Consider the following 144,179-nt stretch of genomic DNA (forward strand, 5'->3'; position numbering starts at 1 on the left):
GTGATGGTGTCTTTCATGGTGCACACAGCAGAGAGTGAAGAAGGTGCAGATAGAGCGGATGAGGAGGGTGCAGAAGCGGAAGGCTGAGTGAGCCACTCAAGCAAGTCTGGTACGTTCTTTGACGTAATCGTACGCACCTTACTATTTGGTGGAAGCAGGTATAGCAATCCCCTTAATCAGTATTTTGTGGAAGCAGGTATATCGCAGGCCTCAATTAATATTTTGTGGAAGCAGGTATATCAAACCCTGTAATCAGTATTTTGTGGAAGCAGGTATCTCGCAGGCCTCAATCAATATTTGGTGGAAGCATGTATATCAATCCCCTTTATCAGTATTTTGTGGAAGCAGGTATATCGCAGGCCTCAATCAGTATTTTGTGGAAGCAGGTATATCAATCCCTTTAATGAGTATTTTGTGGAAGCAGGTATATCGCAGGCCTCAATCAATATTTTGTTGAAGCAGGTACATCAATCCCCTTAATCAGTATTTTGTAGAAGCAGGTACATTGCAGGCCTCAATCAATATTTGTTGGAAGCAGCTATATCAGTCCCCTTAATCAGTATTTTGTGGAAGCAGGTATATCGCAGCCTTCAATCAGTATTTTGTGGAAGCAGGTATATCAATCCCCTTAATCAGTATATTGTGGAAGTAGGTATATCGCAGGCCTCAATCAATATTTTGTGGAAGCAGGTATATCAAACCCCCTTAATCAGTATTTTGTGGAAGCAGGTATCTCGCAGGCCTCAATCAATACTTGGAAGCATGTATATCAATTCCCTTAATCAGTATTTTGTTAAAGCAGGTATAGCGCAGGCCTCAATCAATATTTTGTGGAAGCAGGTATATCAATACCCTTAATCAGTATTTTGTGGAAGGAGGTATATCGCAGGCCTCAATCAATATTTTGTGGAAGCAGGTATATCAAATCCCTTAATCAGTATTTTGTGGAAGCAGGTATCTCGCATGCCTCAATCAATATTTGGTGGAAGCAGGTATATCAATCCCCTTTATCAGTATTTTTTGGAAGCAGGTATATTGCAGCCCTCAATCAGTATTTTGTGGAAGCAGGTATATCAATCCTCTTAATCAGTATTTTGTGGAAGCAGGTATATTGCAGGCCTCAATCAATATTTTGTGGAAGCAGGTATATTACACCTCTCAATATTTTTTTTTGCCACAACAGTTATATCACACCACTCTGTTTATTTGGGGCAATAGGTATATCACAGCCCTTAATCAGTATTTTGTGGAATAAGGTATATCTCACCCCTCAATTAGTTTTTTTTAAAGTTTTTTTAGTTTGGGGGCAACAGGTATATCACACTCGTTGCAAATAGTTGTTTTAATAGCGCTTGTCCCTCTATATAGCTGCTGTATCGCAGCAGATCCGCAAACAACTGCTTAGCAATACAAATGCACCAGGGGCGTAACTATAGGGGAAGCGGCTGCTTTGGGGCCCTGACCCCCCAAAGCAGCCGCTTCCCCTATAGTTACACCCCTGGACCATTCAGGAGGAGGAGGACTAAAAGATTTTGTCAGTGCCCCCTCAACAGTATTACACAATGAAATTATATACAGTGACAGTATAGACAGTGTACAAAATAGATGGAACAGCTGCCGGGCCTGGTCTGAGAGAGCGATCTTTAGTAGCCACAGGAATGGGGGCGGCAGAAAAGGAAGGGGTTGTGAAAAAATTACTGGGGGAGGGGGGCCCCATTCAAAAATATGCTGTGGGGCCCAGTAATTTCTAGTTACGCCACTGAAATGCACTATATACTTTCTATGTTAAAAAGTATATTATAGGTATATCTCACCCCTCAATTAGTTTTTTGGGGGGCAACAGGTATATCACACCCGCTGCAATTAGTTATTGCAATAGCGTTTGTCCATCTGTATAGCTGCGGTATCGCAGCAGAACTGCACACAACTGCTGCACAATACAAATGCACTATAATATACTTTCTATGTTAGAAAGTATATTATAAGTATATCACACCCCTCAGTATATCACACCTATCGATAGCACACCTATACCAGTCCTTAAAAGGACTTGTGTGGCCCTATTAGCTAGCGTTTGGTGTCCCTAACAGCCTGTCCCTGCTCCACAAAGCAACCTCTCCCTACACTGGCAAAACACAGTATGTAAAATGGCTGCCAGATTGGGTTCTGTGATAGGGTAGGTATGTGTCCATGTGCTGAAACGTCTCAATTGGCTGTCCTGTCCCACCTGATGGTTGTGTCATGGGTCAAAGTTCGGCGCAATGCAGAAGAATATGGCGCCGTCGGACATCGCCATATGTTCGCATGTTTGGCGAATCGCAAAAACGCAAAGTTCCCCACGAAACAACCGCCGGGCCAACTGCAAGGCCATCTCTACTCCTAAAGCTTTATTAATAACAGCTGCTATTTCAGACCAATATCTAAACAACTTGGGACTCCTCCAAATTAAATGAACAAGACCTGCCTGTTCTTCACCACATCTTGGACACTTATCTGTAGCTCTTGAACCCATTTTTTTTTTTAATAGTAGGGGTGAGCAATGTAGCCTATGAATGAGAAAAAATTGAAAAACCTCGGGTGAGGCCCTTAATGAGACTAATAGCCTATTACTCAATATATCTTCCCACTTCTCATCCGATAAACCGTCAATATCTTTTTTCCATTTCTCTTCATTTCTCTTAGCTACTATTTTAATCTCTGTTTGCATTATCTTCATTAATATTTTATATCTCCTCAAAATACTACCTTTAACCTTTCTATTCCCGAGAAACTGATTAATATTCTCTGTAGGAGCTTTTTTATATTTCTCTGAATCAACTGATGAATTAATTGCATCCCTTATTTGCAGATACTTAAAAAAGTCTTTTTTGGGGATCCCAAACTTCTTAATCAAAGTTTCAAAATCATTCAGTATATCCCCCTCAAAAATGTGACACAGCAAACATACTCCTCTATTTTCCCAATCTACGTAGTGCTTGATTTTTTGAATTTCACTCAAATTAATATTATTCCATATTGGAGTATATTTTTTATACCCATTATTTTTTGAATTTCTCTCCAAGTATAATCCATTAAATTTAATATTTGGTTATCAGTACTTGTGTTCCCCAATATACCTGATTCTAAAACCTCCACCAATTTACCCTGATTAGGCTACTTTCACACATACGGCAGAGTAATCCGGCAAGTAGCTCCATCGCCGGAACTTCCTGCCCGATCCGGCAATCTGCATGCAAACGGACAGCATTTATAGACGTATCCTGATGCGGATCCGTCTTACAAATGCATTGCAAGAACGGATCCATCTCTTTGGATGTCATCTGGAGAAATGGATCCGTTATATATTTTTTTCACATTTTTACCGGTCTGCGCATGCGCAGACCGGAAGGACAGATCCGGCATTGCGGTATTTTTAATGCCGGATCTGGCACTAATTCATTTCAATGTAAATTAATGCCAGATCCGGCATTCTGGCAACTGATCTGGAATTTTTGATGGAGATAATACCGCAGCATGCTGTGGTATTTCCTCCGTCCAAAACGCCGTACAGTGACTGAACTAAAAATACATCCTGATGCATCCTGAACGGATTTCTCTCCATTCAGAAAGCATGGGGATAATACTGATCAGTTCTTTTCCGGTATTGAGCTCCTGTGATGGAACTTAGTGCCGGAAAAGAAAAACGCTAGTGTGAAAGTACCCTTAGCCTTATCCCCCATTTTCATTAAATTCCAACTCAATATTGGATTTACCTCCCCTTCATTCATATACCCAAATTGTGCCACCCAAAAATATAAATACCAATTTGGAAGTGACAAACCCCCCTCTTTAACAGGTAGTTGAAGTATTTCTTTTTTTTTTCCCTAGGTGTTCCCCCCTTCCAAATACATTCCCTTATTAACTTATCCATCGTCCTAAAGACATTATTCAGCAACCACACTAGAGCATTCTGCAACACAAACAAAATCTTGGGGAGAAAACCCTTCTTTATCAAATTGATTTGACCCATCATTGATAATGGTAATCTTCTCCAAATGTGGATTCTCTTTCTCAATTCACTTAGAAGTGGGGCCACATTTAGTTTTACATACTCCTCCAGATTTTGTGCAATATTTATCCCTAAATATTTAAAACTACCTCCTTTATCCACTATATGTTCTGTACATCTAAACTTCCATTCAAATCTCCCTCACCTAGTAACATCAAGTGATTTTTCCCATTTTTTTTTAAATCCTGAAAAATATCCAAACTTATCAACTATATCTGTAACGGTCGCATACATACAGACACACACAGGGGGAGGGAAGGTGAGCACTGCTCTCTACCCTCACTCCTGGCTCTGCCTACTTGCCTCACAAGTCCTAATGACAGGGGACAACTGGACGGCAGTCCCTAGCTTGGAATAAGTGCTGGGAGGACAGACCAGACAAACAACAGAACGTGAACGGACCGAGTCAATACGAGGGGAGCAACGAAGTACAAATGGAGCAAGCAGAGAGGGTCAGAAATACCAGGAGAGTCGTGAAGAACCAAATGAGTCAGCAGAGTATCGTCAGGAGGAAGCCGGGGTCAGAATACCAGGAGAGCAGCAAAGTACACAAGGAGCAGGCAGAGGATCGGCAGGAAATAGCAGAAGGTAAGTTTGCCAGGTAATGCAAATTCACAGCAGGGACCTAAATAACAGGCAACCTGTGGCCAGCAGGCTGCCTGTTTAAATACTGACCAGCAGGGGTCATGTGATGTGGCCAGCGTCACATGACTCACCCTGCTGCAAATGGCTGAGCACAGAGTGCCCAGCTCGGTGCTAAGGCTTAATCTGGTTGCTGGGAGAACCGAGGCCGTCGGCCGCGCTGAGGAGACTGCACTGCCGGGTCCGTCCCGCCCCCCATCACCTAGGAGACGAGGACGCTGCACGCGTCCTCGCTCCTGTACAGAGGAGCGTCGGCGCTGCGGAGAGTAAGCGCATTGCCGGCACCCCGTGACAATATCCATAACTTTATCTAAATCCACCGCTTTGTTCCCCAAAAACAACAAAATATCATCAGCATACAACGTTATTTTAATATTGATTGTAATAAATAGCATTTTAAATATAACTATTTCCTATGGTTACTACGTAAAGATTACTGTGTGTGGGTATTATTTTGTTTACCATGTGGGCAGTGTGGTTTGCCTTAAAGGGGTTGTCCAGTGGTATAATATTAAAGGGGTTGTCTGGGTTCACCATATCCCCTTCTTTCCCCACTCAGCCTCTCTGACATGAGCATCGGAGCATTTCATGTTCTGATGCTCTCCCTTGCCCTGTGCTGAATTGTGCAGGGCAAGGCCTTTTTCTGGAGATCTGGTGACGTACTGGGCTCTCCATGGGCAAGCTTAGGTGGAGGCTTCCATATAGCAGTGAGCCCACCTGCACTAATAGGTGGGCTTTAGCGCTGCCCTAGCCTGTAAAACAGCTAAAGCCTGCCCATCAGTGCCGGTGACATCACCAGGAACACTGCTAGGCCGAAGCCTTCACCTAACCGTATTAAAAAAAATATAACATACAGCCCTTGCCCTGCGCGATACAGCGATACATTTCATGCTCCGATGCTCATGTCAGAGGGGCTGAGTGGGGGAATAAGGGAATACGTCTGGGTTCAGCTCTGAACCTGGACAACACCTTTAATGGCCTATCCTCATGATAGGTCATCACTATCAGATTGGCGGGGGCCAACTCCCAGCACCCCCCATAATCATCTGAAAGGATCACGGCGCACTGAGCACTTGTCCTCTTCTAACGTGCAGTGTAATTACAAATGCTCATCCCATTCATGTGAATTGTGCCCTCAATTCTGAGAAATACAGGAAGATAGATACCTTTCCATCATGCAATACCTTCAGGGAGGAGTCTGATTTGCTCCAAATTTATTCTGATTCTGCATCAGAACATTGACCTCAAACATACATCCAATATCCTTAAAGGGAACCTGTCACCAGGATTTTGTGTATAGAGCTGAGGACATGGGTTGCTAGATGGCCGCTAGCACATCTGCAATACCCAGTCCCCATAGCTCTGTGTGCTTTTATTGTGTAAAAAAAACGATTTGATACATATGCAAATTAACCGGAGATGAGTCCTGTAAGTGAGAAGAGTCAGGGACAGGACTCATCTCCGGTTAATTTGCATATGTATCAAATCGTTTTTTTTACACAATAAAAGCACACAGAGCTATGGGGACTGGGTATTGCAGATGTGCTAGCGGCCATCTAGCAACCCATGTCCTCAGCTCTATACACAAAATCCCGGTGACAGGTTCCATTTAAGAACTATCTTCTCCCTAAAGAAGAACAAGGAGTCCTGGAAGTGATGATACACATCATCGGGTCTGTCTGAGATTACATGAAAAGAGAGAAGGATTTGAGAAGACCTACATCCACAGAAGATCTGTGGTTAGTTCTCCAAGATGTCTAGAACAACCTCCCTGCCGAGTTCCTTCAAAAACGGTGTGCAAGTGTACCTGGAAGAATTGATTCTGTTTTGAAGGCAAAGGGTGGTCACACCAAATACTGACATGGTTTAGATTTCACTTGATCATTCACTTTCCATTTTGTTAACTGATAAAATTAAACTAATGACATGTCCATTTTTTAAAGCATTCTTACATTTCAGAATGATCTATATCTGTCTAAAACTTTTGCACAGTACACAGTAGTTATTATTTTTTATACGGGTATGTATATATGTAGACAGGTATAGTTTGCTGTCATTTCCACTGATTTATTCAGCCAGTGACCTGCCATAAGCTGCAGCAAACAATTAAATTCAAGAACAAACAGTGAGGGAATGTAGCAAGTTGGTGATAATGAGTGGAATTTCTGAGAGCATGACTGCCCCCTAGTGATGCCACCGTCAAGATCAAACACACTTAAGTATCAGGTGCAAATTTGTTGTTCTCCTCCATAAGATTCTCTGACCAAACACCAAGGGTTACATAGTATTTCCTCCAGTTCTTCTTGTGGACAGTGAGAGTAAGCACAATGGGGTTTATTATAAAAACCAGGCTGGTGTCAATTAAACAGGAAATCGCTGAGGAGCATGCAGAGAAGAAACACGTGAATCGTATAGAGGAATAACTGTCCGCTCTGAACAACGAGCCATTCAGTTCCCTCTTCCTCCTACTGAGGTGTACGGACTGCTCTACCATACATCATCCGTTCTTCATGTGTCTTTCATTGCCCACATAGACTCTGTTTATGACAGTGAAATATAAAAGTAAATTCTGGTTTGAAGACATTTGAGAGAATTTTAAAACTGCTATCTTTGTAACTCATTCCTAATGGTACATGCTTCTCCAGTATTTTAGGAACGCTAGAAGGGGCTGTGGGAATTGAGATGTTTTACCTGAAGCCTTGATATTTAGAAGGAGGGAGGGTCCCTTCTCCCACCAGCCAATTGCCCACTTTTCCCACCTAGCAGCCTATTGCTTATTCATAGACTCTCCTCCTCCCTCTAACCTTACCCCATCTCAGTGTGTCAGAGGCTGCATCCCATACCTTCCAGTATTTGGGGTCTGGCAACACAGGGCTAGCTGGAGCTCTAGCCTTGCTGGTAGGATTTTTTAGAAAAGCCCGTGTGGCTTTCCCCTCCCCTCCCGACAAGTCCTCTGGCAACCAGAAGTTAGCACCATGGTCAGTGTATGGGGAAGCCTGCGGCTCTCTGTGATTCTTCACCTCGTCTGCCTTTCCCTGGCACAGTTTGTAAGTTTATTTGACATTTTTTGGAACATCTTTTGGTGATAGTATCAAGAGGAAATGATTATGATGATGATATCTTATGGCTGCGTATTAGCGTTCCATCTTTGGATGTGTAGCTGTAATCTACCTTGGTTTTCTTTCTACATTCGACCTTGTAGTTGTATCAGTGACTATTTTCATACACTTCATTGCAGAAGAGAGAACAAATCTATGAATTAGCCTGATCGCAATACACTTCCATTAGGGCAAAAGGATGTCTGGGAACATGGAGGCCCATGGTAGCCCTTTGGTGGTATAGATCATTAGTTGAGGCATAAGAGCTTTATTAAACGGGATGCTTATGGGGCGAACTGTATGTAAGGCTTTGCATGAGATATTTAATAGCACAAAGCTTTGAGAGAGTTAAAAAAATGCAATTTTCTTTGGTCAAAATTGAAATATCTAAAGGTGACTCAAAAAGTCATGCATGACAACATAACTGATGGGGACAATATATTTCAATGTGTGTGGTTTATATCAAGTGTTACTGTTATGTTACTGTATATTGTACCTGTGCTGTACTTAAAATTAGGGACTCGTCACACACTGGGTCCATAGTGTGCATCTTGACCTAAGAGATTGCAATTGTTTATTTGCTATGTCTTAAGTCATCATGGATATTTCTCGGAGATATAAATGCCATCAAAGAAAATTTCAAAAAATAAATAAATATATATATATGTATATGTATATACACCTGTTTGAGGTTCTTTCCTTTCTCAGGTTGTTAAAAGATGTGTTCAGCATTTCTGTAGTTATCTATATGCATTTCTAGTAAAGTTGTGTGACATCTTAAAGGACTACATTAAAGTGAGGTTGTCACCCAGCTTTCCCAGCCTGTCCTTGCATAACTTGATAAATGTACTTTTTTCAGGAATCTGGAAAAGCTGGGTGACAATCGCTGTGGGTGCTTAATGGTGGCCGTGTTGGTTGTCACCTAGCTTTGCGAAGAACAGATGTAACCTAGAAACAAGGTCCCTGTAGTTTACTTGAGGTGGCGGTGGTCTTTATGTCTAGACGGTGTGTATAGGTAGCAGCGCTTTCTGCTCGCTCACACTGTGTGCAGGGAGGAGAGGGAGCGAGCTGCTTCTGTGAAGGTGATTGTAGGTCAGGAGGCAGGAGGAATGCAGAATCCTGAGACATTTGGCATTCATATGGGAGAACAAAGTTTGCCATTCAGAGATCCTGTTCCCCGCACACTCACAGAGCCCCTGAACACAAACAAATGAAAGGACACAGTGACTGCAGCTTGCCGCCCTGAATGCTTAGCTAGTCTTTTTACAGCATCCTACATGGGAAGCCTCACACTCTTTTTTTAGTTTTTAGCTTTATTTTGTAGCCAATTTAGGTGCATGCCAGAAATAAATGAACAGTGAGCGGTTTCAGAGCAAGACAGGCCAGTATCACATATTAATCCTCCTCCTTGATATTGGTGTATAATGGGAGTAGTTTTATTGATCTTGGACTCATTGTCAGTAGATTATGCCCCATAGTTATGTAAAGATGACTGGCATCTACAGTAGGAGCATCCATATTGTACGCAGCTTGCTGAGGGCCTTTTCAAACACGGTTTTGCAATGTCTGTCAAAAGTTTCCAAAGGGAGGATTCCCAGACAAAAAACCTCTATTACATAGGCATACAGTGCCATTGCCATACGTTGGTGCCAGTGTTAAAATAAAGTATCCTTTTTTGGCTGGATCCTTCTGCTGCGCTATTCCAAATGGTGTTCCTGATTTTTTAAACCAACCCGACAGAGGCTAATAGAACTTTTTTGGACCTCCATCGGGTCAATAGGTGCAGTTGTCAAATGATCATCGGCACGTATAGCGTAGTAACAGAGTTTAGAAAAAGACATTTGTCCATCCAGTTCAGCCTGTTATCCTGCAAGTTGATCCAGAGGAAGGCAAAAAAAAAAACAAGCAAGTAGACATTGCTAAATACAGTGTGAAAGAAGCCTAACCCTATCATCTTCTCTATCTCTTAACCTAGCTGCTGTAGGGTATGCGACTTGCTGACTGTATTCTTTATATACTCTCTCTTATCGGGTAATTATTCATACCACCCTAGGTACTACAGTAGTCACTGCCTTATGAGACTTCATATACAGTCTCTTACTAGTGTACAATGCACCGCACCATAGGTACTAATAGATAACAGACAACTACAATAGTACCTGTTATATTGTACAGGACTGGGTAACTCTATATCTTCTACACCACTATAAATAATGGCAGCACAACTTACATGCTAAGACTTGCTGACCATGTGTCAGATAATATGGAAGTATATAAATGCCTTTTTATTATAGTCTTGATAGCCTCTTATTTCATGAATGATCTAATCTGAGATACCTTTCGGAATCAAAGGCTATGTTGCCTGGATGGATTAAGTCACTTTTGCTGTCATCTCTTCTGGTATGACCAACTGATAAGTAGTAGGATGGCCACAAGGATCTCCTCCCACATCAGCTGTAAATGTGGTGTGTTCTTCATGTAATTTCTTTGAACAGCATGGAAAAGAATGAAAGCATTTTATTCCATAAAACCCACTGCTGGCCTATATAGGCCCACACTAGAGTATTATCCTAGAAATCTACGGCTGAAACTTCTTTATATGCGCCTGAAGATGTACATGCATTTGTCTGATATCCATAGGTGCTCATTCAGTCCATCACTCATGGATAGAATCTGCAGGGCCTCCGGGCATTATGGGGCCTAACTTATCATAGAGTCAATACTATTTCAGATTTTATTTTAATGAGTGATTAAAATTAACCCCTTTCCACCATCGTTAAAGGCAACCATAATTCTGGCAGAGACAAAACTTTCAATGATCAACGATTCTTTGCTGCCTAAAGTACTTCATCAATATCTAAATATTAAAAAGTGTCTACACACGCTTTTAGGTACAGTATATATTGCCTTCCAGAGTCAAAAGGATGAGGATGAAACGTCTTGAAACTCAGTGAACAAAAATGCTTTGTATGGCATGAAAATTCAGCTTTATATGTTCGTTTTAATCTTTTACAATATTACATAGTGCATTAAATAAGTAGATAATATATGCAAACATATACATTTCTCTCACCTCTAACATATTTTTCCTACAGACTGGTCTACAAGGTCCACCAGGGCCTCCTGGTCCACCTGGCCCTCCAGGGATCCCGGGATCAGATGGCATAGATGTGAGTATACAAACCAGGAACAAAGAGCCACTATGTGTAGCCAGACAGAAACTGGACACTTCTTAAAAACCACCACTAGATGGCGAGAGTAGACAGTTAATCTTCATATAAGCCTAGCGATGGATACAAGTTCTGCGGCCGGTTGAATACATAATGGAAATATCTATAATATGTTTTATTAAGATAATAAGTTGTTGTCATTAACATATTTTCCTAAATATATTTTAACTAAGACCTTGTTAACTCATCTTATAGTACTAATAATATTATCAAGGGTGCTATGCCCTTTCCATGCATATATGTCTGCTTTCTTACATGGTTAGTTACAGTAATTGGAGAGGAGCTGTCATGGCAGAGAACTTCCAGAAAATCTCAGTGGTAAAGACCTTGGTCCAGAGGCCTTGCCATTTGTTATATGCAAACATCATTCATCTGGCACTGACTTCTATGGCACTGATGAAGATAGTCAAACTCTGCGCTCAACTAGTTATGTCAGTGGTATAAATTTTGAATCGCAGAGGCATAACAATAATTCATAGGGCCCATATTAAAATAAGTTGGGGCCCCACCACCTAGTGTGACCGCTCAGTACATCAGAAAACCCACATTACAGCAAAAAGCCACCATATCGTTATTTCCTACAAATAGGTACAATGCTCTTGAACCTGATAGGGCCCTCCCAACCCCTGGGCCCGATAGCACGTGCAGAGGTTCACACTGCTAAAATTTGTGTAGGCTGATCTTCCTGAGAGCTATGCATTTTTGGCGATGGAAACACAGCCAAAGACACACAAAAAACACTAGCTAGTTTAGTCCTTTCCCACCGACATCGAAGGGGAAGGCAGATAAAAATCTGTTTGAAAGACGTAACATGTCACATCTTAAGTGAATCTAAAATCAGCAGTGGAAAAAACATGGGACCATGTGTTCAAGGTTGCATTTTTTACATTAAAGTCAATGAGACCCTGTTCATGGAATTGTGACACCTACAGGGGGCCTGGTTGAACCCCTGAAAAACAACCCCATAGCATTATCCCTCCGCCACTGAACTTTAGAGTTGGCACAATGCAGTAAGGCAGGTAATGTTCTCCTGGCATTTGTCAAACCCAGACTCATCCATCAGACTGCCAGATAGAGAAGTGTGATTGCTCACTCCGCAGAACATGTTCCCACTGCTACAGAGTCCAATGGTGGCATGCTTTACACCGCTCCATCTGATGCGTGGCATTGTGCATGGTGCTGTAAGCTTTCCATGCAGTTTCTTGGTTATGGAAACCCATGTCATAAAGTTCCCAGGGCATAGTTTTTGTATTGATGTTAAAAGGGGTTTCATGGATTTAATTGATGACCTATCCTCTGGATATCCGGTCATCGGTATCTGATCTATGGGAGTTTGACACATAGGACCCCTGCCAGTCAGCTGTTTGAGAAGGCAGTGGTGCGTGCGGTAATGTAGCTTTCCCTAGGCCAGTGACGACAAGTTCATCGTCCACATGGCCTAGGCGTAGCTTAGCCCTATTGATTGAAGTGCGATACCACGCGTAGTAACTATGCAATGTATGGTACTTAGTGAGCTGAGCGAAGGCTGCAACACTACTGTGAGCGCCAGTTCTTTTTCAAACTGATTGGTGGCGGTCCTGGGTGTCGGACCACCACTTATCAAATACCGATGACCTATTCAAAATCCCGGAGAACCCATACCAGTGGAGGTTTGGAAGTCTGGAGTCATCATAGCTTTGGTGACCTTTACGTACCTCAGAACTCAATGACCCAGCTTTGTAAGGCTAGGGCTGCACAGTGACATGTGTTGTGTGACAAAAAGTGTACAACTACATTGCAATATATCGTGTGACATTCCTGTCGCACCAACGTCACACAACATTTTTTTATAATGATTGTCAATGGTGTTGCACTGCGACATGCAACATGCTGCAACTGCGACGTGACATTTGCAAAAAATTCAACTTGGATGGATTTTTTGCAACTGCCGTGTCGCAGTCGCAGCATGTCGCAGTGCGACTCCATTGACTATCATTATAAAAATTGGTAACGCAATACATGTCGTTGAGTAGCCCTAGCCTAACTTTACGTGGCCTGTTGCTTCATGGCTGGCTTGCTGTGGCTTCCATTTGTGATAATACCACTCACAGCTGATCGTGGAATGTCTTGGAGGGAATAAATGTCACAATCCTATTCAAGGACCACCCTGGAATTCAGTGAGCTCTTTAGGACCAGCCATTCTTTCACAAATGTTTGTAAAGGCAGCCTGAATGGATAGGTGCTGGATTTTATACACCTGTGGCAATAGGACTGAACATAACACCTTGAATGATTAGGAGGTGTGTCCCAATAGTTTTCTTCATATGGTGTATTAATCTAATTAATGCACTGCCCGGTCCATATTGTTGGTTTTGGTCACTTGGTAGTATGGCGTAGCCTAAATAGAGGTATACATTTAAAAAAGTATAGGGTTTTTCTCAATTAGACAACTCCTGTTCATATGCACTAATGAGTGCATGAATGTCATAAAGGGAAATACCTCTCATCGAATGTTCTCTACATACCACACCACTCTACACCAGAGCATTGATGCAAAGTGCAGCTCCTACTCTGATGGACTCAGATCAACTCTATGTCACTTGGTCCCACATCCATTAGATTTTTTGCTATCCGCAGCTTTCACTGTTTGTATCTAATAATTTCCAGCGATCATCTGATCGCTGGGGCAACTCTGTTTGGAGAAGTGGTTGTCTAAAGGAAGTCAGAGTTTGACACCAGGTCCAGCTTCATCTCTGTTTCTTTGATGCATGTTTCAGCATGGATTTGGTGCCAAAAAACCACACTGAATCTGCTCTGAAACCGCCTCCCATTGTTTTTAATCGGAGGCCGCTTTGCTCAAAACTTCGGATTAAGGCCTCCTGCGCAATGGAACCCTACAAGAGCACTATGGAGTGCTTCCGTGGGGTTTTGTCCCGTATTTACGTTCCTCAAAAAGATAGAACACGTCCTATCTTTTTGCGGAACAGCCGGATCGTGGACCCATTAAAGGAATGGATCCGCCGTCCACTGGGGCCTCCCCAATGGACGGTGTTTGTGCATAGCGGTCCACATTTAGCGGGCCGCAGCACGACCACGGAGTGCACACGTTTGTGTGCAGGAGGCCTAATGCTATACGGAGAAATGTATGGTCTCTGATGAGGCAAAGTCTCACGAGACTTCGTTGAATAACTTTGGTATTTGATTTTTAAAGTGGAATACAATACAGCACTAATCCGAAGTTTTGAGCAAAGCGACTTCGGATCTAGGATCCGAAGCTCACGTCGCTCATCACTAGAGGCCGTGTCACAGTTCATGCAGGTGAGGATAGTTACAAGGTCTACACGTCAATTCTTGGTGTGTTTACTGTGCGGACACCTCGAAAAGTCACAGTGGGAACTACTCCTGGTTTCAATGACGTTAAACTGAGAGCAGGAGCATGCCATTCAAAATGTCAACCCATGGCAGAAACTTCAGCAATTGCAGCAGTGGGATACATGGCGGACTTTGTTGCAGACAATATCCGACATGTGAACATGCCCTAAGATTAATTCCCAAACATGGGGGTTGTTAAACAAAACAACTTACTGTATCACTGCCCCTCTCTTCTGGAGCATGGGGGAGCATGCCTCTATTACCAACTGCTCATCTTAAAGGGCCCTTTGAGTAGATGAAATGCCACCCATTGATTCAGTGTTGATAGCATTGTGCGGATTTCCTAATTTAAATGGATTAAGTTCACGACTGGTAATGAACTTGTGAATGAGATTAAGGCCCCATTCACAAGACCGTATTTTTGGTCCACATCCGATCCATATATTTTTGCGGATTGAATGTGGACCCATTCATTTCAATGGGGCTTCAAAAAATGCAAAAAGCACACTGTATGCTGGCTGCATCTATATGTCCTTTCTGTGGTCCTGCAAAAAAAATTGAACTGGTCCTATTTTTGTCCATTTTGCAGACAATAATAGGCATTGTTACAAGGGGGCCACAAAAAAAAACTGATGCAACATGGACATCATCCATATTTTTCGCTTTTCAGATCCATGTTTTGCAGACCGCAAAATACATATGATCATGTGAATGCACTCTTAAAGGGTTGTCCAGGATTAGAAAAACTGTTACTTTCTTCCAAAAACAGCGCCACACCTGTCCGTGGGTTGTATGTAGTATTACAGCCCAGCTCCATTGAAGTGAATGAGATTGCGCTGCCATACCAGACACAACCGAAAGACATGTGTGGTGGTGTTTTTGATAAAGAGCAGCCATGTTTTCTACTCTTGAACAACTTCTTTAATCATAATTCCCTGCATTAATTGGTACACGTTATGACTATGGTTTAAATGTTTGCTTTTATTAACCTAATGACAGTTTATTTATAGCTGCTAAAAATATTGGAGGTTGAGATAGGCTGACTTCCTGACTGAAGTCCAAATATTCTCAAAAATGTAAAGGGATATAGTGTGGTATCCCTGCTAAACACCAGATGGCGCTGCATGGATGCAAGTTACCAGCATTTCAATATGGATTGATATTTTTCAAAATAATTTGTAATACATTACTTATTATTGTAGCTATTATTTTCACCCCTTCAGGAACAGGCCAATTTTAGTTTTTTCTCTCCCCGACTTCCAAGAGCTGTAGCTTTTTTTTAAACTTTTCGATTCACATAGCCATATGGGGCCTTGTTTTTTTTGAAGGACAAGTTGTATTTTTAATGGCAGTATTTAATTTACCATACTTTGTATTGAAAAATGGGGGGGGGGGGGGGGGAATTATTTGTAGAGTAAAATAAAAAAATAATGCAATCGCACCATTGTTTTTGGGGGTTTTGTCCTTATGGCGTTTCCTGTGCCTTAAGAATGACATGATGACCTTATTCTTCAGGTCAGCAATAGCAAATTAATATACTTTATGCTTCTTCTACTTTAAAAACAATAAAAACCTTTGAAAAACAAAATATATTTTGCATTGCCACATTTTGACACCGATAACATGTAACTTAAATTTTTTTTTTAGGGGCAAGATAAAAAAAAAAAAAAAAGAAGTGATTTTGATTCTTTTCCATTACTGCATTCCCAATACTTTTATATTATGTAGGGTTCAGGGGCGGATTGGCCATAGACCTTACTGGGAAATTTCCAGGTGGGCCGATGTCCAGGGGGCCGCCCAAGCCCTCCTTTCAGCCACTGGCTGCGTACTTAATGAGCTGTGAGTATCAGGTACTCATATATCTGGCCAGTGACTATACATACCTTGCTGAATTAAACTGCTGTGGTCCACACCTCAACCCCTAGCCCCTGCTCCATATCCTAATCAGAGACGACTGGTGAAAGAGGACAAAAAATGGCAGCTATTGAAGGAGACCACAATGGGGCAGATTTTGGGGCAGTATATTGTGCTGCACTGAGATATATGGTTCTGATGGGACGGTATTTTACGCTATGGTATTGCTCACCCCGTCTACCTCTGTTGCCCCTCCTATTAATTTGGACCCGCTTACAACATGGGGCCACTTTTTTTTTTTTTCCAGGGCCACTTTAAGTTCCCAGTCCATCCCTGGTAGGGTTACAGCCATGTGTGCAAAAGAGTTATTAATAATAATAATAATAATCATAATAGAGTTTTATGTTTACTACTAACAATAGGTATACTCTTTGCCTAGAAACATGTCACTGATCTCTCAGTCCATCACACAGTTAACATTATATTGATTTGGTTTGTATTTCCTAGTTGAATTACCTGTCATGACTCCAATTACTCCAGACTGAACTGACAAAACCTAACAAGCGTGCATTAAAAAAAATGTAAAGGAAAAAAAAGGCCTAGATAAAGAACACGTGGTATCTCTTGCACACAAAGTAGTGGGGCTGACGTCTACTTCCCCTCTAAGCCACCACCACAAGTCTGCTTCCTCAACCTTTTTATTTCTCAGCTAGGCCAAGCTTATATTAGCATTCATTTATATAGACTGAGGTATATTTTGCAGTAGCTATATTTTTTTTCTAGGCCTATGCTGTGTTATGTGCACCAGATAATTCAAAATCCATTCATTACAAGGTAACCACAGAACACAATAAAGCTGATGCAGTGTAAGGCCTCATGCACACGACCGTTGTTTCATTCCATGTCCGTTGTTCCGCTTTTCTGCGGACCCATTGACTTTCAATAGGTCCGTTGAAAACTCGGCTAATGCACCGTTTGTCATCCGCGTCTGTGATCCGTGGTTCCAGTCCGTCAAAAAAATATAACCTGTCCTATTTTTTTCACGGAAAACGGTTCGCGGACCCACTCAAGTCAATGGGACCGTGAAAAAACGCGGAGCCACACAAGATTGTCATCTGCGTCCGTTTTTTTCCTATCATTTGCATGGCAAACTTGACTTAGACTTTTTTTTTACTTTCCTTCATGTCTGGTGATCCTCCAAAAATAAAGGAAGAAACACGGAAACAAAAACGGAAACGGATCACGGAACAACGGAACCCCATTTTGCGGAACGAAACACAACAACAGTCGTGTGCATGAGGCCTAAGACTTCAGGTTTCGGTCATCAATATCTGACTCCTGGCACCAGCACTGATCAGATGCTTGGAGAGGCCATGGCACTCATGAAAGTGCTGCCGCCTCTTCATAGTATAACTCCACATATTGTATACACTGAGGGAGAGGTTGCAGCTCTCATCTGAACTTCTCAGCCCCTTCCAAGAGCTGTTTTCCCCTCCCCCTCTGTTCACAAACTTGGTCATTAATACATTTTTAAAAACCCCTTTAAATGTTCTAAAGAAGCACTGTAAGGATTTGTAAGATAATAGTCTGCAAGTGTTTCTACCAATTGTTGACATAAAGTTACACTTATCTAAAGTAAGGTGCACCACTTTACTGTATACCAATGAGTGTAAATGATGACTAGATGCCACTTACTAATATATCCTTTTTTAACTTTTGAACAATTTTCTTATTAGTGAAGCCATGTACCCTAGCTTGGCTAGCCTTCTGTCCCCAGGATCAGACTGGCCCACAATGGAACGGTTGTATCTCTCGGTGAGTCCCTGAGCAAGGAGGCCCAGAATCCTCCACCTCCAACAAAAGTGGCACATGATACAGTAGACAGACTGCACTACATATAGATAGGCAGTATACAGCATCTCAACCAGCCTATGATCATATAAAGTTGGATGAATTGTTTAGCAAACCACCCAGTTTATCATTATACTGTAGATGCATCAGGAGTTAGGGATGACTTCTAGGTACAGGGGCAGGCCAACCTGTATTCTCTTTCCCCAGTGACCTGGCCTTCTCCAAGACTCTGCAGGGACCCCCATTATCAATCATCTTGTAGCATCTTGCTGCTATTTGCTGCTGTGTGAGCAGGTAGTATTTTCATGACCCCCAGAATGAATTTCACTGGAGGACCTATGCTCCCCAGTCTGACACTGTCTGTCCCGCCAGGATGCTGCTGCTGTCCATAAGATGTTTGCAGATGAAGAGGCATGTAATATGCAAAATGGTGCAAAAGCTGAAAGAAGGATGTTTTACTAAGTGACATACAGTCATCATAGGCTTACAGTACAAAAAAGTGACCACTCACTTTAAAGTAAGGGGAAGCAGGCATAGAAAGACTTTCTGCCTGAGGTATCAAAATGTATCAAATTTATCGAGGTCTGCAAGCTTTAAGATTTGGCACAAATCGAACTAACTACCCTTTCCACTTTAAAAGGCATAGAATATACCATGATTAATGGTAAATGTGGGCCAATATTTAGTGACAAATGAGAAATATCAAAGGATAATACATTGTGGATGAATTACCCACACTTTTGAAGAAATCCTATGAAATGCCATCTTTCATTTTCCTCTATTAGAGTAAGGAATTGGAAGTAAACCTTAGAGAGTATTTTTACACAAATGTTACTACTGGGGATATGGTATAATGCATGGTGGTGCTGCTTCCCTCAAGACACTTTTTAGGCTAGTTTCACACTAGTGCTAGACATCTCCGGCAGGCTGTTCTTGCAGGGAGCAGACTGCAGGGGATGTCTGGATCTGGCATTGCCAGAAGCTGCCTGAAGACCTAATTAAAATGGGGACCAGCGGAGATCCGGCTGCAGCCCGGTAGAGTCTGGCAAGGCGAGATCCACAAATCTTCAGTAGGCTGATCCCTGCCAGAACTCCCTGCTGGAGATGTCTAGCGCTAGTGTGAAACTAGCCTTAGTCATTTTAGACAACTGTCGTGTTTTTGAATATTTTAAAAGGCAGTTGTGATCAGAAATACTCGGTTATTTTCGGAACTCCCACAGTGCAGAACATCAGAACTTGCACCTATCTGATGTTGATGGCATATCTTACTGATGTTTTAGATGGGAATAACAATCTGTAGTCAGACTATGCTTTCTTGTTTAAGCTTGAAGAATTTACTTGAATATGTAAGAGCAGAATAATATGGGTACCGTTCCGTTTTCCTAATTGCCCGAATGACCCAAAAATAGGAGCTTGTATTCATGACGGGAGCATACTCTGGGACACAGCAACCAGCTATCACTCATTGTGGGATGTAGGGAGCACAACCCTCATGAATCCAATGGACTTCTAACTATAAGTCTGCTGTATTCTTTCAGAAACAGTACCACACCTGTCCATGGATTGCGTACGGTACTGATGCTCATCTCTTTTGGCCTGAATGATGATGAATTACTCTGTATTTTAAAAATAAACAGCCATGTCTACTGTATTAATATCAGATCTGTGGGAGTCCGACTCCTGGGCACCTCCAAAAATCACTTGGATGGAAGCAGCACTACAATAAAAAAGCACAGCCACTACACAATGTATAGAGCTGTTGTTAGGGTAGCGGTCCATGCCTAGCTCCATTCTCCCTCCACTCTCTGCTCTGCTTAACGACTTTCATGATCCTGTTTTCCAGCAGCTTGGGTCCGCTAGTTTCTCCTCCTCCCTGGTGTGCATGGCCGATGGAGTAGCTGGCTGTCCCTCATGCAGGCTGCAGTCAGATTCCTGCCAGTACTGCCCCTTACTTGCCATAGGGCGCGCATGCGACCTCTGGCTCTTAAAGGACTAGTGTGCGCACCCTTATTTTCCCAGCTAATGGCTGATCATCCAGGGGTATCTAGGTACCTTCCCCTGCTCCTTCAAAGTTGTGAAGATTATGTTCATCTGCCCATTTACCGACTTCTGCCTGTTTCACAGATTTGACTCTTCGCTGCCTTACCAGACCTGTGCCTGATCTTCATTCTGACCCTGTGCTGACCTCAGACTGTTTATCAGACCGCACAAACTCTGCTACCGTGGCCTCCATCTGTCCCTGACTATAGTTTCACCTGATCTCTTGGTACACAACACCTCTGGGGGTCAGCTGTCACTTGAACACTGGCGTAGTGGCATGGTGGTTCCCATGCAGCAGAGTTCATATCCCTGTGTAGGGGTTAAAGGCTGAAGACCAAGGAGGCCACTTAGTTAATGCCCCTAGGAGTAGCTCCCAGCCAATCCTATTCAAGTGACACGATAGATCCAAATTTGCTTTGCAATAGCTTTTTGTACCTTGTTCTGCAGCAGCTCCTGCAAGCAACTGATTGGTAGGGGTGACAGATTCTTACCCCTGCTAATCTGATATTGATAACTAGAGATAAGCAAATTTTTCAAAAATGTGATTTCGGTTCGCCAAATTATCCAAATTTATTTGCTCTTCTCCCCACTTGCCACCCAATAATGTGCCGGTAAAAAGTGCCACCAATAATGTGCCAGTAAGATGTTCCACCCATAGATGCTCCCACAGTGCCCCCCAATAATGTGCCAGTAAGATGTGCCCCCATAGATGCCTCCCAATAATGTGCCAGTAACAAGTGCCCCCATAGATGCCCCCCAATCATATACCAGTAACAAGTGCCTCCGTAGATGCCCCCAATCATGTGCCAGTAACAAGTGCCCCCATAGATGCCCCCCAATCATGTGCCACTAACAGGTGCCACCATAAATGCCCTCCAATCATGTGCCAGTAGTAGTACCATATTATAACAATAAACACTTATACTAACCTCCATCAGGCTGGCAGTGATGCGATGCAGGCCTCTTCCGACCTGTGTCCCACACTGTACGGCTCAGGCAAAGCGATGATGTCATCGTGCCACCTGCACCAGCCTCTGATAGGCTGCAGGCACTAGGCCTGCAGCCTATCAGGGGAACAGGGAAGGGAGACGCCTCTCCCTCCCCTGCCCCGCCGCAGCACTTCCATCTATATCGCTGTCCTGAGGACGGCGATACAGATGACTATGGAGATGAGCGCTTCCACAATGGAAGCGCTCATCTCCATGTGCCCTACCGTCGCCCCCCACGTCACCAGTGGCCAGCGGAGCTCAAGAGGCAGCTGCCTTGGGCCCCCCAGGAGCAACTGGGCCCGGGGCAGCTGCCCCTTTTACCCCGCGTTAAAGACGGCCCTAAGGAGGCCACAGAGTGGCTGAGTGACATAGTGTTGAGGTATCAGCAGCATGAGGAGGTCACAGAGTGGAAAGGTGACATACTGTTGAGGTGGCAATAACAGTACCCGCTGACGATGGTGGGTGTAAGAAGGAGCACTTGGCATCAGATGTGTGGCATCAGGCGGGTGCCAGCATCAGAATAGTAGCTGAGGCAGGTAGCCAGAAGAAACCGGGAAACCGGTCTCTTTTGTTAAGGTTTGGGTGAGACAGCATGGATGATCTAATCTGATGCATCAGGCATTGGTGGGTGGAAATCCTGGCTGATTCATCTTGACAAAGATCAGTCTCTCCACATTTTGAGTGTACAAGCGAGTTCAACTTGTGGTAACTATATCCCCCGCCGCACTAAACACCCGCTCTGATGCCACACTACCAGCCGGAAAGGACAGCTTTTCCAGGGCAAACTCGGCCAGTTGCGGCCACTAATCCAGTTTGGCTGCCCAGTAGTCCAGCGGATCTTCGATGACGGGTGGCAGGGTGCACTCAAAGTATGCCTGCTGGTTAAGGTTCTGCTCTATATCTAGCTGCTGGTGAGTAGTGATGAGCAGAAGGGGCAATATTCGAATTTACGATATTTCGCGAATATTTGGATGAATATTCATCAAAAATTAGTGAATTCGAGAAATCGCGATTATTTTCTTGATTGCGAAAATCGCCAATGTAATATGTGCATATGCTGCGCGCAATACAGACGTGGGTCACTTTTGCTACATTTTTCAAGCTGCTAGATGTTTCCTGAGACTGGAGAAAATGGTTGGCACGGCAGAACATTACAATAGCTTTATATGCAGATAGAGTGCTCCAATATATTTGCGATTGCGCAAATCGGCAATTAATGATGCGCATATTTTTCCACAATATGTGCAACTTCCCATTTTAGCAGGTCTGACTACATATTAATGATTGGTGTTGTTGTGAACTTGTGACATCACAGCACTATGCCTGTAGCATGTATGTATGGACAGCAGAACCTATCACACTACCTAACACCCTGCACTAGAACCTATCAGCTACACTATATCACGATTTAACCTACACTGACTATCTACCACTAACTATCTGTAATATATATATAAGCTAACTAACTATCTAATGTAATGACACTTCTTCACTATGCAGGTGAAAAAAGCTGGTCATCAGCGACTCTAGACTCAGGCTGCTGCTGATGGAGCTGGTACGGCTCCTGCCACCCCGTACCCCCCCCCCCCAGTAGTAATGGCAGTGGAACATGAGTGCAGAGGCCCCCCCCCCCCCGGTCAGACCTGTGAGAGGATGGATGACGGTGCAGATAGACAGCGGCCAACTGACTACTGCTCTTCTGGCTGCTCCTGCTCCTCCTCTCCTGTAACCTGTGTATAAAAACCACCCATTTTGCTACACATTGCTTGTGCTCCAATGTCCTCCTTCTCCTCTAGTTCAGCCCCCACAGGTCTCATGTGGCTGTGAGATGTAGGTGCCACGTCTCCAGTCCCCTGACCAGCCAGATTTGCAGCATTTTTTCTGGGATATGAATCAGTGGAATGACGTTGTACATCCCGTAGTCCTGGTGACTGACAAATAAAGTGGCCTCCTCAAAGGGCACGCGCAAACGGCAGGTGTCACGCATGAGCTGCCACTGGCTAACATTGAAGTTACACAGGGGAGTACCTCAGTCCGCTTGGATCATCAAGAAATCGTTTATGGCCTTTCTCTGTTCGTATAGTCGGCCGAACATATGGAGGCTGGAATTCCAACAGGTGGAAACGTTGCATATCAGCCTATGTTGGGGGATGCCATTCTGCCGCTGCAGCTCAAGAAGGGTGTGCTTGGTGGTGTACGAGTGGCTGAAGTGCATGCAAAGTTTCCTGGCCATTTTAGAATGTCTTGTAGATGGGTGGAAGACTTCAGGAACCGCTTTACAACTAGATTGAACACGTGCGCCATGCAGGGCACATGGCTCAGCCTTCCTTGATGCAGCGCCGACACCATGTTCTTCCCATTGTCGGTCACCATGGTTCCGATTTTGAGTTGTCGTGGAGATAGCCAGGATTTGATTTCTTGATGAAGGACACAGAGTGTCCAGGCAAACGAGGTGTAGAACAGTGTGACACCGTCATGCCCTGCACATGTGGTATGCTGGAGGAGCACTGTGAATTGTCCCTGCAGTAGAGGCTGAGGACACGTTAGAGGATAAGGCGGCAGAGGCGGACATTGTTGCAGGACCAATGGCGTGAGAACAGGCGGAAGCGGCGTCATCTGGCCAAGTTGCTGGTGTGGCTGGGAAGGAACCACATTTACCCAGTGGGCCTTAAAGGACATAGCAACAGCTACCGACCACAAACTAATTTTACCACTGAATAGCTAATCGACGAATTGTTAGTCCCCACAGAAGATACTCTACAATCACCTATCAATTTTCCCAAAAAAGGCTGTATCACAAAAAAATGTCACCTCGGAATGACAATGTAAATTCACTGCAGAACAGCTAATAAGAAGTACTTATTTTTCCTATTAATAAACACCACAACGCACAACGCAGCGATGTATCAGCGGGGAGGGAGGAGGGGCGTAGGTCGGCAACTTGCGACGGGGCCCAAGGCAGTCACTATACTCTTACACAGGACCCCGCCGTTCACAGCAGTATACATATCTAAACCCTAATCCTTAACCTCCAGTAACTTTAAAGCAGCGCTATCATGTTTGTTTACTACTTGTTTACTACTTACAATCAAGCTCCGGTAACAGGCAGAGTGGGCGGCGGCGTAACGTCACTCACGTCACGTCACGCGCCTGCTCCTTCCACTTTATGAATGATGCAGGCGGAGCAGGCGAGTGACATGAATGAGTGACATTATGCCGCTGCCCACTCTGCCTGCTACCGCAGCTTGATTGTAAGTAGTAAACAAACAGGATAGCGCTGCTTTAAAGTTACTGGAGGTTAAGGATAAGTGTTTAGATATGTATACTGGTGTAAGCGGCAGGGCCCGGTGTATTGGGGGACACTGTAATGGGGGGATCTGTGGATGACACATAAAGCATAAGATGCTATATAGTGTCATCCACAGATCCCCCCATAGCATGGTCATTCACAGATCCCCCCCCATACACAGAACCCCCTCCCTATAACAGTGTCAACCAAAGATACCCCTCCCCATAACAGCATCATCCAACGATCCCCCTCCCCATAACAGTGCCATCCACAGATCCCCCATAGCATGGTCATCCACAGATCCCCCCATAACAGTGCCATCCACAGATCCCCCCTCCATAACAGTGTCATTCACAATTCCCCCCCATAACAGTGCCATCCACAGATCCCCCATAACAGTGTCATCCACAGATCCCCTCCATAACAGTGTCATCCACAGTTCCCCCATAATAGTGTCATCCACAGACCACCATTATTTCAAAACCCACCAAAAGCACACCTTTTGGTTCAAAATATATATTTTTTGTTCCTCAAAAACCTAGGTGCGTCTAATGGTGCGTCTTATAGGGTGAAAAATACGGAACTTATTTTTTCTATTAATACAGCGCAACAATGTCTGTATGACAATGTAAATTCACAGCAGAACGGCTAATAACACATACTTATTTTTCCCATTAATACACCCCAACAATGGCTGTATAACAATGTCTGTTTGCTGCCCTCAATGCACAATACAAATGCACTATAATATACTTTGTATGTTAGAAAGTATAAGTATATCACACCCCTCAGTATATCACACCTATCGATAGCACACCTATAGCGCTTGGTTTCCCTAACAGCCTGTCCCTGCTCCACACAGCAACCTCACCCTACACTGGCAAAACACAGAATTTAAAATAGCTGCCAGATCGGGTTCTGTTATAAGGTGGGAATGTGTCCATGTGCTGAAATGTCTCAATTGGCTGTCCTGTCCCACCTGATGGATGTGTCATGGGTCAAAGTTCGGTGCAATGCAAAAGATTATGGTACCGGCGGACATTGCCATATGTTTACATGTTCGGCGAATCGCGAACGAGCAAAGTTTGCCGCTAAACAACTGCCGGGCGAACTGCAAGGCCATCTCTAGTCTGTAATATGGACCAGAATAAGACATATTCTATAATAAGCGCCCGCATGCAAATAATACATGTGTGCATGGTCCCATAAAAACTAATGGGTAAGTGCGCAAAAGTGTGGATAGCACATGGATGAAAAATACAGTTGTGTGCATGAAGCCGTAAACATCTTTATCCAGTTCTGGACTTTAAACATCCTGTGGTTTCACATTTAATTCTGCAAGAAAGTTTCTAAATGTCCTTGCAGAGTTTTCAGCTGCACGAAGATCAAAAAGCTGGTGAGCTGGTGCCCAGTGGCAGATGGACTCCACATAGAGAATGCAGAGACGGTTTTTACTGTCCCTGCCGCCCTGATCATGATACACGCTGTGATAAATGAGCGCAGCTAACCCCACCCCTCAATGAGCACTTTGTATACAGATCAGCAAGCATCCATGATACTGCTTCCTCTCATCCCAGCAGGGCCAGGTAGCTGCAGAAGCAGATGGATTTTAGCAGATTCAGATCTTCTGTAATATTAACCCCTTAGTGACACACCTGTTTTGGGCTTTAAGACCGCCTGCACATGAGTGCGGGTGAATGCACATAAGATCTTCACAGAAATTTGTGCACATTTATGTCCGTTTCTGCGCCATATCCGCACCACAATCGGCAATTTTTAACAGCGGTTTTTGGTGTGGATTAGATGAGGTTTTGCTGCAGATCTTACCCGGCATTAGAAAACTGTGAAATCCGCAGCTAAAACTGCAAACATAATGGACATGCTGCGGATTTGGAAATCCGCACAGTAGGTCCAAAAATCTGCAAAGTGTACGTGAGATTTGTGTAATCTCATACACTTTGCTGGTATGGTACTGTACTACGCTGCGGGTTTTCCGCATGGGAATCTGCACAGAAAAAATGCATGTATTCTGCAACGTGTGCAGGTAGCCTAATGACGCAGCAATTTTTTCATTGTTGCATGTCAAGAGCTGTAACTTTTGTAATTTTTCCATCCATATAGCCGTATGAGGCCTTGCTTTTTGCGGGACAAGTAGTTTTTAATGGTGCCATTTTGGGGTACACATAACTTACTGATAAACTTTTAGTAACACTTTTTCTGAGGGGGTTAGGAAAAAGCAATACTATCATTTTATATTTTTCGGTATAAATAAAATTATAACTTTATACTCTGGGTCATTCCTTGTAGTTTTCATTGGTATCATTTTTGGGTACCTAACACTTATTGATGACTTTTTATTCAGTTTTTTTATTTGGGGGGGGTGGGGGGGGGGGGGGGTAAATAAACTATACCAAAACTATATTACTATATTAAAATGACTAACTGAAATGTAATACAATTTAAAAAAAAAATTGTTCCAGTTTATATTATTAAAATATCAAACAACTAGACTTTTTCCCATTTTTTTTATTCCTGGGTGTAAAAAAGAAAAAGAAAAACTAAAAATAATAAAATACAATAAAAATCGAGGTCCATGAATCACTGAAACAAAAATACAAAAATGATTTATATAACCTTAAAAAACTAAAACGTGCCTGGTCTTAAAGATGGGAAAATAGTCCAGTCTTAAAATGTTTCTAATGCATCTTTAGGAAGTACTAAAGCCTAAAAACTATATTATAGGTGCTGTCCCAGAATGGTAACTTATCACCTACCCAAAGGATCACAAAAAAAACAGGGTCACTTGTGCCTGTTTCAGTGGAGCTGCAATGACGCATGCATGCCGCCACTCCATTAAAAGTCTATGGGACTGCCTGAGATAGCTGTCTTAGTCCCATAGGCTTTGATGAGAAATTTCTCACCTGTCCACAACTAAGTTGTCATTCTGGGACAGCCGCTTTAAAACTTTCTGCATGGGTTTTCTGATTTAATAGTTAAAAATATTACTCTTGATGTAGGCTCTACATAGTTAAGCTTCCTTTATTTGAGTAGGCTTACTAATAAATAGCTCCTTGGCTCTGATAATCATGATGTATTTTTTTGACCACTTGATATGCTCTGGTAACAATGCTGTATACACAATAAAGATATTCAGTGCTCGCACAGATGGCTTCTATGTTTCTCAGCTAATGAGATTTCTATGAGTGTAATTTAGTTCTTTTAATCTCGGAGACGTTCATTGCTTACTTCGTTGGACTCGTTTATAAATTCATCCATGCTGAATCATGGTGTGTGGGTGGTTAAAACCTGGAACAGAGAAAAAGGTAAATTAATTCCAATGGTTTCTAGAAGAGGAACGTAGCAATATAAACAGTTGTAGGAACACACATTGACATTAGTGTTCATACCGAAAGTGGAAATTTAATTTATAGTTGATTCAGAATGAATATTTACAACCATGGAAGCTAATAGGCTAGTTGGGGAACTTATCAAAACTAGGTTGCTACTTCTGCTTCTTGAAGAGCCTGTAGAATATGAGAAATGGAGCCTGATTGTTCACTAATCATCTAAATCTAACCCCACTGCATGCAAACTGTGTTCAGATGCTTCATAGTAAATGAAATGATATATCCGATGGCAAAAACTCTTATGAAACCAAGTCCACTTTATGGCTTACTCCTCAAATATACGGTAATAAGATTCATTTTTTGTAAGCCTCAGCCTTCATTATGGAATGGAAATCACACAATGGCATTGTCTTATACAGATTTATAGCAAATGTTTCTTAATCAACCATTGATGGTGATTGATGTGTACTGTAACCCTTGGCGCAGTCAGGGTGAATTAGAGACGGTTTGTTAATTGACCTCTGCTTCTCTACAGGGCGATAGAGGGCCTCCAGGAATCGGACCTGCGGTGAGTACCAATTAAACAAGGGATTTAATCCTCTAGAACACAGAAAGGCTTAACTTAGCCTTAGCCTCTGTTCATGTAGGAAGCTTGACTTCTTTTGATAGTTCATCCTACTTAAATTTATGTTTCTTGCACATTTTAGGAGTGAACTGAATTTGAAGGCACAAACAGAAAATAAGAACATTACATTTTAAAGCAGATGTTATTTTAGTTCTAGACTATTAATTATGTGCTTCTCATCATGGAGCTTTAAGAAGACTTTGGCCCCTTTCACACGGGCGTTGCGGGAAAATGTGCGGGTGCCTTACAGGAACACCCACGATTTTTCTGCGCGAGTGCAAAACATTGTAATGCATTTTGCACTCGCGTAAAAAAAATTGCGCATGTTTGGTACCCAAACCCGAACTGCTTGGGATCGGTGTTCTGTAGATTGTATTATTTTCCCTTATAATATGGTTATAAGGGAAAATAATGGCGTTCTGAATACAGAATGCATAGTACAATAGGGCTGGAGGGTTTAAGAAAATAAAATGTATTTAACTCACCTTAGTCCACTTGTTCACGTAGCTCGGCATCTCCTTCTGTCTCCTTTGCTGAACAGGACCTGGGGTAAGCATTAATTACATGAACAGGACCTGTGATGACGTCACTCCGGTCATCACATGTTCCATCACATGATCTTTTACCATGGTGATGGATCATGTGATGGAACATGTGATGACCGGAGTGACTTCATCACAGGTCCTGTTCATGTAATTAATGCTCACCCCAGGTCCTGTTCAGCAAAGGAGACAGAAGGAGATACCGGCTACGCGATCAAGTGGACTAAGGTGAGTTAAATAATTTTTATTTATTTTTTAACCCCTCCAGCGCTATTTGACTATGCATTCTGTATTCAGAATGCTATTATTTTCCCTTATAACCATGTTATAAGGGAAAATAATACAGATCGGCTCTCCATCCCGATCGTCTCCTAGCAACCGTGCGTGAAAATCGCACCGCATCCGCACTTGCTTGCGGATGCTTGCGATTTTCACGCAACCCCATTCACTTCTATGGTGCCTGTGTTGCATGAAAAACTTAAATATAGAGCATGCTGCGATTTTCACGCAACGCACAAGTGATGCGTGAAAATCACCGCTCATGTGAACAGCCCCATAGAAATGAATGGGTCGGTATTCAGTGTGGGTGCAATGCGTTCACCTCTCACATCGCATCCGCGCGGAATACTCGCACGTGTGAAAGGGGCCTTTAAGTAGCACCTGTCAGCTGTATCGATCCTATTAATTAGACATACACCCTGGTAGGTTTGATCCTGCTGATCCAAACAATACCTATCTTGTGAAAATCAGTTGCGATGATTTAAACATTCTTTTATTTGTTTGTGCCAATGAAGGCAATAGGTCACTAAGAGCTGGGGTCTGCCCCCTATGTACCCCTCAGCTCCATGGCCACACCCCTTGGAGCGCTGAATCCATCATTTGCGTTAAGAATAAAAGTGTTTTTTCATGGGAACACCACAAATGATTTTCATAAGATTTAAAGGGGTTCTCCTTGATTTACATATTGATGGTTTATCCTCAGGATGGGTGGGGTACCAACTCATGGGATCTATGCTGATCAGCTGTACCAAGCACAGCGCCGTACATTGTGTAGCAACTGTGCTTGGTACTGCCTCAGACCCATTCACTTGAATAGGGCTGAGATGCTCATGGGCCACGTGATCGATGAACGTGTCATCACTAGAGTAGGAAAAGCAACGAGAAGGTCACGGTGCTCACAGGAGCGCTGCTGACTTCTCAAGCAGCTGATCGGCGGGGGTCCGGGTGTCAGACACTGATGACCTATTCTGAGGAAAACAGTTAGAAATTTAGTAATTTTAGTAATTTTTTGTAATTTTAGCCACTGAGCTATTCAATAAAATGTATCTGTATAGCACCACCTGCTGTTTGTTCTTATTTTTATTTATCAGTCCACCTCAGAGATGTTGCCACCAGCCATATCTGCTGTTAGAAGCTGTGGCAGTTACAGGGGTGCAGCAGAAAGAACATGCTTCTTGAGAAAGTGCAGCCCCCCAAGATGCCAGCCTGAAATAAATGTAGCAGAACAATTAGAGCAATGAATGTGGAGATCTCTGGCTCCATGTGAGGTACAGGGCTGGTTCTAGCTTTGTAAGAAAAAGACTGTCATGTACTTTGTGATGGCATGACACCTTTTAGCGGGAAATCATATGCCAAAGGCCAAGATACACCGGGAGTTACAGCCCAAACTGTATTAAAAAGTGTACAATATTCTATTCATTAATACTCTATAAAACAAAATGTAAGCCACTTGATATGTTTATATGAATGGCAGACATATGCAGCTGTAAAGGATTGCAGTTATATATGTCCGTCCATACATTTGATCAAATGGTTCTGCTGAACACAGAAATGGAACATGGTGTGATTTACCTGGCCAGCGTGTTAATGAATTTTAAGGTGTAGAAACATTTGTGACAATACCATTAGATTTGCGAATTACTACAATCAAATATATGCACATAAGATATTCTAGTCATTGATAGTCATTAGGCCTTAGAACTATATTGAATCTAATATGTTGCCTTGCTTTACCTTTTCAGGGTGCAAAAGGAGAGCCAGGCATTCCCGGGCCAGACGGACGTCCTGGTGAATCTGGAATTGATGTAAGTAGGTTGAATGTAGACAGTTGCAAAGCTATGCTTTGATCTAATTAACCTAGCTTCTCAGCACAATATTCAATGTACTGCCCCCTATATTGCATGCTTATCCAAGAGGCATTAGTGTACATTTTGATCGAAAGGCATAAGCCCACTCACCGCATCAAGGTTGCCTCTTTGAGAGGGACCTACTCTAAACTTGGTGCAGCCCTGGGCGGCGACCTCCAAACCCAGCGCAGCACTGCGCGGTGACTACCAGCGCCACAGCATAGCACCAGCAGACGGCGGGACCCAGCAGTCAAACAGCACCCCTGCTGCCTGACAATGCCATCCCGGTACTGGGCCCCACCAGCACAGCACCAAAGCAACAATGGCTACCGTGCAGCACCGCACCACGCGAAAAAAGGCCACCACGCAGCACTGCACCATCTGAACAGTTGTATAACACAACATGTCCTAAGCTATCATAATTAATAAGACTGCTATGGGGCCCATGGGGGCACATTGAACCTTTTCTCCTGTTCCTGGCACTCCCTACTACTACAATCGAACATTGAACTCATTACTAGTCTACCAGAACCAGATTTTAAATGATCTTAATACTGAATTTGGTTTTGACCACAAATGCATTTTAGGGTCTCATTGGAGCTAAAGGGGATCCTGGGCAACCAGGCCGTCCTGGACCAAAAGTAAGTAACTGATAAATCTTTATCCTTCCCGTTTCGCTACTGTTTCCAAACTGTTGAATACTTCTGCCTTTTTCTACATTGTACCCATTGGCCACCTTATAGAACTAAGCTCCTCTCTTTCACTGTCTCACTGAAGAAAGATTTTAAGAAACCCTCCTTAAAGGAGTTGTCCGAGTTATGAAAAAAAAAATAAAAAATATAGCACTGAAAATCTGATGGGCAGCAATATATAACTAAGCTAAGTAAGTTTTATGCAAAAGACATATATATATATTTCCTCATTTCCCTGGTTCTTTTCTGGCCCTTTGTTTACATGCAATAAAAACAATCTCTGCCCCTCCCCCTGCTCTGCCAAGGGAGTGAATACAAGAGCTGCCCTGAGTGACATGTCTGCCTGCTGGGAAACTCTGCAGCATGTTGTATGTGTAGAACTACAAGTCCCAGCTGTATAATGACACTGCTAAGGGAGTGAATACAAGAGCTGCCCTGAGTGACATGTCTGCCTGCTGGGAAACTCTGCAGCATGTTGTATGTGTAGAACTACAAGTCCCAGCTGTATAATGACACTGCTAAGGGAGTGAATACAAGAGCTGCCCTGAGTGACATGTCTGCCTGCTGGGAAACTCTGCAGCATGTTGTATGTGTAGAACTACAAGTCCCAGCTGTATAATGACACTGCTAAGGGAGTGAATACAAGAGCAGCCCTGAGTGACATGTCTGCCTGCTGGGAAACTCTGCAGCATGTTGTATGTGTAGAACTACAAGTCCCAGCTGTATAATGACACTACTAAGGGAGTGAATACAAGAGCTGCCCTGAGTGACATGTCTGCCTGCTGGGAGACTCAGCAGTATGTTGTATGTGTAGAACTACAAGTCCTAGCTGTATAATGACACTGCTAAGGGAGTGAATACAAGAGTTGCCCTGAGTGACATGTCTGCCTGCTTGGAAACTCTGCAGCATGTTGTATGTGTAGAACTACAAGTCCCAGCTGTATAATGACACTGCTAAGGGAGTAAATACAAGAGCTGCCCTGAGTGACATGTGTGCCTGCTGGGAGACTCTGCAGCATGTTGTAAGTGTAGAACTACAAGTCCCAGCTGTATAATGACACTGCTAAGGGAGTGAATACAAGAGCTGCCCTGAGTGACATGTCTGCTTGCTGGGAAACTAAGCAGCATCTTGTATGTGTAGGACTACAAGTCCCAGCTGTATAATGACACTGCTAGGGGAGTGAATACAAGTGCTGCCCTGAGTGACATGTCTGCCTGCTGGGAGACTCTGCAGCATGTTGTATGTGTAGAACTACAAGTCCCAGCTGTATAATGACACTGCTAAGGGAGTGAATACAGGAGCTGCCCTGAGTGACATGTCTGCCTGCTGGGAGACTCTGCAGCATGTTGTATGTGTAGAACTACAAGTCCCAGCTGTATAATGACACTGCTAGGGGAGTGAATACAAGTGCTGCCCTGAGTGACATGTCTGCCTGCTGGGAGACTCTGCAGCATGTTGTATGTGTAGGACTACAAGTCCCAGATGTATAATGACATTGTTAAGGGAGTGGATACAAGAGCTGCCCTGAGTGCCATGTCTGCCTGCTGGGAGACTCAGCAGCATGTTGTATGTGTAGAACTACAAGTCCCAGCTGTATAATGACACTGCTAATACACACAGGATCTTCCCTCTACCTTCTTGTGCAATGCTCTCTCTAGTCCTTCAGCTTCTGTGCCCAGAATTGTCACTGCTGCCGATACGCAGTATGTGCAGCTGAAGGGGTTAAGAATCCTAGGAGAGAGAGCAGACCAGTGAAGGGGGGGGGGGGGGGGGCGTGGCCAGCACAGTGACGTCTGGTTTACAGGCTTGTAAACGACCTTTATCAGAGCAGGGAGAGAAGCTGACATCACAGGTCATGTGACCCTCAGTGAAATCTGAGAAACCAGCCACCGGAGATAAAGTGAGTTAATTGGAAAGCTGTTATATTTGCTTAGTTAGGAACATAGAAAGAACAAAAAAATAACTCGGACAACCCCTTTAAGACAAGATCGATCCCTTTCCATGTGCAATGGTACTGCAGAACTCCTTTGCATCTTGGACTTCTTGCAGATGTGTTTGCACATACTACGTGGCACATAAATTTTTGACACCCCCTACAGAGAAAGAAAAAACTATAAAACTGTGAGAATTGCTTTTCCTTCCAAGCGATGTACAGTACATGGCAGTATGAGAAAGGCACTGACAGATTCTAATTACACTGTATTTGCTTATTGCTACCACATCTAACATGATAGGCAGCAAGTGAAACTTTTGATTTTGGCATATTATTTGAATCAAGGAGTGTGGTACTTCCAGAAACCTGTTGTCAAGTGTCTTCTACATTCTCAACTTCTCCTGTATACATTTCTTAATCACATGCAATTTTATAGAGCGATTTGTCCATTAACGTGTTTTTGAATATTGTAATCCACAGGGCCAGTCTGGACTTCCAGGACCATCAGGAAAGCCAGTGAGTATGAATGTTTATCTCATCACTGTATTTGATTTGATAAGTTACAATGTAAACCATTCTTTTATTTCTCCCCTTTTTTTATTAGGGCCCTGGCGTTGCTGGACTGCCTGTAAGTGTAACCCACATCTATGTTACTATAATTAGTGACCTTAACAACAAAGGGAGTGACAATATGGCTTTTTTTGTAGGGTAATCCAGGGCCTGTTGGGCTTCCTGGAGAAATCGGAGCCACAGGACCAAAGGTAGGATATTTTTTTTATATAGATGATTACCTTTCTACCTACACATTAAATGTGACTTTTTGCTTAATGGCCATAGGTAAATTGTTTCTGCAAACAGAAATAATGGATCATGGTTTCAGTTGGGACCCTTAGGTCTAGTGAAGTGAAATTTTACAGCACACCATGCGCTTATGGTTAAATGGCTAGAGACTTTTCAAAACTGGTGAGGTTGCCATAAAATGTATAAAACACATAGCAGGGCACAATTTAAAATTAAGTTCTAGAGAGTTTTGCTTAGTAAATCTCCCCTGGGCTCTAAAATAAAGTGAAAGTCTTCCCAGAAGAGAGGAGGTAGCTACACCACTGAGCAAGAACAGGTCAGAGGTCTAGTTGTCAGACTAGAGTTTACTGTCAGTTTTATATTTTTCTGTATACACAGTGCAGGGTATCTGTAACGAAACTGTAGTAGTACTGGTAACCTTTCCTTCAAAATCCACATCCACTGTCAGACTTAGCAAGAACTAGGGTGTGGGGGTTTTAACCTGAAACAACCCTATCACTAAGTAGGGTCCTGCCTACAGTGGAATATCTTCCTCAATAGGCGCGGTTCCATTCAGAAACTGGAACTAGTTCACACTTAGCAGTTCCTGCTAGTAGTATGGAATCCTAGGTTCTGTTTACAGGGTAGCTGCTAGCAGATGAAGTGAACAGGTGGTGCGGTCATGGTAGTTGGGGTGAGAGCCAGAGGGGAAAAACATCAAGGCCAAATCGGTAACAAGTATCCGCAACAAAGACAAGCCAGGTCAGACTCAAAACCAAAGAGACAAACAGCACAGTAACGAAAGGCAAGAGAATTGTTAGGAAACAGTCTGAGGACATATACAATAGCAAATACTACAGAAACGGCAAAAGAATAGTTGGGTAAATATGATGGGTCAGTAAACACAAGTATACACAGAAAATGCACAGAAAGATAAACCAGGCTAATTAACAATAACATTGAGCAAAAGGCAGCGGGATTTAATTGGAGCACAGATCTAATGGGTTGGCTCTCAAGCCAATGCTCTCCTGCTGCTCTGCTCCATCTCAGGAGCTAGAACAGGTGAACTTATCACAGTTCTATACCCTCTCCTGCCTCCTTGTCTGGCTTCTGGAGCAGAAATAGGTAAAGTTGTTACAGTAGCCTCTGCATCACAAAATAATGACACATAATGGGTCTTAAAGAATATTGAAGCCCATCTACAGCCATCCAGTCATTTTGTTACATTTCATTGGTTTTGAAACTCATATACATGCATTTTCCACACTATATAAACCCCTACTTAGATAGGACAGTTTCCGGGCTTACTTTGAAAAAACATCTTTTCCCCTTACATTATCGTATAAATTGTGTTGGTCATGGTTTGTTTTGTGTTTTCTTAGGGCATAAAAGGTCCTCTTGGGTCTTCAGGACCACCTGGACCTCCTGGAAAACCAGTATGTATAGATATTTTCTTTATACTAAAGTAAATTTGAAATGTATTGTTAAAATACTTTGTCATGTTAGGCTTAAATTGCTTTTATCCTTTGCTTGGCCATATGTATTTAATAGAGAGTGAGATGCATACAGTGGGGGAAATGTATTAATTGTGTCATAAAATGCATTATCTGATGGCAAAATTGGCAACATTTTTCAAAACTGCGCACAGGTTCTGCTGATTTCACATAGAACTTTAGTTTTATGTACATCAACAGACATCCTATCTATGGTTGCTAGTATAAAAATGATCAGTGTCTACTTTCTTAAAGGTATTTCCAACTGAGACTAGGCCATCAAGGTGCACTTATTGGGTATCCAGACTCACACCTATCACCAGTACTCTACACAACACTGTGCTCATCCATATGGCTATGTCTGGCACTGCAGTACTAGACACAACCATACTCACATGGAGGATGCCCATCCAGCAAATTCAACTGCACCTTTCTTCTTCTGTGGGGTCAGACCCCAAATAATCACTTATTGATAGTTATTCTAAGGATTGACCATTATTGTTAAAACATTTAAAAATTAAAAGTTTACACTTTAACAAAGCAACCTCTCATTTTGTTTCTGCCTTACTACATTTTGACAGCCATACTTTTTTGTAGATGGAGGGAAAGGGGATTGTAGATGGAGGGAAAGGGGATTTAAAAAATGCAGTTCCATCTTTCTTTTTATTCTTTCTATAATAAAGGGAGGATGTTAATATTAACCTGGGTTGTTATGGTTACAACCATTCTACATATCTATATATTATGTTTTACAGCTTTTATTCAGTTAAAGGAAAAAATTCTGTTTACCTTTTTTTAGTTTATAAGGTGCTGTATAGGAATTTAATATTGGCAGCTCTGAGGGCCTTTATTAGATCCCCACCTGTCACAGAATCCAGACATCCCATAACTATGATGTGTGGCCATCAAGTGTGTGATTTTGGGGCCTCTCTCCTTTTGTGTATACCCTAAAGACCCCCATACATATTGGGTTACTGTTAGCTGAACCAGCTAAGAGCAGTGGGTTTGGCCAACACTCTAATGTATGTGGGGAGCTCATGACTCTCCCCCGACATCACCAAAGTATTTTCACCCAATCCTTGTGTCTGGCAGCAGCTTTCTCCGCTCTCCCCGTAGAATACACATACATGTTTGGCCGAACCAAACATGTATGTGTATGAGGGAGTCGGGAGAGATAGCTGTCGATCATTCGTCGCTATTAACCAAGTTTTAGGTGCAGCAGTCATAAAATGAGACAGCACAGGGTGGTTATCAGTAATTCTAATACTCTTTATTTATCAAGCACTAACATTACTTCCTACAACACTTTATAATGACTATGTGCACAAACAAAATCAGACATCACATAGTAACAAACTAATAAACAATTCAAACCAGAGGGCTCTGCTTTCCAAAACTTACCGTCTATAACTAAGTACATCTGCCGTTAGTGAGTTGAAGCGCGGCTCTATTTGTATCATTTTTGTTATTTGAATATATTGTTACTTTTATGTAATATGATTTTGCAACATTTTCATTATGAGTCTTTTGTCCATTAATTTTTTTTTTTTTTTAATGTCCCCGGTGTGTATTAGTCTGACTACACTGGCAGTATAAATAGTCACTTGTGCAACTTTGCTAGCTGAATTTGCCATTAATAACTGACCTCCACAGAGACTTATTTTAGCATATTGTTCACATACATTAGCAGGATGTTCTATGAAACTGTCACCTTTCACCATTTACCTCCAGGGTATGATCTGTTCCTCCTGAGAGTGTACTCTTCTTCCTATAGTCTTCTTCTGCTGTATTTTGCTATTTGCATTGACATTCATTATGTGCAACTTATTATCAGCTTCTTCTTTTCTCTCCTCTGAGCAGTAAGGCTCAGTACTATCTGTGTAGCACATTGTCCCTGTACAGTTCCTAAATTGCTGAATGAACAGTAAATGCTGAGTCTGTAATTACAAGAATTTACGAGTACAGAGCAGAAATGGCTAATAAGACACTAGAGCGTTCCACAAAGGATTAGTCCTGCAGATTCAGGAAACGAAATGTACCATGAGGTCTCACAATTCCTTTATATTTCAGGGTCCTTCAGGGAGCATTCTAGGCTTGGAAGGCAGTGCCGATTTCCTGGTGAGTGCCCTTTTTGGGGGTAATCCAGTTAGCACATAGCTCCTCTGTTTTTATTTTATTCCCAAAATATCTCGCTTTGTAATTGAGGTTTCTTTATTCTGAATTTGCTGCCCAGGGAAATGTTCTTTGAAGAAAATAAAATAAAAAGAATGCTGTCAGCCTATCGATGAAAGAGGAAAGATAGATACAGCACAATATTACGAGCTGTGTATTTACTGATGAGGGGCTGAAATTGGCTGTCTGGAAACAATCATAGCTTGGCAATGTGTAAACTCTTTTATGCTGGCAAAACAAAAAGACAGACGTAACTTTTAACTGGGAATAATTGGAGACTTGTATGAAAAATAGAAAGTGTACTTGGGGGGATTTATCAAAAGTGTAAAGGAAAACTGCCTTAATTGCCCATAGCAACCAATCAGATTCCTCCTTTCATTCTTCAGAGCTCCTTTGGAAAATGTAAGGCGTAATCTGATTGGTTACTATTGGCAACTAAGGCAATTTTTCTTTACACCAGTTTTGATAAATCTTCCCCTTTGTTTTTCATGACAGCCAATCAGATGTTTCTTTTAGCTTCAAAACAGAATTAAGAAATTAGACCTAGTTCTTGATAGGTTGAAATGGCACTGTCATACTGAACAATATTTGTAACTATCTTCAAAATTGTCAAAGCTGTGTCAAACTGGCCCACTAGAGTACCAGAGGTCCCTCCATGGGGCCCCGAAAGGACGACTCATGGAATCAAGCCCCTTTGGAATTGATGGATCTTTTTCTTATGAATTGCTTCACAGATAACCTACATGTACTTAGCCTTATTGATAATATTGATTGTAAAATATAAAATGTATTCACACTATAGACATAATAAAGACTAAAACGCTCACTCTCTGCTATGTGATAATGTTTTCTAGTGCCCATCCAACTGCCCAGCTGGTCCAAAGGGTCCACAAGGTCTTCAAGGGGTTAAGGTAAACATCTCTATTTCATACTTATTTTAATGTTATTTTTCTTTTAGAATTCATTTATTACAGTTTCAGAGTTTAGAATAAAGGATTGTTATGGGGGTCATTTAACATTAGAGACTTTTCTGCGTCATTTCTGCAACATTTCAAGTGTCGCAGCTAGTAAATGTGCCATAATCCAGGTCTAATCTCACTTTTCTGCCTTAAACAGAGACCATATTGAAAAGTAGAGTGTCTCCAAAATGTTGCAAAAAGCAACAATTGGCATGTTTTGTGACATTTTTAGACGAAAAACCCGACGTCTCTGTTTTGATAAATGACTCCCTATGTACAAAAATACAGCATGGACAACAATGTAATCATATTTATAACTCACAGTGTAGATTTTGCCTTGGTTCAATGTGGGCCCAGTACACTTTCGCAGAGAGACAACAGTGCTCTTCCTGATAAAAAAATATTCCCATTGCAAACATTTATGGCATATCCACAGAATATACAGTACTATAAATGTCTAGAAGATGCAAGAACTCTAGGAGCGATGAGCTGCACCTATCTCCAGAACAAGGGTCCCTCTCTGATCCCCATACCGCCTGGTGAGACAATCTCTGGCTGATGCATCTAGGCAGAGACTGAATGCAGAGGTGGTTGTGCATGTGTGGCTTTCTCAGTTCACGTCTCTGAGAGTTAGCCGACCAAGGGTGCTCTTCTATTTCAATGACGCCGGTAGAAGTGAATGGAGAGAACCACTCACCTGCATAGTTACAGCTGCATCTCAATAAATTAAAATATCATTAAAAAGCTAATTTATTTCAGAAATTAAATTCAAAAAGTGAAACTCATATATCATATAGATTCATTACACACAGAGTGATCTATTTCAATATTTTTTTTTATGTTGATAATTATGGCTTACAGCTAATGAAAACCCAAAAGTCAGTATCTCAGAAAATTTGAATATTGTAAAAAAAATGTCAATATTGTAGACTAATGGTGTCACACTAATCAAGTAATCAACACAAAACAGCAAAGGTTTCCTAATCCTTTAAATCGTCCTCAGACTGGTTTAGTAGGCTACACAATCATGGGGAAGACTGCTGATTTGACAGTTGTCCATAAGACAGTCATTGACACCCTTCACAAGGAGCATAAGCCTCAAAAGGTCATTGCTAAAGAAGCTGGCTGTTCAGAGTACTGTATCCAAGCATATTAATGGAAAGTTGATTGGAAGGAAAAAGTGTGGTAGAAAAAGCTGCACAAGAACAGGGATAACTGTGGTCTTCAAAGGATTGTCAAGGAAAGTCCAGGAGATGCAGGAAATTTAGATTTCATTTTCCAGCAGCACTTGGTACCTGCCCACACTGCCAAAAGTACCAACACCTGGTTTAATAATGGTGCTTAAATGGCCAGCAACTCTCCTGACTTAACCCTATCAGGCACGGAGGTATTTTTTTTGCGTTTTCGTTTTGAGCTCCCTGCCTTCCCAGAGCCATAACTTTTTTATTTTGTATGTTTACATAGCCATATGAGGGCTTGTTTTTTCAAGGACAAGTTGTACTTTCCAATGCCACCATTTAATATTGAATATGATGTAGTTGCAAGCGGGGAAAAAATTCCAAATGGGGGGAAATTGCAAAAAAAAAAAGCATTTCCATCACTGTTTTACGGGTTTTTTATTTACGACCTTCGATGTACGATAAAACTGACTGGTTAGTTTTATTCTACAGGTCAGTACGAATCCGATGTAATTATGTGTACGGAGCTGTATGGGGGCTCATTTTTTGCGGGGGGATCTGAACTTTTCATTGATACCATTCTGGGGGTGTGTATGACTTTTTCATCATTTTTTATTACATTTTTTTGTAGAAAATGAAGCGACCAAAAACTGCGAATCGGCCATTCAGACATTTTTTTCCCTTTTGCTGTTTACCGTATGGGGAATATATTTTTATATTTTTTAATTATGGTTGTTTTCGCACATCGCAACACCCATGATGTGTATTTTTTAAATTTCTTTAGTTCTTTTATTTTTATGGTGGGAAAAAGGGGGTGATTAGAATTTTTATTCCCCATAGGGAACTATAACATGCAATCATTAGACTACTATCATCATATACTCCAGTGCACTTGAATTGGAATCTATGATGATTTTGCTAGTTTTCTATGGAGCCCTATTACAGGCAAGGGCTCCATAGGAAATACTATGCAGCAGCCTCCTGTCATTCACAAAGACAGGGGCTGCTGCATACATGCTCCGGCTCCTCCGATCACCACACGGGGAGCCGGAGCACCACCGGAAGCGCTCGCTGCCGTTTGTGGACATTAGCTGCGGGTGTTTGCTATAAGAAGCAGGCGGCCACACGTGGCTATGGCGCCCGCAGCGCTCATAAGCTGGTGCCATCTTTGAAGACCCCACCAGCGCCGTACATGTATGGCGCTAGGCGTTAAGGAGTTAAACCCTTTATGGGGAATGGTCAAGAGGAAAATAAGAGACTCCAGACCCAACAATGTAGCCAAGCTGAAAGCTGGTATCAAAGCAACCTGGGCTTCCATAACACCTCAGCAGTGCCACAGGCTAGTTTCCTCCATGTTACACAACATCGATGCAGTAATTCACGCAAAAAGAGTCCCAACCAACTATTGAGTGCATATACTGTACATACTTTTCAGTAGGCCAATATTACAGTGTTAAAAATCATTTTAATTGGTCTTATTTAATATTCTAATTTTCTGAGATACTGAATTTTGGGTTATCATTAGCTTTAAGTCATAATCATTAACATTAAAAGAGATAAACGCTTGAAATAGATCACTATGTCTGTTATGGATCTATATATGAGTTTCACTTTTTGAATTGAAATAATGAAATAAATTTACTTTTCTATGATATTCTAATGTATTGAGATGCACCTGTAAATAAGAAGTCAGTGACTCTTATAGTAATCCACACTGGTCTTTCCGGTGCATATAAACCAGTATGACCAACCTGCACATTTAGTACAGAAAAACGCACCAAAGGCAAATGTTTCTTTTCCTTTGCTTGCTTTAGCCAACATCAGTGGTATAGTACAAATGCTTTATCATGGCATATCCACAAAGCAAATGTCCATAAAATACATACAGTCCAGTGTGTATTCCTTGGGTTCCAGCTAAGATCCTGTGCTTTCGGGGGATCGCCCTCTTTGTCAAACCAGGATGCTTGCTGGAACCCAAGGTATACGCACTGGACTGTATGCATTTTATAGACATTTTCTTTGTGGATATGCCTCTCCTTAGTGATTCTGGACGCTGGAAGTGGATTGGGAGGTGAGGGATCCCCATTATGGGGATAGGTACAGGTGCCATGAGCGAAGTTCTCAAAACCTTGATTTGGTTGCTTCGCCAAAATTCACAAAGAAATTTGCTATGTGATGAATTATAAATTACTAAGTCACAAAGCGCATTTCTTTGTGAGTAGCAGGCACAATGATGGGGAACGGCGATGGTACTGCGCCCCATCATTGACCCCCTCAGATACCGCTTTCATCGCTGATCGCGGCATCTGAGATAACCATTGAGGGCTGTCAGAGGTTACTCTGTTAAAAAAATTAAATAAAAAATACTCACCTCATCCATTTGCTTGCAAAGAGTCTGCCACAGCCATCCTAATTTGAGATCCATCGTGAAATCTCGGCGGCTGGCATGATGACTTCCTACGTCACTTTGTGAACTTTGCTTCGCTCAACACTACTCACATCTATCTGAGATTTGTGGCATATCCTGTGGATATGCCAAAAATGCTTAGCATGGAACATTCCTTTAATCATAAGCAAAGATTTATGAATTAATCATGACATATAGAATGACTGCCCCTTTATATTATTGCTAAAGAAAACGCAATCTAGAGTTTTAACTGGACAAGTAGATAACTTTCTTTCATCAACACAGCAAACATTAAATCATGCTAGAACTAATCTACATCCTGGAACTATGCAATTTAGTCTTTTATTTACCATTTTATCTTTAGCAACTAGATATTAGACTATTGATACCAAAGAATATGACACAAATTTTCATAATCAGATTTCTTTCTTTGTAGGGTCACAAAGGACGCCCTGGTCCACTTGGTGAGCCTGGACAACAAGGAAAACTTGTAAGTACTTCAAAAAGTCTGATTATTATAAATCCATACCTCCATACAACAATGTAGCCAAATAGAGGTCACATCTAACTTGTTATTTAAGATTTATTGGTAAATTACATCACTGTAGCAAAACTGATGGGACACAAGTAACCTGTCCAGAAAACCATACACCCACTGCCATACTTGGTGCTAGCTACCCTATCGCTACAGGGCTCTGTCTACAACGGAATAGCTGTCCTAATAAGAGCAATCCCACTATCAGGAACCTAAGTAGATAACTCGATAACCTTGAGTGGATCCTGCAAGTGGAATGGAATCTATCTTCCATTAATCAGGTAGCTGCTGGTATGTGGAGCAGACAGGTCAACTGGTTGTACAGTATCCAATTGCAATGTCAGAAACAAGCCGAGTCAAAAGCAATAGAAACAAAAGTGACAGAGATGCAAAGGTAGAAGGATCACTAAAAGAGAAGATGAGTAAAAAGCCAAGTCAAAAAACACAAGAATACTCAGTAGAGGCAGAGAACTAACAAACATACAGGAGACAGGTAGCATATGCAATAACTGGGAAAAAGCAGTCACAGAGCAGGATTTAACTTCTCACTACATGCCATACATGTACGTTGCAGCATTCAAGGAGTTCCTGCATCGTGCCGTACATGGTACACGGTGCGCTGAACAGGTGGGCACAAAAGCCGCACTTGCTTGATCAGGGCAGGGATCTGGTTGTGACAGACAGCTGGGCCCCTGCTGTAAGTGCCGGTGTTGGTGATTACTGTAATGCAGACTGTATGACATGGCTGTGATGTAGCACCCAAAGCCATTCCAGGAAAATCCATGCTCCAAAAGCCAAATAGTGCTCCTTCCCTTCTGAGCTGGTCTTGATAAATGTGCCCCTATATGTTTTAAAAGCAGAGAAAATCCAAGTTTTGGATTTTTTTTTAATAAAGGTAAAATATATTGATTGACCAAAATTTGCCATTAACAAGAAGTACGGTGTGTCACGAAAAAACTCAGATCTCAGGATCTCCGGGTAAAAGCATTCAAAGGTTATTACCACATAAAGTGACACAGTGTCACATTTGCAAATTTAGGCTGCTTCAGGAAGGTTAAAACTGGGTGTGTTTGGAAGGGGTTAGATTGCACACACATGTCACTGATTGGCTGTCAAGCCTCCTTCTGCTTGTCTGCTCCAGAACAAGTGAACTAGTCACCCCCCTCCTACCTGTTTGACGTCTGGAGCAGAGACTGTTACAATGAAAAGGCCATTAGTCACATACCTGAGCCTCTATGAGACCTCAATGAGGGATTTGCCCTTCTAGATGCTATAAATCATGCTATTGTTATCATTCTAATTATAAGGATATTTTCACACCACGTTTGCCGTTTGCATTTTTGAATACGTAAATCGACGCTGCAGCGCAAACACCGAGCGAATCCACATTGAGAAAAGCAAGCACCTTTGTGTACTGTAAATTCCAGTAAATAAAAAGTAAAAGTTTTATCTGTAATTACAGGGTCCAAAAGGAGATGTTGGTATTTCTGGAGAACAAGGAATTCCAGGACCCCCGGTAAGTTCTGGAAATTTTCTGTAACTAATTTGCATACATAAAAACCTATTTTACAAACATACTGCATATCTGGATAGTTATCTATAGAGTTGAGCGAACACCTGGATGTTCGGGTTCGAGAAGTTCGGCCGAACATCCCGGAAATGTTCGGGTTCGGGATCCGAACCCGATCCGAACTTCGTCCCGAACCCGAACCCCATTGAAGTCAATGGGGACCCGAACTTTTCGGCACTAAAAAGGCTGTAAAACAGCCCAGGAAAGAGCTAGAGGGCTGCAAAAGGCAGCAACATGTAGGTAAATCCCCTGCAAACAAATGTGGATAGGGAAATGAATTAAAATAAAAATTAAATAAATAAAAATTAACCAAAATCAATTGGAGAGAGGTTCCATAGCAGAGAATCTGGCTTCCCGTCACCCACCACTGGAACAGTCCATTCTCAGATATTTAGGCCCCGGCACCCAGGCAGAGGAGAGAGGTCCCGTAACAGAGAATCTGTCTTCATGTCAGCAGAGAATTAGTCTGCATGTCATAGCAGAGAATGAGGCTTCACGTCAGCCACCACTGCAACAGTCCATTGGCATATATTTAGGCCCAGCACCCAGGCAGAGGAGGGAGGTCCCGTAACAGAGAATCTGTCTTCATGTCAGCAGAGAATTAGTCTGCATGTCATAGCAGAGAATGAGGCTTCACGTCAGCCACCACTGCAACAGTCCATTGGCATATATTTAGGCCCAGCACACACACAGGCAGAGGAGAGAGGTCCCGTAACAGAGAATCTGGCTTCATGTCAGCAGAGAATCAGTCTGCATGTCATAGCAGAGAATGAGGCTTCACGTCAGCCACCACTGCAACAGTCCATTGGCATATATTTAGGCCCAGCACACACACAGGCAGAGGAGAGAGGTCCCGTAACAGAGGATCTGGCTTCATGTCAGCAGAGAATCAGTCTGCATGTCATAGCAGAGAATCAGGCTTCACGTCAGCCACCACTGCAACAGTCCATTGTCATAAATTTAGGCCCAGCACCCAGGCAGAGGAGAGAGGTCCCGTAACAGACAATCTGGCTTCATGTCAGCAGAGAATTAGTCTGCATGTCATAGCAGAGAATGAGGCTTCACGTCAGCCACCACTGCAACAGTCCATTGGCATATATTTAGGCCTAGCACACAGGCAGAGGAGAGAGGTCCCGTAACAGACAATCTGGCTTCATGTCAGCAGAGAATCAGTCTGCATGTCATAGCAGAGAATGAGGCTTCACGTCACCCACCACTGCAACAGTCCATTGGCATATATTTAGGCCTAGCACACAGGCAGAGCAGAGAGGTCCCGTAACAGACAATCTGGCTTCATGACAGCAGAGAATCAGTCTGCATGTCATAGCAGAGAATGAGGCTTCACGTCACCCACCACTGCAACAGTCCATTGGCATATATTTAGGCCTAGCACACAGGCAGAGCAGAGAGGTCCCGTAACAGACGATCTGGCTTCATGTCAGCAGAGAATCAGTCTGCATGTCATAGCAGAGAATGAGGCTTCACGTCAGCCACCACTGCAACAGTCCATTGGCATATATTTAGGCCTAGCACACAGGCAGAGGAGAGAGGTCCCGTAACAGACAATCTGGCTTCATGTCAGCAGAGAATCAGTCTGCATGTCATAGCAGAGAATGAGGCTTCACGTCACCCACCACTGCAACAGTCCATTGGCATATATTTAGGCCCAGCACCCAGGCAGAGGAGGGAGGTCCCGTAACAGAGAATCTGTCTTCATGTCAGCAGAGAATTAGTCTGCATGTCATAGCAGAGAATGAGGCTTCACGTCACCCACCACTGCAACAGTCCATTGGCATATATTTAGGCCTAGCACACAGGCAGAGGAGAGAGGTCCCGTAACAGAGAATCTGTCTTCATGTCAGCAGAGAATTAGTCTGCATGTCATAGCAGAGAATGAGGCTTCACGTCAGCCACCACTGCAACAGTCCATTGGCATATATTTAGGCCCAGCACCCAGGCAGAGGAGGGAGGTCCCGTAACAGAGAATCTGTCTTCATGTCAGCAGAGAATTAGTCTGCATGTCATAGCAGAGAATGAGGCTTCACGTCAGCCACCACTGCAACAGTCCATTGGCATATATTTAGGCCCAGCACCCAGGCAGAGGAGGGAGGTCCCGTAACAGACAATCTGGCTTCATGTCAGCAGAGAATCAGTCTGCATGTCATAGCAGAGAATGAGGCTTCACGTCACCCACCACTGCAACAGTCCATTGGCATATATTTAGGCCCAGCACCCAGGCAGAGGAGGGAGGTCCCGTAACAGAGAATCTGTCTTCATGTCAGCAGAGAATTAGTCTGCATGTCATAGCAGAGAATGAGGCTTCACGTCAGCCACCACTGCAACAGTCCATTGGCATATATTTAGGCCCAGCACCCAGGCAGAGGAGGGAGGTCCCGTAACAGAGAATCTGTCTTCATGTCAGCAGAGAATTAGTCTGCATGTCATAGCAGAGAATGAGGCTTCACGTCAGCCACCACTGCAACAGTCCATTGGCATATATTTAGGCCCAGCACCCAGGCAGAGGAGGGAGGTCCCGTAACAGAGAATCTGTCTTCATGTCAGCAGAGAATTAGTCTGCATGTCATAGCAGAGAATGAGGCTTCACGTCAGCCACCACTGCAACAGTCCATTGGCATATATTTAGGCCCAGCACACACACAGGCAGAGGAGAGAGGTCCCGTAACAGAGAATCTGGCTTCATGTCAGCAGAGAATCAGTCTGCATGTCATAGCAGAGAATGAGGCTTCACGTCAGCCACCACTGCAACAGTCCATTGGCATATATTTAGGCCCAGCACACACACAGGCAGAGGAGAGAGGTCCCGTAACAGAGAATCTGTCTTCATGTCAGCAGAGAATTAGTCTGCATGTCATAGCAGAGAATGAGGCTTCACGTCAGCCACCACTGCAACAGTCCATTGGCATATATTTAGGCCCAGCACACACACAGGCAGAGGAGAGAGGTCCCGTAACAGACAATCTGGCTTCATGTCAGCAGAGAATTAGTCTGCATGTCATAGCAGAGAATGAGGCTTCACGTCAGCCACCACTGCAACAGTCCATTGGCATATATTTAGGCCCAGCACACACACAGGCAGAGGAGAGAGGTCCCGTAACAGAGAATCTGTCTTCATGTCAGCAGAGAATTAGTCTGCATGTCATAGCAGAGAATCAGGCTTCACGTCACCCACCACTGCAACAGTCCATTGGCATATATTTAGGCCCAGCACCCAGGCAGAGGAGGGAGGTCCCGTAACAGAGAATCTGTCTTCATGTCAGCAGAGAATTAGTCTGCATGTCATAGCAGAGAATGAGGCTTCACGTCACCCACCACTGCAACAGTCCATTGGCATATATTTAGGCCTAGCACACAGGCAGAGGAGAGGTTCATTCAACTTTGGGTAGCCTCGCAATATAATGGTAAAATGAAAATAAAAATAGGATTGAATGAGGAAGTGCCCTGGAGTCCAATAATATATGGTTATGGGGAGGTAGTTAATGTCTAATCTGGACAAGGGACGGACAGGTCCTGTGGGATCCATGCCTGGTTCATTTTTATGAACGTCAGCTTGTCCACATTGGCTGTAGACAGGCGGCTGCGTTTGTCTGTAATGACGCCCCCTGCCGTGCTGAATACACGTTCAGACAAAACGCTGGCTGCCGGGCAGGCCAGCACCTCCAAGGCATAAAAGGCTAGCTCTGGCCACGTGGACAATTTAGAGACCCAGAAGTTGAATGGGGCCGAACCATCAGTCAGTACGTGGAGGGGTGTGCACACGTACTGTTCCACCATGTTAGTGAAATGTTGCCTCCTGCTAACACGTTGCGTATCAGGTGGTGGTGCAGTTAGCTGTGGCGTGTTGACAAAAGTTTTCCACATCTCTGCCATGCTAACCCTGCCCTCAGAGGAGCTGGCCGTGACACAGCTGCCTTGGCGACCTCTTGCTCCTCCTCTGCCTTGGCCTTGGGCTTCCACTTGTTCCCCTGTGACATTTGGGAATGCTCTCAGTAGCGCGTCTACCAACGTGCGCTTGTACTCGCGCATCTTCCTATCACGCTCCAGTGCAGGAAGTAAGGTGGGCACATTGTCTTTGTAGCGTGGATCCAGCAGGGTGGCAACCCAGTAGTCCGCACAGGTTAAAATGTGGGCAACTCTGCTGTCGTTGCGCAGGCACTGCAGCATGTAGTCGCTCATGTGTGCCAGGCTGCCCAGGGGTAAGGACAAGCTGTCCTCTGTGGGAGGCGTATCGTCATCGTCCTGCCTTTCCCCCCAGCCACGCACCAGTGATGGACCCGAGCTGCGTTGGGTGCCACCCCGCTGTGACCATGCTTCATCCTCATCCTCCTCCACCTCCTCCTCATCCTCGTCCTCCTCGTCCTCCAGTAGTGGGCCCTGGCTGGCCACATTTGTACCTGGCCTCTGCTGTTGCCAAAAACCTCCCTCTGAGTCACTTCGAAGAGACTGGCCTGAAAGTGCTAAAAATGACCCCTCTTCCTCCTCCTCCTCCTCCTCCTGGGCCACCTCCTCTTCCATCATCGCCCTAAGTGTTTTCTCAAGGAGACATAGAAGTGGTATTGTAACGCTGATAACGGTGTCATCGCCACTGGCCATGTTGGTGGAGTACTCGAAACAGCGCAACAGGGCACACAGGTCTCGCATGGAGGCCCAGTCATTGGTGGTGAAGTGGTGCTGTTCTGTAGTGCGACTGACCCGTGCGTGCTGCAGCTGAAACTCCACTATGGCCTGCTGCTGCTCGCACAGTCTGTCCAGCATGTGCAAGGTGGAGTTCCACCTGGTGGGCACGTCGCATATGAGGCGGTGAGCGGGAAGGCCGAAGTTACGCTGTAGCGCAGACAGGCGAGCAGCAGCAGGATGTGAACGCCGGAAGCGCGAACAGACGGCCCGCACTTTATGCAGCAGCTCTGACATGTCGGGGTAGTTGTGAATGAACTTCTGCACCACCAAATTCAGCACATGCGCCAAGCAAGGGATGTGCGTCAAATTGGCTAGTCCCAGAGCTGCAACGAGATTTCGCCCATTATCACACACCACCAGGCCGGGCTTGAGGCTCACCGGCAGCAACCACTCGTCGGTCTGTTGTTCTATACCCCGCCACAACTCCTGTGCGGTGTGGGGCCTGTCCCCCAAACATATGAGTTTCAGAATGGCCTGCTGACGTTTACCCCGGGCTGTGCTGAAGTTGGTGGTGAAGGTGTGTGGCTGACTGGATGAGCAGGTGGAAGAAGAGGAGGAGGAAGCCGAGAAGGAGGAGGTGGCAACAGGAGGCAAAGAATGTTGCCCTGCGATCCTTGGCGGCGGAAGGACGTGCGCCAAACAGCTCTCCGCCTGGGGCCCAGCTGCCACTACATTTACCCAGTGTGCAGTTAGGGAGATATAGCGTCCCTGGCCTGTGCTTACTGGTCCACGTATCTGTGGTTAGGTGGACCTTGCCACAGATGGCGTTGCGCAGTGCACACTTGATTTTATCGGATACTTGGTTGTGCAGGGAAGGCACGGCTCTCTTGGAGAAGTAGTGCCGGCTGGGAACAACATACTGTGGGACAGCAAGCGACATGAGCTGTTTGAAGCTGTCTGTGTCCACCAGCCTAAATGACAGCATTTCATAGGCCAGTAGTTTAGAAATGCTGGCATTCAGGGCCAGGGATCGAGGGTGGCTAGGTGGGAATTTACGCTTTCTATCAAATGTTTGTGAGATGGAGAGCTGAACGCTGGCGTGTGACATGGTTGAGACGCTTGGTGACGGAGGTGGTGGTGGTGGTGTTGGTGGTACATCCCCTGTTTGCTGGGCGGCAGGTGCCAACGTTCCTCCAGAGGCGGAGGAAGAGGCCGAGGCGGCAGCAGCAGAATAGGCCGAGGCGGCAGCAGCAGAAGAGGTAGCAGGGGGAGCCTGAGTGACTTCCTTGGTTTTAAGGTGTTTACTCCACTGCAGTTCATGCTTTGCATGCAGGTGCCTGGTCATGCAGGTTGTGCTCAGGTTCAGAACGTTAATGCCTCGCTTCAGGCTCTGATGGCACAGCGTGCAAACCACTCGGGTCTTGTCGTCAGCACATTGTTTGAAGAAGTGCCATGCCAGGGAACTCCTTGAAGCTGCCTTTGGGGTGCTCGGTCCCAGATGGCGGCGGTCAGTAGCAGGCGGAGTCTCTTGGCGGCGGGTGTTCTGCTTTTGCCCACTGCTCCCTCTTTTGCTACGCTGTTGGCTCGGTCTCACCACTGCCTCTTCCTCCGAACTGTGAAAGTCAGTGGCACGACCTTCATTCCATGTGGGGTCTAGGACCTCATCGTCCCCTGCATCGTCTTCCACCCAGTCTTGATCCCTGACCTCCTGTTCAGTCTGCACACTGCAGAAAGACGCAGCAGTTGGCACCTGTGTTTCGTCATCATCAGAGACATGCTGAGGTGGTATTCCCATGTCCTCATCATCAGGAAACATAAGTGGTTGTGCGTCAGTGCATTCTATGTCTTTCACCGCTGGGGAAGGGCTAGGTGGATGCCCTTGGGAAACCCTGCCAGCGGAGTCTTCAAACAGCATAAGAGACTGCTGCATAACTTGAGGCTGAGACAGTTTCCCTGGTATGCATGGGGGTGATGTGACAGACTGATGGGGTTGGTTTTCAGGCGCCATCTGTGCGCTTTCTGCAGAAGACTGGGTGGGAGATAATGTGAACGTGCTGGATCCACTGTCGGCCACCCAATTGACTAATGCCTGTACCTGCTCAGGCCTTACCATCCTTAGAACGGCATTGGGCCCCACCATATATCGCTGTAAATTCTGGCGGCTACTGGGACCTGAGGTAGTTGGTACACTAGGACGTGTGGATGTGGCAGAACGGCCACGTCCTCTCCCAGCACCAGAGGGTCCACTAACACCACCACGACCATGTCCACGTCCGCGTCCCTTACTAGATGTTTTTCTCATTGTTATGGTTCACCACAACAACAAATATATTATTTGGCCCAATGTATTGTATTCAAATTCAGCGGGATATAAATTTGAGGCCTAGTATTTAGGCGCTGGGTGACCGGTATGGATTTAGTGACAGAATTAGACTTGGAAATGCACAGAAGCGTGTGTGTGAAGTTATTCTGAATGACCCTATGTGCACCTTCAATATGATCTACCCTTTTAGGGATAGATTTCAAATAGCTCTGATATAGCAGAAACGACTAAATTATGAAATTGCTAAATTGGGAATTGTATTTCAACCCAGAACAAAAAATGTGCTTTGACGGACACTAAATAACTTTCCCAGCCACAACAGGACAGCGGTAACGAGAGATTTAGCGGGATATAAATTTGAGGCCTAGTATTTAGGCGCTGGGTGACAGGTACGGGTTTAGTGACAGAATTAGATTTGGAAATGCACAGTAGCGGGTGTGTGAAGTTATTCTGAATGACCCTATGTGCACCTTGAATATTATATACCCTTTTAGGGATAGATTTCAAATAGCTCTGATATAGCAGAAACCACTAAATTATGAAATTGCTAAATTGGGAATTGTATTTCAACCCAGAACAAGAAATGTGCTTGAACGGACACTAAATAACTCGCCCAGCTACAGCACTAGGGACAGATTTAGCGGGATATAAATTTGAGGCCTAGTATTTAGGCGCTGGGTGACAGGTATGGGTTTAGTGCCAGAATTAGACTTGGAAATACACAGTAGCGGGTGTGTGTGAAGTTATTCTGAATGACCCAATGTGCACCTTGAATATTATATACCCTTTTAGGGATAGATTTCAAATAGCTCTGATATAGCAGAAACCACTAAATTATGAAATTGCTAAATTGGGAATTGTATTTCAACCCAGAACAAGAAATGTGCTTGAACGGACACTAAATAACTCGCCCAGCTACAGCACTAAGGACAGATTTAGCGGGATATAAATTTGAGGCCTAGTATTTAGGCGCTGGGTGACAGGTATGGGTTTAGTGCCAGAATTAGACTTGGAAATACACAGTAGCGGGTGTGTGTGAAGTTATTCTGAATGACCCAATGTGCACCTTGAATATTATATACCCTTTTAGGGATAGATTTCAAATAGCTCTGATATAGCAGAAACCACTAAATTATGAAATTGCTAAATTGGGAATTGTATTTCAACCCAGAACAAGAAATGTGCTTGAACGGACACTAAATAACTCGCCCAGCTACAGCACTAGGGACAGATTTAGCTGGATATAAATTTGAGGCCTAGTATTTAGGCGCTGGGTGACAGGTATGGGTTTAGTGCCAGAATTAGACTTGGAAATACACAGTAGCGGGTGTGTGTGAAGTTATTCTGAATGACCCAATGTGCACCTTGAATATTATATACCCTTTTAGGGATAGATTTCAAATAGCTCTGATATAGCAGAAACCACTAAATTATGAAATTGCTAAATTGGGAATTGTATTTCAACCCAGAACAAGAAATGTGCTTGAACGGACACTAAATAACTCGCCCAGCTACAGCACTAGGGACAGATTTAGCTGGATATAAATTTGAGGCCTAGTATTTAGGCGCTGGGTGACAGGTATGGGTTTAGTGCCAGAATTAGACTTGGAAATACACAGTAGCGGGTGTGTGTGAAGTTATTCTGAATGACCCAATGTGCACCTTGAATATTATATACCCTTTTAGGGATAGATTTCAAATAGCTATGATATAGCAGAAACCACTAAATTATGAAATTGCTAAATTGGGAATTGTATTTCAACCCAGAACAAGAAATGTGCTTGAACGGACACTAAATAACTCGCCCAGCTACAGCACTAGGGACAGATTTAGCTGGATATAAATTTGAGGCCTAGTATTTAGGCGCTGGGTGACAGGTATGGGTTTAGTGCCAGAATTAGACTTGGAAATACACAGTAGCGGGTGTGTGTGAAGTTATTCTGAATGACCCAATGTGCACCTTGAATATTATATACCCTTTTAGGGATAGATTTCAAATAGCTCTGATATAGCAGAAACCACTAAATTATGAAATTGCTAAATTGGGAATTGTATTTCAACCCAGAACAAGAAATGTGCTTGAACGGACACTAAATAACTCGCCCAGCTACAGCACTAGGGACAGATTTAGCGGGATATAAATTTGAGGCCTAGTATTTAGGCGCTGGGTGACAGGTATGGGTTTAGTGCCAGAATTAGACTTGGAAATACACAGTAGCGGGTGTGTGTGAAGTTATTCTGAATGACCCAATGTGCACCTTGAATATTATATACCCTTTTAGGGATAGATTTCAAATAGCTCTGATATAGCAGAAACCACTAAATTATGAAATTGCTAAATTGGGAATTGTATTTCAACCCAGAACAAGAAATGTGCTTGAACGGACACTAAATAACTCGCCCAGCTACAGCACTAGGGACAGATTTAGCTGGATATAAATTTGAGGCCTAGTATTTAGGCGCTGGGTGACAGGTATGGGTTTAGTGCCAGAATTAGACTTGGAAATACACAGTAGCGGGTGTGTGTGAAGTTATTCTGAATGACCCAATGTGCACCTTGAATATTATATACCCTTTTAGGGATAGATTTCAAATAGCTCTGATATAGCAGAAACCACTAAATTATGAAATTGCTAAATTGGGAATTGTATTTCAACCCAGAACAAGAAATGTGCTTGAACGGACACTAAATAACTCGCCCAGCTACAGCACTAGGGACAGATTTAGCGGGATATAAATTTGAGGCCTAGTATTTAGGCGCTGGGTGACAGGTATGGGTTTAGTGCCAGAATTAGACTTGGAAATACACAGTAGCGGGTGTGTGTGAAGTTATTCTGAATGACCCAATGTGCACCTTGAATATTATATACCCTTTTAGGGATAGATTTCAAATAGCTCTGATATAGCAGAAACCACTAAATTATGAAATTGCTAAATTGGGAATTGTATTTCAACCCAGAACAAGAAATGTGCTTGAACGGACACTAAATAACTCGCCCAGCTACAGCACTAGGGACAGATTTAGCGGGATATAAATTTGAGGCCTAGTATTTAGGCGCTGGGTGACAGGTATGGGTTTAGTGCCAGAATTAGACTTGGAAATACACAGTAGCGGGTGTGTGTGAAGTTATTCTGAATGACCCAATGTGCACCTTGAATATTATATACCCTTTTAGGGATAGATTTCAAATAGCTCTGATATAGCAGAAACCACTAAATTATGAAATTGCTAAATTGGGAATTGTATTTCAACCCAGAACAAGAAATGTGCTTGAACGGACACTAAATAACTCGCCCAGCTACAGCACTAGGGACAGATTTAGCGGGATATAAATTTGAGGCCTAGTATTTAGGCGCTGGGTGACAGGTATGGGTTTAGTGCCAGAATTAGACTTGGAAATACACAGTAGCGGGTGTGTGTGAAGTTATTCTGAATGACCCAATGTGCACCTTGAATATTATATACCCTTTTAGGGATAGATTTCAAATAGCTCTGATATAGCAGAAACCACTAAATTATGAAATTGCTAAATTGGGAATTGTATTTCAACCCAGAACAAGAAATGTGCTTGAACGGACACTAAATAACTCGCCCAGCTACAGCACTAAGGACAGATTTAGCGGGATATAAATTTGAGGCCTAGTATTTAGGCGCTGGGTGACCGGTATGGATTTAGTGACAGAATTAGACTGGGATATGGCCAAAAAATAAACAGACTATTGCTGGTTAAATGCACTTGGTGTGACAGCTTCACCCTGATGTAGGCTTTAGCCAAAAAACAACCACACCATTGAGGGTTAAATGCACTTGGTGACAGGCGCAGCTTGCCCCTGATTTAGTATATGGCCAAAAAATGAACAGACTATTGCTGGTTAAATGCACTTGGTGTGACAGCTTCACCCTGATGTAGGCTTTAGCCAAAAAACAACCACACCATTGAGGGTTAAATGCACTTGGTGACAGGCGCAGCTTGCCCCTGATTTAGTATATGGCCAAAAAATGAACAGACTATTGCTGGTTAAATGCACTTGGTGTGACAGCTTCACCCTGATGTAGGCTTTAGCCAAAAAACAACCACACCATTGAGGGTTAAATGCACTTGGTGACAGGCGCAGCTTGCCCCTGATTTTGTATATGGCCAAAAAATGAACAGACTATTGCTGGTTAAATGCACTTGGTGTGACAGCTTCACCCTGATGTAGGCTTTAGCCAAAAAACAACCACACCATTGAGGGTTAAATGCACTTGGTCGCAGCTTGTGCTGGCGCACCACAAGACACAAAATGGCCGCCGATCACCCCAGAAAAATGTGACTGACAAACGGTCTGGGCAGCCTAAAAACAGTGAGCAATTGAGGATCAGCAGCTCAATGATCCACAGCTGCAGATCGATCAGTTAATCAAGTCCTTTGGAGGAGTTAATCTGCCTAATCTCGCCCTACTGTCGCAGCCGCAACCTCTCCCTACGCTAATCAGAGCAGAGTGACGGGCGGCGCTATGTGACTCCAGCTTAAATAGAGGCTGGGTCACATGGTGCTCTGGCCAATCACAGCCATGCCAATAGTAGGCATGGCTGTGATGGCCTCTTGGGGCAAGTAGTATGACGCTTGTTGATTGGCTGCTTTGCAGCCTTTCAAAAAGCGCCAAGAAAGCGTCACAAAAGCGCGAAGAAAGCGACGAACACCGAACCCGAACCCGGACTTTTACGAAAATGTCCGGGTTCGGGTCCGTGTCACGGACACCCCAAAATTCGGTACGAACCCGAACTATACAGTTCGAGTTCGCTCATCCCTAGTTATCTACATATTTAGCACATTTCTATCAAGTAAGGCTTTTTCAAATCTAGCATGTTCCCTGGGAAATGTACCGATGTACTGTACATGCTCAAAGTATCCATGAAGTTAACCAGAGAGAAGCCAAAAGAGTGATCTTTAAGCCTCTGTCTGCACATCATACACTAGTATACTATGTAACAACATTGATGGAATGACATAGTAGATTACACTATCCCATTTAACTGTATTCAGTAGAAAAGATATATGTTATAGGGGACCTGTCACCTCTCCTGGCATGTCTGTTATAACTACTACTTGCATTCCTAATGTAGTAACTATTCTGGAGCATCTATTCTTATGTCTGTATGTTGTGCCATTCCTGTATTATTTCTACTAGAAGTTATGAATGAATTGCTAGCAGTCAGTGCTGCTATTTTCAGACTGTGGAGGTACCACCCCCCCCCCCCCCCAACTGGTTACCTCCCCTCTGTACCCTTACTGCAGACTGCTAGAAATTCATTCATAACTTCTAGTAGAAATAATACAAGAATGGCACAACATACAGACATAAGAATAGGTGCTCCAGAATTGTTATTACATGGGGAAAGCGAGTAGTTACTAAAACTGTCATATTTCTCTTTAAACAAATACTTTCTTTTATCATGCACCCCAATGGGTAAATGCCACTCCATGGCATCCGTTTAATGTATAACACAGCATTCTTGTCAAAGAGAGGCCATAAAAGTGGTCTGAACCGTGCCTTAGTTAACAATAAATACGCTGTTATTGCATATACAAATCCCACAAATTTTAGTTAGGCTATTATGTACTGCAAAAGAACGTTCTTTGAACTATAGGCCTAAATGTCCACAGTGCAAGTCACATCTCTGTTTTTTCACACAGACCATGCTGGAGAAACTCAGGTCATGCACTATTCTAGTCCATGTCTCACGGAACATGCACCTAGAGACCATGGACATACAGACCTCGCTGCATATTAAAAATCGTCCTTGTGTTGTGGCCACAACATGGACGATTTTTAACATGACTGTCTGAATGCCAACTTTAATAGGACTTTTTTATAATGAAAAATATTCCAGTGATGAACATAACACTGGTTTTCATGTGTTTAACGTTTAGAATGAGATTCCCTTGTGTTGCTGGTGTAAACTTATAAACCTCTTTCTAGTGGGATCTCACTAGCCAGAACATGGGGAATGCCTCAACCTCACTATTGGTTATAGCACATTTTTAAATGTATCTAGATGTTTCTGTACTGTAAGTCCTTCCACCACTGGTCAACGCTTATTGTGGTTATTCTGGCTGAGATGGGACAACCCCTTTAATAATAAATGCCCAAAATGTGTATAATGTTACTCTATTAAATGGATTACATGTTGAGGACAATATACAGTATTACACAATTTAAAGGGGTTGTCCAGCTTTTACTAAGTGATGGTCTATCTGCGGTTAGCTTATTGACAGGGGTCTGACACCCTGCACTCCCATTAATCAGCTGTTTGGGTGTAACTGTGATGCAAAACAAAAACCCCAAAAGAAGGGAGGAGGTAGGGAGATAAAACTTAACTATTACTGGTAAATAATACTAAAAGGTACTCTGCACCATAGTATGACATACACAAACACAAAAAACTCGATTCAATAACATGTCCAAAATAGCATACCGGTTAGGGACCATTCAGACGGCCGTACTGCTTTGCGGATACGCAAAACATGGATACCGGCCATGTTCGTTCCGCAATAGAAAATGCCTATTCCGGTTCGCAAAAAGAATAGGACACGTTCTATCTTTTCTGCGGAGCTGTGGAACAGAACCACTGATGTGGACAGCACATGGTGTGCTGTCTGCATCTTCTGCAACCCCATTGAAATGAATAGGTTCGCACTCGTTCCGCAAAATTGAGAGCACCCACCCCTACCAGGTCCTAAACCGACAGTATCCCTAGTAAAACCCTAATGGAAAATCCCGACGCGCCTTCACGGGGCTGTCTAGTTTAAGTGCCAACTTCCAGTGACAGAGCTACATCCAAACAGCTGATGGACAGGGTTGCAGGGTGTCAGACCCTTTTCAATCAGATCGTGATGGCCTATCCTGAGAATACGCCATCACTTAGTAATGGCTGGACAACACCTTTAAATCACACTACTTTTTGGCAATGTGTATAGCTGATGTGCCACAGTGCGACAAATGTTGACCATTGTAGTAATACAAATTTTTAGGCTGCTGTCAGACCCCTGGAGAGTTGGTGAGATGGTTCCAACTCAGGTTTCTCCCCTTTCATTTTCTCCATTTTGTTCTCAAAAGATTTCAGTTGCATTTGTCACCCAGAAAAGTATGCTTAGGTCTGTCTTATATAACTCTTTAAATCTGATGGACCTATTGTGATTTATTATGGAAAAATGATCTTAACTGGTCTGTGAAACAAGTCCTGATATAATTAATCATGACATATCATAACAGATAATGTAAAACATGGAAACCATGACATCACTGAGAACAGAGCTAAATAACCATGACTTTTTTTGTGGACAGAAGTAAAACACTAGCATTTTTTTCCCCATAAATATGTATCATCATAAAGATATACTCATATAGACTTAGATTATTCTAGTTTATTTTTTAACTTATTCTTTTTTTTAAATCCATTTTATTACAGGGCCCACAGGGTATCCGTGGTTTTCCAGGAATGACTGGACCCAAAGGAGAAACAGTAAGTGATTCATATGGCCAGAAGCTACCTTTGATTGAGCACAGTAGTTACATGCTCCCTGTGCTGGATTTTGTGGTGGATGGATGGCTACACACTTTAAAATGCAATTCCCCTAGTCCTAGTTCCTGTTGTATGATGGGGTCATCATTGAAGACTGAAAACAGTGTTGTCATGACACTTTTTAGAAGTAAAAGAATGCCAGAAGGCTGCAAGATCTTCCAAAAGAGTATTAGTCCATACATCTTTTTTATCCTGCTTGGGCTTCTTCATATCATAAACAGAAGTGTCAAACAGTTCAATCTTCTGTGTGCCCATGCATGTTTCATGTGTCAGTGAAATTGAGGATCTTGAGAATGAGGTAGAACCAGGCATGGGATTCAGCCAGTTTTCCAGATCCAGTTGTTAAAATTACAACTGGATCGGAGGACAGTGTTACCGGCTGAGTCCCAATCTGGTGCTCTGGCGGTGGCAAAACAGCTGGAGATGTTTACTTCCATTGCTTTGCGCCGCTGATAGTTTAGCTCCTTAGTTGGGTGGTATATGTGTGTAGTGTGTATATGGTGTATTCATGTATGTCTACCATGTATATGGTGTATTTATGTGTATGTATGTTGCATATATATGGTGTATGTATATGTAAACATGTGTCGTGATGCCGCATGTCCTCCGTTGAGTAGGGAACCTGTTGGGTAGAACATTTAAAGTATAAATTGGTGGAATATTATACACATAAGCCTCCAGTTCCTATAGAAGTTGATCATTTGTCAAAACTTGAAAACCTAGCAATACTGATTTGGATGAGATGTATCTTTCACATTTACCTATCCTGTTCAATACTTTTCAATATGGTACCGCTAAATCAAAGCTACGGTGTATCGGTTTTTAGACTACCGGTTCTAGACTAGAACTTTGAAAATATAAAGCAGTGTATTTGAGATGAAAAACGGAAAGGGGGCAGTAACTTAAAGATACATTTGTACTCAGGCAAAACAACGGTCAAGCAATATTGCTCCCTAAATGACATCCACTGTCAGCACCCATTTTGGTTTTTAACATATTTGAAAATAGTGAGTTATGAAATGTCACACAAAATTATGTTTTGGTAACTTGAGGGATGCCCATCATGCTAAGGATGGTAATAAAAGTGCACTGTGTGGAGACATGTGTAAGCATTGTTATACAGTATGGAGATTGATTCTAACAGAGAATTCTATCCTGTCAATTTACCAGGGACCCACCGGATATAAGGGGATGATCGGATCAGTAGGTGCAGCAGGGAAGCCTGTAAGTTGATATACGGCACCGTTCTTTCCTTCCTCACCTCTATATATTGTACAGTTTGGTATATTAATAGTGTGTTCTGTATTTGACAGGACAGTATAACTTTATGCATGATTTCTCCAGGTTTCCATACACATGCAGAACATTGCATTTCATTCCATCAGAGGACACAGGGGTGAAATCCCACATCCTGTTAGTGCGGATTTCTCAGTCCTCATTACAGAATTCCCTGGAGAGAATGAGTGTTTAATTAAACTGCACTTAGGGTGGTTATTATCTTTAATGAGCCTGGCTTTGCAAAGTCTTTTCTTCTCTATGTCTGTTTCAGGGCGAGGAGGGGCCAAAGGGGCCTCCAGGAGAGCCTGGTGAGAAAGGAGATAGGGTGAGTCAAACTTGTTTCATCTTCTATTTAATATTAAAATATGACTACTTAATTTTAGGCATACTTTCGCTGTAGAATTCACTGAAGTCTTTTTAAAGGGGAGCTGCACTGAATTTCTGTGTCTCCACTATACATTTAAGAGCAAAGTATATTCATTTTAACACACTCCTATTTCCCTTTATCATGCACAGTAGCCTGGGACAGGGAAGAAATTAGTTAGTGTTAGGTCAGGGAACATTACGGTACAAGTTGTTCTTTAAATATATTATACAGTAGCCTATGAGCTATACAGTAGTGTTTGTACATGAGTATAATCCATGTTAATATTGAAAATAATAACCAAGCCCACAATACATTCATTCATCTTTATATGAGCAGATCAATGATGAGGTTTAACACTGACAAATGTAAGCTTATGCACACGGGAAGGAATAATGCAAGTCACCCGTACATACTAAATGGTAAAACACTGGGTAACACTGATATGTAAAAGGACTTAGGAATTTTAGTGAACAGCAAACTGTAAGCTGTAGAAACCAGTTTCAGGCAGCTGCTGCCAAGGCCGGTAAGATAATGGGTTGCATCAAAAGGGGCATAGATGCCCGTGATGAGAACATAGTCCTACCACTTTACAAATCACTGGTCAGACCACACATGGAGTACTGTGTACAGTTCTGGGCTCCTGTGAACAAGGCAGACATAGCAGAGCTGGAGTGGGTTCAGGGGACGGCAACTAAAGTAATAACTGGAATGGGGCAACTACAATACCCTGAAAGATTATCAAAATTAGGTTTATTCACTTTAGAAAAAAGGTGACAGAGGGGAGATCTAATAACTATGTATAAATATATCAGGGGTCAGTACAGAGATCTCTGCCATCATCTATTTATCCCCAGGACTGTGATGAGGGGATATCCTTTGCATCAAGAGGAAAGAATACAGGCTTAAAAGTTATATCCTATCTACAGGATCATAAATGTCCAATAGGCTCGAGGAGCCCATTTCTGCTTGCTGGCAGGAGTGGAGAGGAGGCTACTCTCCTTTAACTGGTATGGGACTTCCAAAGATAGCCAAGTGCTCTTACTTGACTTTTTTTTGGAAGTCTCATGGTACAAAGGAAACTGAAAATTCTTCCCTATCCTATATTGACAACGTATCTGTAACCAAATCTCTGTAGATTCCTTTAAAGTGTATATTACCGGTATATTCCAGTTCTGTACTTCTAGTTTGTTTCCATCTGTGTGCTTGTTAAGTCATCAATACATTTTTTTTGCAGGGTGCTCGGGGAGTTATTGGACAGTTTGGAGCAATGGGACCAAAAGGAAACAACGTAAGTTTGTTGAAAGCAGCAAGTGAAAAGGGAATTCCTCCATCATAGTCAATAGGAAATAGAGGAAGAGCATTATCTACTACTCTTTTTTGGGCACTGCCACTTCTGTGTTTCAAGCCCCATTAGTTTATTTTATAGTTAGGTTCTACCAGTTGTAGACATTTGTTACTATTTAAAAAGGCTCTCTATCTGCCACCTACAGGGCCTACCTGGTATTGACGGCAAGGATGGTACCCCAGGTGTTCCTGGATTAAAGGTGGGTAATTATTAATTCTTTCTTTTTGTATTTATATCACAATTCTTTCTTTTATGTATTCCATTTTATGTATTCCATAATTCTTCTTTCTCTCATGTCTAGGGTAGCCCTGGCCAAAATGGCATCCATGGTTCTCCTGGCCATCAAGGGTTACCAGTAAGTAGCTTGCCCCCAAAAACATATTTCTGGAAATTATTTAAAATTTCTGTATATGTTACAAATATTTTCCTTGTTTACTGTAAGAAAATCTGGAGTTCTGGATTGTGGTTTTTGCACAACATAAATTGCCGTCTGTATATTTTCTAGGGTTTACCTGGTCAGTCAGGCAGTAAAGGAGAAATTGGACAAAAGGTTTGTAGTTGATCTGTTTATATTTATCATGTCTGTATTCTAGAGTGAGAAAAAGTCATTTCGCAGTAGCATGTCCTTGTAGACTTTGCATGGTTTATTACTATGTCCGCTTGTTATTAAGTTTAAATCATTCTAGAGACCTTACTTAATATTTGCAGGGAGAGATAACACAATTGTTGTGACCCCTGTTCTTCTGTCCTGTTACTAGATAGGGCTCCATCTCTTACCACCAAAAACTTTAAATTAATGGTAGGCAACCTTGATGAGATAGAGAGCTACTATAAAAATGTATTGCTTTGCACATACTGTAGGAAAAGTTACCTGTCACATTATATATGTGGGTAGCAGGTTCTAGAACAGGAGAAACTGAGTAGATATAATGTTTTGTGGGGAACAAATCAGGAAAAAAGGCTAGTTTCACACTAGCGTTGTTGGATTCCTGCAGGCAGTTCCTTTGCTGGAACTGCCTGCCGGATCCGGAAATCCATATGCAAACGGATATCATTTGTTTCCGGATCCTGATCTGTCTGACAAATACATCGAAATACTGGATCTGTCTCTCAGGTGTCATTCGGAAAAACGGATCCGGTATTTATTTTTTTGCACATTTTTAAAGGTCTGCGCATGCTTAGGAGTCCTGTGGGTAGCCCTTCTCAGTGATTTCTGTGTGCATAGTCATTTAGGGAAGTCAGTCACTGATTAGGAGCATCCACTGGACTCTCAAAGGGGTTGTCCAGCTATTACTGCACAGCTGAAGTGAACAAGGCTGAGCGGCTATACCAACAACTTGTAAACAGATTCTGTTTTTGGAAGACAACCCCCTTTAAGCATAGAAACAGCAAATATTTAAATTATTCAAAGAAATGACAAAAGCATTATTTACACATAGTGTACTGACATCACACATACATTTCCATTTTGCAAACATTTTCTTCTAAAACATGAAAAGATAAACGTTATTCAGAACTTTTCATACCTACAATAAATTACTTTTGCAGCTAAAGTGGTTACAGATCTCTTTCAGACATAACATACGTAAAATAACATTTGTATTATTGGACTGGTAGTAAAAGAGTTGTCTAATTGGTGACTTCATAAGGAGAGACCACAATTGACTCTGACCCGGGAAAAGTATGGGCATCCATTGATTTCAGTCATTGCTTTGTATTATTTTATTAGCATAATAGTATGTTAGAGGTTCCCTATGATCACCTTGTCTGCTGCTTTGTGAGCTGAGCTGCTGTAGTCCACAGCAGCCAAGCAATTTCCTTATATATAAAAAACATCTTCATCAATGCTACACTTAATGAAGACCTTGAGCATCTTTTCTTAGAACTCATTAATCTACTCCTAGGTTAGGTTTTATTTTGGAAATAAAACCTAACCTAGGAATGAATACAGTTAACTGGGTGTTAAAGGGGTTGTCCAGTTTCAGGAGGAAGCCAGACAGCCCTCAGGATCATCCTGCAATAAAGAACTGGTAAGTACTTATCTGGCAGATCTCGCTCCACCGCTCCAGTTCTCTTGCCTGGGCTCTATTTACCTGGCTGCATCGGTGACGTCACATCGACAGCACGTGACTGCTGCAGCTAATAACTGGCCTCAGCAGTGCATTAAAGAAGCCAGTGATTGACTGCAATGGTCTTGTGTTGTCAATTTGATGCCAGGAGATCTAGAATGGTGGCATGAGATCTCTGCCAGGCAAGTATTTCCCAGTTCTTTATTGCTGGCTGATCCCGAGGGTTGTCCAGTTTCCTCCTGAAACTGGACATCCGCTTTAATGGGGCATGTCTCTATACCCTTTAACACTATCCAATCAGTGCTGACAGTGTCGGAATGTATAAGACACACTTTTTTGATCAGGACAATGGGAACTCTCAATTGTTAATGTATTCCGACATTTCCAGGTTGAATAAGGGGGGAACAGAACAATACAGAATTCTAAGAAAAGATGCTGCAGAATCATTATTTTGTAGGAATACAAGTATTTGCTAAGCACGCATAACTTTATATTATACTAATCTTAGTAAAAATCCACTGTGTCATCATTTTATATTTAAAAAACTGCAAATTCCAAATTGTCAATCCTACTCTGAGCGCTGCAGGTTTCGGGTGTGGGGGGTCCTGTTTACACCAAGTTTCAATTTCCAGGGTAAAGTAGAAACCGCGCTGCTCCCAACAAATGCAAGTCCGACCACTCCAGAAGATGTTGATACTCGACAATTCAACCAATCACTGTTTGACCAGCGCTTCAAGTCGCACTTCCACCTGTCCCTCCTGTAGATGGTTAGATAGATGAGCAAGGGATAATGAAGTACCGCAGTAGATCTTCTAAAATCAGCATTTATTATACTCACAAGATCATAAAAGATACAAGCATAAGAAGTGTTCAGAATGGTCTCCCATCTAGCGGCCTACCCGGGTTTCACCTTTGCTTCGTCAGGGGCGTACGCCCCACCTTTCAGGGATGTATCTTTTATACGCACATGAGAGTTACTCCTTCCTTCGCCTGTCTAAAACCATCTCCATCCACATATCTATTCCAATTTCAATAAAACATATCCATAAATAAACTTTCATCATTCTTACACTTAAAATGATTAAAAACATGATAACTATTGATAAAATCTATCCATCTCTTGCTTGTCTCTACTATTGCTACGTAGGTTGATCAATGGAAGACCGCTTTCACCTCCCCTTCATGGGCACGTTACCACACACGACCAATAAACAGTTACTACTACAATCCATTCATAAGGCCCACTTCACCTCCCCTTCTTGGTCACATGGCTAGAACATCCAATTAATGGTTACTACTATAGTCTCATTAATGTGAGCACGTTGTCATCAAGCCTAACTTTAGTGCTTCACACCATTCATTCATAGGGACATTGTACCATCATTTCGGGTTAGTGGAGCTACTCCAATACCCTCCTCACATAATTCATGTTAGGCAATGTTTTAGGTCAAATTCCATATTTAGTCCTGAGGGCTGTAAATCCACTCTATCTCGCAGCGATTAATCTTGGCGATTGGATCCTCCCTTCGCCACTTGTTCACCACTCGTTCCAATCCCACAAATTTTAGACCTGATGGATCCTTCTTGTTGCATTGTGGAGTATCGACCTCTTCTGGAGTGGTTGGACTTGCATTTGTTGGGAGCAGCGCGGTTTCTACTTTACCCTGTTCATTTTATATCTATCTACAACATTTAGGGGTTTTAAGTGTAATACTGAAAATTACTATTTAGTCACAGGATTAGCCAGGTGGAGGATAAGTGATAAAGATTTTGTCTGTCAATGTAGTAACGTTATGAAACCTGACAAAAATGTAAATGGAAATATTAATCTTTTTAATTAATTAGTGAAAAGTTCTTTGACATTGTGGAGGTTGTTAATAATATTATACATTCCATGTGAGACTGTGAACTGTAACCTGCCGTATGCTTGCTTCTCACAGGGAGAGCCAGGCTCTCGTGGAGAACCAGGATTCACTGGAGCACCTGGAAAGCAGGTAAGCTTATTGTTTATTCCTTTCACAAGAAATTGTCATCTAGAGATCAATTTATCCTGAAACAGTTTTTATGAAAAGAATTACATAACATTATGTTTTATGGCATAATAAAGCTGGAAATACATTGTAGTTTATTTGTATGTACTAGGGAGAGATAGGTCCGCCTGGAGAAGCTGGTCCCAGGGGCATTGTTGGAGTAAAGGTAAGTGAATTAAATACATTACTCTTCTTCTTGGCATCATTTTAATTACTGCCTTTATACTATGTCACGACAATAAAGACTGATCTTTCCTCCATTGGTCCTTTAAAAGAGTATAAATATCATTAGAAGAAAATGGTGTAAATGTCATTGCAAGCTAATATGTTTGTCTCTGTAGGGGGACCGTGGTGAAAGAGGACCAGTTGGGCCTGTCGGAGTGGATGGGAAAGTCGTAAGTATATGTTTACATGAATGGAGAATGACAAATCTTGACATGATCTGATGAGATCCTTGTCTATGATAACGAAGCATTACATATAACTGTATTGGTCAACTGAGATAGATAGATAGATAGATAGATAGATAGATAGATAGATAGGATATAGATGGATAGATATGAGATAGAGTGATAGATATGGTCTTTTTCAAGGTATTGCACCAGTCTTTATTTGTGTGCTGCTCTTCAACTTTTTTCTTACATAGATAGATAGATAGACATGAGATGGGTAGATAGATATGAGATAGATGGATCGATAGATAGATATATCGACATGAGATAGATGGATAGATAGATATGAGATAGATAGATGGATAGATAGATATATCGACATGAGATAGATGGATAGATAGATATGAGATAGATAGATGGATAGATAGATATATAGATAGCTGGATAGATAGATATATAGATTAGGTAGGAGATAGATGGATAGATATGAGATAGATGGATAGATAGACAGATAGATAGACATGCAATAGACAGATAGATAGACATGAGATAGATGGATAGATAGGTAGATATGAGTGATAGATAGATAGATAGATATGAGATAGATGGATAGGTAGATATAAGTGATAGATAGATAGATATGAGATAGATGGATAGATAGGTAGATATGAGTGATAGATAGATAGATAGATAGATAGATAGATATGAGATAGATGGATAGATAGGTAGATATGAGATGTATAGGTAGATTGATAGGTAGATGGATAGGTAGATAGATAGATAGATATGAAAGATAGATATGAAAGATAGATCTGAAAGATAGATCTGAGATAGATATGAGATAGATAGATCTGTCTGATCTCTGCCCAGACTTCACCTCCATGGAGGAGGAAGAGAGACTCTCCATACTGCTGGGGGAAGAGGAGAACACAACGGCCATAGCAGCACAATATATTACTGCCTGCCATAGACTGAGAGAAGCCTGATATACCATGGACTCCTATACCCCCACCCTGGACGTGTCCCCACCCCCAACCCTACCCAATTATTTACCACTTGCTTTGGCAATGCTAAAATGTATTTAGTCCTGCCAATAAAGCTGATTTAATTTGATATGAGATAGATACATAGATAGATAGAGAGATATGAGATAGATAGATAGATATGAGATAGATGGATAGGTAGATAGATAGATATGAAAGATAGATATGAGATGGATAGATAGATAGATAGATAGATAGATAGATTGAGATAGATAGATAGATAGATATGAGATAGCTAGATAGATATGAGATAGATGGATAGATATGAAAGATAGATATGAAAGATAGATATGAGATAGATGGATAGATAGATATGAGATAGATAGACAGATAGATAGATAGGTATGAGATAGATAGATATGAGATAGATGGATAGATAGATAGATAGATAGATAGATAGATAGATAGATAAGCTCGGTCTGCCGCTAGCTAGCTCTGCGCTCGCTCGCTGGCTATCGCTATGCTCGCTCGCTCGATAGCTCGCTCGCTCGCGCTCGCTCGCTCTCGCTCTGCGGTCGCTGCTCTCTCGCTCTGCCCGCTCGCTCTGCCCGCTCGCTCTGCGCTCGCTCGCTGGCTCGGTCGCTCTCTCTCGCTCGCTCGCTGGCTCGGTCGCTGGCTCTTTCGCTGGCTCGCTCTGCCCGCTCGCTCTGCGCTCGCTTGCTCGCTGCTCGCTCTGCGGTCGCTGGCTCCTCGCTCTGCGCTCGCTCCCTCGCTCTGCCCGCTCGCTCTGCCCGCTCGCTCTGCCCTCGCTGGCTCGCTCGCTCTGCGCTCGCTCTGCGCTCGCTCGCTGGCTCGGTCCGCTGGCTCTTCGCTGGCTCGCTCTGCCCGCTTCTCTGCGCTCGCTTGCTCGCTCGCTCGCTCTCGGTCGCTGGCTCGCTCGCTCTGCCTCGCTCGCTCGCTCTGCCCGATAGATATGAGATAGATGGATAGATAGATAGATATGAGATAGATATGAGATAGATAGATGGATAGGTAGATGGATATTTAGATGGATAGATATGAAAGATAGATATGAGATAGATTGATAGATAGACATGAGACAGATAGATAGATCGATAGATAAGTAAAACGAACTCCACGGCACTTACAAAAACAAGCATGCCTTTATTCACCAAATAACATCGACGTTGGTTATCACTGCTTAAAAAAGGTTCCATTGAGCGGACCGAAACGTCACTGTTAGGCCTCATGCACACTACCTAACATCCGTGGCCGTTGTGCCGTTGTGCCGTTTTCCGTTTTTTTCGCGGACCCATTGACTTTCAATGGGTCCGTGGAAAAATTGGAAAATGCACCGTTTGGCAGCCGCATCCGTGATCCGTGTATCCTGTTCGTCAAAAAAATATGATCTGTCCTATTTTTTTGACGGACAACGGTTCACGGACCCATTCAAGTCAATGGGTCCGTGAAAGAACACGGATGCACACAAGATTGGCATCCGTGTCCGTGATCCGTGGCCGTAGGTTACTTTCATACAGACGGATCCAAAGATCCGTCTGCATAAAAGCTTTTTCAGATCTAAGTTTTCACTTCGTGAAAACTCATATCCGACAGTATATTCTAACACAGAAGCGTTCCCATGGTGATGGGGACGCTTCAAGTTAAAATATACCATCGGATTGGAGAAAACTCCAATCCGATGGTATAAAAGGGACTCCAGACTTTACATCGAAAGTCAATGGGGACGGATCCGTTTGAAATGGCACCATATTGTGTCAACATCAAACGGATCCGTCCCCATTGACTTGCATTGTAATTCAGGACAGATCCGTTTGGCTCCGCACGGCCTCCAAAAATCAAGGAAGACCCACGGATGAAAAAACGGTCACGGATCACGGACCTACGGACCCCGTTTTTGCGGACCGTGAAAAAATACTGTTGTGTGCATGAGGCCTTATTTGCTGAAAAAAGGCATGCTTGTTTTTGGAAGTGCTGTGGAGTTCGTTTTACTTATATGGTTTAGTTGGTGGATCACCTCTACAGCCGCTGGCACTCCATTTCACTTTTTTACTGCTGTGCTTCCTGCCTTTTTTTTTGCTTTTTTGTAGATAGATAGATATGAAATATAGATATGAGATAGATAGATATGAAAGATATATATAATAGATAGATAGATAGATAGAGATAGATATGAGATAGATATGAGATAGATAGATAGGCGATAGATAGATAGATAGATAGATATGAGATAGATAGATAGATTGATATGAAAGATAGATAGGAGATAGATAGGAGATAGATGGATAGATAGATAGATAGATATATATGAGATAGGTAGATAGATGGATAGATAGATAGATAGATAGATAGATGGGTAGATAGATGGATAGATAGATGGATAGATAGATAGACAGATAGATAGACAGATAGATATGAGATTGATAGATATGAAAGAAGATAAATAGAATTTTTGCATAGTAAACATTGAATCTTTTTAACATAAGTTGCACTGTAGTGCAGATATGGTTTCTTTAGCATGATGCCTATTTTATGTTGTAGTGTTCTTCTCCACTAGAGGGCACAACACAGTCAATTTTAACATAACCAAGATTATCTAAACGATACACAGCCTACTTATATGTGCAGTTCGCACCTACACTTTAACTTTTTTTTTTACTGATTTAAGTGTGAAGGTGACTAAGTATATTTGTAATATTCCTTATGAACAATAAACTGAAATACCTCTGCCTTTATGGTGAGAGTCAGGATGTATAGAATACATGAAATGATAGAACTATATAGACTAACACATTTCTAATGTACAATATATGGTTATAATAAAGGCAGAATATTTTTTCCTATCATGAACTATTGTAAAATATGTTGATCCTTTACACTTATACAGTTCAAGTACGAAGTTAATAAAATACTAATTTGCTCCCTTGTAGATGTTAATGAGGACTTTTTGTGGACTATGAGTTACTGTCATCTGGGTAAGATGACAGAAAATGCAAAAGCTCCCTATAGGGTTGCAAGCTATGGGAAGATGCTCACTGCTTGTACCTTTACAATCTAGTGGTCATAAAAGCACCTGCATTAAAAAGAAACACATGTGCCCCAAGAAATACCGGAGGCTGTTACTATTCCAGGGCCAGTGTGGCAGATGGAGGAGGCCAATCTGAGACTGAGCTATGCGCTACTGATCTTTCAAGTTTTAGCGGTGAAAGATGGAGAAATGTTACAAAAATCAGACAGGAAGCTTCACTTCTGTCCTAGAAAAAGTAGGATCTAGGGAGGTAACAGATATACATTATTTTAATTTAGCATCCAGTAATACCAAATGACTATAATCTGACACCAGTTGTAAAAACTTGGACTAGTTTAACACTAGCCTGATGAAGTCCATTGTATCCGGCATAGCTGGACACTGGCCATTGACTATAGGGTGACCCGGCGTGGATCTGGCCTGTTTCCCGCATTAGTGCCAGGATTCGGCCAGAAAAAAACAGTGCTTGCTGAAAACAGAATGGATTCCCACCGGGTCCCAATGCGGTCTCGTGGTGCTCTAGCTGTTTCTAGCTATGCGGGACGTGATGAACTCCGGTGAGCTGCAGGATTGTTTTAAACACCAGTGTGAAACTAGACTTACAATTGTGCTATTTTCCAAGTCCTATGATATGACAACAAAGACCTGCAGAAGAAAGTCATTGGACGTGCAGTGATAAAGGCTGGTGCTATTGCAAGATAAATGGCGTGCAACATTGGATCTAATGACTGTCAATGGTGTTGCAGTGTGACATGCAGTATGCCGCACCTGCGATGCCACTGACGTAAAAAATCCAGACCCGATAGATTTTTTTGTGTTGCAGGTCACCAGTCTTTTCACGCAACTTTTACTCTATTAACTTTAAGTCACATGTGTCACGTGACTTTTCTGTGACTGTTTTTTACAGCCAAATCCCAGCTCTAAAATAGTCACGCAACAGCAAGATACAGAAAAGTTGCACATATTTTTTGTTATGTGACTTTTCTGAGACTTGCTGTCGCACAACTCCTGTCGCTGTGTAGCGCCAGCCTCACTGTGCAGTGTGGTTTTGTATTAGGCCTCATGCACACGGCCGTTGTTTTGGTCCGAATCCGAGCCGCAGTTTTGGCTGCTCGGATGCGGACCCATTCACTTTAATGAGGCCGCAAAAGATGCGGACAGCACCACGTGTTGCTGTCCGCATCCTTTGCTCCGTTCCGCCCCAAAAAATAACCTGTCCTATTCTTGTCCGCGCTTTGCGGACAAGAATAGGCAGTTATATTAAAGGCTGTCCGTGTCGTTCTGCAAATTGCGGAACGCACATGGACGCCATGCGTGTTTTGCGGATCTGCGGTTTGCGGACCGCAAAACACACAACGGTTGTGTGCATGAGGCCTTAACCTGATACTGTGGCTAATGGCCACAGAGGGCAACTGATAGCACTGAATGACTGTATCGTACAAATGATGATCCCATTATTGACTGATGATTGATCAATTCTCGAGCTCAAAGTGACACAGGATCTTGTTCTGCGCCAAATCAAATTGCTTTCTTTTTGCTTTTTATTTTATTAGGGAGCAAAAGGTGAACAGGGTCCTCCTGGCATACCAGGACCACAGGGTATTCCTGGAGTAAAAGGAGACAAGGTAAACACATGGTCATTTGGGATTATTTGGAATATAAGCAATCTCTCTGTTTTCTTTACTCTTCCATTATTTAAGACTGAAGGAATAGTAAATAAATACATCCGAATTCCAGCTTTTTAACTGGGTTCAAAAGAGAGGGGAACTTAGACTGTGAGCCCCATTGGGGACAGTGTGATGATAATGTCTGTAAAGCGCTGCGGAATATGTCTATGCTATATAAGTGCGTAAAATATATAAGTGCGTAAAATAAATAAATAATACTATCATATACCCTCAACTGCTAGATGTAGCTGCTGATGCCAAGTTTCCACTACCCCAATTATGGCTTCTTTTATTCCTCAGGGCTTCCCAGGAAAGGTTGGAGGAAAGGGCGACGTGGTATGTATGCTTGTATGGATGTTTACCAACTATATGGTTGGCTATATGGTCTTGGCAGATCTTATTACTGCCGTCAAGTATCATTATTTTCTTTTCTGTTCTTAATGTTACAGCGGCACGTAATGCTAAAAATTGCTGTTTGCTTTTAGGGTGATCCAGGAGTTGAAGGTCTAGCTGGAGAGAAAGGAGAAAAGGTGAGGTATCTTACTACATGGGTTATTTTACTGCATGCAAGGAGTGTGAAGCTGCATGACCTTACCCTGATAATGCTCTGAATACAAGTCCAGTACAGCGCCACCATTGGTCAACATTACAGAACTGTTCTTTAATCTATTCCTGTTACCTAAAATGCAAGCTTTGCGAGTCATTTTGGCAATGGGGGAGGGGTCACAAGGTAATATAGTAGGTTATTGTTATATCTGAAATATGTGTTATATGTGAAATTACCAAAGTGATCCAGTGGCGTGCCTAGGGTGTTTGGCACCCAGGGTGGGTCCTTTGTCTGGCACCCCACCCCCCAATACTTTTAAAAAATGGTACCCCCTTACAGTAGGATTGCCTTCATTGTACAACCTTCACAGTAGTTTTGTCTAGATATGTGCCCCCTCACGGTAGTTATGCCCACACTGTACCCCCTCAGTATTTATGCCCTTACAGTAGTTCTGCCCTCATTTTGCCCCCTCACAGTAGTTATGCACTCTCTGTGCCCTTTTCACAGTAGTAATGCCCTCTTTGTCGCCCCCCTCAAAGTAGTTATGCCCTCTCTGTGCACCTTTCACAGTAGTAATGCAGCCCATTGTGCCCACTCTGTGCCCCATAACAGTTATGTGAACCTCCTTCACAGGAGTAATGTCCTCTGTGCCCCCTTCACAGTAGTACTGCCCATCACATCACTACTGCCCATCACTAATAATGAAGACCAACTGTCATAAGCGATGGCTTTCCAGATCATCACACCAGCCGTTGAGGCAGTGTGTCACTCCACAGAAAAGGCAGGAATGAAGCGCTTACCATGAGGCCTCCATACTCGAACCAGATTATTGTGGGATCACAAACAGAACCTGAATCCCTCACTAAAAATAGTATGGTTGTAGTCCATAGCAGTTTAAGTTTCTTGTTCACAACACCACTGCAAGCAAAGATGATGGTGACTAAGCACTTGGAAATGGTCCAGGCAGAGACAAGGATGTGTAATGAAGGCACCACCTGTGTCTGGATCGTGGACAATTAAACTGTGCAAGCTGCTCGTGATTGTTGGCAGATCAATAGATTCTCTCTAATGGTGGTCTGTCTGGGCCATCTGCTGCATGCTTGTCAAGTGTGAGTGGCCTCACGTAACCACTGCTCCCAACAACTCCTGACAGCTAAGCCTAAATAGCAGGCAGTTCCTCAAAATGATCATCCTGGTTCTCGCAGTCTAATTATGTTCCCTCTCACAAAGTCTGTCAGCTGAGGAAATGTCTTTGAGCGCATCATATGGCATGTTTAGCAGTCATCAATCTGTCATCAAGGGGTGCAATACCCAAAAGTAGTCTCTGAGAGCCTTTTATAGGGCAGCACAGGAAGCACATTTACGCCCTCTTGTGGCAAGACCCAGTATCTAATCAGACCTACACCTGTAATCATTTACATATCTGCCTGAGACAGCAAAGTTTTGCAGAAATCCGATATTTCTTTCTGGGTGTGTTATTTTTTTTGTCAATGAGTGTATCTGTCTGTATATGGACAGTACGTATGGTATAATTGTGATATGATATTATTTATAATATAATCTCATACCTTACTGTACCAAGTGCCAAAAGATATGACTGCATCAAAGGCTCTTATTTAACAGTCACTAAAAGGAAACCTTTGTCACTGGGTTTGGGGCCACTAAACCACTAGTGTATCATCATGTGGCTGAGATTTACTGTGCAAAACTGTGCGACTTATGCCAAAACTGTCCATTTTTGTACATGTGCAGTAAAAATAAAATAAGTCCAGGCTCATCTCCAGCCACATTAGGCACCGAAGCACTGAGCAGATGAAACGGCACTGTACAGATGAAGCTTCTTAGCACATGCAGGTTTGAAATGCTAAACTCCAGCTACATAATGACATGCTGGTGGCCCCAAACCTGGATACAGGTTTAGTAGGCTGTTTGGCTACCTTCACACTAGCGGTTTTGCTGGATCCGGCAGGGTTCAGCAAAAACGCTTCTGTTTCCAATAATACAACCATCTGCATCCGTTATGAACGGATCCACTTGTATTATCTGTAACATAGACAAGACGGATCATGAACTCCATTGAAAGTCAACGCGGGACAGATCCCCATTGACTTGGAATTGGGGGTCATGCCGGATCCATCTTGCTCTTCATCCCAGCACAGAAAGAAAACTACAGCAAATTGCAGTTTGCTCTCCAGTCTGGGCATTATGGAGCATTCCGTTCTGTTCAGTTCAGTTTTGTCCCCATTGACAATGAATGGGGACAAAACGGAAACGTTGAGACCCTATGACGGAACTCAATACCGGAAAACTTAAATGCTAGTGTGAAAGTAGCCTTAGATATAGGTAGCAGTTGCAATAAGGGGCCCATAATATCACTAGCCAGAGCTTTGTGAGTAGGTGTAGATAAAATCCAAACAGCATTTTGTTGAACTTAGACTATATATATATATATATATATATATATATATGTATACGGTAGTTTTAGAATATATGCATCATTATGTGTATCTATTAGTTTATAGGCCCAGGAAAACTTTTGGAATTCATATACTGTAATAAAGAACATGCTCAATGTTCACAAAAAATGGCTCAAGAATGTATATCTGTTTTTTTTAGGGTGACTCTGGTGAACCAGGCCCCAAGGGCCAGGTAAGTTTGTCTAGTTATCTAATGTTTTGTTTTACTTACCGTTGATAGCCTGCGGGTCTAATGCTGTCTTATGCTTCTCTACAGCAAGGTGTACATGGAGAACTTGGTTATACAGGACCAACAGGAGATCCTGGCCAGTTTGGAATACAAGGTCTTGCAGGCCTACCAGGTCCAAGAGGACTTAATGGAGAGAGGGGTGTCCCTGGGATGCCTGGACGCCCAGGAGTTCCTGTGAGTAATATCTAAATGTTCTTAAATGCCCAAGACGATATCAACTTAAGTGATCACTCATAAATATTAATTTCAACTGTGAGGAAGCCAGACGGTCATGTCTAGGACAATCAAATCTCAAAGTGACAACATGACTTTCACAATATTCTGCCTGCTAAGGTTTCAGTAATATGTTTTATTTCAGGGAAGAGATGCAGGAGATCAGCACATAGTCGAAGTTGTTCTGAAAATGTTGCAAGGTGAGTATTTTTAAGATAAGTCAGATACCAAAGAGTCAACAGAGAGTGTTCTGATGTTAACCACTGTTACAATGAGCGATTAAAGGCTGCCTCGAGTCACCTTTCTGCACAAATGCACGTGACGGTGTGCTGTCTGTATTTTTTGCGGACCTATTGAAATGATTGGGTCCTCATCCATTCTGCAAAAAATGCGGATTGGATGCAGAGCAAAAATACGATCATGTGAATGGGGTCTTAATAGAATTTTCCTTCTATTAGTGGACCATCCAACCTCAATGGCCTTATCATTCTTTGGTACTATGTAGTCATAGTCACCTATGCATTCACACTACGCAAATTGGGTTATTTATATTGTGCAGGTTTGAATGTTTTTCTAGTAGTTTGTCTTTATGACAGCTTTACACATAGAATTAATAGTGGATGTGCTGGTGAGTGATGGAACGTAAGCGCATTGAAGGCACAGCTGCCAATTGCTTGTCTCCCAGTCATTTGTATTTATTTTGCCTTGTATTTAGTATTGATATTTACTAGCTTCATGTTAAAATATGAAGGGTGATCAATGCCATTTGCCCTGAAGTAGACCCAGGGAACACCATAATATTTTAAGTGCTATTTTTTTGTTCACAGAGCAACTAGCAGCAGTAGCTGTCAGTGCCCAGAGGGAAGCCCTTGGTGGAGCTGGAATCATGGGACCACCTGGACCTCCAGGTCCAGCAGGGCCACCTGGAGAACAGGGAGAACATGGACCACATGGGCCTCGGGGTATCCCTGGCATTCTGGGTGTTATGGGCCAAATTGGAAATACAGGACCTAAAGGTTTGTAAAGTTATGCACATACAATTGGCAACGACCAATTAACACAAAAAGAGACCATTTTTTAAAAATTAAATTATAGCATGTTATAATATACGTAAATAAACCTGCATGTGTTTTCCTGTCTTCCTAGCAGAAAAGGGAGAAAGCTGAGTGAGCAGATACACTCTAGAGAAGTTACATGTATTTTGTTCATTTTGTTTGTATGGTTACTCCCGCATGAGCAATAAACAGCATTCAACTTTTACTTCTTTAATTTGCATTTGCACCAGACCTCCTAATAGGAAACCACTCTGGGAAAACCTCATCAGTTTCAGTTCAGAAAGTACTATGCTGCTATGTGATATCAACAAGTTTCAATATTTGCATACCGTTAAAGACTTTACTGAATTCTTCTAGGTAAACGTGGAGAGAAGGGAGATCAGGGAGAAACAGGCCGTGGACACCAAGGTCTTCCTGGACCTCCTGGAATTCCAGGTGAGACTGATACAGATGTTGTTTGGTCTGATTATACTTTAATTGTTCTGAGTACTTTCTTTGCTGACTGTAAATGTTAATCTGATCCAATACATCAGACCTCACCGGGAATATATTACTTTTATAAACCCCAATTGTTTACAACAAAGTGATAGGAAATGTGGCATTGCACATAATAGAGAATTCTCTTTTCTTCAGGTCTCCCTGGCATTCCTGGTCAGGCCATTAATGGAAAAGATGGGGAAAGAGGCCCAGAAGGTGCTGCAGGACAACCTGGTAGACCTGGCTTGCCCGGACCAAATGGTCTGCCAGGATTTTGTGAAGCAGCAGCATGTTTGGCAGCGTCTGCATATGCCCCAGCCTCTCTGACTGAACCTGGCACCATCAAAGGTTAATGATCATACAATTCTCAAATATTCCCCAGGACAGAAGAGATGAACTGAAAATTTCAGAGTAACATCAAATGAAGCCAATTTCCTGCTGGATGGGCCCACACCCCAAATAAACCACCCCAACGGGTCCTTACAGCAGAGAGGACGTTATTGTGAGCAACAGAACCATTAACTTTGGGAGGAACATGAGAGAATTTCTAGAATTCATTGTAATTTCTTAATCAGTGAGCATGTACTATCAACCACTTTCCTCCTAAACACTGACCTCAACACTATCCTTTCTTTTCCACATTCTTTGGATAATTTGGGATGTATCTGACTTCAATGATGGCTTTTGAGAATGTCTTTTCACCGACACCAAGTCATACTCAACATGGGACATATAAAGCAATGTATATGGTAACTCAGATGTCCATCCATTCTTCTCAAGGAAGGGAAGATCAGATATTCCCTAACCCTAATTGTCAGTGTTACAAATGGTTATGGGGTTTGAATTTTGTTTTGAAAAAAAAAAAAATGAAAAAAAAAAAGAAATATAGTGTTATGGCTGGTTTTGCTTTATTTCTGTGGTTTTCATTTGGCCATATGTTAGATAATCTTTTGACACAGACAGACAGGTCACAAGCATCCTCATTTTATCAGGCGGTTCATGGACTAATAACAAGGTTTATTTAATTAAGGCTGGGGCTACATGGCAATCTTGGCTGCAACACATGTTGCACGACAAAGGACCACTGCGTGACTGCGACCATCGCAAAACATTCAGCAGTGTTGTGAGTTGTGCTAGGAGCCCATTCAGTTAAATGGTTGAAAGCCTACAGCATAAAATATTTATTGGTTAGCAAAGGTTAGCACATTATCTATGCAGCAGTCTGAAGAGAGTTCTCCTTCAATGTAAGGCGGCTTTGTATATTTGCTAGACTGTGAATAATATTATGTAACTGATCTTACGACTTCTGATGTGACTTGTCCTTCCTTGATGTGATGTGCCACAGGCCTGGGTTCTCAATGTATGTGCTTGGATGCTTTTCTCTGTCTATGTAAAGCAGCAGCGTCTTTCTCAATCTCTTGCTAATGTTGCTTTAGTGTATGTCTTGTCATGCCTGTCACCATGTTGTCCCTTGTGTGTGTTTCTTGTCAGTAGTGTGTGCAATATTGTCTATAATCTATCTTTTATGTTTGTGTTATGTGTGATGCTTCCCTTACCTGTTGTCAGTGGTATGTTTTCGTCTTGTCTCCTTGCCGTCATTCTTGCTTCTGTCCATGTGTATATAGAGCTATGTGTTACAGTGGCTATGTCTTTCTTGCAATGTTGTAATAGCGTGTGTTGTCCATTTGTGTAAAGTATTGAATCTTCGTGTCTGTTTTCCATGTTTGGAACATATTAAAAATGCTTCATGTCTGTAGTTCTTTGTCTATTTAATGTGCTTCAGTTTGCTTCGGGGTGTTGTTTCTCCTGCTTCTAACGCTGGCCATATACATTAGATAGCTGTGTACTGAATGCTTGTTTGACTGTCTTTCCCAAGCCTTCAAACACATTCATGCTTGGCTAGGCCAAGTGCGCATGTGTTTTTAATAAGGAGAGGAGAGTAAGCCTCTGACAGAGACCTTTGCTGGTGGCTTATCACCCTTAAAACAAAAGGGCAAGCGGAAATCCAACGGCCGATCCTTATGCCCTCCAACATCTGCCATTGGGGGAGAGTTGGAAGGGCCCCATACACATTACATGGTCAGCCAGTTTTGCCAAAATTGTGATATACGTATTGGGGCAGATTTACTACCGTAATACTATAGATGGAGTTAACTTATATAGGCCATCTAGACCTGCACCTGATTTATCACAGTGGCTCAGGCTGGCTGGTTAATTTGGTGCAGGTATAGAGACTTTTGCCTAACTCTATAACTATTGGATGGCTCACTTTGAGATATAATTTTATGCAGGAATTGTAGTGCACTTTTGGATCAAAGCACCACATCTTAGGCTATGCCCCTTTCCCAGGAAGCCATGTTTCCCTCCTTTTTGAGCTTGCAGAGTGGACCCAGCAAGCATGTGGAACCTGCAATCCCTTAATTTCATGGTGGCCGCTATGACACATAACAGGTAGCATTTAGTGTTGGGTTCCCGTCTTACAGACATCTCCTTGACGTGTGGCAGATGGGCCCAAATAATTTTGTACAAAATCTATTTCCCAAGAATATTTCCCAGAATATTTTCTATTACTATGGCATTATTGTACTTTATTTGGTTTGCAGAGTGCTGTTGCATCGGTTTTTTTTCCTTTGTATTTCTAGCCATGGCAGTGTGCACCTGCGCATTGGGATGTGCTGACTGACCCCCTTTCTCCTTTTTGAGCAAGTCAGAAAAAATCTGTAGAAAAGCTTAGTTGCGCAAAATTGCAACAATTTGCACCACTTGTTACACAGATTCTAGGCGCAGACACATTATCTGGGCCAATGTGTATGGCCAGCTTTAGACAAATGATCAATGTACCTGTTTCCTGTTGTCTTCATGTGTTCAATGTGTTTGTGTGTCTTTGTTACAATTACATGTTTTTTTTGTTTGTATGTTATGTGGGAAACACAGAGCATGTACTGTATTTGGTGTATAAAGTTGCTTGAAATCTCCTGCCACTTTTCTTTTCTACTGTGCTACAAGGCGCTTATGTCTTTATACATCTGTTTGGCATCTTCCCCTTGTTGGTTCACTACCTGGCTATTGTCATGTAGATTGCCCTTCCTGTATCATTGTGTTTGTGCCCATGGCATCTGGTGTAGGCAAATTCACTTAATGTCATTGTATATGTGAAATCCATGGACCATGCTTGTATGTTACAGTATAATGTGTGAAACAATCACTAGGTTCAGGCATAGGTCATATTTCTGCCAATATATGGTATGTCCCATGAAAAGAGAACTAGTAGATGTTACTCATTTACTGTAAAACCAAAATGGTCAGGGGTGCCTATGTCCTAGGTATATAGTGAGAGGTGCTCAGTGACCTGGTGTCTGTGTAGTATATATGTCCTCAAGTAGATACTAAATGATGGAAGGTTAGTCTACTGAAGTCTGTGTTTTAGGAGGTCAAAGGTAAATGTTCTTCACTAGGCCCCATTGTCATTGACATCTATTTTAATGTAATGTCTGTTTAATATAATGTCTACACTCTGCACAATTTTAAAATTTACCTCACCCTTCCCTCTTTCCTTTACTAGTTTCTCCAATGAATTTGTAGGTAAGGCCCTTCTGACAAAATTCATGTTTGTTAAACTGTAATTTAAGTGTGTTTGTGTTATATTTCCACGTCACAATACATGCAATGTCCATAGCCGAGTGGTTGTACTGTATTATGCCACCAAGGCCTTAGTTTAATGTTCCTCTAAGTGTAAATCTATGTAAATGATTATTTTATAAATAACTGAAAGAATAATTTTTGCGCAAAGAATAAAGCAAGTTGGGGTGTAGTTTTTTTTTCTGTGATTGCTGTGAGTTGTGCTTTTCAGTGTTTAGAACTTTTCTATTTTAGTGGACGCAACATTTTGATTGTATTAGGACACTCATTTAGCCTCATTATGATGAATGGAAGCCTACATGTATGTTTGAAGTATGACCTGGGAGCTTTTCCAGCACCTATGGCGGGCGGCAGATTAAGTACAAAATTGGCCGTGGGCCGCTAACTGAACTTGGGCCCCTTTCTTCCATTTTCCAATGACCATCCCTCCTTCCGTGTCCTTCCTTATAGGTTTTTTTTTTTTATCCATTCATCTCACAACCGTACCCTCACCATATTCTATGTAACACCACAGATAAGAAAAAATTACTCTGTGAGTACAGATAATGCAGTAAATGTTACCTGCAGTCCTATGTAACACAATAGATAACACAGTGATAACTCTCTTAGCGCAGATAATCTAGAAGTTGAGTAAGGTAGTCAGGAGTACTAATCCAGTAAAAAGTCATAGTCGACACTACTGCTCACCTCAGTGGATATGATAAGACTTGTTGTTCCACAATGACCATGGGTGCTCAGTGCTCAAGGAAGATGCTGCGATACATCCAAGTTAGGAAGAAACAGCACAGCACTTGCCTTGGGACAAATTCACATTCTTTTATTTGCTCCACAATGGGTACATATCATGGGTATAACTTGATACATATAAGGTAGTCAGGAGGACATTCTTAGCAGAGCTAAAGGCTATAGCTGTCTCCTGCTTTTTTTACGCTGCTGTGGCCTCAGCTGTAAGAGGAGGACACAACAGTAGTGTGGCAAGAGTGAAGAGCCGGCACCAAGTCTGAGCCCCTCACAGAACGTCCTGGCGGATGTTATATGACATGTGGGCAGCCCTGGGCTGCCAACGCAAATGCCCCATTATGGTCCGCCATTGCCTATGGCACATGTAGATTAGTGATGGACAAACATCGGCCCCATTCACTTTTATGGCAGGCGAACCTGAAAAACCTTCAGGTCATATTTGCAGCCACCAAATACTTTCTAGAAGTGCACAAATAGTCCCACATCATGGACAGTGACATACCAGAGGGGTGTCAATGGCAAAAATTCCCACAAAAAATATGTAGTTTAATCAGGGGCCATTTTTATGCATCTTAAAGGGAAACTTTCTAAAATATTCCATGCTGGAGCCTAGAACAGTTTTATTTTAGGCCACGGGAGTACGGGCCCCGAAAATTAGGCATTCTCCTGACAGAAAAGAATAAGTGATTATGTGTCTGGAGGTATATTAGATGGTCAGTGGATAACAATTTTACTGTAGGCCAGTGCAGGCCCCAAAAATTAGGCATTTACCTGACAAGAAAGAACAAGTGATTATGTGGCTGGAGATATATTAGACAGTCAGTGGATGACAATTTTACCGTAGGCCAGTTCAGGCCCCAAAAATTAGGCATTCACCTGACAGAAAATAACAAGTGATTATGTGTCTGGAGGTATATTAGATGGTCAGTGGATAACAATTTTACTGTAGGCCAGTGCAGGCCCCAAAAATTAGGCATTCACCTGACACAAAAGAACTAGTGACTAGTGACAGAAAAGAACTTGTGGCTGGATGTACACTAGGCGGTCACTGGATGAAAAATTTACTGTAGGCCACTGGAGTAGAGACCCCAAAAATTAGGTATTCACCTGACAGAAAAGAACTAGTGATTATGTGTCTGGAGGTACAATAGGCAGTCACTGGCAAAATTTTTACTGTAGGCCAGTACAGGCCCCAAAAATTAGGCATTCATCTGACAGAAAAGACTTGTGATGATGTGGCTAGAGGTACAATAGGCGGTCACTGCCTAAACATTTTACTGTAGGCCAGTACAGGCCCAAAAATTAGGCATTCACCTGACAGAAAAGAACTAGTGATTATGCGTCTGGAGGTACATTAGGCGGTCACTGGCTAAAAATTTTACTGTAGGCCACTGGAGTAGAGGCCCCAAAAATTAGGCATTCACCTGACAGATAAGCTCTTTTACATAAGACAAGGACCATTCTTTGTTATGGGTTGTGGCGGATATGTGTGGGCTGGCATGAGGAAATTCAATTACACGTGGTCATCATAGGTCTTGAATTCCTCTGAGATCAATGCCTCATTTATTTTTAGAAATGTGAGGTAGTCCACACTGTCATGAGCTAGGGGAGTGCGCTTATTGGTCACGATCCTGCTGCGCTGAACGTCCTTTCAGACAGGACACTCGAAGAGGGGCAAGCCAAGAATTCCATGGCAAATTGTGCCAGCTCTTGCCACAGGTCAAACCTGCACACCCAGTAGGCGTTCCCTGAGGCTGGATCCGGAGGGCGGCTGTCGATGGGTTGGCTGCAAGAATGATCTCATATCCGAAGTGACCAACACATCTTCAAACCGCCCTCTTCTTGCATGCGCTGAAGGATTAGTACTCGCAACAGTTTCTCTGTGGGTGGAAATTCCTCTGCCAGCTCCCACAACAGCAGAATGCAGCATCTCTCTCGCAGCAAGGCCTGGAAATGCTGCATTCTGACAGCCCTCTGTGATGCTGGTAACATGTCCGCCATTTTGTGTTTGTAGCGGGGGTCTAAGTAAATTGCCATCCAATACTGGTCTTTTCCCTTTATGCTTTTTATACAGGGGTCCCTCTTCAAACACTGGAGTATAAAGGCCCCCATTTGCACTAAATTTGAAGAGGTAGAGTGCCCTGGCTCCTGCTCATCGCCTAGGAGAATTTCATCCTCGGTCTCCTCTCACCAGCCATTGACAACACCAGGAATCCCCGAAAACCACAGACATAAGGTGGATGAGAGATCCGCTGCTAAACCACGCCAGTTCTGCTTCCCTCTGGCTTGGAGGAATGGCACGGCAGGCTGCGTTACTGCTGTGTTCTGCTCCAGACTCAATGTGCCCGATATAGAAGCTGAGAGCAGACCGGTGCGGGCGGCGTGTGGAGCTAATTTTGTACTCATTTATTGTGGGCTTTACAAAGTTAAAATACCTTTGAAAAATAATTTCAACGGAAAATATTGCATTTTGTATGCATGGGAGCACATTCCTGCTCTAGACGAAGAACCAAAGGTGTCTAAGTTGATTTGTGTGTTGCCCCAGTCTGGTGGGGGCCCATTGCTGGGAACACATTCCTGCTCTAGACGAAGAACCTGCTGCTGTCAGAGGCGTCTAAGTTTATCTGTGGTGTTGCTCCGGTCTGGTGGGTGCCTATTCCTGGGAACACATTCCTGCTGCAGAGAACCTGCTGCTGTCTGTCCTCATCATGCAGAGTTATGTGTAGGCCTTATACTACACCATTACCTTTAACTGCTGCTGTCTTTCCTGATCCTGTTGAGTTATGTGTAGGCCTTATACTCCACCGTTACCATGTACCTGATGCTGTCTGTCTGTCCTGACCCTGCTGAGTTACATGTAGGTCTTAGACTTCACCATTACCTTTCCCCACTTCTGCTGCTGTCTGTCCTGATCCTGGTGAGTTTGCCATGGACTAAAGAGGCCTTACTGCAACCTTATTGTTTAAAATTACATGAAAACATAACAGTATTAAAAAAGTACGCACACGATTTAACTAAAAAAACTATTTATTCAAAAGTTGGAGCCAAACATGGCTTTATGGCAACTTTTTAAGTAGCTCGCGCAGTTCACACAACTCCTGCATCTTATTTAGTTGCAGCGCATCAAACTGCTGCACCTTCAGTACAAGCTTCCGCTGCTCCTCGATCTCCTGCAGGTTTTTCTTCTTCTCCTGATCCATCTTGTTTTACATTTACTGAGTACTGTTTTGTTAGGCGTAAAAAATAATGAAAATTACTTGCAATTCAGATTAAGAGGCGATTAGTGCATTGTGTGTAGTATTTGTTTAAGCACTGCCGATTTGCATCTCAATTTGTTAGTTAATGATATTTATGCTAATTGTATAGTTGGTTAGTTAGTGATAGTTAATTAGAGTATAAAAGTATTTATTTGGTTAGTTAATGTTTTTTATGTAGATTACAGAGTTAGTGTCCAGTGTTGTTTTCTATTACTGTACTTTGTGTTGTCCCCTCATTGTTGTCCGTTTTAGCAACTTCCCGACCAGCGCCGTAATAGTACAGTGCAGTGGGATGTGACTTGCCACCCAGCGCCATACTATTATGGCGCAATGAACACCCGGCCACCAGGCATAATCGTTCGGGAACCAGGGTGAAAAGGCTGCTCTGCAGAGCGGGCAGCCATGTTAACTAAGGGCTGCAGGAGGTTTTTCCAGCCCCTTGCAGCCCCGATCCCTGCTATTGGCTAGATTCCTTACACATGCGCATCGCAGCTCCAGAGCTGCAGGGGGTGGGGGGGGGGGGGTGGTCGGTGTTATGTGGCAGTGGCCGACGATGAAAAAGTCATTACATGTCTGCACCACTGCAATTTAACCCCCTTCATGCTGAAAAGAAAAAAGACGAAAAGAAGAAGAAAGAAGAACATCTGGAATTGCTGCACAGATTAGTTTTTTTAATTTGCAGCTGTTCCAGATCATTCCAAGCTGAAGTCCCCCAGACAGCAAGAAAGGGAATGACCCAAAAGAGATGCAGAGTGTGTTTTAATATCTGCCAAGTTCATCCTTCATGCTCCCTGTAATATTTCCACTTTATATCTCTGATTTAGTTCACCTCGCTTGTATATCCACTTTCCAACAACCAATACATCATTTTTCATGTGAGACAACTGTTAGGTCAAATTGCCCTTTACACCCCTTAAAATGTTTGTATGGGGGTGCTCTTTCCGAAATGGGGTCACTTGTTGGGGGTTTTCATTTCTGGGGACCTCAGGAGTTTATTTAATGCGACATGGCACCTGAAATACATGTCTGCCAATTCAGGCCTGTCAGCAAAATTCATATTTGGCAGTTTTACTCTAGAGCCCTGCCATGCACCCGTATATCATTTTTTGAACACATATGTGAGGAAAATGGGCTGCATTATGTCCGGTAACCTTTTGTGAAAGTTAAAAATGTGGGTGTAAATAATTCTGTGAAATGCCTGATGGGCCAGAATGCTCAGTATATTCCTTGAGGGGTGTAGTTTCTGGAATGGAGTCACTTTTTGGGGTTTGCCACTGTAGGGCCATCTCAGGGTGTCTTCACATGCGACATAGCTCCCAATTGCCATTGAAGCAAAATCCTCTCTATTAACGCCATATGGTGCTCCTTCCACTCTGAAGCCTGCTGTACGGCCATACATCTGTTTTTGAGCACACATGGAGTGTTTTTGTAAACTCCAGATTCAGGGTATTAGATTTTGAGTTTGTTTGGCTGTTAACCCTGGATGTGTTTCAGAAAAATTTATAAAAATGTAAAATTTGCTAAAATAAGTGATTTTTTTAAATTTCATTCCCATTTTCATTTAATTCTTGTGGGTTAACAAAGTTTGTAGAATCAGTTTTAATTAGCTTTAGGGGTCTAGTTTCTAAAATGGGGTGATTTACGGGTCGTTTACACAATGTAAGCCCTAGAAAGTGACTTCATAACTGAACTGGTCCTGAAAAAATTGGGGTTTGGAACAGGTCTTAAAAATTTTAAGATTTGATTCTAAACTTCTAAGGTCCTTCCCCCCCCGCCCCGAAAAAAAAAAAAATTTTTCAAAAAGATCCAAACATTAAATAGGCATATGGGGAATGTAAAGTAATAACTATTTTTTGAGGTATTACTATCTATTATAAAAGAAGAGAAATTGAACATTGGAAATTTGCTAATTTTTCCCAATTTATGGTAAATTAGGTATTTTTTATGAATAAATATTTTTTTTTATCAATCATGAAGTACAATATGTGATGAGAAAATATAACAATGGCCTGGATAAGTAAAAGCTTTTTAAAGTTAATACCACATAATGTGACACATGTCAGATTTGCAAAAAATGGCATGAGCAGGAAGTTGAAAACTTGCCTGGGGTAGAAAGGGTTAATGTTTCTGAATATGTTATGCATACAGAATTATATTGCTGTGTGCACATATTTACCCTCCTAGTGGGGGCTAATGACATCCTCCTCATCATAAGCTCTGGGGGGGAAACTGGCTGATGGGAGGGTCCGGCCTCTTCCGCCGCCACCTCCACCACTTCGCCAACATCAGATGGGGGGACATCCACATTCTGGGAGGGCCCCGCCTGCTCTCCCTTCTCCCCCTCTACGAAGACCTTTACCACCTCAAAATCCTCAGTGGAACGCCTGTGGCAGACTGAGGGAACGGGAACCCCTGTAAAATCTTCTAAAATAGCCAGAGATTTTCCTGGCCAGCCGCAAGACGTCCTGGACCCTGGGGTATTGGGCAACGAATTGCTGCACGACAAAGTTCAGGACCTGTGCCATGCACAGCACGTGTGTCATTTTGCCCTGTTTCAGCGCGCTCAGCAGATTAGCACCATTGTCGCAGACCACTTTACCAACTGTCAAATTAAGCGGTGTTAGCCAGTGATCGGCCTGTGACCGCAAAGCTGAAAGCAGTGCAGGACCGGTGTGGCTCTTGGCTTCCAGGCACAACAGCCGCAGCACTGAATGGCAGCGTCTCACCTGGCATGTCGAATAGGTTCTGGGGAGCTTGGGGGGCGCAGCAGAAGAGGCGGTAGAAGTGGAAAAGGAGGAGTCAGCTGAGGAGGAGATGGAGGATGGAGTAGGAGGAGGAGAAGAAGAGGCAGGCCCGCATGCAATCCGTGGCGGTAACACCAAATTTACACGAGAGCCACCGGTTACATGCTTGATGGCCATCAGAAGGTTCACCCAGTGGGCAGTAAAAGTTATGTACCTTCCCTGCCTGTGATTGTTAGACCACATGTCTGTGGTCAGATGTATCTTGGCACCGACACAAGAGATATATTCACTTGCTGCTGAATGTGGCCATATACAGTGGCGGAAATAATTATTTGACCCCTCACTGATTTTGTAAGTTTGTCCAATGACAAAGAAATGAAAAGTCTCAGAACAGTATCATTTCAATGGTAGGTTTATTGTAACAGTGGCAGATAGCACATCAAAAGGAAAATCGAAAAAATAACTTTAAATAAAAGATAGCAACTGATTTGCATTTCATTGAGTGAAATAAGTATTTGAACCCCTACCAACCATTAAGAGTTCTGGCTCCCACAGAGTGGTTAGACACTTCTACTCAATTAGTCACCCTCATTAAGGACACCTGTCTTAACTAGTCACCTGTATAAAAGACACCTGTCCACAGAATCAATCAATCAAGCAGACTCCAAACTCTCCAACATGGGAAAGACCAAAGAGCTGTCCAAGGATGTCAGAGACAAAATTGTAGACCTGCACAAGGCTAGAATGGGCTACAAAACCATTAGCAAGAAGCTGGGAGAGAAGGTGACAACTGTTGGTGCGATTGTTCGAAAATGGAAGGAGCACAAAATGACCATCAATCGACCTCGCTCTGGGGCTCCACGCAAGATCTCACCTCGTGGGGTGTCAATGGTTCTGAGAAAGGTGAAAAAGCATCCTAGAACTACACGGGAGGAGTTAGTTAATGACCTCAAATTAGCAGGGACCACAGTCACCAAGAAAACCATTGGAAACACATTACACCGCAATGGATTAAAATCCTGCAGGGCTCGCAAGGTCCCCCTGCTCAGGAAGGCACATGTGCAGGCCCGTCTGAAGTTTGCCAATGAACACCTGAATGATTCAGAGAGTGACTGGGAGAAGGTGCTGTGGTCTGATGAGACCAAAATAGAGCTCTTTGGCATTAACTCAACTCGCTGTGTTTGGAGGAAGAAAAATGCTGCCTATGACCCCCAAAACACCGTCCCCACCGTCAAGCATGGGGGTGGAAACATTTTGCTTTGGGGGTGTTTTTCTGCTAAGGGCACAGGACAACTTATTCGCATAAACGGGAAAATGGACGGAGCCATGTATCGTGAAATCCTGAGCGACAACCTCCTTCCCTCTGCCAGGAAACTGAAAATGGGTCGTGGATGGGTGTTCCAGCACGACAATGACCCAAAACATACAGCAAAGGCAACAAAGGAGTGGCTCAAGAAGAAGCACATTAAGGTCATGGAGTGGCCTAGTCAGTCTCCGGACCTTAATCCAATCGAAAACCTATGGAGGGAGCTCAAGCTCAGAGTTGCACAGAGACAGCCTCGAAACCTTAGGGATTTAGAGATGATCTGCAAAGAGGAGTGGACCAACATTCCTCCTAAAATGTGCGCAAACTTGGTCATCAATTACAAGAAACGTTTGACCTCTGTGCTTGCAAACAAGGGTTTTTCCACCAAGTATTAAGTCTTTTTTTGTTAGAGGGTTCAAATACTTATTTCACTCAATGAAATGCAAATCAGTTGCTATCTTTTATTTAAAGTTATTTTTTCGATTTTCCTTTTGATGTGCTATCTGCCACTGTTACAATAAACCTACCATTGAAATGATACTGTTCTGAGACTTTTCATTTCTTTGTCATTGGACAAACTTACAAAATCAGTGAGGGGTCAAATAATTATTTCCTCCACTGTAGCTCTAAGATGCCCTTCTGGGAGAAATATTTCCTTCCGGGGACCTTCCATTGCGGTGTGCCAATGGCCACAAATTTTGAAGGCCTCCAAGTCCACAAGTTTATATGGCAGTAGTTGGCGGGCAAGCCAGCAGTCAGTCGTTGGGCAAGAGGGTTATCTGGCGTCATCAACTTTTTACGCTGAATATTTGGTGGAAACAGGTATATCAAACCCCTTAGTATTTTGTGGAGGCAGGTATATTGCAGGCCTCAATCAGTATTTGGTGGAAGCAGGTATACCACAACCCTCAATCAGTATTTTGCGGAAGCAGGTATATCAAACCAATTAATCAGTATTTTGTGAAAGCAGATGTATTGCAGGCTACAATTAATATTTAGTGGAAGTAGGTATATCAATCCCCTTAATCAGCATTTTGTGGAAGCAGGTGTATCGCAAATCTCTATCAATATTTGGTGGAAGCAGGTATATTGCACCCCTTAATCAGTATTTTGTAGAAGCAGGTATATTGTGGGCCTCAAACAATATTTTGTAGAAGCAGCTATATCAATCCCCTTAATCAGTATTTGTCACCACCAGACATCTGAGAAGCTCTGACAGACGTTCTTCAGAACCTCCTGCTTGAGGTTCCTTTTGTTTTGCTTTCGTTTTCTCATCTCTTTAGCCTCTCTCAGCTGACATTTAGTTGCACTGATTGCATCCCTTTAAATCCCTTCCCATACTGCATCACTTTGCGGTTTATACAACTTTCTGGAGTGTGTGCATGCTGGATGCTACTACTGAGTCTTCTACAGATAAGTTTGTTCATTCATTTGTGTTTTCTTGTTTGCTGGATCCTATGTGACCCTGAATCCCTCCGTATTAAGTGTAGGGAGCCGGTGGTCGTGTCCCCTCACTATTATAGGGTGTTCAGGTGTCATACAGTCAAGGAATGAGGGTATGCAATCATCTACCATAGAAATTTTTGCATAGGCTGAGCAGTAAGGGAGAGAGCCAGGTCTGTTACAGGGCTTACCCTCTGGTTCCTTAGTTTTGGGTCCAGTCAGTCGGATCTTCATTTTGTGTCTTCTAGTTTTCTGTACACCTTCCGTGACATTATAAACCGCCAAAACCGTCTCAAGCATGGATCCGGTTTCACTTTTGACTGAACACATGCAGGGTATTTCATTGGAGGTAGCAGATCTCCGTAAAACTGTTTCTCAGTTTCAGGTGACCGGTTCAGCTTGCGTTCATGGAGTTTGTTCTGAGCCTAAGATCTCGCTCCCGGATACGTTCTCCGGGGGTAGTGAGAATTTTGTTTGTTTTAGAGAGACTTGCAAACTCCATTTTCGCCTACTTCCCCATTCCTCTGGTGATGAGGAGCAGAGGGTGGGGATCATCATCTCGCTGCTCAGGGATAACGCTCATTCCTGGGCCTTTTCGCTGCCGGTGGGGGCACGGCCCCTCTGTTCAGTGGATGAATTTTTTTTAGCCCTGGGTCAGATATATGATGATCTGGATCGTATTGCTCTGGCAGGGTAAACAGTCCGCAGAAATATACTGTTCAGAATTTCGGAGATGGGCAGCTGATACTAGTTGGAATGATGCTGCACTCCGAAGTCAATTTTGCCATGGTCTTTCAGAGGGATTGAAAGATGCATTTGCCTTTCATGAGAGACCTACCTCCTTGGACTCTGCCATGTCTCGGGCCGTTCGTATTGACAGGCGTCTTAGAGAGAGAGGAGAGATCACTCCTTCCTGTCATACTCAGTCCAAGGATAGTGCGGCGGTCTCATTCAGTGCGCAAGGGTCTCAGTCGCTCTCAATCCCTTCTGAGCAGGAGCCCATGCAGCTGGGTTTGCTTGCCTCTGACAATAGAAGATTCAGCTCTCATAGGAAGGTTTGTTTCTGTTGTGGAGGTATAAATCATTTGGCAAATGTTTGTCCCTCTAGGAGATTCAGGCAGTCTTTTGAGAGTAATAAAGAAACAAAAAGAAAAAAATCCTCTAAAAACATTCCATCTGTTACTATTGGCGAGGTTGATGCGGAAATTGAAGGTTTTTCGTTTGCTTGTAGTTCCCGTTTTGTCCTACCTGCCAGGGTGTCGCTAGAGAGCAAGAACATTTTTTGTGAGATTTTTGTAGATAGTGGAGCAGCTGTCAATCTCATTGATAATCAATTTGCTATAACTCATGGTTTCCAGGTATGCACTTTGGGAAAGGATATACCTGTTTTTGCTATTGATTCCATTCCACTTTCTCAGAAATCGTTAAAGGGCATAGTTCACAATATCCGTTTGATTGTGAGTGATACTCATGTTGAGGATGTGTCATGTTTCGTCCTAAGCGGGTTGCCTACTCCTCTAGTGTTGGGGCTACCCTGGCTCACTAAACATAACCCCACCATTGATTGGCAAGCAAGGCAAATAAATGGTTGGAGTGACTTTTGCAGAGAGAATTGCCTCACGACATCTGTTTCTGAGGTTTCTACTAAGTCTGTACCATCTTTTCTCTCTGAATTTTCAGATGTGTTTTCTGAGACTGGTGTTCAGGACTTGCCTCCTCACAGGGAGTACGATTGCCCTATTAATCTCACCCCAGGCACCAAGCTGCCTAAATCTCGTTTATACAATCTCTCCCAACCTGAAAGGGTCGCTATGCGTGCTTATATCTCTGACAGTCTGAGAAAGGGACACATACAACCCTCAAAGTCACCTGTTGCCGCTGTTTTTTTCTTTGTTAAGAAAAAAGATGGTTCTTTAAGACCATATCTGGATTTCAGGGAGCTGAACAGTATCACAATTCGTGACCCTTATCTGCTTCCTCTGATCCCAGACCTGTTTAACCAGATTGTTGGGGCTAAAGTTTTTTTCAAGTTGGATCTAAGAGGGGCATACAACCTGGTCAGGGTCAGAGAAGGAGACGAATGGAAGACGGCCTTCAATACCCCTGAGGGCCATTTTGAGAATTTGGTTATGCCTTTTGGTTTGATGAATGCTCCAGCCGTCTTTCAGCATTTTGTGAACAGCATTTTTTTTATCATTTAATGGGGAAATTTGTATTAGTGTATCTAGATGACATTTTGATTTTTTCTCCTGATTTCAAAACTCATAAGGACCACCTACGTCAGGTCTTGCTCATCCTGCGGGAGAATAAATTGTACGCTAAACTGGAAAAATGTGTGTTTGCGGTTCCAGAAATTCAATTTCTGGGGTTTCTTCTCTCCGCTTCTGGTTTTTGCATGGACCCCGAGAAGGTCTGTGCTGTGCTTGAGTGGGAGCTTCCTGAGAATCAGAAGGTGCTGATGCGTTTTTTGGGTTTTGCCAATTATTACAAGAAGTTTATCTTGAATTATTCCTCTGTTGTTAAACCACTCACTTATATGACTAGAAAGGGGGTAGATTTTTCCTCCTGGTCGGTAGAGGCGCGTAAGGCCTTTTCTAGTATCAAGGAGAGTTTTGCTTCCGCTCCCATCTTGGTACAACCTGATATTTCTCTGTCCTTCATAGTTGAGGTGGACGCTTCTGAGATGGGTGTGGGTGCGGTCTTGTCTCAGGGTCCCTCTCCTGCCAAATGGCGACCGTGTGCCTTTTTCTCGAAGAAACTCTCCTCCGCAGAGAGAAATTACGATGTGGGAGATAGGGAGTTGTTGGCCATCAAGTTAGCTTTTGAGGAATGGCGCCATTGGCTAGAGGGAGCCAGACACCCTATTACCGTGTTTACTGACCATAAGAATCTGGCCTACTTGGAGTCAGCCAAGCATCTGAACCCGTGACAGGCCAGATGGTCTTTGTTCTTTTCAAGGTTTAACTTTGTTGTCACGTTCCGCCCTGGGGTTAAGAATGTGAAGGCGGATGCCCTGTCATATTGTTTTCCGGGAGGTGGGAATTTTGAAGACCCGGGTACCATTTTGGCTGAAGGTGTGGTGGTCTCTGCTCTTTATCCTGAATTGGAGGCAGAGGTTCAGGTAGCCCAGTCAGAAGCTCCTGATCTTTGTCCTCCTGGGAGGTTGTTTGTGCCTCTCGCTTTAAGACACAAGATTTTTAAGAAGCACCACGATACTGTCCTTGCTGGGCACCCGGGGGCAAGAGCCACACTGGATCTCATCGCTCGGAGATTCTGGTGCCTGGCGCTTCGTAAGTCGTTTGAGGGTTTTGTGGCAGCCTGCAAGACCTGCACTCATGCCAAAGTCCCTCATTCACGTCCATCAGGTCCTCTCCTTCCGTTACCCATTCCTTCCTGTCCTTGGACACATCTGTCCATGGACTTCATTACGAACCTGCCTCGTTCCTCGGGGAAGACTGTGATTCTGGTGGTGGTGGACCGTTTTAGCAAAATGGTGCATTTCATTCCTTTTCCTGGCTTGCCCAATGCTTAGACGCTGGCGCAGGCATTTATTGATCACATTGTCAAATTGCATGGTATTCCTTCAGACCTAGTCTCTGATAGGGGCACACAATTTGTTTCCAGATTCTGGAAGGCTTTCTGTTCTCGCTTGGGGGTTCGGTTGTCATTCTCTTCTGCTTTCCACCTGCAGTCGAATGGCCAGACAGAGCGCGTCAATCAGAATCTGGAGACATATCTGCGCTGCTTTGTGGCGGAGAATCAGGAGGATTGGTGTTCTTTTTTGTCCCTTGCTGAGTTTGCTTTAAATAACCGTCGTCAGGAGTCCTCTGATAGGTCACCATTTTTTGGTGCATATGGGTTTCATCCACAGTTTGGGACATTCTCTGGAGAGGGGTCTTCTGGTTTACCTGATGAGGACAGATTCTCCTCGTCTTTGTCATCTATTTGGCAAAAGATTCAGGATAATCTAAAGAGCATGAGTGAGAGATATAAGCGTGTGGTGGATAAGAGACGTATGCCTGGTCCGGACCTGAATGTTAGTGATCTGATGTGGTTGTCTACTAAGAATATCAGATTGAAGGTTCCCTCCTGGAAGTTGGGTCCTAAGTTTATTGGGCCTTACAAAATCTTGTCCGTCATCAATCCTGTTGCCTACCGTCTTTTTCTTCCTCAGACTTTGAAGATCCATAATGTTTTTCATAAGTCCTTTCATAAGTCCACCACCAGACATCTGAGAAGCTCTGACAGACATTCTTCAGAACCTCCTGCTTGAGGTTCCTTTTGTTTTGCTTTCGTTTTCTCATCTCGTTAGCCTCTCTCAGCTGTCATGTAGTTGCACTGATTGCATCCCTTTAAATCCCTTCCCATACTGCATCACTTTGCGGTTTATACAACTTCCTGGAGTGTGTGCATGCTGGATGCTACTACTGAGTCTTCTACAGATAAGTTTGTTCATTCATTTGTATTTTCCTGTTTGCTGGATCCTAGGTGACCCTGAATCCCTCCGTATTAAGTGTAGGGAGACGGTGGTCGTGTCCCCTCACTATTATAGGGTGTTCAGGTGTCATACAGTCGAGGAACGAGGGTATGCAATCATCTACCATAGAGATTTTTGCATAGGCTGAGCAGTAAGGGAGAGAGCCAGGTCTGTTACAGGGCTTACCCTCTGGTTCCTTAGTTTTGGATCCAGTCAGTCAGATCTTCATTTTGTGTCTTCTAGTTTTACACCTTCCGTGACAGTGTTTTGTGGAAGCAGGTGTATCGTAGCCCTCAATCAATATTTGGTGGAGGCAGGTACAGTGGATATAAAAAGTCTACCCAGGGCCGGCCTTTGGGGTGTGTGGGCTGTGCGCCATAGCAACAGGGGCGCCGGGCGGCCGACAGCCCGATGCAAACTAAGTCTATCTACTTACTACTATTTTGTAGCAGCCGCCGCCTGCTGGCTGGCTAACAGCACGAAGTCATGGACTTTAGAAAGAGACTGAGTGAGGAGGGGGCGGGGCCCGCTGCCGCTCTGCTGCCTGGCCTGCCTGTCTCTTTAACAGAGCAGACCAGTGGCTGCTGGAGCGAGAGATGCAGCTGCCGCACAGGCACATCTTCGCTTTTGACGTTGCCACTGAGCTCCGCCCCCAAGGCCCCAGTGACAGTCAGAGAGAAGAAGGAGGCAGAGTGAGCCCGAGCGCCAGCCAGCAGCCACAACAGACACAGCTCAGTCAGAACTTACAGGTATTTGGTAGTACAATTTTGCACAAAGATAACAACTGGATGGATCCCATCTGCCACTGCCCATGATGGAGTGGGAGAAATGTGCCATGGGGGGGGCTCTTAGGGGACAGGGGGACAGTGTGTGCTTTTCTGCTACTACATCAGCCCCCCCCCCCCCCAGGTAACACTTACACATGATCTACACTAGTGTTATCTGTGGTTTTACATAGGACTGCAGGTAACACTACTACATTATCAGCACTAGTGTTATCTTTGGTTTTATACAGGACTGCAGGTAACACTACTACATTATCAGCACTAGTGTTATCTGTGGTTTTACATAGGACCGAAGGTAACAACACTACTACATTTTCGGAAATCAGAGAGCCATCACTGTGTTATCCGTATTCAGAGAGCTATGAGGTATTTGTGGTGTCACACAGGACTGCAGGTGATATCTACTACATTATCTGTAGACTGTACTCAGAGATTTTTTTCCTCTTTGTGTATGTTTATGTGACCAGGGGTAAGGGGGGGGGGGGGTGCCACAAGGTTAGCTCGCACAGGGCGCCTGAACACCTAAGGCCGGCCCTGAGTCTACCCACCCCTTTTAAAATGTCCGGTTTCTATGATGTAAAAAACATTAGACAAAGATTAATCATTTTAGAACTTTTTCCATCTTTAATGTGACCTATAAACTGTACAACTCAATTGATAAACAAACTAAAATCTTTTAGATAGAGGGAAGAAAAAATATAAAAATTAAACAATATACTTTGTTGAAGCATCTTTTGATTTTATTACAGCACTCAGTCTTTTTGGGTATGAGTCTATCAGCATGGCACATTTTGACTTGACAATATTTTCCCACTCTTTGCAAAAAACACTCCAAATCTGTCAGATTGCGAGGGCATCTCCTGTGCACAGCCCTCTTCAGATCACCCCACAGATTTTCAATCAGATTCAGGTCTGGGCCATTCCAAAACTTTAATCTTCTTTTGGTGTGGAAACAGGTATATCAAACCCCTTAATCAGTATTTTGTGGAAGCAGGCATACTGCAGCCCTCAATCAGTATTTGGTAAAGCAGGTATATCAAACCCCTTAATCAGTATTTTGTGGAAGCAGGTATATAAAACCCTTTAATCAATATTTGCTGCAAGTAGGTATATTGCACCTCTCAATCTGTATTTTGTGGAAGCAGGTATATAAAACCCCGTAATCAGTATTTGGTGGAAGCAGATATATCAAACACTGTAGGTTGAAAGGAAGGAAATCCGGCACTCAAAATTTATGAAGTCGTAGGTTCCTTTATTTGGTCATGGCTTCATCCTTTATATCCGTGCACCTTGCAAAAAAAGGCGGTTGAGCTGGAATCCAATTACCTAGAGACTATATCAAACACTGTACAGTAGATGGGCCTTGAACAACAGACCGATGAGTGGTTTGTGCCAGTCAGCCTCAAGCCTGGCCTGGTGGTGTGCGATAATGGGCGAAATCTCGCAGCAGCTCTGGGACTAGCCGGTTTGACGCACATCCCTTGCCTGGCGCATGTGCTGAATTTGGTGGTGCAGAGATTCCTTAAAAATTACCCCGATATGTCACAGCTGCTGCATAAAGTGCGGGCCGTCTGTGCGCGCTTTCGGCGTTCTCACCCTGCTTCTGCTCGCCTGTCAGCGTTGTAGCGTAACTTCGGCCTTCCCGCTCACCGCCTCATATGCGACGTGCCCACACCTTGCACATGCTGGCCAGACTGTGCAAGCAGCAAGCGATAGTGGAGTTTCAGCTGCAGCACGCACGGGTAAGTTGCTCAGCGGAACAGCACCACTTCACCACCAATGACTCGGCCTCCATGCGAGACCTGTGTTCCTTGTTGCGCTGTTTCGAGTACTCCACCAACATGGCCAGTGCCGATAACGCCTTTCTCAGCGTTACTAGCCCAATTCTATGCCTCCTTGAAAAAACGCTCCTGGCAATGATGGAAGATGATGTGGCACAGGAGGAGGAAGAGGGATCATTTCGTAGGGTTTCTGGCCAGTCATTCCCAAGTGGCTCTGAGGGTGGGTTCCTGCACCCACAAACCCAAGGTACACAATTGTCCAGCCAGGGCACAGTTCTGGAGGATGACAAGGTGGAGGATGAGGAGGAACCATGTTCACAGCAGGGTGGCACCAGACCAGCTCATGGCCATCACTGGTGCGTGGCTGGGGGGATACAGAGGACACAGACAATACACCTCCCACAGAGGACAGCTTTTTGTTACCTCTGGGCAACCTGGCACACATGAGCGATTACATGCTGCAGTGTCTTCGCAACGACCGTCGAGTTGCCCACATTCTAACTTGTGCTGATTACTGGGTGGCCATGCTGCTGGATCCCCGTTACAAGGACAACGTACCGTCCTTAATTCCATCACTGGAGCGTGATCGTAAGATGCGCAAGTACAAGCTCGCGCTGGTAGACGTGCTGCTGGTGGCATTCCCACCTGACAGCGGGGTCACAGTGGAAGCACAAGGAGAAGGCAGAGGACGAGGAAGAGGTCGTCAACGCAGCTGGGGCACCGCCAGCGCCTCAGAAGGCAGGGTTAGCATGGCCGAAATGTGGAAAAGCTTTGTCAGCACGCCACAATAACCAGCACTACCAGCTGATATGGAACGACTTAGAAGGAGGCAGCATTTCACCAACAAGGTGGAGCAGTATGTGTGCACACGCCTACACGTACTGAGTGACGGGTCTGCCCCCTTCAACTTCTGGGTCTCCAAATTAGGCACATGGCCTGAGCTTGCCCTTTACGCATTGGAGGTGTTGGCCTGCCCTGCAGCCAGTGTATTATCTGAACGTGTGTTTAGCACGGCAGGGGGGCGTCACCACAGACAAGCGCAGCCGCCTGTCCATAGCCAATGTGGACAAGCTCACGTTCATTAATATGAACCAGGCACGGATCCTTTAGGACTTGTCTGTACCTTGTGCAGAATAGACATGTATACCGGCACTAAGCAGCTATTGTTATACTGCAGCGCAATGGCTCATTCTTATATTTTGGATATTGCACAATCTTTTACAGTGTACCCTAATTTTAAAAAATAAAATTAAAACCAAAAACCTGTGTTGGCTACCTCATCCTCTTCCACCGTTCCACCGCCGCTTCCAACTACACCGCTTCGTCCACCGCCCCCTCAAACTTCTACTCCATATGGAACTCCACTTCATAAATCAATAAAAAAAAAATATTTGTATGTATTTTATTTTATATAATTTCACTACTTTTTCAGATACATTTTCTGGTAATATTCAGCAATTTTTGGGTGTATAGTACCACTGCTATACCAAGTAGACAAGTTTAAAAAAATATATATATATTTACATTTTTGGGTGAAATTCACCAATTTTTGGATGTATAGCACGACTGCTATATCTAGTAGGCCGGTTAAAAAAAAGAAAATTGTCATTTACATTTTTGGGTGAAATTAACCAATTTATGGGTGTATAGTACCACTGCTATACCTAGTAGGTTGGTTAAAAAAAAGAAAAACATTGTAATTTACATTTCCAGGTGAAATTCACCAATTTTTGGGTGTATAGTACCACTGCTATACCTAGTAGGCCGGTTAAAAAAAAATAAAAAATTGTCATTAACATTTTTGGGGGAAATTAACAAATTTTTGGGTGTATACAGGTCCTTCTAAAAAAATTTGCATATTGTGATAAAGTTCATTATTTTCTGTAATGTACTGATAAACATTAGACTTTCAGATATTTTAGATTCATTACACACCAACTGAAGTAGTTCAAGCCGTTTATTGTTTTAATATTGATGATTTTGGCATACAGCTCATGAAAACCCCAAATTCCTATCTAAAAAAATTAGCATATCATGAAAAGGTTCTGTAAACGAGCTATTAACCTAATCATCTGAATCAACTAATTAACTCTAAACACCTGCAAAAGATTCCTGAGGCTTTTAAAAACTCCCAGCCTGGTTCATTACTCAAAACCGCAATCATGGGTAAGACTGCCGACCTGACTGCTGTCCAGAAGGCCATCATTGTCACACTCAGGCAAGAGGTTAAGACACAGAAAGAAATTTCTGAACGAATAGGCTGTTCCCAGAGTGCTGTATCAAGGCACCTCAGTGGGAAGTCTGTGGGAAGGAAAAAGTGTGGCAGAAAACGCTGCACAACGAGAAGAGGTGACCGGACCCTGAGGAAGATTGTGGAGAAGGACCGATTCCAGACCTTGGGGGACCTGCGGAAGCAGTGGACTGAGTCTGGAGTAGAAACATCCAGAGCCACCGTGTACAGGCGTGTGCAGGAAATGGGCTACAGGTGCCTCATTCCCCAGAAACAGCGGCAGAAGCGCCTGACCTGGGCTACAGAGAAGCAACACTGGACTGTTGCTCAGTGGTCCAAAGTACTTTTTTCGAATGAAAGCAAATTTTGCATGTCATTCGGAAATCAAGGTACCAGAGTCTGGAAGAAGACTGGGGAGAGGGAAATGCCAAAATGCCTGAAGTCCAGTGTCAAGTACCCACAGTCAGTGATGGTCTGGGGTGCCATGTCAGCTGCTGGTGTTGGTCCACTGTGTTTTATCAAGGGCAGGGTCAATGCAGCTAGCTATCAGGAGATTTTGGAGCACTTCATGCTTCCATCTGCTGAAAAGCTTTATGGAGATGAAGATTTCATTTTTCAGCACGACCTGGCACCTGCTCACAGTGCCAAAACCACTGGTAAATGGTTTACTGACCATGGTATTACTGTGCTCAATTGGCCTGCCAACTCTCCTGACCTGAACCCCATAGAGAATCTGTGAGGTATTGGGAAGAGAAAGTTTAGAGACGCAAGACCCAACACTCTGGATGAGCTTAAGGCCGCTATCGAAGCATCCTGGGCCTCCATAACACCTCAGCAGTGCCACAGGCTGATTGCCTCCATGCCACGCCGCATTGAAGCAGTCATTTCTGCAAAAGGATTCCCGACCAAGTATTGAGTGCATAACTGAACATAATTATTTGAAGGTTGACTTTTTTTGTATTAAAAACACTTTTCTTTTATTGGTCGGATGAAATATGCTAATTTTTTTAGATAGGAAATTTGGGTTTTCATGAGCTGTATGCCAAAATCATCAATATTAAAACAATAAAAGGCTTAAACTAATTCAGTTGGTGTGTAATGAATCTAAAATATATGAAAGTCTAATGTTTATCAGTATATTACAGAAAATAATGAACTTTATCACAATATGCAAATTTTTTTAGAAGGACCTGTAGTACCACTGCTATACCTAGTAGGCCAGTTAAAAAAGAAAAATTATTGTCATTTACATTTTTGGGTGAAATTAACCAATTTTGGTGCATATATTACCACTGCTAGTAGTACCTAGTAGACCGGTTAAAAAAAAAAAAAAAAAATGTCAGTTACTTTTTCTGGTTAAAATTAACAACTTTTTGGGTGTATAGTACCACTGCTATACCTAGTAGACAGGTTAAACATAAAAAAATTGTCATTTACATTTTCGGGTGAAATTCACCAATTTTTGGGTGTATAGTACCACTGCTATACCTAGTAGACCGGTTAAAAAATAAAATAAAATTGTCATTAACATTTTCGGGTGAAATTAACCAATTTTGGTGTGTATAGTACCACTGCTTTACCTAGTAGACAGGTTAAACAAAAAAAATTTGTCATTTACATTTTTGGTGAAATTAACCATTTTTGGTGTGTATAGTACCACTGCTATACCTAGTAGACCGGTAATAAAAAAAATTGTCAGTTACATTTTCTGGTTAAAATTAACAAATTTTTGAGTGTATAGTACCACTGCTATACCTAGCAGACAGGTTAAAAAAAAATGTTATTTACATTTTCATGTGAAATTCACCAATTTTGGTGTGTATAGTACCACTGCTATACCTAGTAGACAGGTTAAACAAAAAAAAAATGTCAGTATATTCTGGTGAAATTCACCAATTTTTGGGTGTGATGTAACACTTCTATAACCTATTAAACCGAAAAAAATTATATATTTGTCAGTTACATTTTCTGGTGAAATTCACCAATATTTGGGTGTGATGTACCACTGCTATACCTAGTAGACAGGTTTAAAAAAATAATAATTGTCAGTTACATTTTTACATTTTATTAATTTTATTGTTACATTCTTGGGTTGACATTGTATAATTTTAGACGTGAATAAACACCTGCTCTGCATAGGTGACAGGGAATAAAATGTAATACATTTTTCAGTAATTAATGTGCGCCACATCCTTTTATTCAATGCTTAAACTTTAAAAAGTTGTCTCACTTTTATGATTTAATAATTTCTCCCATATTTCAACTCTATAATTTTAAATTTGAAAAAATGAATCCTCCCTTGGATGTGGTCTCTCTTTCTCACACTCCCTCTCTGGCCTGGAACCCTGATTCCCTGCCACCCGTGATCACCATGGTAGGCACATGAAAGAACATCGAAAGTTGATAGAGCAGATATCAAATTTTTTCGTGAACATCACAGGGACGTGCGACATGGTGGGGCAGTAAGTGTGCACACGCCTACACGAACTGACTGACAGGTGTCAGCCCCTGCAACTTCTGGGTCTCCAAATTGGGCACATGGCCTGAGCTTGCCCTTTACCCCTTGGAGGTGCTGGCCTGCCCTGCAGCCAGTGTATTGTCTGAACCTTTGTTTAGCATGACTGGAGGGGGTTATCACAGGTTATATTTCCCAATGTTTTGGGGTGTACCCTAATTTTAAAAATAAAATTTAAAACCAATAAGCAGTGTAGGCTACCTCCTCCTCCTCCACCGCCGCTTCTACCTACACCGCCACATCCACCGCCTCCTCAACCTCCTACTCCATATGGACCTCGTCCTCCTAAATCAAGATTATTCTTTATTATTTTTACCTATTTTATGTTATTTAAAGTCATTTCCCTATCCACATTTGTTTGCAGAGCACTTGCCATGCACTTAACCACATTTTGATGCCATTTGCAGCCCTCTAGCCCTTTCCATGACATTTTTACAGCCATTTTAGTGCTCAAAAGTTCGAGTCCCCATTGACTTCAATGGGGTTCAGGGTCAAGTTCGGGTCCCGAACTCAAACTTTTTTCTCAAGTTCGGCCGAACCCGTCGAACCTGAACATCCAGGTGTCCGCTCAACTCTATAAATGACTACAATGGTCTGATTAAACATTGGGCCTTGCCACAAGAGGACATAAAAGTACTTCCCCCACTGCTCTTTTGGGTAGTGTACCTCTTCGTCAGAGATAGTTGACTGCTAGTTATGCCTCTACAATGCACTCTCAAAAAGTTTTGCCCAGTTGACCAGACATCGAGGGAGTGCATAATTAGATTGAGAGAAGCAGGATGGCTATTTCAACGAATTGCTTACCATCCAGGTCGACTTTGCTATTAGAATTTGTTGGGAGCAGTGGTTACGTGATGGAACGCACACACAGTGAACAGGCTGTGGATAGGTAAAACTGACTATGAGTAGAGAGGATTGTTTGATCCACCAACAGGCATGAGCAACTCCCACAGTTTTGTTTTCCACCATCCAGACACAGGTGGCACCTTCATTACACACCTCTGTCTCTGCCTGGATCATATCCAGGTTCTTAGCAAAAGGAAATTTTGGGTCATGGCGCCCATTATATGTCCTGCCTTTGACAAGCAGCAAACATCGCCTTTGTTTCCAGTGGTGTTGTGAATGAGAAACCTGGACTGTTATAGACTGCAACCATATTATCTTTAGCGACAAATCCAGGTTCTGTTTGGGATGTTTGTCAATAAGATGATCATAGAGCGTTATGCTGTTGGGACCCAGATACATTAGTTGTACTGTATGGAGACATGTGGCAGCAAGCGTTTAAATCTCCTACGCCAACACCACAGGGAAAATAGGCATTACACATTTCCTATTAAAATTTATTGGCTTCTGCTTATTGATGCAGTTCATTGATGTGCTGAGTTCTCCACAGTGACAACCTTTTTTTGTAGCTGCTCTGTTCTCTGGCTAATAGATGAGGACCTCCCTCTATTAACTAATTCTCTAATGTATTTGGAAATATTTTCCTAAACTAGATTAACACTGATGACATATTTCTAGGATCAATGTGAATGAGAACTAGCTGATAGGCCCCTCACCAAACACAATAACAAATGAACCATGAAGAATTGCAACTCCTGAGTTTTGCTGCACACAAAGCCCATGTGTCTGGTATTGTAACTCATCTACATCTAGTTGGAAGTTGCCTAGTTGCAATACACATGGATGGCAAATCCTTAAAATAAGGCATTAGTGTTTAAAGGTGTATTCTGGTTGTTACAAGCTATCCCCTATACACAGGATAAGGGATAATTATTAGATAAATAGAGGTTCTACCACTGGGACCCTGACCGGTCATGAGAAATCCTTCACAAATCTCCCATACACATACACGTTCGGTTCACTTGTATTGTATGTGTATTAAATTTGAAGAGGGGAGAGAAGGGGAGAACTCAGTTGCCAGACACTTCTTGTGGTGCTTATCTAATGGGAGAACAAAAAAAATCGGACAAAAATATTAATTTCGTCCTATCCTTCTCTCCCCCAACATCATCCATCATCTGTTGGGGGCTTTATAGGGCCCCAACACATTACTGTTTGGAGTCTTTAGCCATGGAGAAAGATAGGTGCGCATAGGAGCTGTATACACAAAATGGTAGTATATGCTATAAGTAGAGATGAGCGAACCAGTTCGTAACAAACCCGGTTCATAACGAACTTTGGAAAATTTTGTCCGACATCTGAACCTGAACTTTTTCAGGTTTGTTTCGGACGAATCCAGTAAAATGGTGTACAGCACCACTTTACTGAACATGTAGGCAGGAAAAAGGACTAGAGAGGAAGAAGAAGGAAGTGAGGGGGCTTGCCCTGATTGGCTTCCCACCAATAGAGAACCTGTGCTGCAGCAGGTAGGGAGGTGTCCTTGGAGAAGGAGCAGAACTTCATTCTGTGTTGGGTTGTGAATGAGGGTGTATCGTTTTTACAGTGTTTGACAGAAAAATGATCTTAGTTATAGTTAAAAGTCACGTGTCTTACAATACACAGGATAGCAGATGATAACATCTGTGAATGATAATGAGACATTCTGTAATAGGCCAAAATCTCTGTGTGTATGCATCTCCACACAGTTCAAATTTATTTACCTTTATTTTTTGTTGAAGTTTGGGAAAGCAGCATATATGTGTCTTGCAATATGCAGGGTAGCGGACAGTTTAAATGTCTGAGAGATAATGTGACATACTAGGCTGAAATCCTTGTTGTGGCAGGTGGGGGAAATAATTGCATAGCATATGAAAAACAAGTGTTTTACACTAGAGAGTTTTTTTTAATCTGCATATTTTGACTCCCAAAAGACACACTCTGTTAGTGGCACTATACTACATTACTTGCAAATCAACTTTCAGTAGCAGTTTGTCTGTGGAAAGAGAAGGACATCATATTATGCCTCCTGTCTGTAAGTTCCAAAAAACAGATTTGCAAACCGTTCCATACTTTGTGTGACTTTGTACATTTAGGCCCAAAAATGTCAAGGATACTGAAGGGTTTCAAGCGAAAGACCCAAGTCCAGAATATGGGCAGTGGCAGCACCAGCAATCTGGCCAGACGTAGTAATATTAGCAGTAGTAGGTCGCAGTTGTCCCTGGCTTCGCAAAGGTGCAACATTATCATTGAGGAGAAAGAGGATGAGATTGTGGATTGGATGGCTCTCTGCTTCTAAGGCTACCAGGATATTGTCATGTATTAAGCGAGGCATGGACTTGTGGGGCAGGAATGTAATATTACCACTTTACAAAGCTTTGGTGCGGCCTCATCTGGAAAAAGTACAATGGAGAGTGACTAAATTGATTAGGGGCATGGAAGATCTTAGTTATAAAAAAAAATATTAAAATAATTTAAATTATTTAGTCTTGAGACGTCGAAGGGGAGACATGATTATCCCATACAAATATATAAATGGGCCATACAAAAAATATGGTCAAAAGCTGTTCCATGTAAAATACCCTCAAACGGGACACTGCCTCCAACTGGAGAAGAAAAAGTTCAGTCTTCAGAAGCATCAAAACTAGAGTTGAGCGGACACCTGGATGTTCTGGTTCGACGGGTTCGGCCAAAAAAGTTTGAGTTCGGGACCCGAACTTGACCTGAACTTGACCCCGAACCCGAACCCCATTGAAGTCAAAGGGGACCTGAACTTTTGAACACTAAAATGGCTGTAAAAATGTAATGGAAAGGGCTAGAGGGCTGCAAATGTCATCAAAATATGGTTAAGAGCATGACAAGTGCTCTGCAAACAAATGTGGATAGGGAAATGACTTTAAATAACATAAATACGTAAAAATAAAAAATAATAATCTTGATCTTGGAAGACCAGGTTCATATGGAGTAGGAGGTTGAGGAGGCGGTGGATGTGGAGGTGTAGGTGGAAGTGGCGGTGGAGGAGGTAGCCTACACTGCTTTTTGGTTTAAAATTTATTTTTATTTTTTTAAATTAGGATACACCCCAAAACATTGGGAAATATAACCCTCCAGTCGTGCAAAAAACACACGTTCAGACAATACACTGGCTGCAGGCCAGCACCTCCAAGGCATAAAGGGCAAGCTCAGGTCATGTGCCTAATTTTGAGACCCAGAAGTTGCAGGGGCTGACCCCTATCAGTTAGTTTGTGTCCCACCATGTCGCACGTCCCCGTCTAATTTGATATCTGCTCTATCAACTTTCGATGTTCTTTTATGCGCCTACCATGGTGATCACGGGTGGCGAGGAATCAGGGTTCCAGGCCGGAGAGGGAGCGTGAGAAAAAGAGACCAAATTTAAGGGAGATAATTTCTAAAAAAAAATTGGGATCGAGCAGAAATGTGGGAAAAGCTATTGAGGTGCAAATGTGGGACAAATTACAGAAGCCCAAATGTGGGCCAAAAGATCAAGCTGAAATTGTAGGAAAAGCTATTAAGGCGCATATGTTGCACAAATTACAGAAGCCCAAATTGGGGCCAAAAGAGTCAAGCGGAAATGTGGAAAAAGCTATTGAGGCGCAAAGGTTGGCCAAAAGAGTATAGCTGAAATGTGGGACAAATTATTGAAGTGAAAATGTGGTACAACTTTTTTACGTTTAAGCATTGAATCAAAGGAGGTGGCGCGCATCAATTAAAGAAGCATTTCAGAAATGTTATTCCCTGCACCTATGCAGAGCAGGGATTTATTCACGTCTAAAATTGTATAATGTCAACACAAGAATATAACAGAAAAATTACAGAAATGTATTAACATGTCTACTTGGTAGAGCAGGGGTCTATGACAGAAAAAAATTGTTCATTGTCACCCAAAAATGTAAAATAAAAATTATTGAAATTTATTTAGCTGTCAACTAGTTAGAGGAGGGGTATATTACACCCAAACATTGGTGAATTTGACCCTAAAATGTAAGTGACAAATGTTATTATTTTTTTTTTACCAGTCTAATAGGTATAGCAATGATACATCACACCCAAAAATTGCTGAATTTCACCAGAAAATGTAACTGCCATTTTTCTTTTTTTACTGATCTACTAGGTATTGCAGTGGTAGATTACACCCAAAAATTTGTGAATTTTACCATAAAATGTAACAGACAATTTTTTTTATTGTTTAACCTGTCTACTAGGTATAGCAGTGGTACATCACACCCCAAAATTGTTGAATTTCAACTGAAAATGTAACTGACCAATTTTTTTTTTTGTCAACCGGCATACTAGGTATAACAGTGATACATCACACCCAAAAATTGGTGAATTTTTCCCTGAAAATGTAAATGACAATTTTTATTTTTAACCGGCCTACTAGGTATAGCAGTGGTACATCATCCAAAAATTGGTGAATTTCACCCGAAAATGTAAATGACAATATATTTTTTTTTAACTGGCCTACTAGGTATAGCAGTGGTACATCACACCCAAAAATTGGTGAATTTCAGCCTAAAATCTAAATGACAATTTGATTATTTTTTTAACTGGCCTACTAGATAAAGCAATGGTACTATACACCCAAAAATTTGTGAATTTCACCCGAAAATGTAAATGACAATTATTATTATTTTTTTTAAACCTGTCTACTAGGTGGAGTTCCATATGGAGTAGGAGTTCGAGGAGGCGGTGTACGTAACGGTGTAGGTGGAAGCAGCGTTTTTTTTTTTTTTAAATTAGGGTACACTCTAAAAGAGTGTGAAATATCCCAAATACAAGAATGAGCAATTGCGCTGCAGTATAACAATAGCTGGTTAGTGCCGGTATACATGTCTTTTCTGAACAAGGTTCAGACAAGTCCTGAGGGATCCATGCCTGGTTAATTTTAATGAACGTGAGATTGTCCACATTGGCTGTGGAGAGGCGGCTACGCTTGTCTGTGATGACGCCCCCTGCCGTGCTAAACAGACGTTCAGATAATACACTGGCTGCAGGGCAGGTCAGCACTTCCAAGACGTAAAGGGCAAGCTCAGGCCATGTGCCCAATTTGGAGACCCAGAAGTTGAAGGGGGCAGACCCGTCATTCAGTACCTGTAGGCGTGTGCACACATACTGCTCCACCATGTTGGTAAAATGCTGCCTCCTGCTAAGACGTTCCATATCAGCTGGTGGTGCTGGTTGTTGTGGCGTGCTGACAAAGGTTTTCCACATTTCGGCCATGCTAACCCTGCCTTCTGAGGTGTTGGCGGTGCGCCAGCTGCGTTGGCGACCTCTTCCTCGTTCGCGACCTCCTTTGCCTTCGCCTTGTGCTTCCACTGTGCCCCTGCTGTCAGGTAAGAATGCCAGCAGCAGCGCATCTACCAGCATGCGCTTGTACTCGCGCATCTTACGATCACGCTCCAGTGATGGAATTAAGGACGGTACGTTGTCCTTGTAACGGGGATCCAGCAGCGTGGCCACCCAGTAATCAGCACAAGTTAGAATGTGGGCAACTTGGCGGTCGTTGCGGAGACACTGCAGCATGTAATCGCTCATGTGTGACAGGCTGCTCAGAGGCAACAAAAAGCTGTCCTCTGTGGGAGGTGTATCGTCTGTGTCCTCTGTATCCCTCCATCCACGCACCAGTGATGAACATAAGCTGGTCTGGGTGCCACCCTGCTGTGAACATGGTTCCTCCTCCTCCATCTTCTCCTCCTCATCCTCCACCTCGTCATCCTCCAGAACTGTGCCCTGGCTGGACAATTGTGTACCTTGGGTTTGTGGGTGCAGGAACCCACCCTCGGATCCACTTGGGAATGACTGGCCGGAAACCCTACGAAATGATCCCTCTTCCTCCTCCTCCTCCTGTGCCACATCATCTTCCATCATCTCCAGGAGCGTTTTTTCAAGGAGGAATAGAAGTGGGATAGTAACGCTGAGAGCGACGTTATCGGCACTGGCCATGTTGGTGGAGTACTTGAAACAGCGCTACAAGGAACACAGGTCTCGCATGGAGGCCCAGTCATTGGTGGTGAAGTGGTCCTGTTCCGCCATGCCACTCACCTGTGCGTGCTGCAGCTGAAACTCCACTATCGCCTGCTGCTGCTTGCATAGTCTGGCCAGCATGTGCAAGGTGGAGTTCCACCATGTGGGCACGTCGCATATGAGGCAATGAGCGGGAAGGCCGAAGTTACGCTGCAGCACTGACAGACGAGCAGCAGCAGGGTGAGAACACCGAAAGCGCGCACAGACGGCCGGAACTTTATGTAGCAGCTCTGACATATCAGGGTAATTTTTAAGGAATCTCTGCACCACCAAATTCAGCACATGCTCCAGGCAAGGGATGTGCGTCAAACCGGCTAGTCCCAGAGCTGCTACGAGATTTTGACCATTATCGCACACCACCAGGCCGGGCTTGAGGCTGACTGGCACAAACCACTCATCGGTCTGTTGTTCAAGGCCCGTCCACAGCTGCTGCACTGTGTGGGGTTTGTCCCCCAAACAGATAAGTTTTAAAACTGCCTGCTGTCGTTTACCCCTGGCTGTGCTGAAGTTGGTGGTGAAGGTGTTACGCTGACCGGATGAGGAGCTGGTAGAGGATGAGGAAGCAGAGTAGGAGGAGGAAGCAACAGGAGGCAAACTGAAGCGCCCTGCAATCCTCGGTGGTGAAAGGACATGCGCCAAACTGCTATCCGCCTCAGGCCCAGCCGCCACTGCATTTACCCAGTGTGCTGTTATGGAGATATAACGTCCCTGACCGTGCTTACTGGTGCACTTATCCGTAGTCAGGTGCACATTGCCACAGATAGCGTTGCGCAGTGCACACCTGATTTTGTCCCCTACTTGGTTGTGCAGGGAAGGGATGGCTCACCTGGAAAAGTAGTGGCAGCTGGGCACAACATACTGTGGGACAGCCACCGCCATAAAGCCTTTTAAACTATCCGACTCAACCAGGCGGAATGACAGCATTTCAAAGGCCAGAAATTTACAAATGCTGGCATTAAGGGCTATGGATCGCGGGTGGGTAGGGGGTACTTCCTCTTCCTCTCCAGCATTTGGGAGATGGAGAGCTGAACGCTTCCTTGGGACATTGTGGAGATGCTTAGTGACCCAGGTGTTGGTGTTGCTGGCAGATCCTCTGTTTGCGGGGTGGCAGGTGGCACTGTCACTCCAGAGGTGGATGAAGAGGTCGAGACTGCAGCAGAAGAGGAAGCAGGAGGAGCCAGAGACCTTACTTGGTTTTTGAGGTGTCTACTCCACTGCAGCTCGTGCTTTGCACTTAAATGCCTGGTCATGCAGGTTGTGCTCAGTTTGAGAACTTTTATGCCTCGCTTCAGGCTCTGATTGCACAGCGTGCAAACCACTCGTGTCTTGTCGTAAGCACATTGTCTGAAGAACTGCCACGCCAGGGAACTCCTTGGAGCTGGCTTTGGTGTGCTCGGTCCCTTGCTGCCGTGGGCAGTATTAGGCGTACTGCCTAGAGGACGGCCGCTCCGCTTTTGCACCCTGATCCCCCTTCTGCTGTGCTGGTGGCTTTGTGCGACGACCGCCTTCTCCTCCGAACTACATAGGTCACTTGCATGACCTTGATTCCATGTGGGGTCGAGGACCTCATCGTCCTCCACATCATCTTCCACCCAGTCTTCACCCCTGCCTTCCTTGTCGGTCTGCACACTTTTGAAAGCCCCAGCAGTTGGCACCTGTGTTTCGTCATCATCCGAGACGTGGTAGATAAGTGGTTGGGCATCGGTGCACTCAATCTCTTCCACTTCTGGGGCAGGGCTAGGTGGATGGCCCTGGGAAACCCTGCTTACAGAGTCAGAAGAGACTGCTGCATGACTCAGACTGCTTGGCTGATTTGCAAGGGGGTGAGGTGAAAGACTGATGGACATCGGCTGCAGGTGCCAACTGTGGTCTTTCAGCAGGAGACTGGGTGGAAGACAATGTGAATGAACTGGATCCACTGTCAGCAACTCAATCTACTATCGCCTGTACTTGTTCAGGCCTCACCAATCGTAGAGCCGCATTAGGCCCGACTGTCACGGCCATGGTCGTGACTCCTGTGTCCGCATGCTGTTGCCTGCGGTTTGGGTCTTGTTGTTCAGCCACAGGTGAGGGCCGCTAGTTTGTTGCCTCACTTGTGGTTGCTGCTGGCAACATGTGATTGTACTTGGCAGTATAGCAGCCGGAGCTGGTGCTAGGTTGCTTACTGTCAAGTGCATGCGGTTACACCTGAGTTGAATGTGTGTATGTTATGCACTTTGGTATGTCTGGTGTGCACTTAGTTTTATGTTTGGTGTGCACTGTGACATTTTCCCTTCACTGTAGCTGCCTGTGGCAACGTTTGGTTTGATGTACATGTGGTGGCAGTGTCTCGGCCTTTTGGAAGGCTCCCAGGACACGTTTGCCACACATGTCGTTGTCATCGGTAACAGCTGCAGTGAGTATTTGTGTGTATTTCCCCTTATGTGGTCTCACTACACTTCCTGGTGTTGGAAGGGTTAATTCCCTTCTGTGTGTGTGATCACTGGGTGTGTCTGTGTGTGTGTGACTACTTGGGCCTATAAAGCCTAATTGTTATCTCCAGTCTGAGGGGTACTTCAGCCATGACTAGCTGGAGTAGCCTCCTGTGTTATTTAACCTGCCAGTGGGGGCCACCCTTGTGGTCATAAGTTTAAGTTTTATGTCATGATGTAAAGTTGATGTTTTCCTTTCTTATCTGTTATTGCAACTATGGATGTCCTGGTTACCTGTGTGATATGTGTGCTGTGTCCCTGAGTGTTTTGTGGACATTAGTTGTCATGCATGGGTTCCAGTCAGCGTGGCTGTGACAGGTACGTTTGGAACTACTTTAGTTCGCCTGTCATATCTGTATGTTGTATTTGTTCCCCATTCCTTGCAGCTTGGCCAGTGAGACTCCTGTTCCTCCGCGTCCAGAAGGAACAGGTCGTCCTACCCTCACTCCTAGTTCAGGGACCGGTCGGAGGGTGAGTAGGGATCCGAGGTTCCTGAGCATGGGCCCTCCCACCTTCAAGGTCGGCCCATGCAGCTAGGAGTTAGGGGCGGATTAGGGATGCGTTAGGAGGTGACCTGCTCCCTAATTCTCTCGTCCTGGCCGAGCAGTGGTTAACATCTCCTGGCATCGCACGGCTGAGGGTTTTCCCCATCCTCAGCCGTGACACCGACCAAATACCGTTTCAGGTTCTGTCGCCTACTCGCACCTGAGGAAGGGTTTTCACCTGTGCGTGTAGCTGGCAAAGATCAACCACGTCCTCTCCCTGCAACAAGAGCTCCACCAGCAGCACCACAACCTGGGCCATGTCCCTTATATGACGCTCTCCTCATTTTTCTCAAATTTAGGATCTTGCCCTAAATGGGTGTTTAATTAATAGTAGAATAGAACGACAGTATGTAAAGGGTGTATTTCACACGGCCTGAACCAGACTAGGCCTCAATTAAAGATTTATTTGCCCAAAATGGCTGTATTTCAAATACCTGAATCAAACCCCTGTATGTAAAGGGTGTATCTCACACGGCCTGACCCACAGAATGCCTGAATTAAATATTTATTTGCCCAAAATGGCTGTTTTTCAAATACCTGAATCAAACCCCTGTATGTAAAGGGTGTATCTCACATGGCCTGACCCACAGTAGGCCTCAATTAAAGATTTGTTTGCCCAAAATGGCAGTATTTTAAATGCCTGAATCAAACTGCTGTATGTAAAGGGTGTATCTCACACAGCCTGACCTACAGTAGGCCTCAATTAAAGATTTATTTGCACAAAATGGCTGTATTTCAAATGCCTGAATCAAACCAGAGTATTTAAAGGGTGCATCTCACACGGCCTGACCCACTGTAGGCCTCAATTAAAGATTTATTTACCCAAAATGGCTGTATTTCAAATGCCTGAATAAAACCCCTGTATTTAAAGGGTGTATCTCACACGGCCTGACCCACAGTAGGCCTCAATTAAAGATTTATTTGCCCAAAATGGCTGTATTTCAAATGCCTGAATCAAACCCCTGTATGTAAAGGGTGTATTGTATCTCACACGGTCTGACCCACAGTAGGCCTCAATTAAAGATTTGTTTGCCCAAAATGGCTGTATTTCAAATGCCTGAATCAAACTCCTGTATGTAAAGGGTGTATCTCACACGGCCTGACCCACAGTAAGCCTCAATTAAAGATTTCTTTGCTTAAAATGGCTGTATTTCAAATGCCTGAATCAAACCCCTGTATGTAAAGGGTGTATCTCACACGGCCTGACCCACAGAATGCCTGAATTAAATATTTATTTGCCCAAAATGGCTGTTTTTCAAATACCTGAATCAAACCCCTGTATGTAAAGGGTGTATCTCACATGGCCTGACCCACAGTAGGCCTCAATTAAAGATTTGTTTGCCCAAAATGGCTGTATTTCAAATGCCTGAATCAAACTCCTGTATGTAAAGGGTGTATCTCACACGGCCTGACCCACAGTAGGCCTCAATTAAAGATTTCCTTGCCCAAAATGGCTGTATTTCAAATGCCTGAATCAAACCCCTGGATGTAAAGGGTGTATCTGACATGGCCTGACTCACAGTAGGCCTCAATTAAAGATTTCTTTGCCCAAAATGGCTGTATCTCAAATACCTGAATCAATCCTCTGTATGTAAAGGGTGTATCTCACACGACCTGACCCACTGAAGGCCTCAATTAAAGATTTTTTTGCCCAAAATGGCTGTATTCCAAATACCTAATTCAAACTCCTGTATGTAAAGGGTGTATCTCACACAGCCTGATCCACAGTAGGCCTCAATTAAAGATTTATTTGCACAAAATGGCTGTATTTCAAATGCCTGAATCAAACCCCTGTATGTAAAGGGTGCATTGTATCTCACATGGCCTGACCCACAGTAGGCCTCAATTTACCCCTTCCCGACCGCAATCTGTATATATACGTGATAGCTGCACATACCCCGTGCAGCTACCACGTATATAAACGTTCTGGCAGCTCTCTAATCCAAGCGCTGCAAAGCGCTTGGATTAAAGCTTCTGCACCTGCCCTGTATGCTGTCACGGACAGCATACAGTGCAGTAATGCCAGCAAGGGACCAATCAGAGTGGCCCCTTGCCGGCAATCGATTCGATTGGTTAGTCTGTGCAGACTAACCAATCGGATCGCGGCAGTGTAAAAATGCCGGTTTAAGGCTCTGATCTGCGCTCTGCAGATCAGAGCCTGAAAGCAGATAGTGTTCCTCATGCCCCCCGATCTGTGCCCCTCCAAGCCCTTGGTGCCCCTCTGTGCCCCTCCGATCTGTGCCCCTCTCCTGCCTCCTGCGCTCATCTCCTGCCCTGATGCGGTCCGCCCCCTCCCCGCCCCATGCATTCATTTTCTAGCCGCCCCTCCTGCCCCAGCCTCCCTCAATATTGTAGGCAGTACCCCCCACCCCCCCCCCCTTTCCAGCGCTGCCCCCAATCCCCCTTCTGTGTGTGATGGCGGCGGCTCCATTACTGAGCCGCCGCTATCAGCAGAGAGTGTCGAGAGTGTCAGCTCTATGCTGACACTCTCCTGTAACCTCATAGATGCCGCGGTTGCGGCATCCATGTGGTTAACAGAGGGAGGGAGCTCCCTCACTCCACCATCGGGGCTTCAGTGCTGTGATTGCAGCACCCGATGGCTGCCATGGCAACCGGACGCTTTGCAAAAGCGTCCGGTTGCCATGGTAAAGGTGTCCAGTGCTGCCACCTACAGGCAATCTGGAACTATTATACTTTGGAATGCAAGAGCATTGCAAAGTATAGTACAACTAACTATCAGCCCCACTGGATCTTCAAAGTGAAAATAATAAAAGTAAAAATAAATAAATAAATAAAAATGTAAATTTAAAAAAGAAATTGCCTTTTCCTATAAAAAATGAAAAAATTAAATAAAATACACATATTAGGTGTCACCGCGTCCGTAACGACCGTCTCTATAAATATATCACATTATAGACCCCGTCCGATAAACACAAAAAATAAAATAAAAACTGTGCCAAAAAAGCTATTTTTGTCACCTTACATCACAAAAAGTGCAACAGCAAGCTATCAAAAAGGCTTATGACCTCCAAAATAGTACCAATCAAACCGTCACCTCGTCCCGCTCTCAGAGTATAGAGACACTAAAACATAATTTTTTTGGTTTCAGAAATGCTATTATTGTGTAAAACTTAAATAAATAAGAAAAAGTATACATATTAGGTATTGCCACGTCCGTAACAATCTTCTCTATAAAAACATGACCTAACTCCTCAGATGAACGCTGTAAAAATAAATAAATGAAAACTGTTCCGAAACAGCCAATTTTTGGGTCACCTTGCCCCATAAAGTGTAATAATGAATGATCAAAAAATCCTATGTACCCAAAAATGGTACCAATAAAAACCTCAACACTTTCTGCAAAAAACGAGCCCCTGCACAAGACGATCGACAGAAAAATAAAAAACATATGGCGTTCAGAAAACCAATCCAGCACAATCTGCCTTCCAAAAACCGTATGGCATTCCTTTCCTTCTGCGCCCTGCCGTGTGCCCGTACAGCAGTTTACAACCACATGTGGGGTGTTTATGTAAACCGCGGAATCAGGGTAATAAATATTGAGTTTTGTTCGGCTGTTAACTCTCAATGTGTTAAAGAAAAAAAAATTATAAAATGGAAAATCTGCCAAAAAAGTGAAATTTTGAAATTTCATCTCCATTTTCCTTTAATTCTTGTGGAACGCCTAAAGGGTTAACAAAGTTTGTAAAATCAGTTTGTAAAATCAATTAAAGATTTATTTGCACAAAATGGCTGTATTTCAAATGCCTGAATCAAACCCCTGTATGTAAAGGGTGTATTGTATCTCACACGGTCTGACCCACAGTAGGCCTCAATTAAAGATTTGTTTGCCCAAAATGGCTGTATTTCAAATGCCTGAATCAAACTCCTGTATGTAAAGGGTGTATCTCACACGGCCTGACCCACAGTAAGCCTCAATTAAAGATTTCTTTGCTTAAAATGGCTGTATTTCAAATGCCTGAATCAAACCCCTGTTTGTAAAGGGTGTATCTCACACGGCCTGACCCACAGAATGCCTGAATTAAATATTTATTTGCCCAAAATGGCTGTTTTTCAAATACCTGAATCAAACCCCTGTATGTAAAGGGTGTATCTCACACGGTCTGACCCACAGTAGGCCTCAATTAAAGATTTGTTTGCCCAAAATGGCTGTATTTCAAATGCCTGAATCAAACTCCTGTATGTAAAGGGTGTATCTCACACGGTCTGACCCACAGTAGGCCTCAATTAAAGATTTGTTTGCCCAAAATGGCTGTATTTCAAATACCTGAATCAAACCCCTGGATGTAAAGGGTGTATCTCACACGGCCTGACCCACAGTAGGCCTCAATTAAAGATTTCCTTGCCCAAAATGGCTGTATTTCAAATGCCTGAATCAAACTCCTGTATGTAAAGGGTGTATCTCACACGGCCTGACTCACAGTAGGCCTCAATTAAAGATTTCTTTGCCCAAAATGGCTATATCTCAAATACCTGAATCAATCCCCTGTATGTAAAGGGTGTATCTCACACAGCCTGATCCACAGTAGGCCTCAATTAAAGATTTATTTGCACAAAATGGCTGTATTTCAAATGCCTGAATCAAACCCCTGTATGTAAAGGGTGTATTGTATCTCACATGGCCTGACCCACAGTAGGCCTCAATTAACCCCTTCCCGACCGCAATCTGTATATATACGTGATAGCTGCACATACCCCGTGCAGCTACCACGTATATAAACGTTCTGGCAGCTCTTTAATCCAAGCGCTGCAAAGCGCTTGGATTAAAGCTTCTGCCCCTGCCCTGTATGCTGTCACGGACAGCATACAGTGCAGTAATGCCAGCAAGGGACCAATCAGAGTGGCCCCTTGCCGGCAATCGATCCGATTGGTTAGTCTGTGCAGACTAACCAATCGGATCGCGGCAGTGAAAAAATGCCGGTTTAAGGCTCTGATCTGCGCTCTGCAGATCAGAGCCTGAGAGCAGATAGTGTTCCTCATGCCCCCCCGATCTGTGCCCCTCCAAGCCCTTGGTGCCCCTCTGTGCCCCTCCGATCTGTGCCCCTCTCCTGCCTCCTGCGCTCATCTCCTGCCCTGATGCGGTCCGCCCCCTCCCCGCCCCATGCATTCATTTTCTAGCCGCCCCTCCTGCCCCAGCCTCCCTCAATATTGTAGGCAGTACCCCCCACCCCCCCCCCCCTTTCCAGCGCTGCCCCCAATCCCCCTTCTGTGTGTGATGGCGGCGGCTCCATTACTGAGCCGCCGCTATCAGCAGAGAGTGTCGAGAGTGTCAGCTCTATGCTGACACTCTCCTGTAACCTCATAGATGCCGCGGTTGCGGCATCCATGTGGTTAACAGAGGGAGGGAGCTCCCTCACTCCACCATCGGGGCTTCAGTGCTGTGATTGCAGCACCCGATGGCTGCCATGGCAACCGGACGCTTTGCAAAAGCGTCCGGTTGCCATGGTAAAGGTGTCCAGTGCTGCCACCTACAGGCAATCTGGAACTATTATACTTTGGAATGCAAGAGCATTGCAAAGTATAGTACAACTAACTATCAGCCCCACTGGATTTTCAAGATCCAAGAGGGAACTGATAAAAAAAGTGAAATAATAAAGTAAAAATAAATAAATAAATAAAAATGTAAATTTAAAAAAGAAATTGCCTTTTCCTATAAAAAAATGAAAAAATAAAATAAAATACACATATTAGGTGTCACCACGTCCGTATCGACCGTCTCTATAAATATATCACATTATAGACCCCGTCCGATAAACACAAAAAATAAAATAAAAACTGTGCCAAAAAAGCTATTTTTGTCACCTTACATCACAAAAAGTGCAACAGCAAGCTATCAAAAAGGCTTATGACCTCCAAAATAGTACCAATCAAACCGTCACCTCGTCCCGCTCTCAGAGTATAGAGACACTAAAACATAATTTTTTTGGTTTCAGAAATGCTATTATTGTGTAAAACTTAAATAAATAAGAAAAAGTATACATATTAGGTATTGCCACGTCCGTAACGATCTTCTCTATAAAAACATGACCTAACTCCTCAGATGAACGCTGTAAAAATAAATAAATGAAAACTGTTCCGAAACAGCCAATTTTTGGGTCACCTTGCCCCATAAAGTGTAATAATGAATGATCAAAAAATCCTATGTACCCAAAAATGGTACCAATAAAAACCTCAACACTTTCTGCAAAAAACGAGCCCCTGCACAAGACGATCGACAGAAAAATAAAAAACATATGGCGTTCAGAAAACCAATCCAGCACAATCTGCCTTCCAAAAACCGTATGGCATTCCTTTCCTTCTGCGCCCTGCCGTGTGCCCGTACAGCAGTTTACAACCACATGTGGGGTGTTTATGTAAACCGCGGAATCAGGGTAATAAATATTGAGTTTTGTTCGGCTGTTAACTCTCAATGTGTTAAAGAAAAAAAAATTATAAAATGGAAAATCTGCCAAAAAAGTGAAATTTTGAAATTTCATCTCCATTTTCCTTTAATTCTTGTGGAACGCCTAAAGGGTTAACAAAGTTTGTAAAATCAGTTTGTAAAATCAATTAAAGATTTATTTGCACAAAATGGCTGTATTTCAAATGCCTGAATCAAACCCCTGTATGTAAAGGGTGTATTGTATCTCACACGGTCTGACCCACAGTAGGCCTCAATTAAAGATTTGTTTGCCCAAAATGGCTGTATTTCAAATGCCTGAATCAAACTCCTGTATGTAAAGGGTGTATCTCACACGGCCTGACCCACAGTAAGCCTCAATTAAAGATTTCTTTGCTTAAAATGGCTGTATTTCAAATGCCTGAATCAAACCCCTGTTTGTAAAGGGTGTATCTCACACGGCCTGACCCACAGAATGCCTGAATTAAATATTTATTTGCCCAAAATGGCTGTTTTTCAAATACCTGAATCAAACCCCTGTATGTAAAGGGTGTATCTCACACGGTCTAACCCACAGTAGGCCTCAATTAAAGATTTGTTTGCCCAAAATGGCTGTATTTCAAATGCCTGAATCAAACTCCTGTATGTAAAGGGTGTATCTCACACGGCCTGACCCACAGTAGGCCTCAATTAAAGATTTCCTTGCCCAAAATGGCTGTATTTCAAATGCCTGAATCAAACTCCTGTATGTAAAGGGTGTATCTCACACGGCCTGACTCACAGTAGGCCTCAATTAAAGATTTCTTTGCCCAAAATGGCTATATCTCAAATACCTGAATCAATCCCCTGTATGTAAAGGGTGTATCTCACACAGCCTGATCCACAGTAGGCCTCAATTAAAGATTTATTTGCACAAAATGGCTGTATTTCAAATGCCTGAATCAAACCCCTGTATGTAAAGGGTGTATTGTATCTCACATGGCCTGACCCACAGTAGGCCTCAATTAACCCCTTCCCGACCGCAATCTGTATATATACGTGATAGCTGCACATACCCCGTGCAGCTACCACGTATATAAACGTTCTGGCAGCTCTTTAATCCAAGCGCTGCAAAGCGCTTGGATTAAAGCTTCTGCCCCTGCCCTGTATGCTGTCACGGACAGCATACAGTGCAGTAATGCCAGCAAGGGACCAATCAGAGTGGCCCCTTGCCGGCAATCGATCCGATTGGTTAGTCTGTGCAGACTAACCAATCGGATCGCGGCAGTGAAAAAATGCCGGTTTAAGGCTCTGATCTGCGCTCTGCAGATCAGAGCCTGAGAGCAGATAGTGTTCCTCATGCCCCCCCGATCTGTGCCCCTCCAAGCCCTTGGTGCCCCTCTGTGCCCCTCCGATCTGTGCCCCTCTCCTGCCTCCTGCGCTCATCTCCTGCCCTGATGCGGTCCACCCCCTCCCCGCCCCATGCATTCATTTTCTAGCCGCCCCTCCTGCCCCAGCCTCCCTCAATATGGTAGGCAGTACCCCCCGACCCCCCCCTTTCCAGCGCTGCCCCCAATCCCCCTTCTGTGTGTGATGGTGGCGGCTCCATTACTGAGCCGCCGCTATCAGCAGAGAGTGTCAGCTCTATGCTGACACTCTCCTGTAACCCCATAAATGCCGCGGTTACGGCATCCATGGGGTTAACAGAGGGAGGGAGCTCCCTCTCTCCACCATCGGGGCTGCAGCGCTGTGATTGCAGCACCCGATGGTTGCCATGGCAAAGGCGTCCAGTGCTCCCACCTAAAGGCAATCTGGAACTATTATACTTTGGAATGCAAGAGCATTGCAAAGTATAGTACAACTATCAGCCCCACTGGATTTTCAAGATCCAAGAGGGAACTGATAAAAAAAAGTGAAAATAATAAAAGTAAAAATAAATAAATAAATAAAAATGTAAATTTAAAAAAGAAATTGCCTTTTCCTATAAAAAAATGAAAAAATAAAATAAAATACACATATTAGGTGTCACCACGTCCGTATCGACCGTCTCTATAAATATATCACATTATAGACCCCGTCTGATAAACACCATAAAAATAAAATAAAAAAACTGTGCCAAAAAAGCTATTTTTGTCACCTTACATCACAAAAAGTGCAACAGCAAGCGATCAAAAAGGCTTATGACCTCCAAAATAGTACCAATCAAACCGTCACCTCGTCCCGCTCTCAGACTATAGAGACACTAAAACATTATTTTTTTGGTTTCAGAAATGCTATTATTGTGTAAAACTTAAATAAATAAGAAAAATTATACATATTAGGTATTGCCACGTCTGTAACGATCTTCTCTATAAAACTATCACATGACCTAACTCCTCAGATGAATGCTGTAAAAATAAATAAATGAAAACTGTTCCAAAACAGCCAATTTTTGAGTCACCTTGCCCCATAAAGTGTAATAATGAGTGATCAAAAGATCCTATGTACCCAAAAATGGTACCAATAAAAACCTCAACACTTTCTGCAAAAAACGAGCCCCTGCACAAGACGATCGGCAGAAAAATAAAAAACATATGGCGTTCAGAAAACCAATCCAGCACAATCTGTCTTCCAAAAACCGTATGGCATTCCTTTCCTTCTGCGCCCTACCGTGTGCCTGTACAGCAGTTTACGACCACATGTGGGGTGTTTATGTAAACCGCAGAATCAGGGTAATAAATATTGAGTTTTGTTTGGCTGTTAACTCTCAATGTGTTAAAGAAAAAAAAAATGGAAAATCTGCCAAAAAAGTGAAATTTTGAAATTTCATCTCCATTTTCCTTTAATTCTTGTGGAACGCCTAAAGGGTTAACAAAGTTAGTAAAATCAGTTTTGAGTAACTTGAGGGGTGAAGTTTCTACAATGGGGTCATTTATGGGGGTTTCCACTATGTAAGCCCCACAAAGTGACTTCAGACCTGAACTGGTCCTTAACCACCTCCCGACCGCCTAACGCAGGGATGCGTCCTGCGGGCGGCCGGTTTATTCCTCCTTGACGCATGTACGCGTCATCTCGAGAGACGTGAGATGACGTGCATATGTGGCCCGCACATGCGCAGTGCGGGTCGGCAAAAGGCGCACAAGAAGTTGGTTACCAGCCTGCCAGCCAATGATCAGCGCTGGCAGGTTGGTGACTTTTAAAATAACGAACCACCAGCCATATAACACATTATATTTATAAATATAATGTGTTAAATGGCTTCTGTGCTCTCTGCTGGGACCTTGTCGTCGGTTGGTTCCAGCAGAGAGCACAGATCACAGTGAGTACACCAAGCACTACATATTTAGCCCCAGATCACCCCCCATCTTCCCAATTAACCCATTGATCACCCCTGTCAATCACTAGTGAAAGGAAAAAAAGTGATCAATGTAAACTGTCGCTTTTTTTTCCCCACCAGTATTGACTGTTAGGTTTAGGTTAGTTTAGGCCACTTTGGTAGGTAGTTAACTTCAATTAGTGCCCAGCCCACCGCACCACAGTCACTGATTCGCTGATTAGCGTATCGCTAATCAGCATTGGTACTTTATAGTATCTGTAAGTGATCAGAACTGATCACAGTCAGATCTATAATAGTATTAGTGTCACCTTAACTCACCCTCCACCCAAAACGCAGTGTTTGCCTGAACAGGCCTGATCGGTCGCCCACACGTGCGTTCACCCACGCCCGCCCCACCGCAGTGACAATTTATTTTTATTTTTTTATCACTGCACAATCACTACACAAGCGCTGCGGTGATAAAAAAAAAAAATCAGTTTTGATATTTTTTAACAATTGCAGCGGCTTCCTGTACTTCGCTAGCCTCCCATTTGTAAGACAGGCTTGCTTTTTTTCTTTGGTAGTCTCAGGGAATACCCCCTAAATTTAGTTGACCAAATGGCAAGGAAGGGGTATTCTTCGGAAGAGGCCTACAGGCTTCTGACCCAGTCGGATGAGGAATGGGAACCCTCATCTGACGAATCCAGCGGGTCAGAATACGAACCTGTAGAAAGCAGTGGCAGTCTGACCCAAAGTTCGGACAATGAGGTTGAGGTCCCTGATACCACCAGGCGTACCCGGCCCCGTGTTGCTAGACCACAGGTTGCACAGGATACGCTTCAAGGGCAGCAGAGTGGGGCTGGCGCTGTCGGATTACGTGGTGAGGCATACACCAGCAGCGCAGCCCATCCTGGACCTAGTCCCAGCACTGCCGTAGAACATGGTGAAGTGGCGAGCACCAGAAGGGCAGTTGAAGCTATAGAGCCCCTAGAGTCCCTGAGGTGCTGGCAAACCCTGATTGGCAGCCCCCATCTTCAGCCGCACCAGTAGTTCCCCCTTTCACCGCCCAGTATGGAGTTCGGGTTGAGATAGCTCAGATCGGATCGGCACTGTTTTTTTTTTTAGCTGTTCTTCACTGTGGAACTCTTTGACTTAGTCGTGGCAGAAACAAACCGGTATGCCACTCAATTTATAGCCGCCAACTCGGGAAGCTTTTATGCCCAGTCTTTCCAGTGGAAACCCGTCCAAGTTTCCGAACTTAAGACTTTTCTGGGCCTTCTCCTCAACATGGGCGTGACAAAATGCATGAATTGCGGTCATATTGGTCCACGAACCCAATTCATCACATGCCCATGTTCTCTGCTGCCATGTCCAGGACACGATTTGAGACCATCCTACGTTTCCTGCACTTTAGTGATAACAGCACCTCTCGTCCCAGAGGCCATGCAGCTTTTGACCGGCTCCACAAAATTCGGCCCCTCAGACCACTTTAACACCAAATTTGCAGATTTGTATGCCCCTGAGCAAAATCTCTGCATAGACGAGTCCCTGATACATTTTACCAGGCGCCTTGGCTTCCAACAATACATCCCAAGCAAGCGCGCCCGGTATGGGATCAAATTGCATAAGCTCTGTGAAAGGGCCACAGGCTATACGCACAAATTTCGTGTCTATGAGGGTAAAGATCAGACCCTGGAGCTGGTAGGTTGCCCTGACTACCTGGGGAGCAGTGGGAAGACAGTCTGGGACTTGGTGTCACCCTTATTTGGCAAGGGGTACCACCTTTATGTTGACAATTTCTACACAAGTGTGCCCCTCTTCAGGCATTTGTTTCTAGAACAGATTGGCTGCTGTGGCACCTCGCGACTTAGTTGCCGGGGCTTCCCCCAACGGCTCGTTACCACCCATCTTGCAAGGGGGTAGAGGGCTGCCTTGTGTAACGAAGAACTGCTCGCGGTGAAATGGAGAGACAAGCGTGACGTTTACATGCTCTCCTCCATTCACACAGACACGACAATCCAAATTGAACGGGCAACCAGTGTCATTGAAAAACCCCTCTCGGTCCACGACTATAATTTGCTCATGGGAGGGGTGGACTTCAATGACCAGATGTTGGCTCCTTATTTACTCTCCCGCAGGACCAGACGCTGGTATAAGAAGGTGTCTGTATACCTAATTCAATTGGCTATGTACAATAGTTTTGTTCTCTACAGTAAGGCTGGAAGAACAGGATCCTTCCTCAAATTTCAGGAAGAGATTATCGAGAACCTCCTGTATCCAGGAGGTTCCGTGGCCCCAACCACCAGTGTAGTGAGCCGTCTACACGAGCGAAATTTCCCCAATGTCGTTGCTGGTACCTCAAACCAAGCGTCACCCCGAAAAAGATGTTGTGCCTGTTGCAGGATTGGAATAAGGCGTGACACCCGTTATTTCTGTCCTGACTGCCCTGACTACCCTTCCCTGTGCTTAGGGGAGTGTTTCCGGAAGTACCACACACAGGTACACTTAGTATAGGGATTGCGTGACACAGGACAGGCACACAGGGGTCTTAGGGCCCCTTTACACAGAGCTGCTGCAAACCTCTCCTTTTACCTAGGACAAAGTGCATAATGTACTTCGCCACATCTCTGGGCAATTTGCGCTTTGCACATTGTCCCATGGGGAAGGAGAGGTTTGTCCTCTAAAGGTAAAAAATTAATAAAATTAAAAAAAGTTCCATAAAGTATATAAAAGTTAATGTTCTGTTTCAAATGTTATATAAAGTTAATGTTAATAAATTTATTGCGTTGCTGCCTGTTTTTTTTTTTACCTTCTAGGTGGACCAAGGGATCAACCAGCTGCAGCACTGATGTGCATTCTGACAGAAGCATTACGCTGCTGTCAGATTACACAAAAGTCGGTGTATGCGGCGCTGCAAGACGATATTTCTCCTATGCAGTAAAAAAGATACGTTTGCCGAGGCTTATGAGCTGAGGGGCGGTGGTGTTCATATGCTTTGGCAAACACTTTGCATATAAAAAAATTAATAAAATTCCGACAATAATTTATTCATCCACATCGATTGATGTGAATGGAGAAATCGGGTTTGCAAGGGCATACGGGCTGAGTGGGTTTGGATGTTTGGCGGAGCTCCTATATCCTGGCAGACGCATTTCCCCTCTTTTTTTATTTGCACATTTTTTGGCAGAGATTTTTTCATCCACATTGATCGATGCGAATGAAGAAATCTGTGCCGGGCATTTTTAGGCATTTGGATTCTAGACTTCTCACGCTTTAGGGCCCCTAAAATGCCAGGGCAGTATAAATACCCCACATGTGACCCCATTTTAGAAAGAAGACACCCCAAGGTATTCCGTGAGGGGCATGGCGAGTTCATAGAAGATTTATTTTTTGGCACAAGTTAGCGGAAATTGTTTATCTTTTTTGTTTGTTTTTTTACAAAGTCTCATATTCCACTAACCTGTAACAAAAAAATAACATTTTACATGAACTCACCATACCCCTCACTGAATACCTTGGGGTGTCTTTTTTGCACACAGTATGGATATATGTAAAAATACACCCCAAAACACATTGCCCTACTTCTTCTGAGTACGGCGATACCACATGTATGACACATTTTTTGCAGCCTAGGTGCGCAAAGGGGCCCAAATTCCAATGAGTACTTTTAGGCTGGTCTGGGGTCCAAAAATCCTAAAGTTCGGTACGAACCCGAACTTTACAGTTCAGGTTCGCTCAACCCTAATCAAAACTTCTTTACTGTAAGAACTGTGAATCTGTGGAATAGACTACATCTGGACGTGGTTGCAACAGGAACAGTGGATTGTTTGAAAAAAGGGTTTAGATGAATTCTTAAAAGTAAACAACATTAATGCTTATGAAAATGTGTAGAAATCTGAGTCTTACTTCCTTCTGGGATTTGCGTCCCCACCTATCACTTGGTTGAACTTGATGGACTTATGTCTTTTTTCAGCTGTATTAGCTATGTAACTATGTAATTAACTATGTAACTCCTATTCTCAGTCACAGTAGGATAACATGGATTCTAACACCCTGCCATGGAGCAGGTCACAGCGTTCCTCCTTCTCTTCCTCCTTGCATCCCCAGAGAAGCATTTCAGTGGAGTCCTCTCAGTCTTCACTGCCCCTTCCTAATGGGGCGTCTTCTTTTTTCCTAAGAAGTGGCAAGGAAACCAAGGCCTACGGTAGACATTCAAGAGAGTCTCCTTGCTGATGACTTGTGTGAGAGCAGTCAGCATTTGTACTTCCCGGAAGAGAAGGTTCAGGAGGAGGTTGCAGACCCCATACATAGCTGTGTTGGTTGTGGTAGTAGTGGTACCCGAAGCCATGATGTTGGTGGTTGGGGCAATGACTGGCAGTTGGGGCAAATGAAGAGCAGGGGCGGCAAACCTTCCGAAGAACAGACAGAACCATGTCTTCTTCAGGATCAGGTTATGCTGCTGACACTGTGGGTGAACTAGGCCCAAAATGTGTCAGAACTAAGCCAAGCTTGGATGCCTCTAGTTCTGCACGGGTATCTCCCATCTGTCAGGTATATAAAGCAAAAAAATATATAAAAGAAAGGATCAAAGGAATTGATCCTAGAGGTTTACATATAAAAAACCTCAAAAAGAGTTCATAGTTAATTTAATTACATTGCGCAATCAGTAAAACATGGTACAAACATCTATGCAAAAATATAAATTATTTATTATACAATAACTTATAATACAATCAAAGCCTAACCAATATAAAACTCAATGATATGCATTAATACACAGTGATATGCAGTGCCCTACCACACTACACTACCAGCGTTCCATATTACCTCTCAAACATAAAATGTAATACAACCGTCTCGACCACAATCAGTTGAGACAGTAAACTCAATAGTGATTAGGGTAGATACGAACCCTTGCTCTGCTCAAACTATGATCAATATTGGATATCGGGTAGTATTGTGATACAACTTATGAATTATCAGGCCTGATATTGACTATGGAATGTGAATATTCCAATCGTAGAGTTTCTCCGATATCAATATTAGATCTTTTATTCAGTAGTATGCATCTTTACTGAATAGTCACAATATTGATGTAGCACTTTTAACATTATACATCCGCACTAAAGCGGGGAGTTACTAAATATCAGGCCAATTAATTCAATCAATACTACACATAATAAAGTTATACATTATCCGAGAATGCAGATAGTATGCAGAGTCTATGGGAAGTCAGCTCTAAAGTCTGTTCTGATCATTGGGATTTTTCTCCTGGGGTCTCTCCTTTCTTTCTTCCCTCTCTTTCTTGTGTTTGGTTTATAATCAAAAACGTATCAGTTAGACACACCTTCCCAACTTGGAGTTTTCCAATCATTGTCAGTTAGTCGTGTACATATGATAATGACTGTGATGTCACTGTATTACCCAGAATGTATTTCTGCTGTTGGTGTAATGTTACTTATTCATACCTAGGCGGCACTATTGCATAAGCTACTAGCATCATTACCAGTATGGGTTAAATGACCAGGTCTGACTTTATCTTACATTCTATACACATAACATTTGGAATCCTAAATCAGAGCTAAAGGGATTAACTTTGACACATATACCCATTAAAGCATAGACATTCAGGTACCAGTTTAGGCAGCTCCCAACTATCAAATTTATGGCATCGGTAAGAATATAATAGACCGTGTACTCTCACAGACATGTGTGTCTCCCCTATCACTTTAACGGGTGATTGATTGTTAGTTAAAATAACACCGCCTTCCATGAACGGAGACTCATTAACAAAGTCTATACTTTAAATTCTTCTCATCATATTTTAGGATTACCTGCGTTATTAGTGAGAAATATATAAGATAATAGATGTATTGACGTCCTTCATAATATTTAACAATATATAACAATACATTGATTATCCTATACTAAAAAATCTAAGGTTCAATACATGTGTATACAGACACCCCACATTTTCTGCTTCACCAATATACATCAACTGTAGGGGTAATTAGTACCAGAGAGAATATCCTTATCTTAGTCATAAATCTATAAGGAGACAAGAATAACTATTCTCAGACCAGTACATCTATTAAGAAGAAACCTTAGGAACAGAGTCCTTTTCATGAATCTCTCTTGGCCGACTTTAAAATACATACACAATGGTAAATATATCACAATATGGCCTCTTATATAATCAAATCCACTATAATTATAATATTTAGACATAAATGTTATATAACACAAAAACAGCACAACAAATCCCCCTTCATTACAATATTATCCATTGAAAAAAATTGGATTATATTGGAATGTCAAAAGGGCTTTTCATATGGGTTCATCAAGAATTGGGGTGTTTGGACTCGGTTAGTAATGTTCCAGCCAGAGCTTTGCTAAAGTCTTTCTTTGCATACCACTTTGTATTTCATTGTGATAGATCAGTGTATGGAAGTCAATACGCTTCTTTATGAATATAAGTTCTTGCTTAAATTGTTCGTTACTCTCTTGAAGATTTATTGAGTGGGTTAAATGTAAGTTGGTAATGCCGATAGTGTCCTCCACAACGGAATATAGGTCCGATAGATGTTGCTTCTGATTTTCCATCTCTGCATAAATAGTCATCAGATTCCTTTTTAGCAAACCAATCTCAAGTTCCAATGTCTTAATAGACCTGGAATTAGCAGCTGATACACCGGTGGCAACGACAGCGCCTGCAACGCCAAAGATTATGGCAGCTGCAATCGCAGAAATAAACCTCTTTAGTTGTTGACTCGTGGAAAACTGTTCCCTAGGCAGGGTCTTTCTTGTTTGTTCCAGGATTTGTGTAATCCATTTTTGGGAATAACCGACGTGTATTTGATACCATATCTTTATCTCTGGAGACTGAATCTCTGAAACGTTGAACTGTCTTTCAACGGAGATGCGTGGATCCAAACTGACGTAGATCTTCTGGGATAGAATCATCTTATTCGTCAAGATGAATCCTGTGGTATTCTGTAGTCCAGATGAAGGACCTGGTACAGCGATTGGTTCAGCATGGAACTCCTTCCCCAAGATTAGGACGATGTAGATAACAGCAACAATCCATGATGCCATCTTGTGCCTATAATATATTGTGTGACAAATATAAGCACATACATCTTTCCACTTTTCTTTTTATTAACCCTACAATAAAAGAAGTCATACTACTATACATCTTCAATTTGGCATAGCTTTTTTTCTTGAACAGAGCTAGTTCTTGGTTCAGAAGTGAGTCAAGAGATAATTAGTTACAGAGGAAAAATACATGAGGATAGGTTAGCACACTCGTTTGTTTATATGATACCGATCCTGGAACTTTGATATCTCTTCATGCCTCATTATCCGGTTATCCTTCCATTTTGCAAAGTTGTGACCTAGGATGACAAACATGTAATTGATTAATATGCACCCATTTCTCTATAAATCCATCCCCTTAGAAATGTTGATATTGTAGACCACAATGCAGTGCAACACATCTCCGTCACATAGAGTTGATCAGTTTGTTGATTGTGGCCTGTGGAATGTTGGTCCACTCCTCTTCAATAGCGGTGCGAAAGTTGCAGAATATTGTCAGGAACTGGAACATGCTGTCGTATACGCCGATCCAGAGCGTCCAAAACATGCTCAATGGGTGACATGTCTGGTGAGTATGCTGGCCATGCAAGAACTGGGATGTTTTCAGCTTCCAGGAATTGTGTACAGATCCTTGCAATATGGGACCGTGCATTATCATGCTGCAACATGAGGTGATGGTCGTGGATGAATGGAACAACAATGGGCCTCAGAATCTCGTCACGGTATCTCTGTGCATTCAAAATGCCATCAATAAAATGCACCTGTTCGTTGTCCATAACATACGCCTGCCCATACCATAACCCCACTGCCACCCAGGTTGACGTCAGCAAACCACTCTGCTGTCTGCCATCTTCCCTGAACAGTGAAAACCGGGACTCATCTGAGAACAAAATGCATCTCTAACGTGCCAGACGCCATCGAATGTGAGCATTTTCCCACTCAAGTCGGTAACGACAGCGAACTGCAGTCAGGTCCAGACCCCGATGAGGACGACGAGCATGCAGATGAGCTTCCCAGAGACGGTTTCTGACAGTTTGTGCAGAAATTCTTTGGTTATGCAAACTGATTGTTGCTGCAGCTGTCCGGGTGGCTGGTCTCAGACGATCATAGAGGTGAACATGCTGGATGTGGAGGTCCTGGGCTGGGGTGGTTACATGTGGTCTGCGGTTGTGAGGCCAGTTGGATGTACTGCCAAATTCTCTGATTCTCTGAAACGCCTTTGGAGACGGCTTATGGTAAAGAAATGAACATTTATTGCATGGTCAACAGCTCTAGTAGACATTCCTACAGTCAGCATGCTAATTGCACTCTCCCTCAAACGTTGCGACATCTGTGGCATTATGCTGTGTGATCAAACTGCGCATTTCATAGTGACGTTTTATTGCGGGAAGTCTAAGACAATATTCATGTGAGGTGGGATGGATTATATAGGCAAAGAAGAAGTGCTCACTAACACAGATTTAGAGAGATTTGTAACATAGTAACATAGTACATAAGGCTGAAAAGAGACATTTGTAAATCCAGTTCGGCCTGTCATCCTGCAAGTTGATCCAGAGGAAGGCAAAAAAAAAAAATGTGAGGTAGAAGCCAATTTTCCCCACTTTGTGAACAATATTTAGGAGTAATGGGTCTTTTGTGTATGTAGAAAATGTTTCGGATCTTTGAGTTCAGCTCATGCAAAATTGCAGCAAAACCGAAAGTGTTGCGTTTATTTTTTTGTTCAGTGTATTTTGACTTACATATGCACACATGTGATGCCAGGATGGTCTTGGGCCGGCATTGGGTGTGTGCATATGTGTTACGCTGAGCGCTCCGGGTCCCCTGCTGGCCTCGGAGCGCTCACAGCGTATGCCCCCAGGCAGCACTCCAGTGTCTCGGCGTGTGCGTCCTCGCTCTCTAGGGCGCGCGCGCGCGCCGGGACTCTTGGATTCAAAGGGCCAGTGCACCAGTGATTGGTGCCTGGTCCAAAGGGGTTATTAAGGGTTAAGGTTTGTGAGAGGCAGTGCTGACTTAATTAGGCTGCACCTGTGCACTGCCCATTTATACCTTCTCCTCCCACAGCTTCCTGCCGGATCTTTGTGCCTTGTGCCTCAGAGAAAGCGTTCCACTGTGTTAGTTTGCCTTGCCTGTTGCCGAACCCGTTGCTACCGTCTACTCGCCTTAGAACCTTGCCGCCTGCCCTGACCTCTGCTACGTCCGACTACGCTCTTGCCTTCTCCCTGTGTACCACGCCTTATCAGCTGCCAGAGAGGTCGAGTTGTTACTAGGGGACACGACCTGGTAGTTACCGCCGCAGCAAATCCATCCAGCCTTGCGGCGGGCTCTGGTGAAGACCAGTAACTGCTTAGAACCGGTCCTTTAGTACAACCCGCGCATTCGCCTCTCTGGTCCAGAGGATCCACTACCTGTCCTGCCGGTACGTGACAATATGTAAGTAATAAGCACTAGTACACAGCGGAAGAGCGGGGACAGAGAGGGGAGGTTACCATGCACTGCATGCTATAGCACAGAAGGCTGACATAGGAATAAGTGAGCAGAGGTTGGGATGAAAATTTAAACCACCCCCCTTTCCCAGTTTGTGATATAAAGATAAATAGCCATTACAAAAAAAAAGCTGCTGTGTCTACACTAATAAAATATAAAAATATTTTTCCTGTACTACGTAACTGAAAACAATAATTTTTGGATGCTTGGTCCTCCAACAAACCACTTTTTTTTATTTATTTTTTATTTGTCTCATAACACCTTGTGTGTTTAAACACAACCTGCCCCAATAGGGACAAGTATTTGAATATTAAAAGGCATAACACATGTGACGACGCGGTGTGTTTTTAAACATGCTGTTTGTTAATGCAATCAAACATGCGTTTACCTATAGCTATGTATGTCAGAGTCACTCAAACATCATTTATTATTGTTGTCATTGCGTTCAAAAGCTTGGGGAGAGGGAAGGGAGAGGGAAAAGGCAAACAAATTATTAGAAAATGAATGAAAAGAGATAACATGTTTTCCAAAAAATTTTGAGTCCTAGGATACTAGAGGGTGTTATATACCAATTACCAGGCAATTGGATTCAATTATGGTCAGAACCGATTTGAGTCTGAACTAAACTTTTTGAAAAATTTGGCGAACCAGAGCCAATCCAAACCCCGAATGGTTCATTTATCTCTACTATATGTAAAACTAAATTGCTCATTTATTTGTTTATTTTACATACATAATTGATCCTGATTGTTGGCAACATAGAGTAAAAAGTACTCTTGCAATAATACCAGAAAAGTGTGTTCCAGTACTTCAGAACATTTGTTTAACTCATTTTAATTAGTGCTTGTTTACCCAGCATCCAGAAATACACAAGTGAAAACATGTAATTCAGTAGAGGCTGCCTGCAGGAGAGCTTGTGTTCTTTTGGAATACAATACTGATAAGCTATCTTTAGACCATCTATATCAGCTACATCCGAGCCTAGCTCTCAGGACCTCCTCAATAAGCTATTTAAAGAGACCATGACACTCAGGTAAGCACTGCACCCTCTTCATTGTTTACATTGATCTACGCACCTGCATGCCACACATGTAGTAGCAGCTGGCCTGGGTATTGCAGCTTTGTCCCATTCATTTGAGCAGCACAGCCCCTTCAAATAGCCAACATTGCTGAGAGTTGGATACTGATAGCCAATCCTTAAAGGTGTTTTCCGAGATTTTGATATTGATGACCTATGCTCAAGATAGTTCATAAGTATCTGTTTGGAGGGATCCTGGGATCCCCACAATTAGCTGTTTGAAAAGGCACCAATGCCCCTGTGTGGAGGCCTTCTCGTAGCTTACCAAGCACAGCACCGTACAATGTATAGCGGCTGTGCTTGGTGATGAGCTTAGCCCCATTGAAGTGAATGGGGCAGAGCGCATGTATTGTAAGGGTATTTTTTAAGAATGGATTAGTTCTGTCCCTTTAGTTCTGTGTAATGATGTGCCTTGTAATCTAGTACCCCATCCCCCATTGTGCTGATAAGATCACATTCCTGAGTGATCTCAGACACGTTGGCTACACACTGGAGGAGGGGCTAAAAGGTTTTAAACTCTGTGGCACACATACATTTGGGGGACTCCAGCTGGAACTTCATCCTAGGTAGGATGTAAGTATTGATTTGCCATATCTATTGTACACCCTGGGGTATCGGTCATGTGTTATAAGGTATTAGACAGCCATTTGTTATAGCATGATCAACAGAGTCTCACCCCATATTGCATGTTGCATATTTTACTTATTATTATTCAGTATGTGATTTGTCTGTGTTATCTTATATTTAATCACACTTAGTAAATATATTTATTCAATTAGCCTGTGTAAGCTTATTAATTCTCAAATCTTTTGAATTCACGTTACATAACAGTGCTATACCAAGCACAGCTGCTATACAAGTAGAGTGTTGTGCTTGGTAAGCTGTGTGTCTTCTCAAACAGCTGTTCGACGGGGGTCCCGGGTGCTGGACCCCACCGGTCAGATACTGATGACCTATCCTGAGGATAGGTTATCAGTATCAAAATATCAGAAAAACCTTTTAAGATAGACCATTATTTTTAAACCCTGTAACTAGTAATATCAGTGGCAAATATAAATAGTGCACAGTACAAGCTAAACCGCACAACTGCATTCAATTCCTGTGATATGTAAAATCTGGCTCACTTCCCAAAAATTATGTTGTGTGGAGTGCTTAAAAGATTTACTACATGAATTATAACTTAATATTTTGTAAAGGAGGAAGCAAAGTGAACTCTGATGTAATATCATTAATATCCTCATTAAAGCAAAGCCAAACATTTTTAAGTATTATTTTTTATACACCTTACTCTAAATGTATTTCCTAATGAAATAGTTGCTCAAGGTTATGACATATTTAAATTGAGTCTGTTAGCAGTTTTTACCCCACAAAATTGATGACAGTGCCATACTATATGGTGAAAAGTATTGGGACACCTACACATTGTTCCTACAGGAGCTTTTATGACATCCCATTCTAAATCCATAGGCAATAATACAGTGTCCCCCCACCCCCCATTGTATCTTCAACCCTTCTGGGAAGACTTTCTTCATGATTTTGACGTGTGTCATTGGGAGTTTTTGCCTATTCATCCTGAAGAGCAGGAGTCAGAGACTGATGTTGGACTAGAGGGCCAGGCTCATGATCTCTGTTCTAGTTCATCCCAAAGGTGTTGGATGGAGTTGAGGTCAGGGCTCTGTGTTGGCCAGTCAAGTTCTTGCACACTAACCTCACCCAACCATGCATTTATGAACCTTGTTTTGTACACTGGAGCACAGTCATGCTTAAACAGAGAAGGGCCTTTTCCAAACTATTCCCACATAGTTGGACGCATACAATCATCCAAAAGATCTTGGTTTGCTTGGCCTAAGCCAATCCTTGAAAAAAAAAATAGGATTATCCCTTCTTGACCAAACTTTACAGTTGGCACTATGCAGGCAGGTAATGTTCTCCTGCATTACCCAAACCCAGACTCATCCATCAGACTTCCAAATAGAGATGAGGGATTTGTCAATCTACTGAACAAATTTGGACTGCTCCAGAGTCCAGTGGAGGTGTGCTATACACCATCCTTCTCTGAGTGAAACATGCAAGTTACTGAGTCAGCAGAGTTTTGTTGACTTTTATGCACTATGAGGGTCATTTATTATAACCAGGGTTTTAGACGCTGGTTTCAATAACCCCTATATCAAGGGATGGATCCGCTGAAGTTTCCTGACTAAGCGCTAAAGCAATAACTGAGGAACAGAGATGAGGGGCAGGGGAGCATTCAGTGGAGGGACCCTTGGGCACTTGTAATCCTGGCGCTAAGAAGCATGCACATACTGTAGGTATATGTATACTGCTCTCCCTGTTGCCTACAGATATCCATCAGCAGTTTTAAAAGATGCAATAAAAATACTATATGAGTGGGAATATTGGTAGTTAGCTTGCACATGTTGACATTGCTATCACCTGGCCAAGTTGCTAGTGTGCCTGGGCTGGAACCACATTTACCCAGTGGGCTGTAAAGGACATATATTGTCCTTGACCATAGTTACAGTTCCACATATAAGTGCTGGCTTAAACTGTACCAGACACCAACAGACTCAAGGACTGGTACAGCTTATTTGGAGAAGTAATGACGGCTTGGGACTCTCCATCTTGGTTGGGCACAAGCCATCAGTTCTCTGAACTGTTCACAGTCCTCAATGCGGGACTGTAGTATCAGCAACTTGGCCAGGTGCACGTTCAGCTTCTGTACCATTGGATGAATGCACGCATACTGTTGTCTCTTTGCAATCACCTCGATGATCGATTGCTGGCGAAAAAGTGCGACGAAGAGTAGGAGGAAAAGGAGCATCAGGAGCTGTAGACGAAAAGGAAGGAGCAACAGCTTTCTTCTGCTGAGGTTAAGGAGGCCTAACTGCTAAGGATGGTGTGTGGGTTGCTGGGAGATGCAGCAGTTACTGCGTCAGGCTGTACCACTACAATTAGTATCACTGTTTTTGCAGGCTACTTTATGATGACGCTCCAATTGTTGACGCAGGGCCATGGTGCCAACATTAACACCTTGACTACGCTTCACTTTCTGCCCACATATCCTGCATACCACCAAGCTAACATCCTCCAATGACTTAATAAAAAATTTCCACACTGCCGAGTATGGCATTTTACACCCAACACTCCATACTGATTGCCTGCCACTGCCTTTCTGAACCATTGCTCCGCTAGTTGTTTCCTGACAGGTAGGCTCCTGAATAACAGACAGTCTACTCGGGGCACGTTTGGCTTCAGATTTCTCACTAATTCCACCCTGCTGGCTCATCAACACACTGCAACCCTGCTGCTGTCTCACGGGCCTGCTGCCACTCTCACCCCTTGATGATGATGATGCCCCTTATTCACCTGGCTCCCCCATGCAATCGGCTACATGATCATCCACTGATGTCTGTTCGTTACTTATGTCACCTTCACCAGTCTCATGGCCACGTCCCTGAGCGTTCGCAACACGTGCTCCCACCCAACTGTCATCATCTCTAGTTGCACGCCTAAGGGAGGACGCAGTGGACCTCTCCTCCACGTCTGTGCTGGCCTGTAGCTGCTGACTGTCCTCACTAAGCTTGTCCCCTCTGAAAAGTAGAGCAGATCTGGCAGCATGCATTCTTCCTGAGCAGAAGGAGCAGCAAAAGAAAGAGACATTTGCAGGACAGCTGAGGGAACAGAGGTTGTTTCTGGGACATGCCAACTAAGTGTGGTGTCAGAGGAACCCACTGATTCTTGCCTGTGAATATCTGTTGTCACATGAGTTGATGTTGAAGAGCGAGTCAACCATTCCAGTGCAGTGGATTGTTGGTCAAAACATGACCGCTGGTTGATTGTGGAAGCTCTGGCTGAGGCTCCTGCTACCACCACCAATTCACTAATGCTGCTACTTGTGCTGGCTACAGCTACATTTTTGCCACTGCTCATTCCATTCGAGGGCCCAGGCAAATGTTTCTTGGTCATAGTGTACAGTGAATCAGTAATGTAACAGATGAAGTACGTTATGAATGGCACAGCAGATAGACTAGAAAAAACACACCTACTGTATATATTAGACCGCCTGTCGACAATGAGTCTGATACACAGCACATCTACAGGATATATAAAACTGAACAGATTAATTATTAATGGCACAGCAGATGGACTAGGTACACGCGCATATATATTTCACTGGCTGTTGAGACTAAGAGGGTCATTTATTAAGACCATTTTAGATGCCAGTCTTAATAAGCCTCTGTGATGGCGGTGGATCTGCCGAAGTTATGTGGAGGCACTGGCCTCTACATAACTTCGGCGGATCCACCACTGATTTAAATCTACACAAGCTCCATTGCTTGCGCAGATTTAGACCATTTTCTATGCCTAAAACAGGCATAGAAAATGCCTTCCGGCTGTTCCCTTTCCCTGAACTTTTCTCCACAACCTGCGCCAGATATATGACTAATATAGACATATTTCTAGAAGAAAATAACCCTCTAAGTCTGATACACAGTCAGTCTATATATAACTGAGCAGATTAAGTACAAATGGCGCAGCAGATGTAGTATATAAAAATATGCCTATATATTACACCTATTATGCACACAACCGTTTTACGGGTCCGCATCCGAGCCGCAGTTTTTGCAGCTCAGGTGCGGACCCATTCACTTGTGCTGTCCGCATCTGTTGCACTGTTCCGTGGCCCTGCACAAAAAATATAGGCATGTCTACAAAGGGCCGCCCGTTCCGTTCTGCAAATTGCGGATGGCACACGGGCGGCTTCCGTTTTTTTGCGGATCCGTGGTTTGGGGACCGCAAAAAACGGCACGGTTGTGTGCATGAGGCCTACGTCTGATGCACAGTACATATATGAACTGACCAGATTAATTATTAATGGTGCATGAAATGAACTAGGTAAACCAGCCTATATATTAGACCTGCTGTTGAGACTAATTCTGATGCACAGTAAGTCTATGCATAACAGAACAGATTAAAGAGGACCTGTCACCAGAAAATGCAATGCAATCTGAAGGTACCATGTTATAGAACAGGGGAAGCTGAGCAGATTGATGACAGAGAGAGAATGTTTTAAGGCATTTTTATTACTTTCTACAAAGTCAAAAGTTTGCATATATTTCATTCATATTTGGTACCATTGCCCTTAATTGTATGACTTGGGTCAAACATTTTGGATTTCCTTCCACAAGCTTCTCACAATAGTTGGTCAGAATTTGGGCCCATTCCTCCTGACAAAACTGGTGTAACTGAGCCATGTTTATTGTTCGCGTTGCTCACACCTGTCTTTTCAGCTTTGCCCATAAATTTTCAATAGGATTGAATTTTCAATAGGGCTTTGTGATGGCCACTCCAAAACATTGACTTTGTTATCCTTAAGCCACTTTGTAACCAGTTTAGCAGTATGCTTCAGGTCATTGTCCATTTTGAAGACCCATTTCTGCCCAAGCTTTAACTTCTTGGCTGATGCCTTGAGATGTTGCTTCAGTATTTTCACATATTCTTCTTTCCTCATGATGCCATCTATTTTGTGAAGTGTACCAGTCCCTCCTGCAGAAAAACAACCCCACAAAATGATGCTGCCACCCCAGTGTTTCACAGTTGGGATAGTGTTGTTAGGCTTCCAAACTTCTCTCTTTTTCCTCCAAACGTAACGATGGTCATTATGGCCAAAAAGTTCAATTTTAGTTTCATCAGACCACAGGACATGTCTCCAAAAATGTAGGTCTTTGTTCCTGTGTGCATTTTCAAACATTAATCTGGCTTTTTTATTTTTATTTTGGAGTAATGGCTTCTTCCTGGCAGAGTGGCCTTTCAGCCCATGTTGATACAGTACTCGTTTCACTGCGGATATTGACACAATCTTACCAGGTTATGCCATATTAGCCCAGCTGTTGAGACTAAATCTGATTCACAGTCAGTCTATGAGTCAGTCTACATATTAAGAATGAATGGCACAGCAATAGAACAAGATGCACAGGGCAATTACACATGGCTGCACTGTCCCTGCATTGTCCCTGTAGTCTCCCAATGCTCTCCCTACAGTGTCTGAAAACTCTCCCTACAATATACCTACACTGCCCCTGCACTGTTCCTATCCAATATTCTATAATTAAAAGATTGATAAAACACTGTCCCTAGCACTTGCCACATTTCTTCCTATATTCAGTTCGCAGTAAAATGGCAGAGACCGGGCGGGATTAGACTTTTTATAGGGCTGTGACATAACAGGGGATGACTATGCGCTGATTGGCTGGCTGCGCTGCATTATGGGTCATATCACGTTGCCGGGTTTCTTACTTTTACTTTGTAACACGTGCATCTGCCATTTTAGGAAAAGAAAATGATTCATTACAACAAAGCATGTGGGAATTCGAATTGGTGGCAAATCAAAGTTTTCCTGAAATTCAGATCAACTTCAATTTGTTTCACTTTGATTAACTCAACACTAATTCTGATCATCATTTGATTATAAAGGTAAGCCCTTACAGGCAGGGCCCCTCTCCTTCGGTAAACCAGTCTGTAACTCGTCTTGTTCATGCTTAGTGTAAATGTTTGTATTATGTATGTATACCCCTTTTCATATGTACAGTGCCATGGAATGAATGGCGCTTTAATAATAATAAATAATACAAATGATAATAGAGCCTCAGCAATGTTTTTTAATGTGCTGCACACTGCAAATGTTCCTCATAAGAAATTTCTAGTACAGACAAAAAGGTGGAATAATGGGTCAGAACTCTGGGACCTTCACCATTCAGCAGAACAGAGGACCCATGACCCTGATCAATGATTCAGATTAACTAGAGATTGATTCTAACAATTCAGAATTCATCCCGAAAGGTCCAAAAACACTTCACTGGAAAATAGATGTGCAAGTCAGTTTTCCTTCCAAAATGAAAAGCATACTATGTGTCCTCTTATTATGCTTCTCTGAATGAAACATTCAAGTCAAGATCTTGGGTTTACTCTATGTCATTATGGACACCACCTAATATGTATGAAGAGTATTGTAGTCCAGCCAATGCTGCTCTGCTTTTTTGGGAAAAATATATGCATATTAGCATATCTTACTTCTGCTGCCATCAGAGAGGATAAGTGTCCTTTTCTTTTTTCTAATTTGCATACTTTTTAGTTTTTAGGAAAGATCTTCAAATTAAATTTCCTTAAAAAAAGAACAATAAGCCCATCTGATGCCAGCAAAATTAGGATATTCTCATTCGCATATACAGGTCCTTCTCAAAAAATTAGCATATTGTGATAAAGTTCATTATTTTCTGTAATGTACTGATAAACATTAGACTTTCATATATTTTAGATTCATTACACACCAACTGAAGTAGTTCAAGCCTTTTATTGTTTTAATATTGATGATTTTGGCATACAGCTCATGAAAACCCAAATTTCCTATCGCAAAAAATTAGCATATTTCATCCGACCAATAAAAGAAAAGTGTTTTTAATACAAAAAAAGTCAACCTTCAAATAATTATGTTCAGTTATTCACTCAATACTTGGTCGGGAATCCTTTTGCAGAAATGGCTGCTTCAATGCGGCGCGGCATGGAGGCAATCAGCCTGTGGCACTGCTGAGGTGTTATGGAGGCCCAGGATGCTTCGATGGCGGCCTTAAGCTCATCCAGAGTGTTGGGTCTTGCGTCTCTCAACTTTGTCTTCCCAATATCCCACAGATTCTCTATGGGGTTCAGGTCAGGAGAGTTGGCAGGCCAATTGAGCACAGTAATACCATGGTCAGTAAACCATTTACCAGTGGTTTTGGCACTGTGAGCAGGTGCCAGGTCGTGCTGAAAAATGAAATCTTCATCTCCATAAAGCTTTTCAGCAGATGGAAGCATGAAGTGCTCCAAAATCTCCTGATAGCTAGCTGCATTGACCCTGCCCTTGATAAAACACAGTGGACCAACACCAGCAGCTGACATGGCACCCCAGACCATCACTGACTGTGGGTACTTGACACTGGACTTCAGGCATTTTGGCATTTCCCTCTCCCCAGTCTTCCTCCAGACTCTGGCACCTTGATTTCCGAATGACATGCAACAGTCCAGTGCTGCTTCTCTGTAGCCCAGGTCAGGCGCTTCTGCCGCTGTTTCTGGTTCAAAAGTGGCTTGACCTGGGGAATGCGGCACCTGTAGCCCATTTCCTGCACACGCCTGTACATGGTGGCTCTGGATGTTTCTACTCCAGACTCAGTCCACTGCTTCCGCAGGTCCCCCAAGGTCTGGAATCGGTCCTTCTCCACAATCTTCCTCAGGGTCCGGTCACCTCTTCTCGTTGTGCAGAGTTTTCTGCCACACTTTTTCCTTCCCACAGACTTCCCACTGAGGTGCCTTGATACATCACTCTGGAAACAGCCTATTCGTTCAGAAATTTCTTTCTGTGTCTTACCCTCTTGCTTGAGGGTGTCAATGATGGCCTTCTGGACAGCAGTCAGGTCGGCAGTCTTACCCATGATTGCGGTTTTGAGTAATGAACCAGGCTGGGAGTTTTTAAAAGCCTCAGGAATCTTTTGCAGGTGTTTAGAGTTAATTAGTTGATTCAGATGATTAGGTTAATAGCTCGTTTAGAGAACCTTTTCACGATATGCTAATTTTTTGAGATAGGAATTTTGGGTTTTCATGAGCTGTATGCCAAAATCATCAATATTAAAACAATAAAAGGCTTGAACTACTTCAGTTGGTGTGTAATGAATCTAAAATATATGAAAGTCTAATGTTTATCAGTACATTACAGAAAATAATGAACTTTATCACAATATGCTAATTTTTTGAGAAGGACCTGTACATTGCCCCTGAAATGCTGTAGTGCAGGAGAGCACTGGGGTTGAACAAGTGGGTATGCCAGAGCTGATTAATATTCAGTGTTTACTGTCAAATAACCTGCAGGGGATTGCAAGCAAGAACAGCAGTAATATGCATATTGTCCCACCACCTAACCAGCCAAACCCCATACCAGGAACAGCACCTGTTTAAAGGTGCTGCGTGGCAATTAACAATGAAGAAGGACCATACAATGCAGCCTTTGCAGGTTGCTAGAAAGAAATGGGTCTCTTTTCACAAAGTTTTGGTGTGGCACCCAGAATGATCTAGTCTGATGCATCAGGCACTGGCGTGTGGAAATCCTGGCTGATCCAAGTCTGATTCATCTTCACAAAGGTCAGTCTCTCCAAATTTTGGGTGGAAAGGTGAGTTCTCCTTGGGGTAACTATGCCCCAGCTGCACTAAAAACCCGCTCTGATGCCAAACTACTGGTCTGGCAGGAAAGCTTGTCCAGGGCAAACATGGCCAGTTGCAGCCACAAATCAAGTTTGGCTGCCAAGTAGTCCAGGGGATCTTCGATGTGGGATGCCACCACACGCTGGTTCAGGTTCTGCTCCTTGTTTTGCTGCTGCTGCTGGTGGGTGGTTTCTTCAATAGGCGGGTGAAGAAAAGTGCTAATCAGAGACTCTAGACTTAAGTTGCTGCTGATGGAGCTGGTACTGCTTCTGCCTCCCACCCCTCCCCAGCAGCCATAGCAGTGGAACGTGAGTGCAGAGGTCCCCCCCGGTCAGACCTTCATGAGAATGGGAAATAGTGCATGTAGGCAGCCGCCAACTGACTACATAGGATGTCTCGGTAGTAGTTCAGTTTATCCTCCATCTCAGTAAGTGTAAAAATGGCCCCCATTTTTGTCCAGTAGCGAGGGTCTAACATGGTGGAGAGCCAGTAGTCACCCCTCTGCTTAATTGTGGCTATTTGGCTGTCACTACGCAAGCAACTGAGCATGCATCAGGCCATTTGCGTAAGGAACTTGGATGGACTCCCTGCCTCCATCTCCACTGCATACTGTCACTGTGTCTCTGTGTCTCGGGGTCATCTGCCTGGTCTTCCTCATCGCCCTCTAGCTCCTATTGCTCCTCCTCTCCTGTCACTTATGCAGAAAAACCACCCATTTCTGTATACTTTGCTTGTGCGTGAATGTCCTCCTACTCCAGTTCAGCCCCCACTAGGCTCAGGTAGCTATGAGATGTAGATGTCATGTCTCCTGTCCCCTAGCCAGCCAGATTTAGCAGCATCTGTTCCAGGACATAAAAAAGTGGAGTGACGTTGTTCATCCCGTAGTCCTGCCGACTGACAAATAAAGTGGCCTCCTCAAAGGGTCTGAGCAAACTTCAGGTGTCACGCATGAGTTGCCACTGGCTAATGTCAGTTCCCTGTTTATAGTCAAGTCCACTATCCTACCTGCCCATGCTGTCCCTATTTATTGTTTAAATGTCTGGGGAGATGCGGGCTTTATTGTATGCAGCCTCGGTTACACAGAGAGTGAAGGAGTTCCTCCCCGTCAGTGTCCCATTGGTTGCTTTTTTCCTGCCTCCCCGGGGGTGGTGTGTGTCTTACCTCCCCTTATATTCCGGCGGTTTGCGTGGCCGCTTCACGGCCGCCAGAGTGCCGGTGTACGCTGTCACACTCCTGATGAATTTGTTTGGATGAAACGCATCGAGCCTAGATGCTGCATGTGGGAGCTGTAGCTAGTGGAGGGCAGGCGGTTAGGAGTTCAGAGAACATGCTGTTTGGGTAGCTAACTCTAAATCACTAACAACAGCAACACATGTATAATGGGTCAGAATTGATCAGCTGGTTGGACTCCAGCATATATTTTAAGATATACTGACCATTAGTCTCTCATACTCACTACATACCACCTTACCCTTGTCACACTTATCACTTGGTTTGGTCAAATGACAAATCCAGTCCATGTTTTTGATAACACAAGCCTGTAAGTGAGATCTTTCTTAATGTGTGTTTAGATACATTCCCCTTTTTTTAACTAATATAAATAAAGTGTATTTGTTTTAGTGCCTCCAATTGTCCGCGATTGAAGTAGTTATATATCAACTAAAAACATCACAAAACTGGTTGTATCAGGCCGCAAATTCATCCCAGAAGCAAGGTTGAATGGAAGTAGTTATATATCAACTAAATACACCCCAAAACTGGTTGTATCAGACCACACTTTCAGTACAGAAGCAAGGGTGAATGGAAGTACTAATATATATGAAATAAATACACCCTAAAACTGTGTGTATCAGGCCGCAAATTCACCCCAGAATAAAGGGTGAATGGAAGTACTTATATATAGTTAAAAGAAATACACTCCAAAACTGGTTTTATCAGGCTGCAAATTCACCCCAGAAGAAAGCAGGAATTGAAGTACTTATATATCAACTAACTACACCCCAAAACTGTTTGTATCAGACCGCACTTTCACTACAAAAGGAAGGATGAATCTAAGTACTTTTATATATATAAAATAAATACACACCAAAACTGGTTGTATCAAACTGCAGATTCATCCCAGCAGCAAGGGTGAATGGAAGTAGTTATATATCAACTAAATACACCCCAAAACTGTTTGTATCAGACCACACTTTCAGTACAGAAGCAAGGGTGAATGGAAGTAGTTTTATATACAGTATGAGAAATAAATACGCCCCAAAACTGGTTGTTTCAAACTGCAATTTCACCCCAGAAGCGATGATGAATGGAAAT

The 144,179-nt window shown here is 43.2% G+C and overlaps 1 protein-coding gene across 1 annotated transcript; it reads left to right on the top strand.

Annotated features, from left to right (window-relative positions):
• The first annotated feature begins 27,676 nt into the window (after positions 1-27,676).
• On the top strand, positions 27,677-77,805 carry COL9A2 (collagen type IX alpha 2 chain). The gene is made up of 30 exons (XM_044285629.1): positions 27,677-27,715; positions 28,275-28,307; positions 30,928-30,990; positions 31,620-31,673; positions 34,139-34,225; positions 34,366-34,419; positions 35,821-35,874; positions 38,002-38,049; positions 38,958-39,014; positions 43,084-43,137; positions 44,645-44,698; positions 59,164-59,217; positions 60,448-60,501; positions 60,827-60,880; positions 62,157-62,210; positions 62,413-62,466; positions 62,569-62,622; positions 62,773-62,817; positions 66,277-66,330; positions 66,479-66,532; positions 66,708-66,761; positions 72,341-72,412; positions 72,755-72,790; positions 72,940-72,984; positions 75,618-75,650; positions 75,735-75,881; positions 76,066-76,120; positions 76,748-76,936; positions 77,333-77,410; positions 77,609-77,805. Exons 1-30 carry the CDS (start codon positions 27,677-27,679, stop codon positions 77,803-77,805), a joined length of 1,980 nt encoding a protein of 659 aa, XP_044141564.1.
• Positions 77,806-144,179: the final 66,374 nt, after the last annotated feature.

The sequence above is a fragment of the Bufo gargarizans genome, chromosome 3 (assembly GCF_014858855.1).
Source record: "Bufo gargarizans isolate SCDJY-AF-19 chromosome 3, ASM1485885v1, whole genome shotgun sequence".
Taxonomy (NCBI): Eukaryota; Metazoa; Chordata; class Amphibia; order Anura; family Bufonidae; genus Bufo; species Bufo gargarizans.

Coding starts and splice junctions, on each gene's coding strand:
- COL9A2 (XM_044285629.1), top strand. CDS start 27,677: ATGGTGTGTGGGTGGTTAAAACCTGGAACAGAGAAAAAG. Junction 60,502..60,826: donor TAGGTGCAGCAGGGAAGCCT/GTAAGTTGATAT, acceptor TGTCTGTTTCAG/GGCGAGGAGGGGCCAAAGGG. Junction 75,651..75,734: donor AACCAGGCCCCAAGGGCCAG/GTAAGTTTGTCT, acceptor GCTTCTCTACAG/CAAGGTGTACATGGAGAACT.